Source organism: Mobula hypostoma, chromosome 4 (assembly GCF_963921235.1).
Source record: "Mobula hypostoma chromosome 4, sMobHyp1.1, whole genome shotgun sequence".
NCBI classification, from domain to species: domain Eukaryota; kingdom Metazoa; phylum Chordata; class Chondrichthyes; order Myliobatiformes; family Myliobatidae; genus Mobula; species Mobula hypostoma.
Genome location: NC_086100.1, coordinates 20300525 through 20444703, shown reverse-complemented (window position 1 = coordinate 20444703; position 144179 = coordinate 20300525). Strand labels below are relative to the sequence as shown.

The following is a 144179-nucleotide window of genomic DNA, read 5'->3' as shown; positions in this document are numbered from 1 at the left end:
GAGACACAGTAGGTAGACTTGAAACATCAACTGTGTTTCCGATTTCACAGATGTTACCTGATCCTCCTGACTATTTCCAGCTTTTACTGTTCTCAGGTTTCTTGAGGTAGGTGTTAAAACACAACCCATTTCTCTAGACTACATTTTTGAAGTGACAGATGTACTTTATAATATCTACTACTGCAAAGAAAAAAAAAGCTCTATTGATTCTTTATAATGTACTTTCCGATTTTCAAGATATTAAAGTATAAAGCACAGATGAATCAAAGCTCTGGATTACAATCCAAGCAATCCCCGATTACTTTTGCTTGTACAAAGCCTGTTTTTTTCTCTGATGAAACTTAGCAAAAATAATTTATCAGCTAATATCCTGATGTCATCAGCCTTTAAAATGCTTTAAAAATCAATACACTGAAATGTATCCACGTGAATTTAGAACTCAGAGTGAATGTGGACCAGGATCACTCATCACATTGGATGTAAATACAGTTGAAAAAGTGCAGAGAAAATTTACCAGGACATTGCTGGGACTGGAGGACCTGAGTTAGAATAGGTTAGGACTTCATTCCTTGGAATGTAGAAGACTGAGAGGAGATTTGATAGAGGTATACAAAAGTAGGAAGGGTATAGATAGGGTAAATTGTAGTGGGCTGTTTCCACTAAGGATAGGTGGGACTACATTTAGAGGTCATGGTTTAAGGGTGAAAGTGAAAAGTTTAAGGGGAACATGACAGGAACTTCTTCACTAGAGGTTGTGAGAGTGCTGAACAAGCTGCTAGCGCAAGTGGTGCACGCGAGCTCGATTTCAACGTTTAAGAAAAGTTTGGATAGGTACTTGGATGGAGGGTTATGGTCTTGGTGCAGGTCGATGGGAATAGGCAGTTTGAATGGCTCCATATGGGCTAGATGGGCCAAAAGGCCTTTTTCTGTGCGGTACTTTTTTGTGACATTATGACTTCATTACTAAGAAAATCACTTCCCCACTGTGACCTATTCCTCCAGGAGCCCTTCCAGTATTTATTGTATCTTTCAGTAAGTGATTCAAGGCAATTGAATGCTAATTTAGATGTCTTCTGAGTTGTATGGAGTGGTATTCAGACAGGAGTTTAAATTTGCCACCATTTGGAAATATGCAAATGTGGCCTTAAAGTAATGGAGTGTGCTGTATGCGCAGGACTGTAATCACACTTCATACATTCATGGCTGAAGGATGGCTGTAGTTAGGAGCTGAAAGTCCAAGGTTACACATTGTATCGGGGGGATAGGAAGGTAGGCAGAGGTGGTGTGGCTCTACTGGCAAAGGAGGGAGGAAACATCGACTCAGACCATGAGAGGCCTGCGTCAGGCATTTTCATGCCTTACAAGGTGCAGTTTGTAAGTCTGTGTGGGGCGCCACTCCTCACACAGACACTAGAGCAATGAGTGGATAAGTGCCTTGCTCAAGGACACAAACACACTGCCACAGCTGAGGCTCGAACTAGCGACCTTCAGATCACTAGACGAAGGCCTTAACCACTTGGCCACGTGCCCTACTGGTAAAGAATGGCATCAAATCAGTAGAAAGATGTGACATAGGATCGGAAGATGATGAATCCTTGTGGGTTGAGTTAAGAAACCGCAAGGGTAAAAGGACATCGATGGCAGTTATATACAGGCCTGCCAACAGTGGCTGTGAGGCAGACCACAGGTTACAACAGGAAATAGAAAAGGTGAGTCAAAAGGGCAACGTTATGGTAGTCGTGGGAGATTTTAACATGCAGGTTGATTGGAAAAACCAGGTTGGTAATGGATCTCAAGAGAGTGAGTTTGTTGAATGCCTGTGAGATGGCTTTTTAGAGAAGTTTGACATTGAGCCTACTAGGAAATCAGCTACACTGGATTGGGTGTTATGTAATGAGACTGAGGCAATTAGGAAGCTTTAGGAAAAAGAACCCTTAGGAACCAGTGATCACAATATGATTGTGTTCAACTTGAAATTTGCTAGGGAGAAAGTAAAGTCTGATGCAGCAGTATTTCAGTGGAGTAAAGGAAATTACAGTGGTATGAGAGAGGAGTTGGCCAAAGTAAGCTGGAAGGAGTTGCTGGCAGGAATGTCAGCAGAGCAGCAATGGCGTGCATATCTGGGAAAAATGAGGAAGGTGCAGGACATATGTACAGGTATTCCAAAAATAAGTAAGTAGTCAAATGGTAAAATAGTACAACTATGGCTGACAAGGAAAGTCCAAGCCATTGTAAAAGCAAAAGAAAGGGCATAAAACAAAGCAAAGATTAGTGGGAAGATAAAGGATTGGGAAGTTTTAAAAAACCTACAGAGAGCAACTTAAAAATCAATTGAAGGGAAAAGATTAAATATGAAAGCAAGCTAGCAAATAATATCAAAGTGGAAAGTAAAAGATTTTTCAAAGTATAAAAATAAGAGAAATGAGGGTGAATATAGGACCACTAGAAAATGAGGCAGGAGAAATAATAATGGGGAACAGGGAGATGGCTGATGAACTAAATGAGCATTTTGTGTCAGCCTTCACTGTGGAGGACATCAGCAGCATGCCTGATATTGTAGTGTGTGAAGGAAGAGAAGTGGGTGCAGTTACTGTTACAACAGAGAAGGTGCTCAAAAAGCTGAAAGTCATAAAGGTACATAAGTCACCCGGACCAGAGGAACTGCATCCTAGGGTTCTGAAAGAGGTAGCATTAGAGATTGTCATGGCATTAGAAATGATCTTTCAGAAATCATTGGACTCTGGCATGGTGCCAGAGGACTGGAAAATTGCAAATGTTACTCCACTCTTTAAGAAAGGAGGAAGGCAGCAGAAAGGAAATTATAGACCAGTTAGCCTGACCTCAGTGGTTGGGAAGATGTTCGAGTCAATTGTTAAGGATGAGGTGATGGAGTACTTGGTGACACAGGACAAGATAATACAAAGTCAGCATGGTTTCCTTCAGGAAAAATCCTGCCTGATGAACCTGATGGAATTCATTAAGGAAAAATACAAGTAGGATAGATAAAGGGGATGCAGTGAATGTTGTATATTTGGACTTTCAGAAGGCCTTTGACAAGGTGCCACACATGAGGCTGCTTACCAAGCTAAGAGCCCATGGTATTTACAGGAAAGTAACTAACATGATTAGGGCATTGGCTAAGTGGTAGGAGGCAGCGTGTGGGAAGAAAAGGATCTTCTTTTCATTGTTTACCAGTGACTGGTGGTGATCAGCAGGCGTCGGTGTTGGGGCCACTTCTTTTTATGCTGTAAGTAAATGATTTAGATGATGGAATAGATGGCTTTGTTGCCAAGTTTGCAGATGATACGAAGATTGGTGGGGGGGCAGGCAGTGTTGAGGAAACATGTAGGATGCGGAAGGACTTGGACAGATTAGGAGAATGGGCAAGAAACTGGCAAATGAAATACAATGTTGGAAATTGCATGGTCGTGCACTTCGGTAGTAGAAATAAATGTGCGGACTATATTCTAAATGAGGAGAAAATCCAGGAATCTGAGATGCAGAGGGACTTGGGAGTCCTTGTGCCGAACACCCTGAGTCGAGTCGGTGGTGAGGAAGGCAAATGCCGTGTTAGCATTTATTTCAAGAGGTCTAGGATACAGAGTAAGGATGTATTGCTGAGGCTTTATAAGGCACTGGTGAGGCCTCACCTTGAGTATTGTGAACAGTCTTGGGCCCCTCATCTTAGAAAAGATGTCCTGGCATTGGAAAGGGTCCAGAGGAGGTTCACAAGGATGATTTCAGGAATTAAGGGTTTATCATACGAGGAAAGTTTGATGGCTCTGGGTCTGTGCTCACTGGAATTCAGAAGGATGGCGGGGGGGGAGGGATCTGACTGAGACCTTTTGAATGTTGAAAGGCCTAGACAGAGCAGATGTGGAAAGATGTTTCCCATGGTAGGAGAGTCTAGGACAAGAGGTCACAGCCTCAGGATAAAGGGGAGTCCATTTAAAACAGATATGGAGAAATTTCTTTAGCCAGAGGATGGGGAATTTGTGGAATTTGTTACCACAAGCAGCTGTGGAGGCCAGGTTGTTGGGTGTATTTAAGGCAGAGATTGATAAGTTCTTGTTTGGACATGGCATCAAAGGTTATGGGGAGAAGACCGGGAACTGGGGTTGAGGAAGAGAAAACAAATGGGTCAGCCATGATTGAATGGTGGAGCAGACTCGATGGGCCAGATGGCCTAATTCTGCTCCTATGCCTTATGGTCTTATACTTATTAAGTAATCAATGGAGGAGCGGCAGAGGGGTTTGAGATGGTGACTTTGATGGGACAGCCAAAAGAAGGAGAGTGTGTCACTAATGCACAAGATTGCTTTATTCAAACCTGTTCAGTGTTATTTTTAATTATTCATTTTTCAACCTTCATATAATGGCCCTAATCTACTGATATGCTATGTTTTAATTTATGATGATATACTGTATTTAAGGTAATGGCAATGAATAGGATTCAAACTCTCAACATTGCATTTACTCCACCAATATTTTTAGTCTCCTATTTGGGTGACAAGGTGGAGATAAGTCTCTACCAAAGAAGTTGTAAGGCACTTCTTCTCTCCACTAGCCTGCAGGTCATCCTTGGACAGGATGTAATACCTGGTTAGCTTCCCCCCCACCAAAAAAAAAAATCAAGGCCACGTGAAGCCATGGGAGCAGGTGGTGGATGGTCGTATGAGCAGCTGTTACATATCACAAGTCTGGTTATGCAACCACTGACAAAGGGCAAGACAATCTCTGAAGAGTATTGATCATGGCAGAGATCACCCATCTTGTAAAGACACTGCTCAGAGGAAGGCAATGGCAAATGACTTCTGTCAAAAAGTTTGCCAAGAACAATAATGGTCGTGGAAAGACCATGACCACCAATGATCAGAATGATACTGCACATAACAAATGAATGATATTGTTAGGTGGGAGGATTTCTTGAATGTGCCGTCTGCTTGATAAATCGCAGACTTGTCTGACAGCCTACATGCAATGTCAAAGAATGGAAGGAATCCAGCACCAACGTCTTTCAAGACTTTGCCCAGAGCTAGGAACCCACCCATTCTAACATGGTGCCAAATGCACTCTAGACTGACATGCAGTTCCCAGAATGTACACAAGTAAGCTAGCAATTCCTTTAACATTATATGTAACTTCAGCATACAGAATGAACTGCAAGTACTTGGAACACTCAGTGTCAATGATCTGTGAACACTCACTGTCAGGGATATGAACAAGCTGGTTCTTATTCCAAGATGGAATAAGCCTAAAGCTTAAGAAATCGACTGCAGCATAATGTTCCATCTCTTGTGCTCAGTTCCCTGAGTGAAGGCCAGCATGTCAAACTCCTTCATCACAACCCTACCTACCTGTGAAGCCTCTTTCAGCAAAACCATGATGACAATTAGTAGACAATCACTCAGTAACAGCACTGATGAATTGCAGTTTAACATCAAGGATAGATTGGTTTCATTTTCTTGATTTTACAATCAATATCCAATCTGAAAGTAGATTATTTCTTCAAATAGTGTCTGGAAGAGGTTCTTGCTGCTGAAACTATATTCTGTTGTGGTAGAATAAGTGTAATGACCTCAGCATTTGGCTCTGAGGTTTTTAAGAGCACCTGAATTAGTTAATTGTTGTTTAACGAAAGTCATTAATCGTTTAGAGTTCCTTGGTGTTTTTCTTGATCGACTCGATCTTTGTAATACGTTCTCTTGGTGCTTTCTGTTTAAGATTATTAAATTTATTTTGGTAGGCTTGGGGATTCCTCTTACCAGTATTAATTATGCAGACTCCCAATTACACTAATCATGGGGTCCTAGTTCTGAGAATGTTACTTCTTGCACGTTCGCTCATCTGAGCTACCAATGTTCATTTGGAATTATTATGAACTATTTCTGGTCACCGTCTCTACCTCAGAGTCTGTCTTTTCCTCCATACTTGGGTTCTGATACTGCCAGCATGCATCATGACAATAAGAGTGGGTATTAGCTGAGACGTCAGCCTGCACTTCAGCAGTGCTGTTATAAAGTGAAGTTAATTTAATGACGATAGTGCACAAACATCAGACGATACAAATCAGAATGTTGTGACCTTAATCTGCTCTCAAAGGGTACACAGGCACTGAGAAGCTAATATCAGGTTTAATATAATCAGCATATGTCATGGTGTTAGGGTGTTTTGGGGGCTGGGACATATAGCAAATAACTTCAGCCACCAGACTTCAGATCTGAATATGGATTAAGTTTAAAATGCAGCTTATTCTAGAGCTGTGAAAACAACAATTGATGGAAGGACGAGACAAAGTTGATTAACATTGTTCAGAGTGTGACTGCGGGGGGGGGCGGATTCTGTGTGGTTCAAAGAAAGCATTGTAGATCCATTGTAAATAAAGAATTGTCTTTTGATCTCTATCATATGATGAGAGGGTAATGTGTGGTTCAAAGAAAGCTTTGTAGATACATTGTGAATATAGAATTGTCCTTTGATTTTAGAATATAAAATGTCATGTAGTGTTAGGTCAAGCAGGCCTCTTCCTCCTAAAAGGTGTCAGTATGCTGTTGTGTCTCATTTTGTCGAACAACGTGACTACTTCATACTACCAGCTGCGCCTCCCCAGAAACCTTGTTAATGTCATATCATTCGGTGGCTCATCCAGAATATCTTCTTGCGACCCATCGTGTGGCCAGTGATCTCAGAAGTCTAAGTGGGTGAGTATTTTTAAAGTAGCACCCACACTTAGACCTACTTGCATTGGTGGCTGCGTGATCACGAGCTATCATGAACACAGTGGAAATCTGCACTGGTAGATTTAAAAGTAGTATCACGTGTGTGCGTGTGTGTTTATGACTAAAAACCCTGTGTGTTAATTTGGTGAGATGAGGCTGCCAGGTGTGAAGGGTGGTTGCCGAAGGCTCACAACACCAGTGGGGGGCATGTATACTCATCCCAGGAACCGTATTTTAGCATGCATGTTTGTGAGTGTACAATTGCCTTGGCATAGCAGTTAGATGCAGAGGAATGCAACAGATATCATGAGTTCAGTCGCACATAAGTGGCAGATTACAGAATATATACTCTGCGATTGTAAGTGTAAACTGTTTACTTTGTATCCGTCGTTTATATCTTAGATAGTGTGGGAATTAGCGTAGAAATATTTCAGGGAGAGGTTTGACCCTGGTATAAATGCCAGATGGCACCAGCTGAGGTCTAGCAATGTCAGATCGAGAACCCTGATGACCCAAGAGAGCCCTTGACTTTGATTACGACCACTCATAAGCCCTTCATCCCCAGGGAGAAGCAGGGAGAATCCACAGCAGCGCCCTCTCTTTCCGGTTTGGCTGCTGACCAGATTATAGAGTTGGTGAAGTCAGACAAACAGCTGATGGCAGCCTCTGTTGCCAGTGGTAGCCATCCACAGATGGACACTAAAGGTTTTTTACAGGGCCAGCAAAACGATATGTTAGTCAGAATCAGAATCAGGTTTATTATCACCAGCAGGTGTCATAAAATTTGTTAATTTAGCAGCAGCGGTTCAATGCAATACATAATATAGAAGAAGAAGAAAATAATAATAATAAATAAGTAAATCAATTACAGTATATGTATATTGAATAGATTAAAAATCATGCAAAAAAAAGAAATAATATATACTAAAAAAGTGAGGTAGTGTTCATGGGTTCAATGTCCATTTAGGAATCGGATGGCAGAGGGGAAGAAGCTGTTCATGAATCGCTGAGTGTGTGTCTTCAGGCTTCTGTATCTCCTACCTGATGGTAACAGCGAGAAAAGGGCATGCCCTGGGTGCTGGAGGTCCTTAATAATGGACGCTGCCTTTCTGAGACACCACTCCTTGAAGATGTTCTGGGTACTTTATAGGCTAGTACCCAAGATGGAGCTGACTAAACTTACAACCCTCTGCAGCTTCTTTTGGTCCTGTGCAATAGACACCCCCCGCCCCCCACCATACCAGACAGTGATGCAGCCTGTCAGAATGCTCTCTACGGTACATCTGTAGAAGTTTTTGAGTATATTTGTTGACATACCAAATCCCTTCAAACTCATAGAAATGTAAAAAGCATACAGCACAATACAGGCTCTTCAGCCCGCAAAGCTGTGACGAATATCATTACCTTAAAAATTACCCAGCGTTACCCATAGCCCTCTATTTTTCCAAGCTCCGTGCACCTATCCAGGAGTCTTTTAAAAGACCCTCTCACATCTGCCTCCACCATTGTTGCTGGCAGCCCATTCCACGCACTCACCACCTTCTGCACCTGTTTTCTGGTTTCCACATCCTTCCTGCAGTGAGGCAACCAGAACTGAACACAGTACTCCAAGTGGGGTCTGACCAGGGTCCTATATAGCTGCAACATTACCTCCTAAAGCTCCTAAATTCAATCCCTTGGTGGATGAAGCCCAATGCACCATATACCTTCTTAACCAAGAGTCAAACTGAGCAGCAGCTTTGAGTGTCCTATGGACACGGACCCCAAGATCCCTCTGAACCTCCACACTGACAAGAGTCTTACCATTAATACTATATTCTGCCATCATATTTGACCTACCAAAACGAACCACCTCACACTTATCTGGGCTGAACACCATCTACCACTTCTCAGCCCAGTTTTGCATCCTTGTTGTAATCTCTGACAGCCCTCCACACTATCCAAACTTTGTGTCATCAGCAAATTTACTAATCCATCCCTCCACTTCCTCATCCAGGTCATTTATAAAAATCACAAAGGGAAGGGGTCCCAGAACAGATCCTTGAGGCACACGACAGGTCACTGACCTCCATGCAGAATATGACACATCTACAACCATTCTTTGCCTTTTGTGGGCAAGCCAGTTCTGGATCCGCAAAGCAATGTCTCCTTGGATCCCATGCCTCCTTACTTTCTCAATAAGCCTTGCATGGGGTACCTTATCAAATGCCTTGCTGAAATCCGTATACACTACATCTACTGTTCTACCTTCATCAACGTATTTAGTCACATCCTCAAAAATTCAATCAGGCTCGTATGGCATGAGCTGCCTTTGACAAAGCCATGTGGACTATTCCTAATCATGTTATGCCTCTCCAAATGTTCATAAATCCTGCTTCTCAGGATCTTCTCCATCAACTTACCAACCACTGAAATAAGACTGACTGGTCTATAATTTCTTGTGCTATCTCTACTCCCTTTCTTGAATAAGGGAACAACATCCACAACCCTCCAATCCTTCGGAACCTCTCCCGTTCCCATTGATGATGCAAAGATCATCGCCAGAGGCACAGCAATCTCCTTCCTCGCCTCTCACAGTAGCCTGGGGTACATCTCGCCCAGTCCCAGTGACTTTGCCAATTTGATGCTTTCCAAAAGCTCCAGCACATGCTCTTTTTTAATATCTACATGCTCAAGCTTTTCAGTCCAATGTAAGTAATCCCTACAATCGCTAAGATCCTTTTCCGTAGTGAATACTGAAGTAAAGTATTCATTAAGTACCTCTGCTATCTCCTCTGTTTCCAAAAGCACTTTTCCACTGTCACAGTTGATTGGTCCTATTCTCTCACATCTTATCCTGTTGCTCTTCACATACTTGCAGAATGTCTTGGGATTTTCCTTAATCCTGTCCGCCAAAGCCTTCTCTTGGCCCATTCTGGCTCTCTTAATTTCATTCTTAAGCTCCTTCCTGTTAGCCTTATAATCTTCTAGATTTCTGTCATTACCTAGTTTTTTGAACCTTTCATAAGCTTTTTTTTTCTTGACTAGATTTACTACAGCCTTTGTACACCACGGATCTTGTACTGTACCATCCTTTCCCTGTCTCATTGGAACATACCTATGCAGGACTCGACACAAATATCCTCTGAATATTTGCCGCATTTCTTCTGTACATTTTCCTGAGAACATCTGCTCCCAATTTATGCTTCCAAGTTCCTGCCTGCAGCCTCATATTTCCCCCCAATTAAACGCTTTCCTAACTTGTGTGTTCCTATCCCTCTCCAATGCTATGGTAAAGGAGATAGAATTGTGATCACTATCTCCAAAATGCTCTCCCACTGAGAGATCTAACACCTGACCAGATTCACTTCCCAATACCAGATCAAGTACAGCCTCTCCTCTTGTAGGCTTATCTACATATGTGTCAGGAAGCTTTCCTGAACACACCTAACAAACTCTACCCCATCTAAACCCCTTGCTCTAGGGAGATGCCAATCGATATATGGGAAATTAAAACCTCTCATCACAACAACCCTGTTATTATTACACCTTTGCAGAATCTGTCTCCTTATCTGCTCCACGATGTCCCTGCTACTATTGGGTGGTCTATAATAAACACCCAGTAGAGTTATTGACCCCTTCCTGTTCCTAACTTCCACCCACAGAGACTCCATAGACAATCCCTCCATGTCTTCCTTTTCTGCAGCCGTGACACTATCTCTGGTCAACAGTGCCACACCTCCACCTCTTTTGCCCCAATCCCTGTCTTTTCTGAAACATTTAAAGCAGGCACTCTAAGTAATCAGTTCTGCCCTGAGCCATTCAAGCCTCTGTAATATCCACATCATAGCTCCAAGTACTGATCCACACTCTAAGCTCATTCACTTTGTTCATAATACTCCTTGCATTAAAATATACATATCTCAAACCATCAGTCTGGGCACATCCTTTCTCTATCACCTGCCCATCCTCCCTCTCGCACTGCCTACAAGCATTCTCTATTTGTGAGCCAACCGCCTCTTCCTTCGTCTCTTCAGTTTGGTTCCTACCCCCCAGCAATTCTAGTATAAACTCTCCACAATAGCCTTAGCAAACCTCCCCGCCAGGATACTGGTCCCCCTGGGATTCAAGTGCAACCTGTCCTTCTTGTACAGGTCACAGCTGCCCTAATAGAGATCTCAATGATCCAGAAATCTGAATCCCTGCCCCCTGCTCCAATCTCTCAGCCACGCAATTATCCTCCACCTCACTCTATTCCTATACTCACTGTCACGAGGCACAGGCAGTAATCCCGAGATTACTACCTTTGTGGTCCTGCTTCTCAACCTCCTTCCTAACTCCCTGTAGTCTGTTTTCAGGACCTCCTCCCTTTTCCTACCTATGTCGTTGGTACCAATATGTAGCACAACCTCTGGCTGTTCTCCTTCCCACTTCAGGATATCTTAGATGTGATCAGAAACATCCCAGACCCTGGCACCTGAGAGGCAAACTACCATCCATGTTTCTTTCCTGCATCCACAGAATCGCCTGTCTGACCCGCTAACTATAGACTCCCCTATCACTGCTGCTATCCTCTTCCTTTCCTTACCCTTCTGAGCCACAGGGCCAGATTCTGTGCCAGAGGCATGGCTATTGTTGCTTCCCCCAGGTAGGCCATCCCCCGCAACAGTGCTCAAACAGGAGTACTTATTGTTACTCCTAATGAAGTATAGTTGCTGTCTTGCCTTCTTTATAACTGCATCGATATGTTGGGACCATGTTAGGTCCTCATAGATCTTGACACCCAAGAACTTGAAAGTGCTCACCCTCTCCACTTCTGATCCCTCTATGAGGGTTAATATGTGTTCCTTTGTTTTACATTCCAGAAGTCCACAATCAGCTCCTTCATTTTACTGACGTTGAGTGTAAAGTTGTTTCTGTGGTACCACTCCACTAGTTGGCAAATCTCACTCCTGTACGTCCTCTCGTCTCCATGTGAGTTTCTTCCAATAATGGTTGTATCATCAGCAGATTTATAGATGGTATTTGAGCTATGCCTAGCCACACAGTCATGGGTATAGAAAGAGTAGGGCAGTGGGCTAACCACGTACCTGAGGTGCACCAGTGTTGATCGTCAGCGAGGGGGATATGTTATCACCAATCCACACAGATTGTGGTCTTCCGGTTAGGAAGTGGAGAATCCAAATGCAGAGGGAAGTACAGAGGCCCAGATTCTGCAACTCCTCGATCAGGATTGTGGCAACAATTGCATTATATGCTGAGCTATAGTCGATGAACAGCATCCTGACATAGGTGTTTGTGTTGTCCAGGTGTTCTAAAGCCGCATGGAGAGCCATCGAGTTTGTATCTGCCATTCATCTATTGTAGCGATAGGCAAATTGCAATGGGTCTTTGCTGAGGCAGGAGTTCAGTCTAGTCATGATCAACCTCTCAAAGCATTTCATCACTGTAGAAGTGAGCGCTACTGGGCGATAGTCATTAAGGCAGCTCACATTATTCTTCTTAGGCACTGGTATAGCTGTTGCTTTTTTGACCCAGGACACAGGATCGTTGGTATAGGTAACTAATCTACCATTGCCCATGACTGGAGAGGTAATTTACATTACCAGTGCAGGAGTGCGGACAGAAGTCAGCCCTAGGTACTTGAGATTGAGGGAGTGCAGCTTCCTATAGATTTTTGGGTGTGCCCACACAACGGAGATACTATCCTGGGAAGAGACACACTGAGTAAGGCAGGGACAGTGAACGTGTGACCTGCAAAGCAGCAGACATGGCCCACAGAGAGACAGCAGCCCCAAGTGGGGAGGAGAGACAGGGCGATGTGTGGGCATCATGTCAGCAGGTCCCAAGAGGAGGGGCCAAGCACAGTCAGGAGCTGTTAGAAACAGTGCAGCTCCCTGAGGTGATTACAGTAAAGGCTCACCAGAAAGGGGATAGGTAGGAGCGGAAAGGGAACAAGTGGGCAGACATCATTGTGAGAAGGGCAGTGGAAGAACAAGAACCAACAGAAACTACAAGTGTGCAGAAAGAAACTGCAACAGCCAATTTTAGTAAGATTACATGGAGATATGATGGACCATTGTAACCAGGGTAACACACTGAGGGTCCAAGCAAAACAACAGCAGCAAGTTGCTGATCAGAGAGAGCTGGAGAGGAAGGAGATAGTCCTCCCACAGCCAGGTGACCAAATCATGGTGAGGGTGCTTCCTGAAAAGGCAGGATTTGCTCCCAGATGGATAGGACCATAGATGTTACTTTTAACATGTGGGATTTGAGTCTTTGTGCCGACTCGGCGAGGCAGCCAGTGGAAACATTGGACTCAGGTTCAACCCTTTCCACAGACAGAGTGGAAGATCAACTGCACCCAGTAACAGGGTAATTACAGAGAACCTAAGAGACGAACCAGACCTGACCACAGTTGATGGAAGCAGACCCACAGCAAACACAAAGGCACAGGATACAAGAGAGCACTACAGAAGTCCTGAACAGCATGTTAGTGTAATGGTAATGGTACTCTGTAATGAAGGTTAGTTGCTGAAGGTTTATTGTATAGCATAGAATAGAAAAGATATTGGGGAAAATAGACGGGAAGGGATCTGAGCTGCAGCAGAGACATCAGGTTGCACAGTTTTGATGGCATGGCAGACTGAGAAAGAGAAGAAATTGCACACTGCATCTGAAGGCTGTCACCCCAGCCTGAATGGAGAGTGAGTGCAACTAAGCCGAGCTCTTTCAGCAGTTGGGCCAGCAATCGACCGGACAGCTCGGAAAGGGGGTGCCGCCGGGGAGAGGTCCTTGCAGTCATTCAATTAGAGACCACCCCAACCCCTTCCTGTATATCGATGAGAGGGCCTGTGAGCCTGATACACTTACTTTGCTGGTGCCCCTGGGAACAGAGAGTTTTAGCTATCGCAGAATGAAGAAGTGAAGATAAAGAATCGGCTGCAATCGGCTAGCAGGGAAGGAAGCAACAAGCATATGAATAACAAAGCTACATTTTTAAATACTGTTGTTTAAACTTCTGGAACAATCTCGCTGAAGGAAGAAAGGGCAGATATGGATACACATAAAGTAATTGAGGGATTCCATAGCAGAGCATTTCTGCAGCTCTGTTTGAGTAGATCCTCCTTAAGGTTGGCCTTTCCTGGTACAAATTCATTTTAGTCCAAGAGGAGAAACTGTTTGGGATTTTTTGTGGTTCAGGCATATAGCAAATAACTCCAGCAACTAACTTCAGCCACCAAATCAAATCTGAATATGGAATGAACAATGGGATTCTAGAACTGCGAAAACAGCAGTTGATTGAAGGATTAGACAATGTTGGTTTACATTGTCTACAATGTTGGTGCGAAGAGGATGTATAAGAGTTACGTGCGGTTCGAAGAAAACATTGTAGATACATCGTAAATATAGAATTGAACTTTGAGGGAAAGGGCGAAGTGATGATGGTGCTAAACGGCAACTCCTTTGCTTACATCTTCGGAAACGGCTCTATTTCTGTCTTTGATATCTCTTTTTTTTCTTTTCAAGGTTCTTTTGGAGACCCTAATCTGGAGCTACATGCTGACTTCGGTTCTTTGCGGAAATGGGACCCGCTCTCAAGGCCTCACAACCAGCCGCTTTTCGATATCCCAAGGACATGGCCTGGAAGACTAGCACACCTTCAGGATGCCGGATTTTCGTGGCTCTGGAGACGGACTGATTCAAGGCCGGTGCCCCTGACTGAGGCATCGTGGGAGAACAGAGAACATCGGGAGCAGTGGGTTAGCCGCCGTGGGCTTTGTGTCCAGAGACCTGAGCTCTCTGGGCACAGAGTTCGGAAAAAGAAACACAACAGACTTTTCAGCGAATTGTTTGTTATGTCTCCCCTCTAGCTGTGATACAGGAACACCTCTTTTTCCCTTATTAGGGAGAGAGAGAGCCTCTGGTATGTCGAATTACTGGGTGAGCAAGTAGTCTTTGGGGTACTGCAAGTCTGTGTCTTTATTGATGCTTTGCTGCACACTTGAGTTCTCAGTGGGGGGGTGCTGATGCTTTTTTGCTGGTGGTGGGGGCCGTTGCTTTGCTGCTGCTTGTTCATGGGAGGGGGGAGCTGCGGGGGGCTTTGTGATTCTAACATTTAACTGTCATTCATTCTTTGAGGCATGCCTCTGTTTTCATGGGTGTTTGCAAAGAAAAAGAATTTCAAGATGTTTATTGCATACATTTCTCTAATATTAAATGTACCTATAGAAACCTATTGATCTTTGGCATATAAAATATTATGTAATGTTGGGTCGAGCAGGCCTTTCCTCCGAAAGGTCTCAATACGATGCCCGCTGTGTTTCATTTTGTTAATTAAAGAAACTATTTCATATCTACCAACTACTTCTCTCTGGTGACTTTGTTAAGACGACAACAGTGAAAGATGTTGTATTTGTAGTCGCAGTACAATGCGATACATAACAATAGAAAAATCCTGTGAATGACAGTAAATATATATAAAATAGTTATATTAAATAGGTAGTGTAAAAATAAAAACGTGGTGAGGTAGTGTTCATGGTTTCAATGTCCATTCAGAAATCTGATGGCAGAGGGGAAGAAGCTGTTCCCGAATCATTGTGTGTGCCTTCAGGCTTCTGTACCTTCTCCTGATGGTAGCAATGAGAACAAGGCATGACCTGGGTGATGGGGTCTTTAATGATGGATGCCACCTTTTTGAGGCATCGTTCCTTGAAAATGTCCTGGATGCTACGCAGGCTAGTGCCCATGATGGAGCTAAGTTTACAACACTCTGCAGCATATTTCAATTCTGTGCAGTAGCCCCCCACCATCACCCCATACCAGATGGTGATGCAACCAGTTAAAATACTCTGCACGCACTGATTATTTAGTAGCACTGTTAATTTGTAATTGCCTTTGTCAAATCCAAGTTAACAAAATAAATGAAAACTAAACAAATCCAACCATAGAGAGGCTTTCATTTGAAACTAACACCTAGGGTGTGAAATTGGATTTTATTTCCTAATCATTACAATGAATACAGCTCTCTTTCCATCACACTGCTCTACGAGCTTTGCACTGTGCAATATATCCTGTATTCATAGAACAGCTAATGAAATAATGGAAGCCAGAGGAGGACGCTGTATCGAGTGATAAACCAAATTCAATAGTCAGGCTATGTTTCTTTATTAACACCTAAGATGGGGTTTCAGGTGTTTGTCTAAACATCCAGGCTGAGTTAACCCTAGACACGAGAGATTCTTTGGGTGCTTGAAACCTTGAGCTGGAGAAGCTCAACAAGTAAGGCAGCATCTATGGAGGAAATAAACAGTCAACAGTTCAGGTTTAGACTGTTCATCAGAACTTTTCCAGTCCCAATGAAGTGTCTCATCCATAAGACCATGATAATTAGGACATTCACCCCATCAGGTCTGCTCTGCTCTTTGATCATGGCTGATTTATTTTCTCTCTCATTCTCTTTCTCCTCACCTCTCCCTACAAGTTCCACTTTACCCAATGATGTGGCAATGAATTCCACAGATTCACCACCCTCTAGCAAACGAAGTTCCTCCTCATCTCTGTTCTAAAGAGACATCCCCCTATTCTGAGGCTATGGTCTCTGTCTCTAGACTACCTCACTAATGGAAACATCCTCATCCAGTCCACTCTATCTTGATCATTCAATATTCAATAAGTTTCAATAAGATCCTCCCCCCAAATTCTTCTGAACTCCAGACAGTACAAGCCGAGATAGCACAGTATAATCAACTTTGATGTTCAATCCAAAATGTCAGCCATTTATTTCCCTCCTTAGATGCTGCCTGATTGCTGAGTTCCTCCAGTATTTTGTGTGTTTTGCTCAGAATTAATCTTGTACAGTGTGGGCACGTGGCCAGGTGGTTAAGGCATTGGGCTAGCGACCTGAAGGTCATGAGTTTGAGCCCAGCCGAGGGAACGTGTTGTGTCCTTGAGCAAGGCACTTAATCACACATTGCTCTGCAACGACACTGGTGCCAAGCTGTATGGGTCCTAATGCCCTTCCCTTGGACAACTTCGGTGTCGTGGAGAGGGGAGACTTGCAGCATGGGCAACTGCCGGTCTTCCATACAACCTTGCCCAGGCCTGCACCCTGGAGAGTGAGGACTTTCCAGGTGCAGATCCATGGTCTCGCAAGACTAACGGATGCCTTTACTTTTAATCTTGTACACTAGCAGTGTTCCCTTTGTTGAGATTTTTAACCAAGCCCCCATCTCCCTTCCAAAGTGGGTACAGTTTTTAGAAGGACAAACAGTGAGTTCTCTCTCAATATTTTATTCAGAGATTAATAGACATTGATACTGAAGGAAGCAAGGATATGTAATTGGTACAGAAATGTGATACTGCAAGATCAGATCTGAGCTTGTTGAGTGGCAGAGTAGAATTGATAGTTAGAATGGCCAACTCCTCATTCAGCTCCTTATATGCTAAGATTTCTATTTGTATAGATATTTTAAATTAAATTGTATATGGCATGTTTTAAAAGGGAGAGAAAGGGAAGTGAAGGAAGAGAGAGGGAGAGTCAGCAACATTGATAGAGACAGAGAGAGAGAGAGAGAGAGAGAGAGAGATAGAGATAGAGATACAGATACAGAGAGTTAGAGATAGAGAGAGAGAGGGTGAGATACAACATTGAAAAGCTATGAAACACACGTAAGATCTGTCAGAAATGCCCAATAATTCAGGTATTTCTTTTCTTTAAATAGTTCATTCGTTATGTGCCATATCATATGATGTAGATGATCATGGTTTTTTCCTTGACCACGATCGTTCTTGGCAAATTTTTTGACAGAAATGGTTCACCATTGCCTTCATCAGAGTGAAGGGATGCCTTTACACATCCTTTGGGACAGACGTATCTCCACACTACCACCATGTTTCTTAAACTGCCCTCAGATTTTTATCAACCAGATGACACATTCAAGAAATCTATCCAACTAATAAAAAGGGTGCAGTAAAAGCAATTTTGAAAGCATTCATCACATCTGTTTTTATCATCATAAATTAATGTGTAGTGTATCCATAAAATAGAATAATTGTATGAGGGTTGTAAAATCTATATTAAGAGTAATTTGGTACTGATATGAAAAAAGAAATCTTGTGCATTAGTAGAAGTGAGGCAATAAATAGTGAAGATCTGAACCCCTCTGAAGTCTGCAGAGCATGAGACAATGTTGCTGTTCTCAGCTCTTATTAGTGTCATGCATAGCACAGAAGAAAGCCATCTGGTTCATTGAACTGAAGCCGACTATCCCGTTGCCTCATTTCCTTCCCTACTTCAAATGCACATTCAAGTGTTGAGAGAGGACTATTGAGCCAGAATTCACTGGGAATTGCAAGCAGTTCAGTACTAAATTGTAATCATTCTCAGTATACATATCACTGAGATCCAGATTCCCACAGTAACTTCTGCCTGTTCTTTGCCAGAACTTCATCGCTGCACTTGAGAGTTCCGGCAGGAAATGCAAACTTGTGGCAATTTTCAGAAATACCTCAAGGCTATTAGTTAGTTTATATATTTTAATTAATTTATTTGTTTTAGGTGTTTTAATTTGTTATCAAAAATTAATAATAGTTTAAAATACATTTCATAGATTATTATTAGTTTCTAAATGTTCTTGATAGCTATGGACATTCAGAAACATTATGGTTTTTAGTGAGTTTGACAGCCAGCTAAGCTGGGGATCAAAATTTAGCAGCCTGAAACAGTATTTTTCTCCTGCTTCGTGGCATGAACACATAAGATGTTATTTTGCTGCACTTATCATGTTCTACTTTGTCACTTAGGATCAGGAAGACTTCAGGGAAACTTGTTGGCTTAATCTTTCTCTTATAGGAGATGGCCATTACCTGGAATTTGTGAATGACTGTTACTCCACACTTATCAGACCATATCTGAAAGTTATCCAGGTATAGTTTCATGCAAGCATATCTGCTTCATTCGGTGAAGAATTGTAAATAGAATTGAATTCTTCTTGCTCTAAAATTATCTTTGAAAGTATCTTTGTGCTACTTCCATGGCAAAATGTAATCAAAATGTGAGCAAAATCCAAAAGCTTAGAATTTTAAATCCCATTTTGTACTGGTTAACATGGTTGGAATGCAAGTCCTTTTAGCCACCAAATATGCAGGACTGACCTTTCTGTTTCTGGCTGGATCAGTGCTCTTCATCCATAAGCTCTCCGGCATGCAACAGCAAGGGATCAGGAGCTGGCAGCAAGGAGTGGTTATGCAAAAATGACAGACAAATGCATATGTTAAAGGAACCTTGTCAAGTCCACTAGAGTGTCAACATGGAATGTATGTGAATGGGAAGCATAAACCACAACCACTTGGTTTATGCCTGTGGACCGAGCAATGCAAAAATCACTAAACCGAAGTACTTTGGATACTGAAAATCTGAAATAAGAGCAGAAAGCAAGAAAAACACAGCTGACCAAATAACATCTGTGGCGAAAGAGCAAGTTAGGGTTCAGGTTAATGACCTTTTATTGTGGTTCATAACCCACTTGATAAACTTCAGAGGATGGGAATTTGACTCCGCAGTCTTTAAGGAGTTTCTACATTTTCCCCGTTATCACGTGTGCTCCAATTTCCTCTCACAGTTCCCAGGTTAATTGGTCATTATAAATTGTCCTGTAATGAGGCTAGAGTTACATTGGGTACTGCTGGGCTTGAAGGACTGGAAGGGCCTATTCTGTGCTCTATCTCAATAAATGAATTCAAAAAGTAAATAAATGGAATGATTACACTGGACGTTAATACCTTCTAAATAATTGTTGTAGTGTTATATCTGAAATTTTTACTGCGACTCTTCGGAAGAATTAAACTCCCCAAAGCTCTAAAAGGCCAAATATCTTCAAACATAAAACAAAGAGCAAGAGAAATTTTTCTGAAATTCGATTTTTGTCCTTGGTAGTCATGTTGATCATTTTAATTAGATCAAGCTAAATGCTCATCGGGTGGCTGTTGCCTTGGTTCCTTAATAAAGAGAATTACAATTATTAGACTCAACAGATATTTTAGCGATTTTTATGACATGCTGTTTATTTGACTTGTGAAGATAAAGAGAAGAAAGGCACCAAAGCCCATTACATCTGAAGAAAGATCAACATTTGTTTTAAACCTCTCAGATTAGAAGCATGCCTTGTGAATGTTCATTCTCATTGGGGAACTTTAACACAAATGGAAAACCAGTGAACTGAGTACATATTGTATATACACACACACACACACACACACACACACACACACACACCCAAGCCAGCCATCAAAACAACTCAAGCTTCATGGTGGATAACTTGGGTTGACATGCTAAGCAAACACTGCCCACCTTGCATAAGCCAAAATAATTCACAAGGCTTTGATGAGTTAAATAGAGACGAGTTGTTATAGGTTGATCAAAAATTGTGGCGATGATCTAGCAAAGACTCTTCACTACACATAAGAGCAGTATGATTTAGTCACATGACTGACATAAGACATAAGGATGTCCAGGAGACTCCCAGCCTCTCGGATGGCTACATCTGCGCCAGGTGTGTCGAGCTGCAGCTCATTAGTGACCGAGTTAGGGAGCTGGAGATGCAGCTCGATGAACTTTGTCTGGTCAGGGAAAGTGAGGTGTTGATAGAGAGGATCAAGAGGCAAGTAGTCACACCGGGGCCTCGGGAGACAGATAAGCGGGTAACAATCAGGTAGTGAAGGGCAAAAGTCAGATACTAGAGGGTACCCTTGTGGCTGTCCCTCTTAACAATTACTCCTGTTTGAGTACTGTTAGGGGGAACAACCTACCTGGGGGAAGCAACAGTGGCTGTTCCTCTGGCACAGAGTCTGGCCCTGTGGCTCAGAAGGGTAGGAAAAGGAAGAGGACTCTATAATTAGGAGGTCAGACCAGCGATTCTGTAGACGCAGGAAAAAAAAAACATGGGTGGTGGTTTGCCTCCCAGGTGCCAGGGTCCAGGATGTTTCTGATCGCATTCACAATATCCTGAAGTGGGAAGGTGAACAGCCAGAAGTCATGTTACATATTGGTACCAATGACATAGGTAGGAAAAGGGAGGAGGTCCTGAAAACAGACTACAGGGAGTTAAGAAGGAAGTTGAGAAACAGGACCTCAAGGTAGTCATCTCAGGATTACTGCCTGTGCCTCACGACAGTGAGTATAGGAATCGAGTGAAGTGGAGGATGAATGTATGGCTGAGGGATTGGAGCAGGGGGCAGGGATTCATATTTCTGGATCACTGGGACCTCTTTTGGAGCAGGTGTGACCTGTACAAAAAGGACGGGTTGCACTTGAATCCAAGGGGGACCAATATCCTGGCAGGGATGTTTGCTAAGGCTTTTGGGGAGAGTTTAAACTAGAATTGCTGGGGTGTGGGAACAAAATTGAAGAGATGGAGGAAGGGACAGTTGGCTCACAAATAGAGAAAGCTTGGAGGCAGTGTGAGAGGGAGGATAGGCAGGTGAGAGAGAAGGGATGAACTCAGAGTGATGGTTTGAGATGTGTCTATTTTAATATCATGAGCAAAACGGGTGAGCATAGAGCGTGGATCAATACGTGGAGCTATGATGTTGTGGCCATTAGAGAGACTTGGATGGCTCAGGGACAGGAGTGCCTACTTAAAGTGCCAGGCTTTAGATATTTCAGAAAGGACAGGGAGGGGGGCAAAAGAGGTGGGGGTGTGGCACTGCTGATCAGAGATAGTGTTATGGCTGCAGAAAAGGAGGAAATCAAAAAGGATGGATTGTCTACTGAGTCTCTGTGGGTGGAAGTTTTTTATAGGCCACCCAGTAGTAACAGGGACATCAAGGAGCAGATAGGGAGACAGATTCTGGAACAGTGCAACAATAACAGGGTTGTCATTACGGGAGATTTTAATTTCCCCAATATTGATTGGCATCTCTGTGGAGTGAGGGGTTTAGATGGGGTGGAGTTTGTTAGGTGTGTTCAGGAACGTTTCCTGACACAATATGTAGATAAGCCTACAAGAGGAGAGGCTGTACTTGATCTGGTATTGGGAAATGAACCTGGTCAGGTGTCAACTCTCTCAGTAGGAGAGCATTTTGGAGATAGTGATCACAATTCTATCACCTTTACCATAGCATTGGAGAGGGATAGGAGCAGAAAAATTAGGAAAACGCTTAATTGGAGTTAGGGGAAATATGAAGCTATCAGGCAGAAACTTGGAAGTATAAATTGGCAGCAGATGTTCTCAGGAGAATGTACAGCAGGGATGTGGCAAATGTTCAGGGGATTCAGGGCAAATGCATTGCATTCTATATGGGTACATTACAATGAGACAGGGAAAGGATGATAGGGTACAGGAACCGTGGTATACAATGGTTGTTGTAAATCTAATTAAGAAGAAAAGAAAAGCTTACGAAAGGTTCAAAAAACTAGGTAATGATAGAGATCGAGAAAATTATGTCTAGCGTGAATGAGTTTAAGAATGAAATTAGGAGAGCCAGAAGGGGCCATGAGAAGGCCTTGGTGAGCAGGATCAAGGAAAACCCCAAAGCCTTCTACAAGTATGTGAAGAGCAAGAGGGTAAGACATGAGAGAATAGGGCCAATCAAGTGTGACAGTGGAAAAGTGTTTATGGAACCAGAAGAGGTAGCGGAGGTACTTAATGAATACTTTGCTTCAGTATTCACTATGGAAAAGGATCTTGGCAATTGTAGGGATGACTTACATTGGACTGAAAAGCTTGAGTATGTAGATATTAAAAAAGAACATGTACTGGAGTTTTTGGAAAGCACAAGTTGGCTAAGTCACCGGGACTGGGAGAGATGTACCCCAGGCTACTGTGGGAGGCAAGGGAGGCGATGATCTTTGCATCATCAATGGGGATGGGAGAGGTTCCAGAGGATTGGAGGGTTGTGGATGTTGTTCCTTATTCAAGAAAGGGATTAGAGATAGCCCAGGAAATCATAGACCAGCGAGTCTTATTTCAGTGGTTGGTAAGTTGATGGAGAAGATCTTGAGAAGCAGGATTTATGAACATTTGGAGAGGCATAATATGATTAGGAATAGTCCGCATGGCTTTGTCAAAGGCAGGTCATGCCTTACAAGCCTGATTGAATTTTTGAGGATGTGACTAAACACATTGATGAAGGTAGAGTAGTAGATGTAGTGTATGGATTTCAGCAAGGCATTTGATAAGGTATCCCATGCAAGGCTTATTGAGAAAGTAAGGAAGCATGGGATCCAAGGGGACATTGCTTTGTGGATCCAGAAGTGGCTTGCCCACAGAAGGCAAAGAGTGGTTATAGACGGGTCATATTCTGCATGGAGGTTGGTGACCAGTAGTGTGCCTCAGAAATCTGTTCTGGGACCTTTACTCTTTGTGATTTTTATAAATGACCTGGATGAGGAAGAGGAGGGATGGGTTAGTAAATTTGCTGATGACACAAAGGTTGGAGGTGTTGTGGATAGTGTTGAGGGCTGTCAGAGGTTACAGTGGGACATTGATAGGATGCAAAACTGGGCTGAGAAGTGGCAGATGGAGTTCAACCCAGATAAGTGTGAGGTGGTTCATTTTGGTAGGTCAAATATGATGGCAGAATATAGTATTAATGGTAAAACTCTTGGCAGTGTGGAAGATCAGAGGGATCTTGGGGTCTAAGTCCATAGGACACTCAAAGCTGCTGCGCAGGTTGACTGTGTTGTTAAGAAGGCATAAAGTGTATTGGCCTTCATCAAACATGGAATTGAGTTCAAGAGGCAAGAGGTAATGTTACAGCTATATAGGACCCTGGTCAGACCCCACTTGGAGTACTGTGTTCAGTTCTGGTCACCTCACTACAGGAAGGATGTGGAAACCATAGAAAGTGTGCGGAGAAGATTTACATGGATGTTGCCTGGATTGGAGAGCATGCCTCATGAGAATAGGTTGAATGAACTTGGCCTTTTCTCCTTGGAGCAACGGAGGATGAGAGGTGACCTGATAGGTGCGTATAAGACAATGAGAGGCATTGATCGTGTGGATAGTCAGAGGGTTTTTCCCAGGGCTGAAATGGCTAACATGAGAGGGCACAGTCTTAAGGTGCTTGGAAGTCGGTATAGAGGAGAGGTCAGGGGTAAGTTTTTTATGCAGAGTGTGGTGAGTGCATGGAATGGGCTGCCGGCGATGGTGGTGGAGGCGGAAATGATAGGGTCTTTTAAGAGACTCTTGGATAGGTACATGGAGCTTAGAAAAATAGAGGGCTATGTGTAACTCTAGGTAATTTCTAAAGTAAGTACATGTTCAGCACAGCATTGTGGGCCAAAGGGCCTGTATTGTGCTGTAGGTTTTCTATGTTTCTATGTTTTGGGTAGTGGAGAGAATATTCCACTACTGTCTTGCCACAAATGAACCATCCTTCAATCTGTTTTTGCAGCTACAATCTGTTTTTGCCGCTATTTCTGCGGCTGGGTAAGTTAAGTTGCCAACCACTGATGATCCTTGAGATGCAGAATGGCAAGTTTCCCTCTCGTTAGAAGTCAGCATTGCTTATTATTGGTCTAACATAGAACCTAGAACAGTACAGTACAAGTGCTTCAGCCACAACTTTGTGTTGATCTTTTAATCTACTCTAAAATCTATCTGATCCTTCCCCCACCCCTCCTTTGCACAAAGGCCTTAATTTTTCTATCACCCATGCGCCTGTCACTGATCCCCTACTGTTTATGATCTCCTCTTCTTTCTCATTCTAACTTTGACCTTTTCACAGTTCCTACAAAGGCACTGGATCTAAGTCCTGGAACACCAAAACCAACAGCAACTTCTCCAGAAGAACTGCCATGTTCAAAGTGGGTCGTTCCACACGAACAGGTAGGACTGGAAAATGGACATCAACAATGCCCTTGTTTTCTCAATTAATTGAAAAATAAAATCTTGAAATCACATTTTCTAATGAGCTCTTCAGGCCAGAGAGCACTGGGCTCTGACGTCCTCAGAGTACCAAGAAACCCCAGTGATGCTGCCTGGCCTGCTGAGTTCTTCCAGCATTTTGTTTGCGTGTTGCTTGGTTAATTGTGGTTTAACGAGAATTATTAGTCATTTCAAGCTCCTTGTGTTTTTTTTTCAAGTGACTCATTCTTCATAATGCAGTTTCCTGGTGCTTTCTGTTTAAGATTGTTAAAGTTTATTTTGATAGTCTCAGGGATTCTGCATTACTTGTATTATTTAAGTGGACGCCCGATTGGTGCTAATCTCAAAGTTCTAGTTTTGAGACTGTTACATCTCGTGGTATCACTCGGCTGAGCCACCGATGTTGTTTTGGAATTATTATGAAAAAGCTCGTTGTCTCTGCATGCGTGTCTTTCTTTCCTCTGTACTTGGCTTCTGATATTGCCAGTGCACATCATGACATATTTACCTTTTATCCTTCCCTAACACTGCAAATGTCACCATATTTTCTTGGCTGTAAAAAACTATGGTCCGTTCCTGGATCTTTGGGTTCTTTTTGTCATTGGCTTCAGTTTGGCAGTGCTCCTAACTCTGACTTATCCCCCTGTATTTTGGATGCACCACCACGTGTGTCAGTCTCTGAAAATGTCTTAAATTGTACAACTTTACTTAAACCCACCCTTACCTGAACAAGCTCCCAACTTTCATCCTAATATTATTGCATTCAACTTTCTTCTCTACTAGACTATTTAGAATTCCCTCAATAGTGTTTTCCCATTCAGCCTAATATCTCCTTTAGTGCACAGTGACTTCTAGGTCTCTGAGTAAGCTGACACAAGAACGCATCCAGGACTCTGCACTGGAGATTTCAGGGTGTGCTAAGATGAATGCAAAAAAAAATTATTTGAGGGCTATGTATTATAACAAGCAAAGATGACTTTATGCAAATTGACACTCTCCTGTGACAAAAGTTGTTTTTTTATTACCTCATCTGACCCATTCTGAAATTCCCACGGTGTAATTGAGATTGGACATCCGTTGTGACGAAGCAATAGTAATATGTTTCAAACTCAAGATGAAGTATACATTAGAAGTTCAGAATGCAAATTGGACTAGCTTGGATGGCCATCTTGGTCAGCATGGACTATTTGGGCTAAAGGGTCTCTTTGTGTGCTGTATGATGCAATGACTGTGAGAAGATTCACTCAGGTATGGACAAGTTTTTTTTTAATGAGGTGATATTTGACATGTGAGCACCGTGTCTGCTGGGTTTAAAAGCATGAGAAGGGTTGACACAGACTGAAACTACAGTGGATATTTCTTAATGTGAGAGAGAATCTAAGACAGATATGAAGGGAATATTTCTCTCTCAGATGTTTATAAGTCCTTGGAACTATCTTCCTCAAGGAACAGGAAAGGCAGAATCATAAAATCATGGACTCACAGAACATGGGCACAGGCTGTTCAGCCCGACTTGTTCATGTTGACCATTTTAAAGCCAATGTAGACCGATACTTAATGAGAAGAGGTGGAAGATTCCCAAGGGTGGATGAGAGTGCAAAGTTGATGTCACAACCATTGCAGCTACAATCTTATAAAATCGACACGCAGGCTTGAGGGCTGAGCAGCCTGTGGCCTGGCGATGCCACGTCAGCAGAGAAAAACTGTTGCTTTCACCTTTTACCTTTATCAGTACTCGGGTGAGGAAATACTTATCTAAACATAATGCATCAAGTTCATCACATTAATTTCATTCAGAGAAATGCAGCTCTCCCTAATCTCACCCTTACACTTGCATTGCAGCCAGGGATCAAGGACATCATTCATTGGAAGAATTCTTCTGATAGCTATTGCTCCAAGATAAATGGGGCTACAGGCTGAAATATTTAGATTAGATATAACAGCAAAAAGATAGATGCAAAGTTTCAATGACCTTGGACCCCACAAGATTGCAGAGCTATGAACCAAGAGCCAAAGCAGAGCAGGAAGGAATAAAGTTGTTCAGGCAAAATAAACATGGAATTCAATAAATCATGAGCTGGTATCAATCTCTCTGTCTCTCTCTCTCTCTCTCTCACATACACACACAAACAAACTCTGTCTCTATTTCTCTCAATGTCTCTCTCACTTACTCTCTTTCTATTCCCACTCCCTCTCCACCATCCCTCTCCCTCTCCCCCCTCTTTTTTTCTCTCTCCCTCCCTTCCTACCTCTGTCTCCCTCTCTCTCTTCCTTCCTATCCCTCTCCCTCCCTCTCTCCCTCTCTCCCCTTCCTTCTCCCTCTCTTTCCCTCCCATTCTACCTCTCTCCCTTTTATCCAAAATCTGGCACATTCTACAAGACTTTCAAAATCAAATATTTTTAAGAATCAATGAAATACTGAAAATACTTTAAAAATGAATAAAAACGCAATTAAAGAGTTCAAAACCCGAATTACACTTTGTTGCATGCAATCATTACTGCAGAACATCCCAGACACTTTTTTTTATATAATATTCATTCAAGGAATGCTGTCTTTGCAAGCTGAACCAGCATTTAGCTGCCTGTCTTCAATTGCCCTTGAAGAGGTGGTGCTGAGCTGCCTTCTTGCACTGCTACAGTCCTTAAGGTGTGGGTATGCTTTGGTAGTCTGTGGCCCGGACACGACTATCCTCTGGTCCATAGCGCTGTCCATCTCTCCAGAGTGGCACAGTAATGTAGAGGGCAGCTTCATAGCACCAGAGATCACCAACTGGAGTTCAATTGCTGCCACTGCCTGATTATGTACACCCTGTGACCATGTGGGTTTTGTCCCAGTGCTGTGTTTTTCCTCTCATACTCCAAAGACATATGGTTAGGGTTAGTGAGTTGTAGGCATACTGGCATCAGAAGTGTGGTAACACATACAGGTTGCCCGGCACAATCCTTGCAGATTTGATTTACCGCAAAAAAATGCATTTCACTGTATCTTTTAATGTTTCAATGTACATGTGACAAATAAAGCTAATCTTTGCAATCTGTATCTCCTGACCAAAATGGCCATCTGAAGTTATAAGAAGTGTTGACCGTATTCGAACACCTGACTCACCAGTTAGAAAACCTGCTGTTTGACATTCATAATTGTATTTTTTTTTACTTTAAAATTATTGAAAAACATTCAAATACACAGGCACACTTAAGGTATTGAAACTCATTAAATTTAATCAAATTAAAATGTTTCTCCTAGCACTGCCAAAGTTTTCACCCTCTGATTGGAATTCCATGGATTCCAAGCAGATGCAGCCCACAGGTCCCGCAGCCGATGTTCTGCTGAGTGAAAGTTTCTGCTACAGTCTGGGCTCAGAACTGCCAGATTACTGACAGATCTCAAAGAGAGGTCTATCTAACCTCAATTAGTTAAAAACATGGCAAGCAGCCCCTTATCTTTGTGCTTCATGACTGCGCCCCCTCATTGGAATGAAAAATAGCCTTGTTTATCCTGGCATAGGGTCAGTAAGTAGATTCCCCACAGTACATGTGGAGCTATTGCAACACACTCACTCCCCTCTGTTGAACGAGGAATCCAACGTTGGAGTGCAATCAGGACAAGGCAGTATGGTCCCAGTAACTTAGGTTTTGCTCAGCTCAGCGTAGACCTGTAGCAATTCCCCACAGGTTCCAGCCAAGTATATTTTGATTTATGCAACACACACAAAATACTTGAAGAACCCAGCAGGCCAGGTAGCACCTGTGGAAAAGAGTAAACAGTCAACGTTTCGCGTCAAAACCCCTCATCAGAGCTGAGAAGAAAAGATGAGAAGTTAGAGCAGGAAGATGGGGGGAGGGGAGGAAGAAGTACGAGGTGGTAGGCGATAGGTGAAACTGGAGATGGGGAGGGCTGGAGCAAAGAGCTGGGAAGCTGATAGGTGAAGGAAATAAAGGGCTGAAACAGGGGAATCAGATAGGAGAAGGTAGAAGACCATGGAAGAAAAAGAAAGCGGAGGAGCACCACAGGGAGCTGATGGACAGATAAGAAAATAAGGTGAGAGATGACAATGGGAACAGAAATGGGAATATTGCAGGAAAGCATTCAGGGACTGCCACCACCCAGGCCATGCTCTTTTCTCACTATAGGAGCAGAATTAGGCCATTTGGCTCATCTTATCTTTGCTCCTCATGATTTTGTGGTCTTAAAGATGTTTATAAAATCACGAAGGGTAAGATTACAAGAGGAACTGCGTGACAACTTTTCTACACAGTGTGGTGGGTAAATGGAATCACCTGCCAGAGGAGGTGGTAGAGGAAGATAATCTTCAAGAACATTCAGACAAGTATATGGATAGGAAAGGTTGAGGAGGAAATGGGCCAAACACAGACAAAAGGGATTAAATAGATAGGTGCCTTGGCCAGCATGGATGAGTCGGGCTGAAGGGTCTGGTTCTATGCTGTATAACTATGAATCTATGAATAATTTTACAGTATCATCCTGTGACTTCCTTAATACACAAAAATCTATTATCATTAAAGACCCCTCTCACCCTCTGCATGAACTGTTTGTTCTTCTGCCATCAGGCAAACGTTACAGGAGCATCAAAACTAAAACCACAAGGCTACTAAACAGCTTCCTCCCACAGGCAGTCAGACTGCTAAATAGCTGCTCTACCTGACTCTGCTTTGGACACTTTTAACTTGCACTGGACACTTATAACTTGATTTTAACTGACATGTGGCTGTTGTGTTTTACTATTTATTGTTATGTTTATTATTTAGTGTTGTGTTTGTTATGTTATGATTGCACTGCTCCTGGGAAACGCTGTCTCATTCTGCCCTGCAGAGCTGATGTACGGTTAGAATGACAATAAAGTTTTTTGAATCTTGAATCTTGAATCCTGAATCTTTTAAATGAACTCAATGACAAAATCTCCACCATCCTGGCATGGTTCGGGAGGGTTTAAACTATTTTGTGAGGGGGACGGGACCCAGAGCGATAGAGCAGTGAAAGAAGTGCATGGAATAAAGCCGGATCTAACATATAGAGAGGCTTTGAGGAAAGAGAAGCAGAATAAACGGTGTAAAGACAGTAAGGTAGAAGGGCTGAAATGGATGTACCTCAATGCAAGAAGCATCAGGAACAAAGGTGATGAACTGAGAGCTTGGATACATACATGGAATTATGATGTAGTGGCCATTACAGAGACTTGGCTGGCACCAGGGCAGGAATGGATTCTCAATATTCCTGGATTTCAGTGCTTTAAAAGGGATAGAGAGGGCGGAAAAAGGGGAGGAAGGGTGGCATTACTGGTCAGGGATACTATTACAGCAACAGAAAGGGTGGGTAATGTAGCAGGATCCTCTTTTGAGTCAGTATGGGTGGAAGTCAGGAACAGGAAGGGAGCAGTTGGGGTTGGGGTACCCCTCTATTGGGGGTATTCTATAGGCCCCCTGGTAGCAGCAGAGATACAAAGGAGCAGATTTGGGATGCAGATTTTGGAAAGGTGAAAAAATAACAGAGTTGTTATCATGGGTGACTTTAACTTCCCTAATATTGATTGGCACCTGATTAGTTCTAAGGGTTTAGATGGGGCTGAGTTTGTTAAATGTGTCCAGGACAGATTCCTGTCACAGTATGTGGACAGGCCAACTAGGGGGAATGTCATACTAGATCTGGTACTAGGTAATGAACCGGGTCAGGTCACAGATCTCTCAGTGGGTGAGCATCTGGGGGACAGTGACCACCACTCCCGGGCCTTTAGCATTATCATGGAAAATGATAGAATCAGAGAGAACAGGAAAATTTTTAATTGGGAAAGGGCAAATTATGAGGCTATAAGGCTAGAACTTGCGGGTGTGAATTGGGATGATGTTTTTGCAGGGAAATGTACTATGGACATGTGGTCGATGTTTAGAGATCTCTTGCAGGATGTTAGGGATAAATTTGTCCCAGTGAGGAAGATAAAGAATGGTAGGGTGAAGGAACCATGGGTGACAAGTGAGGTGGAAAATCTAGTCAGGTGGAAGAAGGCAGCATACATGAGGTTTAGGAAGCAGGGATCAGATGGGTCTATTGAGGAATATAGGGAAGCAAGAAAGGAGCTTAAGAAGGGACTGAGGAGAGCAAGAAGGGGGCATGAGAAGACCTTGGCAAGTAGGGTAAAGGAAAACCCCAAGGCATTCTTCAATTATGTGAAGAAAAAAAGGATGACAGGAGTGAAGGTAGGACCGATTAGAGATAAAGGTGGGAAGATGTGCCTGGAGGCTATGGAAGTGAGCGAGGTCCTCAATGAATACTTCTCTTCGGTATTCACCAATGAGAGGGAACTTGATGTTGGTGAGGATAATATGAGTGAGATTGATGTTCTGGAGCATGTTGATATTAAGGGAGAAGAGGTTTTGGAGTTGTTAAAATACATTAGGACAGATAAGTCCCCGGGTCCTGATGGAATATTCCCCAAGATGCTCCACAAGGCGAGGGAAGAGATTGCTGAGCCTCTGGTTAGGATCTTTATGTCCTCATTGTCCACGGGAATGGTACCGGAGGATTGGAGGGAGGCGAATGTTGTCCCCTTGTTCAAAAAAGGTAGTAGGGATAGTCCGGGTAATTATAGACCAGTGAGCCTTACGTCTGTGGTGGGAAAGCTGTTGGAAAAGACTCTTAGAGATAGGATCTCTGGGCATTTAGAGAATCATGGTCTGATCAGGGACAGTCAGCATGGCTTTGTGAAGGGCAGATCATGTCTAACAAACCTGATAGAGTTCTTTGAGGAGGTGAGCAGGCATATAGATGAGGGTAGTGCAGTGGATGTGATCTATACGGAGTTTAGTAAGGCATTTGACAAGGTTCCACATGGTAGGCTTATTCAGAAAGTCCAAAGGCATGGGATCCAGGGAAGTTTGGCCAGGGAGATTCAGAATTGGCTTGCCTGCAGAAGGCAGAGGGTCATGGTGGAGGGAGTACATTCAGATTGGAGGATTGTGACGAGTGGTGTCCCACAAGGGTCTGTTCTGGGACCTCTACTTTTCGTGATTTTTATTAACGACCTGGATGTGGGGATAGAAGGGTGAGTTGGCAAGTTTGCAGACGACACAAAGGTTGATGGTGTTGTAGATAGTGTAGAGGATTGTCGAAAATTGCAGAGAGACATTGATAGGATGCAGAAGTGGGCTGAGAAGTGGCAGATGGAGTTCAACCCGGAGAAGTGTGAGGTGGTACACTTTGGAAGGACAAACTCCAAGGCAGAGTACAAAGTAAATGGCAGGATATTGGCAGTGTGGAGGAGCAGAGGGATCTGGGGGTACATGTCCATAGATCCCTGAAAGTTGCCTCACAGATGGACAGGGTAGTTAAGAAAGCTTATGAGGTGTTAGCTTTCATAGGTCGAGGGATAGAGTTTAAGAGTCGCGATGTAATGATGCAGCTCTATAAAACTCTGGTTAGGCCACACTTGGAGTACTGTGTCCAGTTCTGGTCGCCTTACTATAGGAAGGATGTGGAAGCATTGGAAAGGGTACAAAGGAGATTTACCAGGATGCTGCCTGGTTTAGAGAGTATGCATTATGATCAGAGATTAAGGGAGCTAGAGCTTTACTCTTTGGAGAGAAGGAGGATGAGAGGAGACATGATAGAGGTGTACAAGATAATAAGAGGAATAGATAGAGTGGATAGCCAGTGCCTCTTCCCCAGGGCACCATTGCTCAATACAAGAGGACATGGTTTTAAGCTAAGGGGTGGGAAGTTCAAGGGGGATATTAGAGGAAGGTTTTTTACTCACAGAGTGGTTGGTTCGTGGAATCCACTGCCTGAGTCAGTGGTGGAGGCAGATACACTAGTGAAGTTTAAGAGACTACTAGACAGATATATGGAGGAATTTAAGGTGGGGGGTTATATGGGAGGCAGGGTTTGAGGTTCAGCACAACATTGTGGGCCGAAGGGCCTGAACTGTGATGCACTAAACTATTCTATGTTCTATCCTCTGGAACAGAAAATTTCAAACTTGCTCCATCATCTAAATAGGGAAATTTCTCTTCAAACTTCATAAGTTTAAAGTAAATGTGTTATCAAAGTATATATACAGTATGTCATCATATACAACACTGAATTTTGTTTTCTTGCAGGCATACTCAATAAATCCATAATAGAAAAATCTATAATAGAATCACTGGAAGACCACATCAACTTGAGCTTTCAGTCAGTGTGCAAAAGACAACAAACTGCAAATGCGAAAAGAAGGAAATAATAATAATAAATAAACAAGCAATAAAATTGCAAAGATGGGACGAAGAGACCTTGAAAGTCATTACATAAGTTGTGGGAACAATTCAATGATGGGGCAACTGAAGTTGAGTTAAGTTATCCCCCTTGGTTCAAGAGTCTGATGGTGAGGGGTAATAACTGTTCCTGTACCTCCTCCCTGGTGGCAGCAGTGAGAAGAGAGCATGTCCTGGGTGATGATGGATGCTGCTCTCCTGCAACAATGCTTCATGTAGGTGTTTTCAGTGTTGGGGAGGGATTTACCCATAATAACTGGGCCATATCCATTACTTTTTGTTGGATTTTCCATTCAAGGACATTTCTGTTTCCACACCAGTGTTAGAGTGATTTTTGGGTTTGGCACATTTCCATTCAGCAAACGACTCCAGCCACCAATCTTCAAATCTGAATGTAAATTGTAGATTTAATTCAAATTAACAATAGGTTCCTAAAAGCCATGAAGCACAGACCAGACAATGCTGATTAATTTAGATGTCTGATGTGTGGGTGCGAAACAGGAGGGGTAAGGCTTGTGCATAGTTTCAAAGAGAACATTGTAAATATGGAATTGTCCTTTGAGGTATAACACATAAAATATCGAGCCCCATGCTGGGCCTGTGAAATCTTCCACAAAAGGGAGGGATAACCCAGTGTTTCTGAAATTGATGAAGGAAGGCCCGAGTTCAGCCCACCAGAAAGTTCTAGATTTAGGGATAGCAAACCTACTTTGCGATAGTTTCATGGATCAGTGAGATAGACCACAGAAAGTACAAGAGAAATCGTAAAGTGGCTAGAGTGGATGCAGTTGCTATGACATCACAGAGGGCTTGTTTTGTGTGCCGGAAACCAGGGCCTGAAGCACGGAACTGCTGGCAGAGATGTGGGAGGGTAAAGGGGTTGACATGGATTGGAGACTGTGTCCATAAAAGAGGAAAGGGAAACAGGTGAAAGTCACAGCAGACATGCAATCTCTCACCCCATCAGTGCCCAGTCTGACCAATCTGATTGTCGACCAGATTATAGAGCTGGTGAAGATGACTTCTAAATTAGAAAATGGTGTGTCAGTGACCACCACTACCAGCACTGGTGACCTGAGGATGTACACAACAACATTGTTAGGGGGTCAGCAATGCAATATGTTAGATGACACAGGGGCATCAGTATCAATTACTGACGTACCCTTGCCAACAACCGGACAGGCTATTTATATTATAGGTACAGGAGGAAGAACAGTGGAAGCAGAAAGAAGGGAGTCATAAATACTCAAAATTGGCAGGGGCAGTTTCCAGTGTATTTCTGGGTCTGTCCCAAAAATGAGGTTACTATCCTCGGAACTGACATCCTAAGGGAAGCAAGGGCTGTTAGAGATTCAGGAAAGGGAGGAATTATATGGACAAGCCAGGGACAGTGAACACGTACAACCAACAGAGAACACAACATAGTCAGCATAGCCACACTGACAACTGTGCACAAGTCAGTAATGATGCCTAGGGACATTGGAATGAAGCCCGCAGGCACCATCCCAACAGAGGGGGAGGTACACGAGTGCCAAATGGATATAGAACTGGAAGAAGATATCGGTGTGAAGGTGTTCTCTTCCAGAGGAAGCAGAGGAAATCTTTATAGATGGGTTCTGGAGGTACATAGATGGAAAGCTACAGACTGGGTGGGCCATGGTGAAGGAAACAGGTGAAGAATTAGCTTCAGGTGCATTGTCAGGGGTTGCTCAGTTCAGGTGGCGGAACTGGTGGCCCTGGTAGAAGCACTGCACTGCAGTAAATGCAGACAAGTAGATATATACACAGGCAGCCGATGTGCCTTCAGGGTGGTGCATGATTATCTGATGGCATGGGCACGGCGCCAATTTGTAACCTCAACAGGGGCAGGCATTCAGCATGGGCACCTGATACCAGAACTGCTGGAAGCAGTGAGTCTGCCCGCAGAGGTGGTAGGGGAGAGTAAGGAGCAGAAATGAAATGAGTGGGCAGACATCAGTACGAAGAAGGCAGCAGAGGAACAAGGGGCAATTGAAATTGCAAGTATGCAGGAAGAAACGACTGAAGCCAGTTTAGTTAAATTATATGAAGAGGTGGAGGCAGAGGAGAAGCAGAAATGGAGGAGACAGGGAGCAAAGGAGGGACCAGATGGGTGCTGGACACATGGGAGGAAGGAGTCATGGTGGCCCCACCATGTATTAGGCAGATACTACTGAAGTTATATCACGGGGTGATGCATCAGGGAATGCAGAGCATGATCACAACCCTCTGGCAGCACTAGTGGTGGCCAAGGATGGGTGGGGATGTTGAGAAATTCTGCCACCATTGTATCATTTGTGCCCAGCATAACCCTAGGCAAGGGTATAAAGCTACAGCTGATAAAACAGCCACCGTGGAGGGGACACTGGGAAAACATCCAAATGGACTTCACGGGGCCCCTGCCAAAAAGCAGGGGGAGAAGCTATTATCTCGTAACTATGGATCACTTCACCTGGTGGATAGAGGCTTTCCCAACAAAGAACTACACTGCTAGCAGGCTGCATGGATTCTACTTCAGGAAATCCTACCGAGGTGGGGAATCCCAGACCAGGTGGACCCGGATCAGGGAGCACATTTCACAGGGAAAGCAATGAAGGAAATGCGCCGACTGTTAGGATTTCGACAATGGTTCCATGTACCCTACCACCCTCAGAGTTCAGGCATTTTAGAACCGAACAATCAGGAATGCCTCAGCCAAAGCTATAGCTGAGATGGGAAAGACATGAGTTAATAGAAACACTGGACTCAGGTTAAACCGCACAATTCACCTTCTTGTTGCTCCCACAGACAGATCAGGGGATAAAGTGTACCCAGTAATCATGTAATTATGGAGATTGTAAGAGGTGAAGGCCAGCCGGCCACACCAAACATGACCACAGTTGATGGAAACACACCCACAGCAAACACAAAGGCAGAAAACACCGGGAGTGTGACAGAAACTCATGAATATCATGTTAAAGTGTGATGGTAATGGTACTCTGTAATGAAAGCTGAACATAGGTGATTAGTTGAACAGCATAGAGTAGAAAATATATTGGGGAAAATTGATGGGGAGGGATTAAAGTTAAAGCAGAGACAGCAGGTTCCACAACTTCGATGGAATGGCAAACTGAGAAAGATTGCACACAGCTTCTAGTGGCAGTCACCCCCAGCCTGAATGGGGAGCGAATGAGCTGGGCCTCTTCAGCAGTCAGGCCAGCGATCAACTGGACAGCTTATAAGGGCAGGGGTCCTTAACACTCATTCAAATAGAGCCAAAACAACATCTTCCTGTACATTGATGATACCAGTTAATATACTGTCCACTACACACCTACTGGATAGAGTACACTTCTGTCATAAATGGCTCACCCCTTATTCTGGGACTGTGACTCTCAACAAGAACATTCACTCTAACCTGTTGAAAATTACTATATCTCTGTCAGTTACAATGAGATAACACAGAGTCTTAGAATTGTAGAGTCAAACAGCATGGGAACAAACCGTTCAGTTTAAATTGTCCGTACGGTCCAATTTGCCTATTTAAGTTGCACACACAAAATGCTGGAGGAACTCAGCAGGCCAGGCAGCATCTATGGAAGAGTATAGTCGATGTTTTGGATCAAGACCCTTCATCAGAACGGGAGAAAAAAAGATGAGGAGTCAAACTTAGAAGGAGGGGGGAGGGGAGGAAGAAACACGAGGTGATAGGTAAAACCGGGAGGGGTGAAGTAAGGAGCTGGGGAGTTGATTTGTGAAAGAGTTACACGGCTGGAGAAGGGGGGATCTGACAGGAGAGGACAGAAGGCCATGGAAAAATGAAAAAGGAGAAGAACACCAGAGGGAGGTGATGGGCAGGTAAGGAGATAAGGTGAGAGATGGAAAAGGTGATGGGGAATGGTGAAGTGGCGGGGTGGGGGGGCATTACCAGAAGTTAGAGAAATCATTGGAGGCTACCCAGATGGAATATAGTTTTGCTCCTCCAACCTGAGTGTGGCCACATTGCGACAATAGAGGAAGCCATGGGCTGATTCTTCCTCCCCCCCTCCCACCTTCTAACTCGGACTCCTCATCATTCTTCTCCAGCCCTGATGAAGGGTCTCGGCCCGCAACATCGACTGGACTCTTCCATAGATGCCACCTGACCTGCTGAGTTTCTCGAGCATTTTGAGTCTGTTGTTTAGATTTCCAGCATCTGCAGATCTTCTTTTGCCTGTTTGTTAGTCCCAGTTGCTCACATTTGACCCACATCCCTCCAAACCAGAGGATCCCAACCTTTTTTATACTGTGGATTAATACCACTAAGCAAGTGATCCCTGGTCACTAGGTTGGGAAACCCTCTCTAAACCATTCCAATCCATGTACTGTACCAATCGAAATCGGAGGCGGGAGGAGAAGATGGCGGCACAACGCAGCTCGTAGCTGCCACTCCGGTGGTGATATCTGTTATCTGTCAAGTAGGGTGCCGTGCACCATCATGATTTGATGGAGACAGACATGAGAGCACGGAGGAACATCTGGTGAAACTTCTGAAATGCCTGCTTCGCTGCCGCTGCTACTGTGTGATCCAGAATCTCCAGAGGGGAAGGCCCCGAGTCCTCGGCTTTGCTTGTTGCTCGGCAGCCGGGGCAGGGTCAAAGTGTTTGGCAGAGATGGTGCTCGGTGCTCGGTGTCGGAGGGCTGGTCAGAGGCTCGAAGTTTTCGGACGGACTCAGAGTCCGCTGCGGTCGGGTGATTCCAATGGTGCTGCATCGGCAAGTTTGCGGCGCTTGGAGGTTCATGGCAGGGAGAGTTTCTCCCTTCTACCGTCTGCGTGAGGTGATGAGGCTATCGGAAATTGAGACTTTTTTTACTGTGCCCATGGTCTGCTCTTTATCAAATTACGGTATTGCTTTGCACTGTTGTAACTATATGTTATAATTATGTGGTTTTGTCAGTTTTAGTCTTGGTTTGTCCTGTGTTTCTGTGATATCTTTCTAGAGGAACATTGTATCATTTTTTAATGCATGCATTTCTAAATGACAATAAACGAGGACTGAGCGTCCTCATAATCTAATCTAATCTAAATGTCTTTTTAATGTTAATATTCATCTCAGCTCTGAAGAATACTCACTTTCACCTCATTCTTCTCTTTAACGTCTCTTTTTCTCCTTTTCAACGTGGCTGGGGTTCTATCAAGGACCTGATCTACATTGGCACTCAAACTGTGCCTATTTTTCCAGCAGATGAGTCCCTGCTCCTGGAACTCACCAGCTGTCTTCTGACATGCCCCAGGCACGGCTTGGAAGATGGCTCCTCCAGGATGCAGCCCTGCACATCTCCGTGGACAACTCATTCCAGGCCAGCGTTGCTGACTGAGGTGTTGCAGGAGAAAGAACATCAGGATTTTGCTAGGGCAGATGTACGGACAGAGGTCTCTGCAATCGAGCAATCGCACTCTCTCTCTCGCTGGTAGGGAAGGTTCGCTGCCAATTCTCACGTCATAAAAGCTAGGAATAAAAAGCGGCGCGGCAGACTGTAATATTGTAATCACCCCTTTCACTGTGAAATGGGTGACTTCCCCTGTCCCTTGTTAGTGAGAAATGTTGACCTATCGGGCAAACAATATTTTTTGTTGACTGCAAATCATGGCCTCCCTTTGGGTGCTTTGCTGTTGGTGTTGGTGGGCACTGATGCTTTTTTGCTGAAATGGGTGGGGGGTAGCGGGGATGTTAATGCATTGTTGCTTTGCTCTGGCTTACGTGGGGAGGGGGGAGGGGGCTTTGGGGTTCTAATGTTTTTCTGTCATTCATTCTTTCCAGATTCTTCTGTTCTTTCGGAACGCCTGAGAAGTCTAAGTATTTCGGGTTGTGCATTGTGTACATTCTCTGATAATAAATGGAACCATTTGAACCATTCAGCCAATCAACTATCTCTGGAACCAGTCTGGTGAATCCTTCATGCAGCCACTTTATATCACTCAGTGAGGTACGTTGGCCGGACGTGAGACTCCAGAATCTCTATTCTGAACTTGAAGAAATGCAATATACTCATTCGCACCTACTCATAGAGCAATACAGGCCCCTCAGCCCACTGAAGCTATGTCAAACATCAAGCTCCCATCGACATTACTCCCATATTCCAGCTCAAGGTGGAGGATGAGCATTTGGGATGCCAAAGGGATTGCTCCTAAGCCCTGTCTGATCAGAGGAATGAGCAGATAATATCAGAAGTTCTCTGGAACAGTCACACAAGGGAGCTAGAGGAACTCAGCTGGTCCAGGACTAATGTATGGAGGGAAATGGACTGAATGTGTTTCAAGTCGAGACCCATCACTTAGAGGGAAAGGCATGGTGGGATAGAATACAGAGAAGCCTGTCAGTTCCTGTCCCACTTCTTCCCGCCGCCTTGTCATACTCCCTGCCTCCCCTTTACCCTTCTGTCCAGATGAAGAATCTTGACTTGAAACATTGGCTATCCATTGGCCTCCATAGTGGCTGCCTAGTCCACTGAGCTCTTCCAATATTTTGTGTGGTAATCACCAGTTCCCTACCTCTTTGCCTCATAGGTCACTTTCTGCTGCATCTGTGGAAGAGTCTGCAGTTTCTCATTGGGCTAATAAGGTACTGCAGAATATCAAAGTTGAAATGAATCATTCTCCATCGCAATGAACAACCTCAGAAGACAATATAAATCATGCTGATTTATTATCCCTCTCATCTCCATTCTCCTGCCTTCTCCTCAAAACCTTTGACGCCCTTACTAATCAAGAATGGGATGTCACAGTAGCGTAGTGGTTAGTGCGACACTATTACAGCTGGGGGCGTTGGAGTTCAGAGTTCGATTCCGGTGTCCTCTGTACGCAAGATTGTACGTTCTTTCCCATCTGCGCCTGGATTTCCTCCAGGTGCGCTGGTTTCCTCCTGCTGTTCAGAGACACCAGTTAGTAGGTTAATCAGTCATTGTAAATTGTCCTGTAATTAAGCTAGGGTTAAATCAGTGGTTGCTTGACAGAATGGCTCGTAGGTCCCAAAGGTACTGCTCAGCTGTATCTCCAAATTAACCTCCACTCTAAATATACCAAAAGACTCAGCCTCCACGGACATCTGTGACACTGAATTCTACAGATTCACCATTGAATTGAATTGACTTTATTTCTTACATCCTTCCCACACATGAGGAGTAAAAATCATTACGTTACGTCTCCATCTAAATGTGCAATGTGCAATCATAGTAATTCATAATAATTTATAATGAATAGAACAGTCAATGTAATATAGAGTACACTCAAATCAGCGTGAGTTCATCAGTCTGATGGCCTGGTGGAAGAAGCTGTCCTGGAGCCTATTGGTCCTGGCTTTTATGCTGCGGTACCAATTCCCGGATGGTAGCAGCTGAAATAGATTGTGGTGGAGATGGCTTGAGTCCCCAATGATCCTACAGGCCTTTTTTACATACCTGTCCCTGTAAGTGTCCTGAATCTTGGGAAGTTCACAACTACAGACGCGCTGGGCTGTCCACACCACTCTCTGCAGAGTCCTGCAATTAAGGGAGATACAGTTCCCATACCAGGCAGTGATGCAGCCAGTCAGGATGCTCTCAATTATGCCCCCGTAGAAAGTTCTTAGGATCTGAGGGCCCATACCAACTTCTTCAACCATCTGAGGTGAAAGAGGCTCTGTTGTGCCTTTTTCACCACGCAGCTGGTGTGCACAGACCACGTGAGGTCCTCGGTGATGTGGATGCCGAGGAACTTGAAGCCGTTTACCCTCTCAACCCCAGATCCATTGATGTCAATAGGGATTAGCCTGCCTCCATTCTTCCTGTAATCCACAACCAGCTCCTTTGTTTTTGCGACATTAGTGGAGAGGTTGTTTTCTTGACACCATCGTGTCAGAGGGAGTCTGGCTGGGAATGAATTTTTCTGGGAAAGTCAAGTGGTATTGAGGACATGGAATGGGATTCTCCCAAGCGAAGGAGCTGGAGGTGAGACAGTTTAGCACATCCTGATGAGTTTTCAAACCAACGCTCACCATCTGAAAGTAAAACAGAAACAAAAAGAAAGAGGATTAAATAGTCTTAATGGAAATGCAAGAGACAGATTTAGAATCAAATTTATAAGACATGATATATCTTAATCTTGAGCAGAAAAAAATACTGTTGCAGCAATTCAGTGGTTCAAGCAGCATACGTGGAGGGAAATAGTCAACATTTCGAGTCAAGACCCTTCATCTTGGCAGATGAAGGGACTTGACCCAAAATGTGAACTTTCCATCTCCCTCTATGAATGCTGCCTAGCCCACTGAATTCCTCCAGCAGCTAGATTTTTAAACAGTCATAAACCAGGCATAAACAAAAATAAACAGAGATTTAAGAGTAAAAGATATAAAAAACAGAAATACTCACTCATGTGAAAGTTTAGCAAAAAGTTTGAGGGATAAGTGGATTTTATTTAAATTATTTAATATTGACCCATAGTTTGGCCCTAGACATAATCCTTTCCGGGCTGAAGATATTGATTGGCATAACTTTAACAATTATAGTAACATTTATGGATATTAAGATTGTTATGCATCAGCTCTGACTTTCAAAATTGAGGATAATTCAATCTTAATCTGCAATTTCACCACATCCTCTATAAGAGCAGGGAGGTTAAGGATGAGCTGCTATTTTGCAAGACTAATGACGGTAGTTCATGGCAATTCACATGACAGCTCTTCCTCACTGCCAGTTACTGGGAGATTTATACTTTAATGATGACAAGTACCATTAAATTCAACATTATATTGGCACAAAATTCTGGATCTACAACACTTGGAAACAGCACAATTAAATCGCAACTGGTTGAAAGTTTCATTTGGCTTTGAAATATGTCCCCCTTGAATAAATAAAGCATATCCGTGCATGGGTTGTGATTTGAAATTGTGCTGAATTGGAATCAAAATCAAATTCATTATCACAGACTTATATGACATGTAATTTACTGTTCTGCAGCAGCAAAAAAAACTGCAAATAACATCACAAAAAAGTATAAAAATAAGCCAATAGTGTAAAAAAAAAAGGAATAATGAGGTAGTGTTCATGGATTCATGGACCTTTCGGAGATCTGATGGTGCAGGGGAAGAAGCCATTTTTGAATTGTTGACTGTGGGTCTTCAGGCTCCAAAAACCCCTCCTCAATGGTGGTAACGTGAAGAGGGAATGTCCTGGATGGTGACAGCCTTTAGTTCCTGAGGAGCTGCTTGTTGACAATGTCTTCGATGGTAGAGAGGGTTATGTTCACAATGGAGCTCTCTGAAAATTGTTGAAATCCAGCATTACTCTGCTTCGGCATGGCCTTAATATTACTTAAACCAAGGGCATTGTATTTCAAACTCTGTGCTATATTTCAATAAACAATAAATGATCATAGAACATAGAACTTTACAGATCAGTACGTACTGGGCCAACCTTTAAACCTACTTTAAGATCAATCCAACCATTCCCTCCTACATAGCTGTCCAGGACTCTATCGTCCATGCACATATTTAAGAGTTTTTTCAATACCTCTCATGTAACTGAAACAGGTGCCTCATCCCACCATGCCTTCTCCATCATCAAGCACCGACCCTTACTAATCTTATTTTCCTGTTGTATCCTCTCCATTTGTCCACACTACCATTTCCCTGTCCCCCCATCTGAGGACATTTACAGTGGCCAATTAACCTAAAGCCAGCATGGTTTAGAGAGATGGGAAGAAACTGTAGCACCCTGTGAAACCAAGGTAAGTTTTTTTTAACATAAGGAGTGTTGGTGCATTAAACATCCTGGGTTGGTGGAAGAATTGGCATTTATGACACTCTATGCACATGAATAATAAAAAAGTGGGGGGCTAAGTAGGAGGGAAGGGTTGGATTGATCTTCAAGTAGGTTAAAAGGTCTACATAACATTGTGAGCCACAGGGTCTGTATTGTGCTGTAGTGTTCTATGTTCTAAAGGGAAACCATTCAAACTCCACAGAGACTGTACAGGAGATCTGTACTGAAGAGGGGTGGCCGGGACTGAGGTAACACTGCCTATTGGCACAGACACAGCTGGCAGCTGAAACGTATTGCAAGAATTTTGCAGTGACATTGGCAACTTAAGTTGTTTGCTGAGATATTCGAAAGGGATTGAGCAAATACGTGGACTTGGGAGCAAAGGGGATTCGAGGAGATGAAGAGCGGGGCTGGATGCCATGTGGCTGGTGGTTTGGGTCGATATGGGGTGGACAGAAGGATGAGGTAAAGCAGGTGGATATTCAGAGGGAGGATTGGGGGGGCCTGCAACTAAAAAGCAAAATCAGACATCCTCTGGGGGAGCAAAATCAGTGCTCCTGGAGGTTCTCAGCAACTGTGGAGAGAAATGAATAGCCAATGTTATAGGTCAAGAACCTTCTCATGGACTGAGGAGGGTTGGAAGGGCACAGATTTCCAACACATACCCAAGTGTGATGTTGATTTTGGGAATCATCTCCTCACTACAGAAACTACTCCTTGTCTATGTTTGACTGGCCGTCTTGCTCTGATTGCATTGGTGCAATGCAAATATTTTAAGCAAAGAGTGGGAAAAATAATTCCTTCTCATGTTGGCAGGATATGATTAACTGGGATTGGTGTTTTGTCTCCAGCTATTCACAATTTAATGATTAGGCTGATATCACATTTCCAGGTTTGATGTCAGTCTCACACTGGGTGGGATTTTGAATACGGAGGAGGCTGTGAAGTGATGCTTCAGCGAGATAAAAGGAATGACTAAGTAAAAACATGGCAGATTAAACAGTGTGTGGAAAAAAGATGAGATCATCCATTTCAGTGCACATTAAAGCAGTAAAGCAGAATAATCGGAACATGGTGAGAGTTTGGGTCAGTGCCCAAAGGGACCTGGATGTACTTGCATGATGTCACTGAAAGCCAGCATCTGGATGAAGTAAGCAAGTAGGAGGGAAAATGCTAAACATGATAAATTCTGCAGATGCTGGAAATCCAAAGCTGCACACACAAAATGCTGGAAGAACTCAGCAGGTCAGGCAGCTTCTATGGAAATGAACAAATAGCTGACGTTTTGAGCTGAGACCCTTCTCCAGAACTGGAAAGGAAGGGGGAGAAAATGCCCCAATAAAAAGGTGGGGCAGGGGGAAGAGGGATAGCTAGAAGGTGATAGGTGAAGACCAGGCGGTAGGCAAAGTAAAGGACTGAAGAGGAAGGAATCTGATAAAAGAGGAAAGTGGGCCATGGGAGAAAGGGAAGGAGGAGACCCAGGTGATAGACAGATGAGAAGAGGGAAAATAATATCTTACTGTTTGGTGCAAGAGCATTTGATTAAAGGATGGGGGAAGATTTATTACAATTGTATAGAGATTTGGTGAGACCACACCAGGAACAGTATGTACAGTTTTAGTTGCCTTACCTGAGAAAGGAAGTACTAATCCCAGTGGAAATGCAACAACGGTTCACTGGACTGGTACGGGGATGACAGATTTGCCGCATGAGGAGAGATTGAGGAGTAACACACATCAAGGTTGCTGGTGAACGCAGCAGGCCAGGCAGCATCTCTAGGAAGAGGTACAGTCGACGTTTCAGGCCGAGACCCTTCATCAGGACTAACTGAAAGAAGAGCTAGTAAGAGATTTGAAAGTGGGAGGGGGAGGGGGAGATCCAAAATTATCCCCCACCCCACTTTCCGCAGGGATCGCTCCCTACGCGACTCCCTTGTCCATTCGTCCTCTCCGTCCCTCCCCACCAATCTCCCTCCTGGCACTTATCCTCGTAAGCGGAACAAGTGCTACACATGCCCTTATACTTCCTCCCTCACTACCATTCAGGGCCTCAGACAATCCTTCCAGGTGAGGCGACACTTCACCTGTGAGTCGGCTGGGGTGATATACTGCTTCCAGTGCTCCGGATACGGTCTTCTATATATTGGTGAGACCCAACGCAGACTGGGAGACCGTTTCACTGAACACCTACGCTCTGTCCGCCAGAGAAAGCAGGATCTCCCAGTGGCCACACATTTTAATTCCACGTCCCATTCCCATTCTGATATGTCAATCCACAGCCTCCTCTACTGTAAAGATGAAGCCACACTCAGGTTGGAGGAACAACACCTTATATTCCGTCTGGGTAGCCTCCAACCTGATGGCATGAACATTGATTTCTCAAACTTCCGCTAATGCCCCACCTCCCCCTCATATCCCATCCGGTATTTATTCATTTATATACACACATTCTTTTTCTCTCTTTCCTTTTTCTCCCTCTGTTCCTCTCACTATACCCCTTGCCCATCCCTGGGCTTTCCCCCACTCCCCTTTTTCTTTCTTCCTAGGCTTCCTGTCCCATGATCCCTTTTGCCAATCACCTGTCCAGCTCTTGGCTCCATCCCTCCCCCTCCTGTCTTCTCCTATCTTTTCGGATCTCCCCCTTCTCCTCCCACTTTCAAATCTCTTACTAACTCTTCCTTCAGTTAGTCCTGACGAAAGGTCTTGGCTCCAAACATCAACTGTACCACTTCCTAGAGATGCTGCCTGGCCTGCTGCATTCACCAGCAACTTTTATATGTGTTGCTTGAAATTCCAGCATCTGCAGATTTCCTCATGTTTGAGAGATTGAGGAAACTGGGTTGCTTTCTTTGGAGTTCAGAGGAATGAGAGGACATCTCATTGGGCGCCATGGTGAAGTAGTGGTTAGTGTGACATTATTACAGCACAAGGTTCAGAGTTCAGAGTCCAATTCCATTGTCATCTGTAAGGAGTGTGTATGCCCTCCTGTGACCATGTGAGTTTTCTCCAGGTGCTCTGGTTTCCTCCCACAGTCACGCTGTATCTCAATAAATAAATAATTAAGGTTAACATGCTCGACACAGGGAGAATGTTTCCCTGGATGAGGAGTTCAGGATCGGAGGGCATAGTCTGAGAATATGACTCAGGCTGTTTTCTCAGAAGATGAGCAGAAATTTCTTCAGCCGCCTTAGGAATACTCCACCTTGCAGAATTGCGCAAGCTCAGTCCTTCTGCTCATTCAGTCAGAGACTGGCAAATTTGCGAGCATGAAGGGGATGAAGGAATGTCGGGATAGTGTAGTAAAATCTCTTTGAAGTGGAATGATGGTAACTAATGGGTAGAATACAGTGGGTACAGGCCCAGAGCCATCAGACACTAGGTTGTGTTGGTTGATAACCAACTGATACTTTTCATTGTATATTTTGATGTACATTTGCTAAATAAATGAATCTGAATCTGACTGAGGCATGAATACCTTTCAAGGAGATCTGCATTATCCAGGACAAAGCAACCCATTAAATTGGCATCACATTAACCCCCCCATAGCTCTCATTCCCTCTACCATGGGAGCACAGTGAATGAAATGTGTACCAACAGCAAAATACCATGCATGTTGTTTTGACAACACTATTCAACCCTTTGTCTTATACTACCAAGGTGGACAAGGACAGTATGCACATGGGAACATCATCAATTGCAGGTTCACCTCCATGTCACACTTCCCCCTGACCTGGACATACTTCATTGTCGCTGGGTCTAACTACCCCACCAAAAACACTGTGAGAGCATCTTCACGAGAAGGAATGCAGAAAGTTCAAGAAATTGACTCACCTCCACTGTCTGACAGGTAATTGGGAATGGACTATAAATGTTGATCTTGCCAATGACGCACAGATCCCAAAAGTGAACTGAAGAATAACATCCATAACTTTGAGGACCTTTCTCAAGTCAACTCTTCCTCAGCACCAGTAGTATTACACTGCTGTATATTTAACTATGTCGTATATGCATTTTATGCCAACTTGTACATCTATTGGATTATTTTTTATCTTCTAATATTATTTTATGTACTGTATGTGAAATATGTACTGTGTTTTGTACCTTGGTCCCAGAGTATGTTGTTTCATTTAGCTGTATAAATGCGTATGGTTGAATGACAATAAACTTCAACTTAAATTCAATTTCACCAGGTTAAAAGTCGCAACCTATATGGAAGTGGTCTTATTACAGGAAAGTAAAAATGAATAATATTAAATATAAAATATTCAAGATTTATCAAATTAATAAGATTATTTCAATATGTAATAGCCATTACATTATTACGCAAAATAAGCATAGAAACTGGGTGCAGTTGAAAACAATTGGTGACTAAATGGTTAAGGTAGATTATTTCTAGAGTGCATAAGACCCTGGTTTGTGCTCACTTCCGTGACCAACTAGAACTTAATTAGTGACGCAGAAGATGATTATAAGCAAACAAGGAACAAGAGTCACAGTGCAGATCACTAGAGCCCAAAAGCTTTACAGCAAATAGGGAAAAAAAAACAGACAGCAATAAATCTCCCTCAGGAAATTGGGCTGTAAATCTCTCATAGCTTCCAAGAGGCAGCTTCAAGCTCTGTGGCTCGTGGCTCAGAGAGGAGAAGCTCATCCTGATCCGCATCTGAGAGCATCCATATCTCCCCAGGTGGATGTCAGACTGAGCAAAAAACCTGCCATTCTTCAGGGCACCTGCCCACAGAAATGCCTATATCCTGCTCAGGCAGAAGAGTCGACACCCAGTCAGACTGAGAACCACAGCACTGGCCAAACAGCAGGTAAGCAAGTCATTGTTCTTCATTTAAAGGAGCCTTGGTTTTATTTACCCATTGACTTTACAGGGAAGCAGCCAGAGTGAGTATCAGTAACATTTTTCCTGGTTCCTTTTCATATTTTTCTGCCACATTTGATTTTGGTGGAAATCTGTGCCCTCTCTGCTCAAGTCAAGTCAATCAAACCTCCTGTAATTTTACTATATAATTGTACCTAACGTGTATAGCCATGTAATATATAGAAATAAGACGTTTCTCTGAACCAGGGTGTTGCAATGTTGACCTTATGGAGTTGTGTAAAGTTATGAGCTTGAGCGGCAGAGATTGGGTGGATACACACAGTCTTTTGCCCGAGAAATAGAATCAAAAGCTGTAGGGCATAGATTTAAACTGAGAGGAGAAAGACTTACAAAGGATCTAAGGAGCAAGTTCTTTATGCAAAAGATGCATGAAGAGGTTAAGAGGAATATTTTTTGCCAGAGAGTGGTAAATCCATGGATATATTTAAAGCGAAAGTTGATAGTTTCCTGATTGGTCAGGGCATGGCAAGAAGGCAGGTTCATAGGGTTGAGTGGGATCTAGGATCAGCCATGATGGAATGGTGGAGCAGACGCGATGGGCTGAATGGCCTAATTCTGCTCCTATGTCTTATGGCCTTATGGAAAGGAGCTGCCTGAGTGAAGCAGTCACAATTGCAACATTTAAAGCACTAGTAAAGCTACAGGCTCATGATTAGGTAAAGGAAATAGGACTAGCTGGTTAGCATGGGCAAGATGGACCAAATGGCCTGTTTCCATGCTGAATTGCTTTATGGCTTTAGTTACTTTTGTTCAGGCTTAACCTTCAGTGATCTATTGTATGTACAGATTGGCTTAATATGAAGGAATTACTGTCACACCTGTTTGAGGATCTCCAAGCTTTATTTATTAAAGTTATATTTTTGTACTTATCTTTAATTTTTATTACTGATGTGTGTACAATGAAGAATAGATTAATATTTAAAATGCCAAAGATAAAATCAGTACAATCACTAAAGAAAATCAAAGTACATTTCTAGAATATCTTCCTCACTGTACTAACGCCACAAAGGGTTGCAATGTGGTGCCTTCTATAAACCAGCAAACTGTATCACTCATTTGGGAGAATTTAGACCATAAGACATAGGAGCAGACTTACACCACTCAGCTGATTGTTTCTGCCCCGCCATTTGATCATGGCTGATTTATTTTCCCTCTCAAACTCATTCTCCTGCTTCCCCCTGTAACTTTTGATACCCTGACTAATTAAGAACCTTCACTCTCCGCTATAAATATACCCAAAGACTTGGTCTCCACAGCCATCTGAGGCAATGAATTCCAGATTCACAATCCCCTGACTAAAGAAATTCCTCCTCATCTCAATTCTAAAGGGACATCCCTCTATTCTGAGGCTGTGCCCTCTGATTCTAAACTCTTCCAGAGAGATCCTAGACTCTCATAGAAAGGAAACATCCTCTTCACATCCACTCTATCTGGGCCTTTCAATATTTGATGTTTCAGTGAGATCACCCCTCATTCTTCCAAACATGAGCAAGTGCGGGCTCAGAGCCAGCAAAAAATGCTCTAGGGATAGATAGAGGCAAGATGCTGAGAATAATTCTCTACTCCTCTAAGCCCATCTGTGTCAGCTTCATCTAAGACTTCCTTTAAAAGATAGCATCTCTCTAGTCATGTAGCAGACGGTAATTTTAGTACTGCTCTAGAGTGTCAGCTTAGATTTTACCACAGGAGAAGGAATGGAACAGAAATTAAATTTCCCGTCCCAGAGTCAAGACAGCACCCTGGCTAAACCACAGCTGGTAAGTCTATTGTGAGCATAACTCAGTGGAATACTGTAACTATAGTGACAGGCATGGAAAAGTACGAACGGTGAGTTTTCACTTTTCACACAGTGTCTAGACAGTTGTACAGGCATTCTTGAAATAAGAATCTCAGGATGTGAACTAGACACAGGTAAAAATGGCCTGTCAGAATTTGTAGAAATTGTCAGAAAGGCTAACCTTCCTTCACCAGAGTTGTTTGTAAAACACAGACTGTATAGGGTTCCCAAACTTGGCAAGATCATACAAGGACAAGAACAAACGGCAGTGTGACATCTTTATAAAGGAAGTGTACCCAGGATTTTAAACTAATTTACGTCAATGGCTTGAGAGTCAGTGGGCTTTAATACAAGCACGTCATATTCCTTGGGGTGATTTTCTTCCATGTCCTCTACCAGAACAAGTGCTATATGTCCCTTAAGGTTTAAGGCTTTGTGAGAATACATTTAATGCTTTCTGACTGTTTACAGAAGGATATCATTGACATATGTGAAAGAGAAGTCCTGTAAGAATAGGTCTTGTAAAATTCTAACAAGAATACATCTGTTAAAGAACCTTCAGTAAACTCCACTACTATAGACTCACTCTCAAGGACTTTACAACTCGTTCTTAGTATCACTGGTAGTTACATTTTTATAATATAATTTTGGTACAGTTTGTGCTCTTTTGCACAGTGGATGCTTGTCAGTCAAATCCCTTACTCACTCTTCCTTCAGTTAGTCCTGACGAAGGGTCTCGGCCTGAAACGTCGACTGCACCTCTTCCTACAGATGCTGCTTGGCCTGTTGCGTTCACCAGCAACTTTGATGTGTGTTGCTTGAATTTCCAGCATCTGCAGAATTCCTGTTGTTTGCTTGTCAGTCATTGTTGTGTATAATTTTCATAAATTCTATTGTATTTCTTTATTTTGCCGTAAATGCCTGCAAGAAAATTAATCTCAGGGTATGATATGGTGACATATGTGTACTTCACTTTGAACTTTGAAACAGTGACTATTTAAAACACTATTAGAAAGATATTAGATTAATACAGTCATAACTTGCAAAGAACAAAAATGTCTCTCATTTAAGAAAGAAGCATATTTAGATTGCCAAATTGACAGCCTCCATTGTGCAAGTATTGCCAAAGTAATATCACTTAAGGTGCTAATCTGAAATTCACCATCACAAACAACAAAACATTGCCCAAATAAGTTTTTAGAGTGTCATATTAACATAGTGGGTTAGTGTAATGCTTCATGGTGCTAGCTGTAAGATGGGGGTTCAACTCCCACCGCAGTCTGTAAGGAGTTTGTATATTGTCCCCGTGACTGCCTGGCTTTTCTCCAGGTGCTCTGGTTTCCTCCCACATTTCAAAGAGGTTCAGGTTATTGCTAATAAATTGTGGGCTTGTTATCTTGGTGCTGGAAGCACGCTGGCGTTTGCAGGCCGCCTGCAGCAGCATATCTCGGTTTGTGATGGTCATTGATGCAAAACAGTGCGCTTCACTGTACATCTCGATGTACACGTGACCAATAAAGCCAAGATTAATTTTAATCTTTTTATTGTTATTCTGGTTGATGAATATCAGCAAGGATGCATGAGAAAACTCCTGTGAAATATCCTTGTGGGACCTTTGAAATTTAGTTCAGAAAAAACAGAGCCTCTGTTTAATCTTCCACCTAGAGCAGTGCAGCAATTTCCCTTGCTATTGCAGTAACATGGCAGCCTTGATCTTGTGCTCAGGTCACAAAATCGCTGAATCACATGAAGACTCACATTTTGAAGGAGGCTAACCAGCCATGTTAGTTCAATGAAAGAGACAGTTCCATTCTCCCACCCTCTCCCCGTGGCCCCAAAAGTTCCTTTAAGGTACTTACCTGGCAGCCATTTTAACACCATGACTTAATCTGTCTTCACTTTACACCTGTACATAAAATCACCTCTTCATATCACTTTGAGTTTCTTACCCAGCCAATTTCATTCTTAGATGCCAAGAAGAATATGGTCCACCTGTCTCAGTGACTATTGTCCAGAAGCACTTTGTTCCACTGTGATGAAGTGTTTTGAGAGGTTGTTGATGAAATACGATAAGCAACTTGGATATGCTCCAACAGATCCAAGGCCAATGCCATCTCATTGACTCTTCACTCAACCCTGGAACATTTGGACTGCGAAGATGCATACGTCTGGATGCTCCTTATCGACTACAGCTCAGAATTCAATACCATCATTCCCTCAAAATTAATCAACAAACCTCAACACCTTGGCTTCAATATCTCTTTGTACAACTGGATCCTTGATTTCCTCACTTACAGACCCCAGTCAGTTTGGATTGGCAACAATATCTCTTCCACAATCTCCATCAACAAGGCTTAGCCCCCTGCTCTGCTCACTTTACACTTATGACTGTACAGCTAAGCACAGCTCCAATGCCATATTGAAGTTTGCTGATGATGCTATTGTCGTTGGCCGGATCAATGGCGGTGACAAATCAGCACACAGGAGAGAAATTGAAAATCTGGTGCCATAACAACCACCTCTCTGTCAATGTCACCCCAGACCTCTGGTTTCCTCCTCCTAAAGTCAATAATCAGCCCCTTGGTCTTGAAAGGGTCAGAAATATTAAATTCCTAAGGTGTATTCATTTCAGAGGACCTGCCCTAGACACAGCACATAAGTCAAATTGTGAAGAAAGCACGGCAGCTCCTCTACTTCCTTAGAAGTTTGCAAAGATTTAGTATGACTTCTAAAATGATGGCAAACTTCTAAAGGTGTGTGCTGGAGAGTATATTGGCTGGTTGTATCATAGCCTGGTATGGAAACACCAATTCTCTTGAATGGAGAATCCTACAAGAAGTAATGGATATGGCCCAGCCATCATGGGTAAAGCCTCCCCACCATTGAGCACACCTACGTGGAGAGCTGAGCAGGAAAGCGGCAGCCATCATCAGGGACCCCCACCATCCAGGACATGCTCTCTTCTCACTGATGTCATCAGGAAGAAGGTACAGAGGCCTCAGCACTCACACCACCAGGTTCAGGAAGAGTTATTCTCTTCAACCATCAAGCTCTTGAACCAGTGGGATAAACTTCACTCAACTTCACATACCTCATCACTGAACTGTTCCCACAATTTATGGACTCTCTTTCAAGGATTCTTCATCTCATGTCCTCATTTTATTGTTTATTTATTTATTATTATTATTACTATACTGCCACCCTATACTACATTATTACTATATTATTACCACATACTACATTACTATATTATTACTATAGTAATTTTTAAAATTATTACTATTATTATAATAGCACGTGGCCAAGTGGTTAAGGCATTGGACTAGCAACCTGAAGGTCGTGAGTTCGAGCCCCAGTCGAGGGAAGGTGTTGTGTCTTTGAGCAAGGCACTTAATCACACATTGCTCTGTGATGACACCGGTGCCAAGCTGTATGGGTCCTAATGCCCTTCCCTTGGACAACATTGGTGTCGTGGAGAGGGGAAACTTGCAGCATGGGCAACTGCTGGTCGTCCATACAACTTTGCCCAGGCCTGCGCCTTGGAGAGTGAAGACTTTCCAGGCGCAGATCCATGGTCTCGCAAGACTAACGGATGCCTTTTTTTTATTATATATCTTTTTTTTCTCTTGACTTACACAGTTTGTTGTCTTTTGCACATTGGTTGCTTGTCCATCCTGTTGGGTGCAGCCTTTCATTGACTCTATTATGGTTCTATGATTTACTGGGAAAAGAAAACAAATCTCACGGCTGTATATGATAACATGTATGTACTTTGATAATAAATTTACTTTGTGCTTTATACTTTTTCTGCCTCCACCAATGGGAACAGTCTCTCTCCATCCATTTAGTGCAATTTATATGTTTTTTTGCGTGTGCGGGGTGGGGGGGAGGTTGGGGTTTGAGGTTCTCTTGGTTCACCCGATTTGTTTTTCTGAGTGGGGGGGGGGGGTTGATGCTTTTTCTGTCGTTGCGATTTGTAAGTTTTATTGTGCTCAGGAGAGGTTGATGTTATTCTTTGAACAACCTTCATGGTTTTCTTTGTTTCGTAGCCATCTGGAGTTGTATGCATACCTTGATAATAAATGAACCTTTGGATATGGTTACAGAGTAATGCAGATCTGTAGTGAAGGTAGACAATAAGGTGTAAGCCTTGACATGGTGGACTGTACAAGTGGTTACTTCAACAGTCTAATAATGGCAAGACAGAAGTCATCCTTGAGCCAGATGGTACGTGTTTTCAGGTTTAAGCACTTTACACCCATTGGAATTGGGAGAAAAGAGAATGTCTGGGGTGGGACAGCCTGGATCGCAGAGTACAGATAGGGAGGGAACGTCAACTCAGACCATGAGAGGCCTGCGTCGGGCATTTTCATGCCTTACAAGGTGCAGATTGGAAGTCTGTGTGGGGCGCCACTCCTCGCACAGACTAGAGGAACATGTGATTAAGTGCCTTGCTCAAGGGTACAAATACGCTGCCACAGCTGAGGCTCGAACTAGCGACCTTGAGGTAACTAGACGAACGCCTTAACCACTTGGCCACGTGCCCAACAGATAGCTCTGTTATAATGTTTCCAGGACATAATTAGTTATTATGTGATTGACAGATTAGGGAACACTATTTGCATTCGGCAGGCTGCTTTGGTTGTTAGCTGCAATACACACAAAATGCTGAAGGAAATCTACAGCTCCAGCAGCAGCCATAGATGGTAATAACAGTTGATGATCTGGGCCGACACCCCTCGCCAGGACTAGTCCAAAAGGGATGTAACAAAATCATTCCATGGATGACTGGCAGAGTCCTGATGAAGCAATTTTGTGTGTATCACTCAACATTCCAGCATCTGCAGAATCTTTTGTGTCATCAGTCATTACAGAGCTGTAGTCAGGAAAATCTGTGCCTTCAAAGCAACACCTGCTTTTTCTGCTAGAATATGATTTTCTATAAAACAGGATTTCCCATTACAGCAGAACTACCTATATTATGTATAAGGAGTTGAACAACTTGGATTGATTTTTCAGGAGTGGTGAGGACGACCTAATCAAAGTATATAAAATTATGAAGGGCATAGATATGGTGGACAGTCAGTCTTATTCCCAGGATAGAACTGTCAAAACTATGAATAGAATAGAATAGAATAGTACAGCACAATACAGGCCCGTCGGCCCACAATGTTGTGCCGACCCTCAAACCCTGCCTCCCATATAAGCCCCCACCTTAAATTCCTCCATATACCTGTCTAGTAATCTCTTAAACTTCATTAGTGTATCTGCCTCCACCACTGACTCAGGCAGTGCATTCCATGCACCAACCACTCTCTGAGTAAAAAACCTTCCTCTAATATCCCCCTTGAACTTCCCACCCATACCTTAAAGACATGTCCTCTTGTATTGAGCAGTGGTGCCCTGGGGAAGAGGCGCTGGCTATCCACTCTATCTATTCCTCTTATTATCTTGTACACCTCTATCATGTCTCCTCTCGTCCTCCTCCTCTCCAAAGAGTAAAGCCATAGCTCCCTTAATCTCTGATCAAAGGGATTAAGGAAAGAAGGGGAACATTGAAAGAATAACAACAAAGAAAGAATTATTTTTACAAAGCTTCGAATGCACTGCCAGGGGAACTGGTGGAAAAGATACAATAGCAACATTTAAGAGGCATTTGGACAGACGTACTATATGACCAGGCAGGGAATAGAGGGAAATAGATCACTTGCAGCCAGATGTGCAGTTTAAATGAGCATCATGTACAGCACAGACATAGTGAGCCAAAGGGATTGTTCCTGGGCTGGGTTGTTCTTTGCTCTTGTGACAACAAACCAAGTTATCAGACGATTGATGCTAATGAGAGAGACATAAGGGAGACGATGAAAAAACGTTCAACAGCTTAATGAGAGAGAAGAGAGAGATAACGGACCAGAAACACAATTCAGAATATTGACAGACCAGTTGCTTTGAACCTGAACTGTTTGAAGTTTGATGGACAGGCGATACCCCAGCAGGGGATAAAAAGAACAGGTTCGCTAAGGCACGACAGACACCACGAGATCATGAGATAACGAGACCCTGGAAGAGCGGTGTGCCCCCACAAGTTAGTGGAAGTTTGGAGGTCCAGTTCACGGGAACCGACCATAGATGCACAGGGTGCAAAGGTACGATTGGTGGGAACCTGGTGTGTGTGTCCGCCCTTGCCTGGGTGCTGGGTTCACCGCGGAAGAACAGTCGTATTCGGAACGGAGGGGTCACAGTCGGTGACCACAGCGGGATAGAAGACATAAAAGGGTCCACTCGAAACCACCTGTGAACATCAAAGGTCTGCCTGAATCAAATTTGCATCTCTCTCTCCAACGGCACAACAGCAATTACTGCGAACTGTACTAAGCTGAACTGAACTCTGCGTCACTTGAGACTGATCATTTTACTCCTAGACTGCGATAGAGCTTGGTCGATTCCTATTACCCTAGTTCTGTGTACATGTGTGTTTTATCATTGCTAACCTGTTGCATTTATATCCTTACGATTAGAGTACTGTGTTACTTATTTCTTTAATAAAACTTTATTAGTTTCTAGTAAACCAGACTCCAACCAGTGGTCCATTTCTGCTGGTTTGGCAACCCAGTTACGGGGTTCGTAACACTCTGTACCAAAAACAAGTTAAGAAGATGGTTGCTAGGCTAATTGGCCATTGTAAATTGCCTCTGGTGTGTAAGTGAGTTGGCAGGATCTGGGTAGAGTCAATGAAAAATGTAGAGAGAACCGAAAAAAGGGAAATTATGTACATTAGTGTAAATGATTGATGGCCAGCACAGACACGAAGGGCCAAATAGCCTATTTCTGCCCAGTATCTATGACTCTACGATTGTTTAGAGTCAGGAAGCTCCTTGCCATCTGAAAGCAAGAGACTGTGAATTTGACTCAATAATAAATCCGTTCAAAAGCTGGAACAACCCAGGAGATAACTACACTCGAGGGGATAACTACACCCACTTGCTCATCCTTCGAGATGTTCCCACAACCAATGAGTTTATTTTAAGTACTCTTTATATTGCATTTATTTATATTTGCATTTGCAGTTTTTTGCCTTCTGGTTGATCTTCTATTGATCCAGTTATAGCTACTATTCCAGAGAGTTCCTGAGCATGCCCGCAGAAAAATGAATCGCAAGTTTGCATGTGGTGACATTCGTATACTCTGATAATGAACTTTACTTTGAACTTTGAGAGTGAAAGTACTCAGGGACAGACCAAGTGGACTAATTGATTTCATTCTGTGCTGTAGATAACTCTGAGTGCTTCTTACTAACCATACAATCTGCTGTGCTAACCCTTGCTGTTTCAGCCTCATTTATAACGAAGTATTCAAAGTGCATTTATTATCAAAGAATGTATCAATTATACAACCTTAAGAACTGTTTCCTCACAGGCAAGGAACCCGAAAGAGCCCAATTAAAAAAAAATAAACACCAACCCCCAGCGCGCACAGAGAAAGAGAGAGAAAAACACAAATGCAAACAGTGGAAGCTAGCAACAACAGCATTCTGAGCCAAGCTGAATCCTTAGACCCACATCCCTGGAGCAGCCCATAGAAGGCCCAAGGCCTTAGAGTTCAGTCCCTCATATTAGCAGGGCAAATTTCCACCAAGTCCGCAGGCATGAAGCACAGCAGCCAGGGCCAGTCTCACAACTTCAGCATTGCAGAAGAGAGGAGCCCATACTCTTTCCAGGCCGGTGTTTAAATTGTCCGAATCTTGCACCAGGACCCAGGCCTCACTGCGGCAAATTGCTCTGGGTGATTCCAGTTAGTGTTCACAACATGGCGGGACTGTCCTAGGTGTTGACACTCTGCAGCATGGACAGTGTGTTTCTTAGACAAGAACCTTCACACGCAAAGAGCGATCTCATTGAAACTCTCAAAATTCTTACATGGCATGCGACACTGAATGCGGGGATAATAGCTCTCCTGGATGAGAGTTGTAGAACCAAGTCTCAAAATGAAAAGAAGCCCATGTAGACCTGAGATAGAATTACTTACTTCACTTGGTGGTGAATCTTTGGAACTTTCTGCCTGGGAGCACTGAGTTTATTCAAAACAGTGGCAGAGAGCTATAAACACAAGAGATTGTACAGATGCTGGAAATCCAGAGTAACATACACAAAATGCTGGAGGAATTCTGTAGGTCAGGCAACATCTATGGAGAGTGTAATGCATGGAACTATTTCTTTTCTACTGATCTGTTGTATACGCATTGGCATTGTTCCCTCTCTTTCTCTCTCTCTCTCTCTCTCGCTGCAATGTGAATACACCAGTTAAAGCCATCTCTCGCGTCCGTACTTTTATTTATTATGTAGCTGTGCACAAACACAATAAACTAGCGACGAGTACAAACCTGAATGTCAGAAAATATTGTGAATTGCACCGACAGTTACAGCCCGATTATGGTATGAAACAGCAAGAGTTAGACAATAAAGAGAAGGTTGTCACAGATGCCAACAAAGGCATGAGCACAGCATAGTAACAGTGAAAGACGTGCTGAATTTAAAGTGAAAATAACGTGGCGATGGCTTCAGACAGGGAAGTTGACAAATGTGATCGTACTAATGAAGGCTGAATATATTGAGAGGGTGGAACTGTATTGTAACGTGACAACATGGAGGAGCAAAAGAAAGCCCCTATGCTTCTTAGCTTAATGGACTCAAGAACGTACAGTCTCTTAAGCAACTTAGTAACCCCTGAAAAGCCAGCAAGCAAGACGTTTGATGAAATTAATACAATTTTACAAAACCACTTGAGCCCTAAACTGCTGGCAATACTGAGAAATTTAGATTTTATAAGAAGAACCACTCAAAAGATAAAAGCATTTCTGAATACATTGCAGAACTGCTCAGACTTCCTGTGACTTTAGAGATGGACTTTCTGATGCACTAAGAGACAGACTTGTATGTGGCACGCACCGTCAAAGCACTCAAACAAGGCTACCGGCAGAAAGAGACCTAACTTTAGAATGGGCATTGACCATTGCAATATCGTTAGAGACTGCAGCAAATGATGCAGCAGAACTGCAGAAAAAGACATTAGAATTTGAAATGCACAAAAATCTCCCTGAATGACACAATGGCCAAAAATCGAAGCGGCAAATCCTCCCATCAAGCAAATGACCGTTGGATCAAAGAAAAAGCCAGCAGAAAGTGTTACAGACAAGGTCACATAGAGAGAGTGCACAAGGCAGACAAAAAGCACAACCAAGTGAAAAGTCTCAAACACAAAACTAAGCAAATGCATAAAGTTACCAAATGTAAAACAGAATCAGACAACATAGTTTCTGACAGAGGTGAACTGGCATGCATAAAACTGCACAGTATAACTGAAGCAGATCACACAATCATCTGGATCACCATTGATGTGTCCGGTGTAAAACTGAAAATGGAGCTAGATACAAGATCAGCTTTGTCCATAATTCCAGAGTCTGACTACAACGGACTGTTGTCTAAGATACCGTTAGAGAAGACTTCAGTGATGCTAAAGGCTTTTTTTTTCTACGTCGCATCCGGAGTTTGTCCGGTTAGCGGACGATTTCCCTCCACGCCTCTCTGACGTAGTGGGGATTCGCGTACGAGGCAAGTTACAGCAGTGGTTTGCCACTGCCTTCTGCTGGGTGAGTTTCCAAAGAGATCACCAGCTCGTAACCCAGCACGGATGGAAAGCTTGCAGGGGAGCCGGCTGGCTGGATTCGAACCCGGGACCTCTTTTGTCCCAAAGTCCGACGCTGGTGCGACTACAGCGCCAGTCGACAAGACTTACACAGGCGAAAAAGTGTCTCCCAAAGGAAAACTGCAAGTAAATGTGACTTATGGAGGCCAAACACACAGTCAGAACTTTATATATTGAAAAGTGGAGGGCCAGCACTTTTCAGATGTAAATGGTTGAGAAAATCCCTACTAGACTGCTACTCAATGAAAGTTGTCAGTGTGGTATCAATAGGCAACTACAGCCCAAATAGTAGCACTAACCAGAGGTTGTGACAGTTGCTTAATGCTAACGAGAAGGTGTTTGAAAAGGGAATAGATAAACAGATCAATGACTTGGCAAAAAGCTGTCCAGGAAGCCAAAAAGTTCAAAATGCACCCCTACAGGCACCGCTACGCCTGTGGGAGTGGCCACCTTCACCATGGCAAAGGGGACATATTGACTTTGCTGGGCCATTCATGGACTCCATGTTCCTGATTGCTGTGGATGCTCATTCAAAGTGGCCGGAGGTTATACCAATGAAGTCAACCACCTCAGAAAACACTGTCTCTGCGCTGAGGACTATCTTCACCAGAAATGGCTTACCAGTACAAATCGTGAGTGACAACAGACCACAACACACATCAGAAGAATTCCGACTGTTCACGAAGAAAAATGGCATCAGACATTTCAAATCAGCTCCTCACCACCCAGAAATGAATGGCATAGCTGAAAGGTTTATCCAAACCTTCAACAAATCCATTAGAGTGATTGAGAAGGAGGATATTTCTCTACAGCACAAGGTGGACAACTTCGTTTTTGTGTATCAGAACGCTGTTCACGCAATGGCGTATCAAGCACCTGCAATGCTGTCCAAGTACAGGAATCTGAGATCTCCCATAGACCTCCTGAAGTAAGATCTACATAGGAAAATGCAGAATAAACAGTTCAGCCAGTTGCCAAGTGAAGCAGCAAGGAGCTTCGAGATTGGACAGGAAGTCCTAGCATGTGAATACCAAGAAGACAAGTAGACACCTGGTAGGATAGCAACAAGAACTGGATCACTGATGCTCAACCAAAGAACACAGCTGTGTCGACTGCATCCACCAAGACATGTTACAGTCACCAGACTTACCTCTCAATGATGATGTCACTGACAACAACGTGACACCGGAAACCAAGAACGTTGTCTTCGACAAGACACCTACCAAACCCAATGCCAGTTCACAGGTCCGGAGGCGTGAGGAAAACATTATCATTGACAAGACACCTACGAAACCCAATGCCACTCCACAAGTCCAGAGGCGCTAACCCGAAAGAAATGGTGCACTACCGAAAAGAATGAATCTTTAGAACTGTGAACTTAGCAATAGACTTATTGCGAAAGCATGTTTATTTGGAATATGGGTTAATGAAAGGGAAATTGAATGTTTTGTACATATGCAGTTTTATGTTGCATTAACCTAAAGAGGGAGGATGTGTAATGCATGGATCTATTTCTATTAAAGCAATGACTCCCTCCCCTTAGCACTACGAATTGATCTGTTGTCTGCGTGTGCGCTGTTGTCTACATTTGTGCATTGCTCCCTCTCTCTCCCTCGCTGCAATGTGAATACACCAGTTAAAAGCCATCTCCCATGTGAGTGCTTTTATTTAACATATACGTCGTTGTACACAGACACAAGAGAGAGGAATAAGGAGATTCCATTTTGGGCCGAGACCCTTCATTACATCCTGATTGGGGGGTTTCGGCCTGAAATGTCTACTTGTTATTCCTCCCCATAGATGCTGCCTGGCCTGCTGAGTTTCTCCAGGATTAGATAGATTTCTGGATGTTAAGGAAATGAAGGGATATGGGGATAATGGCGGAAAATTGAGGTAGAAAATTAACTGTGATCATGATGAATGACAGTGTAAGCCTGAAGGGCTTAACAGTCTACTCCTGCACTTAGTATATTTGTTAATGATGCTTTTGTTGCCATGTATGAGCCTGGTTACCCTGGAAATACCAAATGGCCAGGAGAGAGTCGCTGGTATGAAGAACAATTTCAGGTTATGTGAATTCGAATGTATTAGCGTCAAAAGCAACAGCATGTCCAAAAACAATACAACTCATTAATATACAAATATATATGGAATATATATGTAACGCCCTGGGAAAGGTTTCACTGCTAATGTAATAGTTTCTCTGTAGCCGCAGTGTGTTTGGGTTATGACTGGAGTTAGTGGGGGCTTTGGAATGTGTGGTGTCCAATGAGGGGAGGTTCTTCTTTCTTGTGCGCCAGAGCGCGAGGTATTCACAGGCTTTTGTTCGGCGGAAGATGGAAAAAGAAAATGCCAGAACGGGGAAGTCATAGACTGCAGGACTGAGTGGGCGTGGAATGGGGCCGGGAGTCAATGGCAACTGGGGGAAATTAAAAGAGAATGAACGGACGGGAAAATCGTGAGCTCCAACATGCACATTAGAGTGTTTCATTAAACTGGGCCCTTTTCTTTTTATTTTCTATACTAACCCTCTAGTCAAATTAAGAATCATAATGCTAAATCATTTAATTGCATACTATTTGTTATTTCATGGTACTGTTTTGTAGCAGTGGAAAACATCTCACAGTATCCACACAAACAAGATTTCACAAGTTTGGCGGACTGGAGAGCGTCTTCCTCTAGACTAATGCCACTGATCAAACCTAGGGTTATACGGTCTACTCCTGCACTTAACATATTTGTTAATGATGCTTTTGTTGCCATGTATGAGCCTGGTTACCCTGGAAACACCAATTGGCCAGGAGACAGTCGATGGTATGAAGACCAATTGAAGGTTGTGTGAACTTAAATGGATTAGCATCAAAAGCAGCAGCACGTCCAAAAACAATGCAACTCATTAATATAATAACTGTTATGAGCCAAAAAAGTCAAGAACATTGAAATTAAAGCATACCCATGTTTTTAAAATTGCCAATCACTTTGTGTTTGTTTATTCATAACAGAAGAAACAATAATCTGGAAAATGTTGTTTTCATTCAATTAAATTTTGTAAAATGTTGCTGTTCTTCTCCTAATCACCAGGCATCGGGTACCTGTGGCAACTTATCAGAAACATTACAACACTGTGAAATGTGTCGGAGGATCATCGAGCAATTCTGTATCATTCCACACCCAGTCTACACTAATCCCACTTTGTTCTCCCCGCATTCCCATCAATTCACGGCACAGTAGCCTAGCGGTTAGCGATCGGGGTTCAGTTCCAGCTGCTGTCTCTAGGGAGTTTGATTGTTCTTACTGTGACCACATGGGTTTCCTACGGGTACTCCGATTTTCTCCCTCGTGTTAGGATTTGGGTTAGTGAGCTGTGGACATGCCTGCGTTGGTGCCGGAAGCGTGCCAACGTTTGCAGGCTGCCCCCAGTGCATTCTTTGGTCTGTGTTGGTCGTCGGCTCAAACGATGCATTTCACAGTACGTTTCAATGGACATGTGACAAAGAGTAGATTGCCACATGCCATGTAACAAGCTAATCTTTGATCTTTAACTCCCCCACTTATCAATGCTCTGGGGGCAACCTGCAGCGTTCAATTCACCCACAAATATGCAGATCACTGAGGTGTGGAAGGAAAGTGGAGCACCTGAAAGAAACGCACGCAGTCTCAGAGAGAGTTAAAACTCCACGCAGAGAACACTGGAGGTGAGGATTGAACACCAGTTGTTGGAGCCATTTACTTTAGAGGAAAAAAAAAACAAATCCTGAAGAGACAGAAAAACAAAAATTTTTTTTAAACTGCAGGATATACTCAGCTGGTTGGACAGCATCTGCGGTGAGAGACTCAAAGTTAACAATGAGAACCATCCATCAAGCCTTGATAGGCAGAGAGGTCATAGGAAGTCCTGATGAAGTGTCTCAGCCCAAAATTCAACACTTTAATTCCTTTCCCATAGACGCTGCCTGACCTGCTCAGTTCCTCCAGCATTGTGTATGTCTTACTCAGGATTTCCAGCATTTGCAAAACCTCTTGTGTTTACGAAAAAACTAAAGAGTCTGAAAAGGTGAAAGACAGGTGTAAACAACAAAAGCAATGATTTAGTGGAGCAAATGTGACAACCAAAATATAAATGGGTGAATTGGTTTAGTATTGCCAGATGCGCTGAGGTTCAATGAAAAGTTTTGTTTTGCATGCAATGCATATGTAATGAGTTCTTCAGGCCTGTGTGGGGCGCCAGAGAGCGTTGGGCTCGGGCTCTTACAGCACCTGAAATGGTTTATTGTTGTTTAATGAGAGTTGTTAACTGTTTAGATTTCCTTGTGTTCTTCTCGAGCGACTCGCTTCTTGGAATGTGGTCCCCTGATGCTTTCTGTTTAAGCTTGTTAAGCTTATTTTGATAGGCTGAAGGATTCTGTGTTACTTGTATTATTTAAGCGGATGCCCCATTAGCGCTAATCACAGGGTCTTACCTTTGAGAATGTTGCTTCTCGTGGTGTTGTTCAGCCGAGACACGGATGTTCTTTTGGAATCACTGTGAATAAAAGATGGTCGCTGTCTCTACATTAGAGTCTGTCTTTCCTCCGCACTTGGGTTCTGATATTGAGAGCACGCATCGTGACAACATATGGATCATTTAGTCACATGGGTGCATCAAAATAGTACTGTACAAGGGAAAAGCAATAACAGAATGCAGAATATGCAGCAGCGTTCCAAGTATACATAAATTTAAATAGCAGAATCAGAATCTGATCTGGAAGTGTGTATCACTTCCAACTGGAAAATATCATGTTGTTGCTCAAACTTGCTTCGAGCTCCATTACATAAAACTATAAGAAAGTGAAGCTGGAGTTGGTCATTCATTGGGTGTGCTGGTTGTTGGCACACACTTCACTGTGTGCTTCATTGAACATGTGATAGATAAATCTGAAGAGGATGTTTCCTATAGTGGAGGAGTTTAGGACCAGAGGGCACAGCCTCGGAATTGAGGGTACTTAGAACAGAGATGACGAGGTATTTTGTTAGCCAGAGGGTAGTGAATCTGTGGAATTCATTGCCAGACAGCTATGGAGGCCAAGTCATTGGGTGTATGGTATTTAAAGCAGAGGTTGATAGGTTCTTGATTAGTCAGGGTGTCAAAGGTTATGGGGAGAAGGCAGGAGAATGGTATTGAGATGGGTAATAAATCAGTCTTGATAGAATGGAGGAGTAGACACAATGGGCCAAATGGCCTAATTCTGTTCCTTTGTCTTATGGTCTTATGGTCTCAGACCACCTGGCTTCCACAGTCATTCAGTATCTATATATTATCCCTAAAGCAACCCTTGCCTCACCTTGTCAGAGAGATTCCTTTTGCCCTACTCTTCCCCCCCCCCCGCCAGTCACTTGGGAACTTTGAACTAACTTATGTTCTCTCTTTCCCAGACAGGAAAGACAAAAAAGGTCTTTGGCCTGAAATGTCTTCTTCTCCGCAGATGCTGTTAGACTTGCTGTGTGTTTCTAACATTCATTGTTATTGTTTGGAAAGTCAGGTTGTCCCGTTGCTCTTGAACAAGGATTACATCATGAACAAGGAACCTAGGGTGATACAGGCTACATACAGTGGTAGTAATGAATTGGCCCTCAGTTTATTTCACCTGCCTTCACTCTTTACCAATGAAGTCGAATAATTAATGATTTAAGTTCATAGTTCGTCGTTCATGAAGACTGATGAGATGATGAGATCAGTAGAGCTGCTGCCTCACAGTGCCAGATACTCAGGTTCAACCCATAATACCATAAGATATAGGAGCAGAATTAGGCCATTTGGCCCATCGAGTCTGCTCCACCATTTCATCATGGCTGATCTATTTCCCTCTCAGCCCCAATCTCCCACTTTCTCCTAGTAGCCCCTCATGACCTGGCTAAGGCAAAAATCTATCAATCTCTGCCTTAAATACGCTCAATAACTTAGCCTCCACAGCCATGAATTCCACAGTCATGAATTCCACAGTTTCTCCACTCTCTGGCTAAAGAAATTCCTCCTCATTTCTGTTCTAAATGGTTGCCCCTCTATTCTGAGGCTGTCCTCTCTGATAGTGGACTCCTCAAATGTAGGAAACATCTTCTCAAAATCCACTCTATCAGGGCCTTTCAACATTTGATAGGCTTCACTGAGATTCCCCCCCCCAACCCCATTCCTCTGAATTCCAGGGAGTACAGCCCCAGAGCCACCAATTGGACCTCATATGGCAGCCTGTTCATTACCAGAATTATTTTCGTGAACATTCTTTGAACCTTTCCCAATGTCAGTGCATCCTTTCTTAGAGCCCCAAAACTGCTCACAGTGCTCCAAGTGAGGCCTCACCAGTGCCTTATAAACCCTCAACATTACACCCTTGCTTTTACACCCTGCTACCTGTGAGTCAGAGCATTTCCTACAGATGCTCTGGTTGCTTCCCACATGCCATGGAAGAATCTGGGGGAGGTTGATAAGAACATGGGGGGGATAAAATGGGATTAGTACAGATGTGTACTTGTTGGCCAGCATGGTCTCAGTGGTCTGAAAGGCACTGCAGGTATCCATGACCATATGATGCTCGCATGTTGCCGGACCTTTGACTCTGAGCTCTGTAGTGATTGGCTTAAACTCAGTCACTCAGTAACTCAGTAATTCTCTCTATCCCCCTCCCACAACCTCTCAACCCCTTCCCCAACCTCCACCTGTCCCCATCCCTTCCCTGATCCTCTTCATTCCCCGATCCTACCTATTTCCCTTAATATCTCCACTCGCTGATGCTCCCCACTCACAAAACTACTCCTGCTCTTCAGACATACTTCGGAACCCTTTACAACTGTGAAGAAGAAACGTACAGGATTTTTTTTTCTCTCTGCTCTCACCCGGTCCTTGGATGAAAGTCTCGAGGCTGCACCTCAATTTCTGCTGGCCGGTGGTTGTTGTTGGAATGGAAATGCTGGACAATCTCAGCAGGTCAGGCAGCACCTATGGAAAAAGGAACAGTCAATGTTTCAGGTCGAAGACCCTCAATCGGGCCAATTCTGATTTTCCAGCCTTTTCTGCTTTTATTTCGGCTTTCCAGCCAGTGCTTTCAGTTTGATTTGTCAGTCACAGCGCTGGGAACAGCCTGACACCTGGTGACGGATCCAGTGTACTGCAGTCCAGGAGAGTGGCAGCCTATAAACTTCGCAGTCAGCAGCTTCCAAATGAGCTCAGGCAGTGTGTATACGGCAAGGTTCTGGTGGAAAAGGCTCGTCTGTTTTAGTGAGCCATGCACAAAGTTTGTACTTCAGTGGATTTTACAATTGACCTGAATTTGAATTGTGAGGCGGGGTAGTAGTGGTTCACATAACCCAATTACAGTGCCAATGATCAGGCCCACGGTTCAACTCCTGCCCCTGTCTGTTAGGAGATTTTACGTTCTCTCTGTGACTGGGTGGATCTCCTCCAGGTGCTCCGGTTTCCTCCCACATTCCAAAATAATACGGGTTAGTTTGAAAAAACGACATTGGCAGCCCATGACAGTTGCAGATGCCCCCAGCACATATCCAGACTGTGGTGGTTGTTGATGCAAAACAGCACATTTCACTGTATGTTTCAATGTATATGTGACAAATAAAACTGATCTGCAGTATACTTCTTTATGTTTACTGTTAACAATAACCCTGCATTCTACAACATCAAGTATGAAATGTTCTACTAAAGTAAAAGGGTGTTAAATAAAGCACTATTTGAGGGACTGGTTACAACCCAGTATAAGTATTCCTCCATTAGGTTCTAATACTTCGTTTTTACTGATGAAAAAGAAATAATATAAATAGAGATAGCTATCTTGAGCTTTTTTTCTTCCTTTAATTTAAATATGTTATGAAACTAACAGAGTGCAGAAAAGAATTACAAGGGCATTCAAAGTTCAGAGTAAATTTATTTTATTATCAAAGTGCATATATGTCAGTATATGCAACCCTGATGTTTATTTTCTTGTGAGCGTAGTCAATAAATCCAATAACCATAATAGAATCAATGCAAGACTGCACCAACAGGGTGGACAACCAGTGTGCAAAGAACACAAACTGTGCAAATACAAAAAGAAAGAAAATAAATAAATAATAATAATAAAAAATAAATAAGCAATAAATATCGAGAACATGAGATGAAATTGAGACTATAGGTTGCGGGAACATTTCAGTGATGGGGCAAGTGAAGTTGAGTGAAGTTATCCCCTTTGGTTCAGGAGTCTGATGGTTGACGGGTTCCCGAACACGGTAGTGTGAGTTCTGAGGCTCCTGTACCTTCTTCCTGATGGCAGCAGCAAGATGTGGTCATGGTCCTTGATGATGGCTGCTGCTTTCCTGTGACAGCGCTCTGTGTAGACGTGCTCTATGGTGGGGAGCACTTTACCCACAGTGCATTGGGCCGTATCCACTACCTTTTTTATAGGATTTTCCGTTCAAGGGCATTGGTGTTTCCATACCAGGCTGTGCTGTAGCCAGTCAGTATACTCTCCAACACACATCTATAAAAGTTTGTCAAAGTTTTAGATGTCATGCCAAATCTTTGCAAACTCCTGAGGGAGCAGAGGTGCTGTCGTGATTTTTTTTCATAATTGCACTTACAGGTCCTCTGAAATGATAGCACCAAGAAATTCAAAGTTGCCGAACGCGCCCCCCCCCCCCCCACAACCAGCAAGGACCAGCTCATGCAACATCCACTTCCTCCTCCTGAAGTCAATAATAAGCTCCTTGGTCAAACTGACATTGAGTGAGAGGTGGTTGTTGTAGCACCACTCAGCAGATTTTCATTCTCCCTCTTTATGCTGATTCATCACCACCTTTGATTCAGCCTACGACCTAATCCTTTTGCCAGGACGTGGGGCTAAGTTATAGGGAACAGTCGTTCAGGTTATGACTTTGTACTTTGAAGTGTAAGAAACTCAGAGGTGATCTGATAGAGATGTATAAAATCACAAGCGGCATAGATAAATTGAATGCACTCAGTCTTTTCCCAGGACTGGGGAATCAAGAAGTAGGGTGCATTAGTTTAAAGTGAGAGAGGAAAGATTTAATAGGAACAAAATTTTATTTACACAAAGAGTGGTAGGTATGTGGAATGAGCTGCCAGAGGAAGTGGGGGAGGTAGGTACAATGATAACTTTTATAAAACAGTTGGATAGGTACATGGATAGGAAAGGTTTAGACATGTAGAGGGTCAAAGCCTGGCAAATGAGATTAGCTTTGGCGAAGCATTTTGTTCAGCATGGTCCAGTTGGGCTGAAGGGCCTGTTTTCATGCTGTATAACTCTATGACTCTATAAACGCACTCTGCAGGCAAATAATGCTTATAACTTAAGAAAAGTTGCCTTCATATAGCTCCTTTCACAACCCCACAAAAGCTTTGAAGTCAACTCACTGAACCCACTGTGAATGATGTAGTAGCCAACACAGTCACGACACGTACCACAAACAGCAATGAGCAATAGACAATCTGTTTGCTAGTGACAGTAAGTCGGAACAGACCTCATGACCTTCTGTACAATGCCATATAGTGTCTGTTATGCCCTTTGCAAAGTCAGATTGGGCTTCAGTTCGAGAAGTCCTGAGATATAACAACATCTTCATTACCATTCTGGATTTCCATGCTCATATTTTGAGGGGAGAGCCTTAAGGCTGATATCTACTTGTGTGTCAAATGTACGCCATTGGTACGGCGTAGCCATGAACCCTATGCCGTAGCCTAACGCGCACCTCTCCCAAAATGTAACTATGCGTCGCGGCGTCACAGACCACAACAACTGTGATTGGACCACCGCGTTTCCTCCTACACTACAATAGCTTGCCGTTGGGCGACTGAAGGGCAGGGAAGGAACTCTGGCTGCAATGTTTTCCATAAAGCTTTACAGACCTCTGAAATTTTGGAGAATCCTGTGCTTGACGCCAGTTTGTAGCTAGCTGCTACAGCCTGTTGACTTCCTAAAACTCGAATGGTGATTGCCAGTCTCTGAGTACAGGTGTCCCCCGCTTTTCGAACTTTCGCTTTACGAAACCTCACCGTTACGAAAGACCTGCATTAGTACCCCGTTTTCGCTTTCAGAAGGTGTTTTCACCATTACGAAAAAAATTCAGCGCGCGATAAGTAACAGCGCGCGCCCCGAGCAGCCGCTTTGCCCCGGATTCGCAACGGCATTCTCACCGGCATTGCTTTAACATGAGCCTGTGAGCATTCATTTGCAAGATGAGTTCTGAGGTATTGGAAAAGCCTGAAAGAGCTCGTAAGGGTGTTACACTTAGCGTAAAATTAGACATAATTAAGCGTTTCGATTGTGGTGAAAGAAGCAAGGACAAAGTGAGTTTGGCTTATGGAAGCTGATGAAGATGATGTTGAAGAGGTTTTGGCATCCCATGACCAAGAACTGATAGATGAAGAGCTGATGCAATTGGAAGAGGAAAGGATAACAATCGAAACCGAATACAGAAAGTGAAGCAACTGCGTGAGATTTTCACTGCAATGATAAAGTACGACTTTAATTTTGAAAGGGTACGTAGGTTTAGGGGATATTTGCAGGATGGTTTGAGTGCTTACAAAGAACTGTATGATAGAAAAATGCGCGAGGCTCAGTAGTCAAGCAAGCCTTCCACATCAACCACAGCAGACGACGAACCTCGACCTTCGGCATCGAGGCGGGCAGTCATAGGAGAAGATGAGCTGCCTGCCCTGATTGACAATGAGATGACACCCCCGTGTCCCACCACCACAACACCTGGGCCCCGGACAGATACTGTACCGATTCGCAGAGAATGCAGCAGTAGCCGGGAGGCACACAGCACATCTTTAAGAAAAAGGCCGAAATAAACATGCTAATTAATTAGGTGCCACCCCACACGTAATTGTTGGCCCGGATCAGAGGCGATTCAATCATGTCGGGCAGCGCCTAATTAATTAGCATGTTTATTTCGGCTTTTTTCTTAAAAATGTGCTGTGTGCCTCCCGGCTACCGCTGGACCCCTGTGTGCTTTGCGGCAATGTATCGGTCGGTGGTCTGGAGGGTGGGGGCCACTGCACCACCCAAACTTCGACTCAGCCTAAAACACTATCATCAGTGTGTTCGGCTCTGTCCCGATTCCGGTAAGTGATACTACACTGTACATACATTATTTCTACTTTATATCGGCTGTGTATTTTTACGTGTTATTTGGTATGATTTGGCAGCTTCATAGCTTAAAGGTTACTGGAGAGCGCTTGCGCGTGTTCTTGCCAACAGCGCTTGCGTGAGATCTTCTGCCGACGGCACATGCCTGAGATTTTCGCTACGGAGAACAGTTCAGTAATGATTGTGGAAAAGTATTTCTACTTTATATAGGCTGTGTATTTATCATATCATTCCTGCTTTTACTGTATGTTACTGTTATTTTAGGTTTTATGTGTTATTTGGCATGATTTGGTAGGTTATTTTTGGGTCTGCGAACGCTCACGAAATTTTCCCATATAAATAAATGGTAATTGCTTCTTCGCTTTACGACATTTTGGCTTATGAACCGTTTCATAGGAATGCTCTACCTGCAGATGGTGGGGGAAACCTGTATACTGTGCATACACTGATGCGAAATAAATGGTTGGAGACGATGAACCAAATCATCAACTCTCCCTGCCGACTTCCGAAAATATTTGAAATGCATCTCCTCGTCCATGTCTCTCAGTGGCCGGACAAGCACAGAAAATTCACCCTCCTTCAGTTTCAGTCGCCATTGTTTGAAGTTTGAGTTTCTTCGTGTTGAGTTTCAACATGAAGAAACTCAACACAGTGTCATAGAAACCCCACCGCCAACTAGCGTTTTGGCGGTGAATTGCAGAGCGACGCAGACACACCAACGTACAAGTATAAATGCTCACAACAGCGTAGCCCACTTGCGTAGGTTGTGGCGTAAGCTAGTACGCACAAGTATAAATCAGCCTTTACATTTCAGAGACAAGTATTTCAGAGACAAGACTGGTCTTTTCATATATCTCTACCTTGTAGCAAATCCAACAGCCTCAAAACTAACATATACAGTTTGCACTCAATTTTTGTTTGCATGTCCTGCATAAATGCAAATTTTACCTGGACTGGATCATGCCAGTGATCAGTTTCACACATTAATTGACATCCAAAATTTACCTTAACATGGTTGATGTTATTGCAGCATCAGTCACCCAATTAAATTAATTGCAGAAATAAAAGCTGAAGAGGTTGGAAGAAACCAGCAGGTTGTGCCACATCTGCAGACAGAGAAACAGCTAACATTTTATAAGACCATAAGCCATATGACCTAGAGATGCCAATATCTGGCCCATCCTCTAGTCCAGGGGTCCCCAACATTTTTATGCCATGGGCTCCTAGCATTAACCAAGGGGTCCATGGACCCCAGATAGGGAACCCCTGCTAGTCACTGGTTTATCATCATTAAATACATCAAGACAATAAAAAAGGAACTGTCCTTACAAACTCTCAAGAATGAGACACAAGTGCATTTGCTGGAATGTGGTGGAGGAGGCAGCGGGAGGAACTCAGAGGGTCGTGCTGCATCTATGCAGGGTAAAGGAATTGTCCATGTTTCATTCCCAATAAGACCATAAGACATAGGAGCAAAATTAGGCCATTCACCTACATCTTCGTTGAAACATGGCTGATTTATTATACATCTCAATCCTATTTTCCTGCCTTCTCCCTTTAACCTTTGACACCTTTACTAATCAAGACCCTATCAATCTCCACTTTAAATAATTCCACACATTCACCACCCGCTGGCTAAAGAATTTCCTCATTTCTATTCTAAAGGGATGTCCTTGTATTCTGAGGCTGTGCCCTTTGGTCCAGTTCCTCAGGTCTCAAGGGAGAATTGTCAACTCTCAAACTGTGAACACAGAAAGCTTTAAAATAAAGAAAGCTTTCCTTTTCTTCTCCAAGAAGCAGGCGAATAGAGTTGAGAGGGACTGTAAATCAGCCATGATGGAATGGTGGAGCAGACTTGAGATGATTAATTCTGCTCCTATGTCTTATGGTCTTTATGTTCTGATCTGTCCAAGTCCTTCTCAAACTTCCAGTAATGCCTCCAACCCCCCTTCACCAAGTCCCATCTAATTGTCCATCTCTCACCTTGCCCTCCCATTTCCTCCCTCTGGTGCTCCTCCCCGCCCCTTTCTTCTCCCTTCTATGACCTTCTGTCTCTTTCACCAATCTGATAAAGACAAATGTAGGTCCCCTGCAAACAGAAACAGGTGAATTGATTATGGGGAGCAAGGACATGGCAGACCAATTGAATAATTACTTTGGTTCTGTCTTCACTAAGGAGGACATAAATAATCTTCCAGAAATAGTAAGGGACAGAGGGTCCAGTGAGATGGAGGAACTGAGCGAAATACATGTTAGTAGGGAAGTGGTGTTAGGTAAATTGAAGGGATTGAAGGCAGATAAATCCCCAGGGCCAGATGGTCTGCATCCCAGAGTGCTTAAGGAAGTAGCCCAAGAAATAGTGGATGCATTAGTGATAATTTTTCAAAACTCGTTAGATTCTGGACTAGTTCCTGAGGATTGGAGGGTGGCTAATGTAACCCCACTTTTTAAAAAAGGAGGGAGAGAGAAACCGGGGAATTATAGGCCGGTTAGCCTAATGTCGGTGGTGGGGAAACTGCTGGAGTCAGTTATCAAGGATGTGATAACAGCACATTTGGAAAGCGGTGAAATGATCGGACAAAGTCAGCATGGATTTGTGAAAGGAAAATCATGTCTGACGAATCTCATAGAATTTTTTGAGGATGTAACTAGTAGAGTGGATAGGGGAGAACCAGTGGATGTGGTATATTTGGATTTTCAAAAGGCTTTTGACAAGGTCCCACACAGGAGATTAGTGTGCAAACTTAAAGCACACGGTATTGGGGGTAAGGTATTGGTGTGGGTGGAGAATTGGTTAGCAGACAGGAAGCAAAGAGTGGGAATAAACGGGACCTTTTCAGAATGGCAGGCGGTGACTAGTGGGGTACCGCAAGGCTCAGTGCTGGGACCCCAGTTGTTTACAATATATATTAATGACTTGGATGAGGGAATTAAATGCAGCATCTCCAAGTTTGCGGATGACACGAAGCTGGGTGGCAGTGTTAGCAGTGAGGAGGATGCTAAGAGGATGCAGGGTGACTTGGATAGGTTGGGTGAGTGGGCAAACTCATGGCAGATGCAATTTAATGTGGATAAATGTGAAGTTATCCACTTTGGTGGCAAAAATAGGAAAACAGATTATTATCTGAATGGTGGCCGATTAGGAAAAGGGGAGGTGCAACGAGACCTGGGTGTCATTATACACCAGTCATTGAAAGTGGGCATGCAGGTACAGCAGGCGGTGAAAAAGGCGAACGGTATGCTGGCATTTATAGCGAGAGGATTCGAGTACAGGAGCAGGGAGGTACTACTGCAGTTGTACAAGGCCTTGGTGAGACCACACCTGGAGTATTGTGTGCAGTTTTGGTCCCCTAATCTGAGGAAAGACATCTTTGCCATAGAGGGAGTACAAAGAAGGTTCACCAGATTGATTCCTGGGATGGCAGGTCTTTCATATGAAGAAAGACTGGATGAACTGGGCTTGTACTCGTTGGAATTTAGAAGATTGAGGGGGGATCTGATTGAAACGTATAAGATCCTAAAGGGATTGGACAGGCTAGATGCGGGAAGATTGTTCCCGATGTTGGGGAGGTCCAGAACGAGGGGTCACAGTTTGAGGATAGAGGGGAAGCCTTTTAGGACCGAGATTAGGAAAAACTTCTTCACACAGAGAGTGGTGAATCTGTGGAATTCTCTGCCACAGCAAACTGTTGAGGCCAGTTCATTAGCTATGTTTAAAAGGAAGTTAGATATGGCCCTTGTGGCTACAGGGGTCAGGGGGTATGGAGGGAAGGCTGGGTTCTGAGTTGGATGATCAGCCATGATCATAATAAATGGCGGTGCAGGCTCGAAGGGCCGAATGGCCTACTCCTGCACCTATTTTCTATGTTTCTATGTTTCTATGTTTCTATCAACTTCCTCGCTCTTTGCTTCATCCCTCTCTTCCAAGTTTCACCTATTGCCTGGTGTTTCTCTCCCCCCCCCCACCTCTTTCAAATCTACTCCTCAGTTTTTTGTCTCCAGTCCTGTCAAAGGGTTTCAGCCAGAAAAGTCAACTGTTCTTTTTTTCCATAGATGCTGCCTGGCCTGCTGAGTTCCTCCAGCATTTTGTGTGTGTATAAACAGGTGACATTTTGGACCAAGGTACTCCTGATGAAGAGTCTTGGACCGAAATATCAAATGTATAATCTTAGCAGCATAGATTCTTCATCTTCTGATTGAAGACTCTTATAAATGCTGACTATCATCTCACAAAGCGGGGTCAAACACTTAGGACCGAGACAGATAGAAATTTTGTTATGCAGAGCATTGTGAATCTTTGGCATTCCCTGACTCAGAGAGTTGTGGACACTCTATCACAGGGAATATCCAAGGCCAACGATAATAAATTAGGAACTGGATGCTGAAGGCGGGACCTGAGCTTTAAGTTCGACTGTGGTTTTAGTGGGGTAGATTCCTACTTCTGTGAATTAATTTTTGATGCTCTCAATATGACAGCTCTAGAGAATTAATCACTAATTTGTTGCCATAGTTCCTACAATAGGCCCTGTACTTTAAAAGGACCAGCAGCTCCGAAGTAATTTCTCACCAACTCTGTGAATAAAGGCAGTTCCCTGATTGGTCTCTGTAACTAATCTATAGCGTGCACAAAAGGAAGAACCCATACAGCAGGATTTGTTCCATTCTGCAGTACAGCACTCACTAGGCTGAGTGGCATGGGAGACTATCAAGTCAAGATTCATTTGTTGAATGTTCATATTGGCATTACAATTTACACTAAATAAACACTGAAAGATCCAACTCCATGCCTTTTATTTTCTGCTACATGTGACTCAAAAGGCCAGAAATATCCATGCAGGATAGATAGCAGAAATTTGATGGGTAGGTTACCTCCTCCTGTTAAAACTGATACAATCAGTAAAAAACTACCAGTTCAACATACTGCAACACCCAAGGTGGCTTCATCGTAGTGTACAGGATTGTCGGAAGCAAAAGGAACAGGCATATTCAGTACATCATATCAAACTTTTATTTTGCTAAAGGTCAGACTTTTTTCAGAGAATCTATCAGAAGTCATTAGGAAACACACGTGATTAGTTTATCAGGCTGCCTTGCAATATTGGGAGCCATTTATAAGTGAACTATTAAGTTAAAACATTATTTTTTTCCCACACCTCACTTTCATCCTAAATAACTATGAATTGCTTTGAGCATGAGGTTTGCTCAGCTGCTTTCCATCAGAGATTTTCACACTTCAGCTTGAATAATGTACCGGGAGCCCCTGAGAACTCATCACCTTTGAACACTGAACAAGCAGCCTTCCTTTCCTCATCCCCAGTGAAGTGGCACATTTGTGGGAAGCCTTCACGCTGACACATTGAACTTCCCAGATACAGCAAATGGCAGCATGATCTCTGAATGGAATGCCTCAGACAGACGGAAAACACATTAAAGGCTGTAGAGCCTTTCCAAGTGGCACCATCCATCACATTCACAAGAGGTCAAGGGACTGTTGGAAAATGATGCCCCATGTTCATCAGCCACATAAAATCTACCACTGAGAAATGACTCAAAGTTCAATGACAGTGTATAACATTTTCATATGAAATGTATTTTTCGTCAGGCTACTAAGGGTGAGATAGTTTTGTGAAAATTCAAAATCTGTCAGCAAAAATCTTGCTTTATAAAGTTTAAAACTAAAAATCAAAGGAGTACAGATGCTGGAGATCTGAAATTAATAAAGAACATTTCAAAATACTTAGCAGGGCACAGCATTACTTGTTTTTAACTTTTCCAAAACGCACAATTCCTTTTTCCTGTAGGAGTCAATGCCTCCAAACAAACTTTGAGGAAAGTGATGTCTCTGTATTAGAAAAAGAAAACCTCAGAGCCACTGGAAACGGAGAAAGGGAAAGAAGATTCTGATGGTATGCTGGGCAAAAAGGCCTCTTTCAGGGTGTTCGTCCATCATTAGGCATTGTTGAATCTAAAACACACAGTGACAGGGCAGAAACGGAAAGGGTGTGACTACTGTACTGCTCAGTCCCTAAGTATGTAAGGACAGAGTGTGACTGTACCTCCCTATCCTAGAGTGTGACTGTACCTCCCTGTCCCAGAGTGTGTGAGGACAGAGTGTGATTTACTGGTCCACACAGTGCAAGGGTGAGGAGTGTGTGACTGTACATTTTCCCATAGATGCTGCCTGACCTGCCGAGTTCCTCCAGCACGCTATGTGTGTTGCTTGGACCTCCAGCATCTGCAGATTTTCTCTTCTTCGTCCCACAAAGTTGTTTTGAACTAATGAACTTGATGATACCTGGTGAAACTAATCCCTGCTGCCAGCACATAGGCCATTATCACTCCATTCCCCACACATTCATCTTGATCCTCAACCGCATCTGCCTCTACCACCACCCTGGCAGTGCCTTCCAGTCTCCCACTATTCACTGTGTTCAAAAACCCTGTGCCACACCTCTTCTTTCAACTTTTCCCCTCTCACCTTAAATACATGCTCTCTGGTCCTAGGCATTTCAACCCTGAGGGAAGGATACCAGCTGTCTACCCTATTTATTCCTCTCATAATTTTATAAACCTCCAACAGGTCTCCCCTCAGACTCCCCTGTTTATCCAACCTCTCCACATTGCTCATTCCCTCACATTGACACAGCATCCAGGTAAACATCTTCTGCAGCTCCTCCATAACGTCCACATCCTTCCTTTTAGGGGAACAACTAAATGCAGTACTCCTGATGGACCCTAGCCAGAGTTTTACTAAACTGCAGCAGAAATGCCTGACTCTTCAAAGTTCAAATTTCAAAGTAAATTCATTGTCAAAGTATGTATGTGTCATCTTCTCGCGGGCACATACAGTAGAATAAAGAAATACAATAGAATCAATGAAAACAAAGTCCGGCAAACAACCAATGTGCAAAAGAAGACAGACAGTGCAAATAAAATAATAAATAAAGATAGCATTCTGCAAGTCTTCAGCATATCTCTATATAGCTAGGGCGTCTAAGACTTCTGCACAGTACTGTAGTGATTTTATGTATTGCACGGTACTGCGGCCGCAAAGAAAGAAAAAACAAATTTCATGACCTCTGCGAGTGGTAATAAACCTGATTCTGATATGGGTCTCCATCGAGGACTGAGAGTGGGAAGAGGGCAGGGAGAGGGGATTCATGATTGTGAAAAGGGGAAGGGAGAAGGGAGGGAACTGGAAGCACCAGAGAGGCATTCTGTAATGATCAATAAACCAATTGTTTGGAATCAAATCACCTCATCTGGTGTCTCAGGGTGTCTGCACACCCCGCTTCCCCGCCCCCCCCCCCATTCCACATTGACATGTACTGTACTGTGCAATTCTTATTGTCTATATATATACACACACACAGTATATGCCTAAGACTTTTACACAGCACTGTAGATAGATAAATAATTAATAAATAAATACACAAACAGCTAGCTAGCTAAATAAATAAATAATATTGAGAACATGAGTTGCAGAGTCATTGAAAGTTATTCCATAGGTTGTGAAATTATCCATGCTGGTTCAGAAGCCTGATGGTTGAAAAGTTGAAGGGTTGATGCTGGGACTCAGTACCACAACCAAGTTAAAACAAGAATTCTGTACGTCCACCGTACAGCGTGCCACAGAGGACAGTGCATGACTCAAAGTACCATCCAGACTCGGTATGTAAGATCAGTGATTGACCCGCTGTACTGTCTAATGCAAAAATGTGCAAGGACAGGGTGTGACCAATTGTATTACCCAGTCCCAGAGTGGCCACGCTAAAGAGCATCATCGTGCTCCAGTTATATATAACCTTGGAGGTAAAAGGTACTTCTCAGAGTTGAATGAGCAGTGGAATCCTGTCATTTTAGTGACTCATTATTGGGGATTGTAACAGCACCACATCACTCAGACATTTCAACCTTTCGGGCGCATTCAATCCATTCTGACACCACAATTTCTCATGGTAACTAGGAGACAATCAGGCCTTGTTCAGGAAACTTTGGGCTGTTGTTTGCTGATGAATTCAACCTTTCAAATTCATAATCTTGCAATCAGTGCTATTGTATTCACCTAATGCCAGTAGGTATGCCCTCTGCAGAGAGAGATCGAAACAGAAGAATGTAGACATCAGGAAAATGGATTGCATTCTGATGATCAGTTGACAGGCGCCTGTGCAGGGCTGGTTTCTGATGTTCCTTTACATAAGAAAAAATTCCTTAAAACAAAAAAATGAATGGTGAATTTAACTATGTTGCAAATCAGATACCCCTTGTGGATAAAAGAAAATATCACTTATTTTCATTTCAGCTTTATGTTTTGCTTTGACTTATGGAGATACGACATTCCGTGGTTTGTTTTAATGGGTCACTTGTGGGAAGAAATTTATGCTCTCCACATGGCACAAGAGTGATCAATAAATTATGACATCAGTCTTGAACAAAAATTCCCAAGATAGCCCAAGCACCACCCTGCCATTAATTGTATGCCCTTGGCTCAATTAATCAATCCTGAGGCCAGATTGATGGGTGTATTTGTTCCAACAATTCAACCTTGCATTCTGTTGGAGCAAACCTGTAACATAGCATGGTTCAAAGTGAGAAGGTATTGTTTCTCAGCTGGACAGCTGTAGGTCTGAACTCTGAACTGTTTGTCACTCAGTATGTCACATATTAATTTCAGCAAACAACATGTGTCCGAGACTTCCACCATTCACAATCTGCTGCTAGTATCTGCTCGGGGTGAAGATTTATCCCCCAGACATATCAAGAACTGATACCGACTTCACCCAGCATTAGATTTTTCAGGATGAATACAGGTTGCATTCATCTCTTTAATGTGACAAAAAGTCTGAAATACCCCAATGTTAAATCAGAGAATTAATATTCAGAAGATCAAAGTTCAAAGTAAATTCATATCAAAGTATATACATGTCACCATATACTACCCAGAGTTTCTTGCCGGCATTCACACTAAATACAAAGAAGCACAATAGAATCAATGAAGAACCGCACATGACGGAGATGGACAAGTGATCAAAGTGCAAAGGACAACAAACCGTGCAAATACAAATCAAAAGAAAGAAAAAATACTAATAAATAAACAATAAATGTCAAGAACATGAGTTGTAGAGTAATGAAAAGTGAGTCCATAGGTTGTGAAATCAGTCCGGTGTTGAGGTGAGTGAAGTTATCCTCTTTGGTTCAAGAGCCTGATGACTGTCCATTTAGAGCAGAGGTGCAGAGAAATTACTTTAGTCAGAGGGTGGTAAGTCTGTGGAATTTGTTGCCACGAATGGCTGTGGAGGCCAAGTCATTGCGTGCTTTTAAGGCAGAGATAGCTAAGTTCTTGATTAGCATCAAAGGGTATGGGGAGAAAGCAGGGGAGTGGTGATGACTGAAAGAATTGCATCAGCCCATGATTAAATGGCGGAGCAGACTCGATGGGCTGAATGGCTCCTATATCTTATGGTTTTATGACTGAAGGGTAGTAACTGTTCTGAAACCTGCTGGTGTGGGACTTAAGGCTTCTACACCTCCTTCGTGATGGTGGCAGCAAGAAGAGAGCATGGCCTTGGTGGTGGCATTCCCTGATGATGGATGCTGCTTTCCTGCAACGGTTTTGTGTAGATGTGCTCAGTGCTGGGGAGGGCTTTACCTGTGATGGACTGGACCGTAACCACTACTTTTTGTAGGATTTTCTGCTCACGGGCATCAGCGTTCCCATACTAGGTATGATGCAACCAGTCAGTATATTCTCCACCACACATCAAGAGAAGTTTATCAAAGTTTTAGATAACATCGAATCTGCATAAACCCCTAGGAAAGTAGAGGCACTGCCATGACTTCTTTGTAATGCCTCTTACTTGATGGACCCAGATATATCCCTGAAGTGATAATGCCCAGGAATTTAAAGTGGCTGCCTCTGATCTCCTGAGCTGATTCTGAACTTCAGAAAGGGTAAGATGTGGAAACACAAACCAATCCTCATAAAGGGATCAGAAGTGGAGAGAGAGAGCAATTTCAAGTTCCTGGGTGTCAATATCTCTGAGGATCTAGCCTGGTCCCAACATCTTGGGAGGAGGGAGGGAACGTCGACTCAGACCATGAGAGGCCTGCGTCTGGCATTTTCATGCCTTACAAGGCGCAGACTGGAAGTCTGTGTGGGACACCACTCCTCCCACAGACACTAGAGCAATGTGTGGTTAAGTGCCTTGCTCCAGGACAGAAACACGCTGCCACAGCTGAGGCTCAAACTAGCGACCTTCAGATCACTAGACGAACGCCTTAACCTCTTGGCCACGTGCCCAACACAAGCATATTGGTGGAGCTATAAAGAAGGCAAGACAGCAGTTACGTTTCATTGGGACTTTGAGGAGATTTGGTTTGTCACCTAAAACACTCGAAAACTTTTACAGTTGAAATGTGGAGAGCATTCTGACTGGCTGCACGACTATCTGGTATGGGGTGGGAGGGTGGCTACAGCACAGGTTACCATTAGGAAGGAGGTACAGAAGCCTGATATTAAGCCTGATTCTGATTCTGATTCTAAGGACTGGCTCACGGAATTCCTGCTTTTTCCTGCTGTCGGCAATAATCAGCTCTTTGGTCTTGCTGACATTGAGTGAGAGGTTGTTGTTGTGGCACCATTCAAACAGATTTTCAATTCCCCCTCCTAAAAGCTGATTTATAGACCGTAAGACCATAAGACAAAGGAGCAGAAGTAAGCCATTCGGCCCATCGAGTCTGCTGTGCCATTTTATCATCAGCTGATCCATTCTCCCATTTAGTCCCACTCCCCCGTTTATGACCACCTTTGAATCGGCCTCAACAGTGGTGTGGTCAGCAAACTTAAATATGTAATCGGAAACAACAGGAATTCTGCAGATGCTGGAAATTCAAGCAACACACATCAAAGTTGCTGGTGTACGCAGCAGGCCAGGCAACATCTCTAGGAAGAGGTACAGTGGACGTTTCAGGCCGAGACCCTTCGTCAGGACTTACTGAAGGAAGAGTTAGTAAGAGATTTGAAAGTGGGAGGGTACTAACTGTTGTAGCGTGGATGAAATTACCGGAGAGACAGAGGCACTGGTAGATACAAAGCAGCTTCTTTATTCGACACAACAAGGTACAGTAGGCATCATACGGACGGAGACGCTTTCCGCAGAAAGGTCTGCTAGCTAAAATGTGGGCTCGATATTTATATGCTAAACACAAAGGCAATCGCTACTTAAAAAGTTACAGACAATACTTACTTTTGAAGTTACATACAAACATCACACCTTCGGATTTCATCCTTTCCTTCTGACGCCAACATGTCTGTGTTGGTATCCACAGCCTTTAGTTCAATCCACAATACATTTATTTGGCATTTTACATGCTAACATAGAAGACAATTAATATTTATAATGTATAGTTAAGACTGTCTTCAAAACTACAGCATCAGGCACCAGAAGCATCTGGTATTTACACCTTTTAGGAAGCCCATTCTGGTGGACTCAATCCACAGTCCTTTGTCAAACAGTTAAAATTGAAGTCTGGTGGCCAAAGTCATTTAAGTGTTAACAAATCATCTACTCAAAAAGAAATCCACTCTAATACTAACTCTTCCTTCAGTTAGTCCTGACGAAGGGTCTCGGCCTGAAAGATCGACTGTACCTCTTCCTAGAGATGCTGCCTGGCCTGCTGCGTTCACCAGCAACTTTGATGTGTGTTGTATGTAATCGGAGCTGTATTTAGCCTCACCAGGTAGAAGGTGAGCAGGATAGGGAACTAAGCACAGCACACAGCCTTGTGGAGCACCTGCGCTGATGGTGATTGTGGAGGAGATGTTGTTGCCAATCTGAACTGAACTGAAGTGAGCAATTTAGGGCTAGAGTTTCATAGTGTTGAATTACTGGGCTAGCAGCCAGCATCCTGAATCATTGAACTCTAGGCTGAATATTCAAATACCATCTGATGCAGCTGAATACGGCTAATGGAGGACTGAAATTCAAATAATTAAGTAAAATTGCTTTTGCTAAATAGTGACTCAGATATAAGATGTACTTATTATGCCTGGATGGGATGATTGACTCTTAAGTTCAGAGACAGGTAAAGACATTCAGAGACATTCACAGCTTGTGAGTAAAGGAACACTGACCCAGATCGTCTTTTTGAAAGACCAGTCTGGTTCGTTTCATGTCGTCCTTGTATTGCAATGACCAGGACTGCACACAATCCTCTAGCTGTGACTAGGGTAGTGTGTAAACCACTTCTGCATGACTTCTGTTCTGGTTCAAGAAAAGGCAAGCAGCTTATGCCGTAAACATGAGAAATCCTGCAGATGCTGGAAATCCAAACCAACACACAGAATGCTGGAGGAACTCAGTAGGTCAGGCAGCATCCATGGAGAAGAGTGAACAGTCGACGTTTCGGGGTGAGCCCAAGACTGAAGAGAAAGGGGAAGTACGGCAGAATAAAACGGTGGGGGAAGGAAAGCAGGATAACTAGAAGGTGATAGGGGAACTGGAGAGGAAGGAACATGATGGGAGAGGAAAGTGGACCATATGAGAAAGGGAAGGAGAAACCCAAGGGGAGGTGATAGGCAGGTGAGAAGAGGAAAGAGGCCAGAAAGGGGAATAGGAAAGGAGAGGAGGGGGAGGGAATTTTTTTAACTGGAAGGAAAAATCAATATTCATACCATTACAACAGGAATTCTGCAGATGCTGGAAATTCAAGCAACACACATAAATGTTGCTGGTGAACGCAGCAGGCCAGGCAGCATCTCTAGGAAGAGGTGCAGTAGACGTTTCAGGCCGAGACCCTTCGTCAGGACTAACTGAAGGAAGAGTGAGTAAGAGATTTGAAAGTTGGAGGGGGAGGGGGAGATCCAAAATGATAGGAGAAGACAGGAGGGGGAGGGATAGAGCCGAGAGCTGGACAGGTGATAGGCAAAAGGGATATGAGAGGATCATGGGACAGGAGGTCCGGGAAGAAAGACGGGGGGTGGGGGGGGGACCCAGAGGATGGGCAAGGGGTTTATTCAGAGGGACAGAGGAAGAAGAAGGAGAGTGAGAAAAAGAACGTGTGTATAAAAATAAGTAACAGATGGGGTACGAGGGGGAGGTGGGGCATTAGCGGAAGTCAGAGAAGTCGATGTTCATGCCATCAGGTTGGAGGCTACCCAGACGGAATATAAGGTGTTGTTCCTCCAACCTGAGTGTGGCTTCATCTTTACAGCAGAGGGGGCCGTGGATAGACATGTCAGAATGGGAATGGGATGTGGAATTAAAATGTGTCACTCTCCTTTTCTCCCTCTGTCCCTCTGAATATACCCCTTGCCCATCCTCTGGGTCCCCCCCCCCACCCTCTTTCTTCCCAGACCTCCTGTCCCATGATCCTCTCTTATCCCTTTTGCCAATCACCTGTCCAGCTCTTGGCTCCATCCCTCCCCCTCCTGTCTTCTCCTATCATTTTGGATCTCCCCCTCCCCCTCCAACTTTCAAATCCCTTACTCACTCTTCCTTTAGTTAGTCCTGACGAAGGGTCTCGGCCTGAAACGTCGACTGCACCTCTTCCTACAGATGCTGCCTGGCTTGCTGCGTTCACCAGCAACATTCATACCATCAGGCTGGAGGATACAAAGACAGAATATAAGGTTTGTTCCTCCACCCTGAGGGTGGCCTCATCTTGGCACAAGAGGAGGCCATGGACCGACATGCCAGAACTGGAATGGGAATCGGAATCAAAATGTTGGGCCACTGGGAAATTCCACTTTTGGCGGATGGAGCGGAGGTACTCGGTAAAGTAGTCCCCCAATTTACGATTGGTCTCACCATTGTAGAGGAGGCTGCATCAGGATCACCAAACACAATAGACAGCCCACAGCAGATTCACAGGCGAAATGTTGCTTCACCTGGAAGGACTGTTTGGGGCCCTGAATGGAGGTGAGGGAGGACGTGAATGGGCAGGTGTAGCACATTGGCTCCTGTGCTTTCTCAACAAGCTAATTCAGTTGTCAGCATACTCTTCAAGATCAACTCTACCTTTACGTTACCTGATATCCCACTAATTCATTTTATCCTCCAGTTTTGATGGTGAGGTTTCATCTAGTGTTTCCGCAGATTATATCTTTTCCGGATGAATGGCATGACTGCCACACTACCGAAAACATGATCTTTCTAATTGGAGCCGTGTAGAAATAAGGTTTTGTTCTACCCATGAGTGAAATTGCCAGGACCTGTCTGTATAGAGGCTTCACATCCTGGCCAACCCTATTCTCTACTGAGGTGTTTGGACAGACAGAACCTCAGACCTTGAGGTGCAGCTCAGGCAGACCTCAAAGGGTGCAGACAATGGAGTTGTGGACAGTGATGGCGTAACAGTCCATATAAGATGAAGCAGGGATGGATGGAGCAAATGGACAACTTACCCAAGGGAGGCACAGCAGTAGCGAGAGCAGTGACTGGAAGAGGCCCAAGCAATATGAAGAGATGCAAGCTGATGAGCCAGCGCACCGGTGAGAAACCAGAGCCAAGTTAGAGGGGATGTCGTGGGGCAAGAGGGTGGCAGGCAGTGGGGAGAAGGGCAGAGGCAGCAGGATGATCTGGAGCGGCCCTGACAAATTGGGCGCGAGATGGATAAGCATTGGATCTGAAAGGGTGACGGTGGAGTAGAGACCAACCGGACCGGAAAGGCGCCTGGTTGATGGAGCTCAGGCAGACCTGAAAGGATGATGGCAGCATGGAGAGGTCCTGCAAGTGTGGTGTCAGAGTGGAGCTGAGAGGCTGAAGGACAAGTGCACTGTGTAGGGTGAAGCTGGAGCTGGGAGGTGCAGGCTGTAGGGACAACTAATCCAGCAATACACAACGGTAATTGTCCACAGGTGGAAGCACGGTGAGCACCAGTGGACCTGGCAGAGTGAAACAGAAACGACGGGGGTAAGTAGGATTAACATAGAACAGTACATCAGTGTGCAGGCTCTTCAATCAACAATCTTGTGCCGACTTTTTAAACCTACTCCAAGATCAATCTCACCTTTCCCTCCTGCATAGCCCTCCACCTTTCTTTCATTCATGTGTCTATCTAAGAGTTTCTTAAATGTCCCTCACATCTCTGCCTCTCCCACCACTCATGGCAGGGAGTTCCATACACCCACTATTCTCTGTGGAAAGAATCCACCTAAAATGATCTATGCCCTCTCATGTTAGCCATTTGCTCACTGGAAAAAGGTACTGGCTGTCCACTCTGTCAATATTGCCTCTTATCATATAATCTGCAGCGTAGTGTAGATATTCACTATGGGGGCATAAATATGGCAGGCCGAGGGACCTGTTTAAGTGCTGATTAAAAAGGGAAAAAGTGTAGCTGGTGAAGGCTATCTTCCTTCTTATGTCCTTACAAGACAGCTCACAAAATAATCTCTTTCTGCAACTCAGTCTCCCTATATTCCCAACAACTTGGCCTAGATTCTTCCCCTTGCCTGCATACCGTGGGTAATTTACAATGGCCAATTAACCCACCAACTTGCACATCTCGGGATGAAGCCAGAGCATCAGGTCAAAGCCCATGAAATCATAGGTATACAGCGCATGTCTCACGCAGGAGAACTCCAGAGGCTGAGACTGAGCCCAGGTAGCTGGAGATGTGAGACAGTAATTCTAGTAACTACACCACTATGTCACCCCTTGAGTCTGATCTGTATTTAATAAGATCATTCCGTAGTCAGAAGGAATTAATTGGGCTGTGCACTTGATCACTAATTTGCATAGTTCAGTACAACGTGTGGGCCAACAGGCCTCTTCCTATCTGTACTGTTCTATGCTTATCCCTGTCAGGTCTTCTCCCTCACTATCTGTTGCCGTCTTTAGGGAAACAGTCAGTGTAGTTTTCCGATTTCTAAAAGACTTATTGTCATGAAACTTTTTTCTCTCTGCAGATCCTGAGTGGTGCGCAGATGGTGGAAAATACCAGTGTCATTCACAACTTGATCTCTGAGGAGGAAATGGGAGAAAGCACATCCAATGATTCACTGGGGAATATCTCAGTGGAGACCAATTCTACCAGCTGCACCATAGGGGGAAGACATAATTATATCTTCCTTATGATCCCCATCATATACACCATCATCTTTGTTGTGGGAGTATTGGGAAACAGCATGGTGATGATAGTTATTTATTGCTACCTGAAATTGACGACAGTTGCCAACATTTTCCTTCTGAACCTTGCCCTGGCTGACCTGATCTTTGTGATCACCTTACCCTTCTGGGCAGCCTACACAGCCATGAAGTACCACTGGACTTTCGGAAACTTCCTGTGCAAGACCAGCGCCACCGTCGTGCTGCTCAACATGAACGCCAGCATCTTCCTCATCACCTGCCTCAGCATGGACCGCTACCTCGCCATTGTGCACCCCATGAAGGCGAGGACCAGACGCACCCTGGTCCATGCCTGGGTCGCCTGCATTGGGGTCTGGCTCCTCGCTGGACTTGCCAGCCTGCCTGCCACATTCTTCCGCAGTGCGTCCCACTACGACAGCTGGAATCGAACTATTTGCGCTTTCGATTACCCGAAGAACCACCGGAAGCAGTGGATATTTGGCATGGCACTACTGAAGACCCTTCTGGGGTTTCTAGTCCCACTCTTCATCATCCTGATTTGCTATTCCCTGATCATCAAGAGCTTGGTGCAGACATACCAGGTTAGACGAAACAAGCCAGCAAGCAATGAAGCATTTAAGCTCATCATTGCAGTTGTCGTGTCGTTCATTTTGTGCTGGCTTCCGTTCCAAGTTTTCACGTTCTTGGACGTGCTCGCCCGCTTGGGGATCATCAAGAACTGCCGCATCCCTGAAATTGTTGACTCCTCAATCCCCTTCACCATCTGCATGGCCTACTTCAACAGTTGCCTTAACCCCATCCTCTATGGCTTTGTCGGCCACAACTTCAGAGAGAAGCTCTTCCGGTTCCTGAGGTGCATACCTCCTGAGATCAAGACTCACCCGAGCCTGTCAACTAAACTGAGCTCATTGTCGTACCGAACCATAGAATCGCTGACAAAGCAAATGGACATCTCGAGTGCAGTGTAAGCTACGTTTCTAGTTTGCCACATTTCCACGCATGTTTAAATTCCATCACGGATATATGGTGAGTTTGGACTGATTGCAAAGCAACACAATGCTTAATGATACAAAGCTGTGGTTCTGTCCCGAGATTCACTCTTGTATATAAAACTTCGGCAAGTGAAAAAAGCAGCTTCTTCAATTTGAACTTCAGCCTCTTGAGCAAGGAGAAGCAGGAATATACGTAGCCCACAAAGCAAGATGATGTGAAATTTCTGAGTTCTGAGCTGTTGCAGGTTTAAATCCACCAGAATGGATTAGACCATATTTTCAAATGAGGTATTATGGCAGGAAAGGAGATGTTTGTTCCCTTTGAAGCAGCACCTCTCAGATCCTGACCTCTATCATGGCAAAGGAAAAGACATCAGTCACAAGGAATGCTCAACTCCTGCTAGTTTCCCTCCAAGTCACACACGGACTTGGAAACATGCCCCTTTTCCTTCATCATCACTGGTTCTAAATTCTGGGGCTCACTTTGAAAGAGGGCTGTGGCAGAATGTCTGTTAGAAGTTCAAGCAGGAGGTTTGTTACCAGCTTCTCAAGGGCAACTGGGTTCCAAATGCTCTCAGCTCTAAAGTATATAAATTGTCCCATCTATCTAGATGAATAATAATTCTGTCAGACATCCACCAGCTCCACTTTACTGAGACTCAAGTTCATGGAATGAAGCAGGGTTCACCCAACCAATATGATGGCAGGATTCCAATACTGATTCCTCAGTGCGAATCAGTAGAGCTATCACAATCTCCAACCTGGGACAACGCTTCATTCAGTTTATTATTCTCACAGCACCGTTTCAACAGAAAGGACAGCTTCTGCTCCTGAATTCCTGACAACCATTTAGGACGTCCCAACCTGCTCTTGCTTCATCCTAATGATCACTCATAGGACTTGAGATTGCATCACTGAGCAGATGGTGAAATAGGATTGCAAGCGTCCTGTCCTCTGATTTATGAAATATGTTGCTATCACGGACTAAAACTCGGTGAGGAAAGGTATAGAGCTTCATCACCATTTTCCAACTGGAAGAGCACATGGAGGGAAAGCTGGGTATGAGATTATGACTTGGGTTTTGATGCTTCTTTAATTTGCTTTGAAACTCAGCACAACCAGTGACAATTAACGTATACTTACACTACACCTTTAACAATATATTGACATTGCAGTTTGATTCCCAGGAGTGTTGGTAGACAATGTTCAACACTACACTGCATAAGGTGTATTTTTACTTATTTTCTTACCACCTACAAGTAGATGGAAGCCAGTGAGCCCATCAAGTTCATACCAGCCCTCAAAGCACACAATCTATTCTCAGTCAGCTCTCCTTCGTTTTCCAACAACTTACTCACTATGAGGTCAGTTTACAGCGGCCAGTTAGCCCGCCAACTTGCCTGTCCCTGGAAAGTGGGAGAACACAGGAGCAACTGGGGGACAGTGGTCCGTGTAGATGTGCTCAGTGGTTCGGAGGGCTTTACTTGTAAGTGCATTTTGAAAACTGAAGATTGAGCTTGGCTAATATGCATTATAGGAGACCATTCAGCCCACTTCTCTGAGCCTGCATGCTCAAAAGATACATGTTGGTGCAATTCAAACCTAGTATCTCATAGCACTCAAAGAATATCGTTCTTCACAGAAATCAGGGGAAATTAAATTTGATTAAGGCATCAGGTTTTCTCTTCTTTCTCCCCTTTGATTTCTTGGCTGGTCTCGTCCTCCCTCTTTCCTCCCCTTTCCTGCCAAACCCACCCCCCGACCCCCACGCACCCACATGCCTTGCCCTGAAACACAAGGAAAGTTCATTTCCAAGGTCTGGCAGCTTTCACAGTCTTTGGGAGTCATTCCCAGTGAAGAACTAATAGTGTGCTCAGTTCTGGTTACCTCATGATATGAAGGATATAGATGCTTTAGACAGGAAACAGGGAAGATTTACCAGGATGGTGCCTGGATTAGAGAGCATGTTTTATAAGGATAGCTGGGGATTTTCTCTTTGGACTGAAGGAGAATGAGAAGTGACTTAATAGAGGTGTACAAGGTGTTAAGGGGAATAGAAGGAGTGGGCAGCCAGAGGCTTTTTCCCAGGGTGGAAACAGTTAATACAATGGGCATAATTTTAAGATCGTTGATGGAAAGTATAAGGAGGATGAGAGATGAAGGGTTTTTTTTCTACACAGAGAGTGGTGGGTGCATGGAACCTGCTGCTAGGCGTGGCAGTAGAGACAGATACATTAAGAACTCCTAGATAGGCACATCAATGAAAGAAAAATGGAGGGCTATTTGGGAGGGAAGATTTGGATTGGTTTTAGACTAAATGTAAATGCCAGTGCAACATCATGGGCCAAAGGGTCTGTAATAGAACATTGCAGCAGTGTGACAGGACTTCCAGTCCATCATTTCTATGATCACTATGAGACTAAATTAAGCTCATCCCATCTACCTGCACATGATCCATGAACTCCATTCCCTGTTTGTTCACATTACTGTCCTATCTGCTTCCACCACTTCCCCTGGGAAAGCTTGTTCCAGGCATCTTCCACACTTCCTGTAGAAATGTGAGAGATCTCCTTTCCACTTCCCTCTTCTCTCTTTAAAGCTGTGCCCTCTGGTGTTTGATATTTCCACCCTATGAAGAGGACTGACTTTCCAGTTATAACCACTTGCATAACCAGTGACTGTGAATGAGTGATAAAGAAAAAAAGATTTGCATGTGATAGTGTCAATTATAAGGAAAAAAAAAACAGGGGCAAATGTGGTCCGTTTGCCTGCTCAGCCCTGCTTTGCCATTTACTACTGATCATCCAGCTCAATGTTATATTCCCATTCTCTTCCCTTGCACCTGGATGCCTTTCGCGTTGTTAGGAACATGTCCACGTGTTTGCTGCAAAGACTCTGTGTTTGGGAATTCCTCCCACAAAACTTTAAAGAAAGACTTACAGCATGTCATTTTATGATCTCCACCCCATGAAACTTTTTTCACTACAGCACTGCCTGCCATTTTGTAAGCTTTCAGCTGTTGGCCATTGTGCACAACGTGGATACAGTGTTGGAGTATTTGATAATTTCTCATGTCTAGTTCGATTTGATACTGCCTTTTGCAAGCACACGGCTCGTAAATAAAGTATTCCTTCAATTATCACCATTTATATCGAATAAAGCTATTTCAATGTGCTATGACAGTGGGTCGCCTCTGTTTTTGAGTTATCAGTGGAAAGATCTTGCACGTATCCACCAAATTTCATGACTTATTCAATGACCCAGCACACCTGAGACAGTGAAGTCGTCCCTGAAGGGAAAAACTGACATTGCAGTAGCATTCAAATACACAGAGAGCTCCCACAGCCAGAAATGAGATGAATGAACATATCATCTAATATTGTCAGTGTAAATATCAGAGCGGGAAACCCAGAGAGCGCCCTTCTGTGTGTCAGCTATGTAGAAGCCCATGCACTCAATTCCATTCAAGCACATAGAGCTGGGCTGATACTTCTCTACGTGGATAGGCTGGGGATTCCTTTTCCCTGGAGCAAGGGTGGCTGAGGGTAACACAAAAATGGTTTATAAAATCATGAGGGGCAGAGGTAAGGTCAGTGGCCACAATCTTTCTCCTGAGCTAGGGGAATCTAAAAGTAGAGGGCATAGGTTGAATGTGAGAGGAGAAAGACTTAAGAGGGATCTGAGGGGCAACTTTTTCACTCAGAGTGGAGAGGGTACGCAGACGAGCTGCTGGAGGAAACAGTGTGGGCAGGTGCATTTACAACGTTTAGACAGGTACATGGATAGGAATGGGTTAGAGGGATATCAATCGAGGAAATTGTCATGTTTTGTAACTTGAAACATTAAACTAATTCAATGGAAGATATGGGAGTCTGAAATGTGAGTTTACTTTAAGTGAGGCTCACTCATATCATGTGGTAGCATGGTGAATTATGAAATCACATATTTTTACAAATAACCTGTAATAAATTATTTAAATGAACAGGAATGCTTAATCAAACAATATATTTAGAAGATTACTCAAATATTACTGAAATATTAAATACATAACAGAAGTTGCGCAGGCAGGTACAGTTGTAAAGTTTGGACAGATACAGGGATAGGAATGGGTTAGAGGGATACGGGGTTAGTGGGACTAGCTCAGCCAGACAGCTTGATCAGCATGAATGAGTTGGGCCAAAGGGCCAGGGTCCATGCTGTATAACTCTATCCAGTACCAAGGAAACATTGCAATGTTGAAGTTGTCATATTTCAGATGAAATATTCAGAGCCGGACGGGTTTTACTTTGAAAAGAAGTGGCTGACTTAAACCTTGCGTTCCAGTCCATAGTTCTGCCCCTCACACAAGAGACTGCATATGCTGGAATCAAGGGCAACAAACGATTTACTGGAGGAACTCAGTGGGTTGAGTAGCACCCGTGGAGGTAGGAATTGTTGACATAGTCCTGATGCAAGGTTTTGACCAAAAGGCAGCAGTTCCTTCCCTCCCCCCAAGTGCTGCTTGCCCTGCTGAGCTTCTCCAGAAGATAGTTTGTTGATCTGCACATTATCTCATTCCTGTTTGTGGAAATTCGCAGAGCCACATGATCTATAATACATCTCAATGGTGATTGTGTTTTCTAGCTGGGATCAATGTCCTCTAACTGCTCCGAGTCATTGAGACATAACCGGAATCTTCCATGCCAGCCAGGTTGGCTGCCTCACTAATCTCATCTGCCTGTAGTTGGCCTATGCCCAGTCAGAAGCTGATAAAATATTGGTAATGGTGTCAGTTTCGATTCCATTATGAAGATTAGGGATATTAATTCTCATAATGAAGGAAACCTCAAGGTCATGAAAGTCATAAGTTCCACTGCATCAGCAAGTAAAGGGGAAGGACTGAAAGCAGTTGAGTACAACTGTGCAATCCCGGCATATAAAAAGGCATCTTCGAGTGAATTGACACATCAGAAGGATGAAGTTTCTTTGTCTCCTTGGGCTGATTACAGCCGTCCTGGCTGGTCCTGGTATACAAAGGTTCGATGGGTAAGTCACCGCTCTGTTGTACACGGCAACATTACACAGGTCTAAAGGGTCGAAGACCTTAGTTGTGAACATTCCCATTGTTACCCTCCACTGAAAGAAGGTTAGAGTGCAGCAGCAGCACACATTCTGGAGAAACTCAGCAGGTCAGTCAGCGTCTATGGAGAGCAATCAATAGTTATGACCCTTCATCAAAACTGGAAATGAAGGGGAAAGAACCCAGAAAGATCTCAGCCAAAAAACATTGACTGTTTATTCCTCTCCACCGATGCCACCTGACCTGCTGAGTTTCTCCAGCAGTTTGTGTGTGGATTTCTAGCATATGCTGAGTAGAACATCTAATATTACAGCACAGTACAAGCCCCTATTGTGCCCACCTTTTAACTTTCTCTAAGATCAACCTAAACATTCCCTTCTATATAACCCTCCATTTTTCTAACACCTATGTGACCTTTTAAGAGTTTCTTAAATGCTCCAAATATAAGACCATAAACCATACACCTGAGGAGAAAAATTAGGCCATTTGGCCCATCCAATCTGCTCCACCAATTTTCCTCTCCAGCTCATTCTCCTGCCTTCTTCCTGTATCCCTTCACTCCCTGACCAACCAAAAATCTATCAACCTCCACCTTAAATATACATGAATACTTGGCCTTAACAGTTGCCTGTGGCAAAGTACTCCACAGATTCTTCACTCTCTAGCTAAAGAAATTCTTCCTTATCTCCATTCTAAAAGTTTGCCCTTCTATTCTGAGGCTGTGCCCTCTGGTCTTAGACTCCCCCACCACAGGAAACATCCTCTCCACATCCACTCTGTCAAGGTTTTTCGCCATTCAATAGGTTTCAATGAGGTCACCCCTCATTCTTCTGAATTCAAATGAATACAAGGCCCTTACAGCCATTGAATCATGGAAGCATTTTTGTGAACCTCCTTTGAACCCTCTCCAGTTTCAGCACATCCTATCTGAGATAAGGGGCCCAAAACTGCTCACAATACTCCAAGTGAGGCCTTATTTAGAGTTTTATAAAATCTCAACATTACATCCTTGCTTTTATATTTTAGTCCTCTTGAAATAAATGCTAGTACCACATTTGCCTTTCTCACCACAGGCTCAACCTGCAAACTAACCTTTAGGGATTCCTGCACAAGGACTCACTGGTCCCTTTGTAGCTCAGTCTTTTTTTGTATTTTATCTTCATTTAGAAAATAGTCAAACCTTTCATTTCTTCTAGTGAAGTGCATGATCATACACTTCCCCACACTGTACTCCATTTGCCACTTCTGTGCCCATTCTCCTAATCTGTACTTCAGTCGGCTCTCTACTTCCTCAAAACTACCTGCCCCTCCACCTATCTTCATATCGTCTACAAACTTTGCAACAAAGCCGTCAATTCCATTATCCAAGTTATTAACATATAATGTAAAATGTATTGGTCTCAACACAGACGCCTGTGGAACAACACTAGTCACTGGCAGCCAACCAGAAACGCTCCCTTTATTCCCACTCTGCCTCCTGCCAATCAGCCACTGCTTTATCCATGCTAGAATCTTTCCTGTAATACCTGCATTCCTGCTTGTTAAGCAGCCACATGTGTGGCATGTTGTCAAAGGCCTTCTGAAAATCCAAGTAGACGACATCAAGCGATTCTCCTTTGTCTATCCAGCTTGTTATTTCTTCAAAGAATTGCAACAGATTAGTCAAGAAAGATTTTCCCTTGAGGAAACCATGCTGACTATGGCCTATTTTAACATGTGCCTTCAAGTATCCCGAGACCTCATCCTTAATAATCAGCTCCAACATCTTCCCAACCATTGAGGACAGACTAACTGGCCTATAATTTCCTTTCTTCTGCCTCTCTCCCTTCTTGAAGTGTGGAATGACATTTGCAATTTTCCAATCTTCCGGAACCATTCCAGAATCTAGTGATTCTTGAAAGATCATTATTAATGCCTCCACAATCTCTTTAGCCACCTTTTTATGAATTTTGGTGTGTACACTATCTGGTCCACATGAGTTATCTACCTTCAGAGCTTTCTGTTTCCCAAGAAAATTTTTTCCTGGTAATGGTAGTTTCACTCACTTCATGACCCCTGACACCTGGAACTTCCACCATACTACTAGTGTCTTCCACAGTGAAGACTGATGCAAAATACTTATTCAGTTTGTCTGCCATTTCATTGTCCTCCATTACGACCTCTCCTGAACCGTTTTCCAGTGGTCTGATATCTGCTCTTGCCTCTCTTTTACACTTTATTTCTTAATGACACTTTTTAGTTGCTTTCTGTTGGTTTTTAAAAGCTTCTGAACCCTCTAACCTCACATTAACTTTTGCTCTATAATAAGCCCTCACTTGTCCCTAAAGGTTCTGTTACCTTAAGCTTTGTAATCAATTCCAGTTCATTGCACAACACCCAATTCAGAATAGCTATCCCCCTTGTGGGCGCAGCCACAAGCCGCTCTAAAAAGTCATCTCATAGACACTCTAGAATTACCTCCTCCTGGAACCGAACACCAAGCTGATTCTCCCAATCTACCTATATATTGAAATCCCTCATGACAATTGTAGTTTTGCCCTTTCGGTATGCATTTTTTAATCTCCCATTGTAATTTATAGACCACATGTTTACCACCGTTTGGCAGTCTGTACACAACTCCCATCAGGGTCTTTTTACCCTTCCAGTTCATTCGGTTCTGTCCACAATGGTTCAACACCTTTCGACCCTTTCTCACCTCTTTCTAACGATCTAATTTAATTTTTTACCAATAGAGTAACGCCACCCCGTCTTGCTTCCTGCCTATCCTTTCGATACAATGTGTATCCTTGGACAATAAGCTCCTAGCTATAAACTTCTTTCAACTATGATTTAGTGATGCCTACAACATCATACCTGCCAATCTGTAATTGTGCTACAAATACATCTCCCTTGTTCCATATACTGTGCACATTCAAATATAACACCTTCAGAACTATAACCATATAACAATTATGGCACAGAAACAGGCCATTTCAGCTCTTCTAGTCCATGCCGAACTCTTACTCTCACCTAGTCCCACCGAGTATAATCATATAACAATATGACATATAAGCTGTAGTCACCTTTTTTGATTTTGACCGACTTTTACATTTCAGCTCATCCTGTTGACTGCAATTCTGTCCTTTCAACTGCCTCTCCTCACTACACATTGCCTCTGTTTGTAAACCTGCTACTTCATCTTCAGCACTATCATGCTCCTTTCCTGCATTACCTCTTGTATTGAAACACATCTGCCTCTTCCAGCATCTCTTGTATTTATTATTAGACAGTAGGAAATCATGGCTGTAATTACATAAGGCTTTGTCAAGACCACACCAGTGTACAACCAGGGTCACCAAATCCAGAGATAGAGTCAGAGCACTGGATCACTTGGTATGTGGATGTTGCCCTATAGTGAGAGCTTGAGCACGATTGGCTCACAATCTCCGGACAGGAAGAAGTGATCACACTGAGACATTTAAGATTCTGAGTGTTATGAACAGGGTAGACATTGACAGGCCATTTCCTCAGGGTGGAGTTCTCCTTGGGCAAGGAGTCAACAAACCAAGAAAGAAGTTCTGAGAACTTCTTTTATTAAGAGAGGAAGAAGCCGGTAGATGTGAGGAATATTCATGGCCCAAGGCTAGTGAACATGGGGACCAAGTGATTAGAGAGGACATAACTGCTCCTAACTCCATGACACTTGTTCATCGTTCACCCTCTGCCTCTTTCGCAAAGGGAGAAGGTGTTTCGCCTGAAACCACTGAGTGAGGGGGAAGTGGATATTGTGAGAAGCCTGGCTGGCCTTCCAACGGTAGGACAAGTTCTAAACTTCTCCATAAAGCCCCTTCACAGAAAGTGATCCAGAGACCTCAGACTCTCCCTTTCTCACACTCTTTGCAGATTGACTTATGGAAACCAGATTCCTTCGACCAAGTGCACGCTGATACCACTGTGGATTTCCGGGTGAGCGCTGAGGATGTGCCAATGGTTCAAAAGATTCTGAAGAAGAGTGGATTAAAATATGAGTATGTTCTCTTGTCCAGCCAATGTTTCTGTTCACGAGGTATGTCAAAGTCCTTCTGTTGAAGCCAGTCACAATTATAACAATTTAATTTTCTTTCTCTTCCCTGAACCGCTCCATTCACCTTCCCCACCACCCAATTCCAGAGTTTTAATTGAGGACCTTCAAGTAATGATCGAGCAGCAACTTGATAACAAGGAGCGTTCAGCTACTGGACATAGTTACACCAAGTACAATGACTTGGACACGGTGCGTACTAGTTCACTAAGAAAATATTGGGGTACCAGAGAGCTGGATAAATGGTGTAGTATACAGTAAAACAGGAACAGCTGAGAGACCTCAGCTGGTTATAATTAGAATCAGTTTTCATATCATTGACATTTGTCATGAAAATTGCGGTTTTGCACAACAATACAGTGCAGTACATAAATAACAACCATAAATTAAAATAAGAAATGTATATATTAATTTAAATAGACAGCAAAAATAGTGAGGTAATGCTCATGGGTTCATTGTCCATTCAGAAACTTGAAGGCGGTGGGAAAGAAACTGTTCCTAAAACATCGAGTGTGTGTTTCCCTCTCTGAAGAGGGCATGCCATGGGTGATGGGACCCTAATGATCCATGCTGCCTTTCGGAGGCATCGTCTTTTGAAGATGCCCTCGATGTCGGGGGTGCTGGTGCCCATGGTGGAGCTGGCTCAGTTTGCAATCTTCGGCAGCTTTTTCCGATCCTGTGCAGTGGTTCCCCCCACCTCCCACCCCCCACACCAGATAGTGATGCAACAAGTTAGAATGCTGTCCACAGTACATCTGTAAACATTGGTTCGAGTGTTTGGTGACATACAAAATTCTTCTCAAACTGCTGATGAAATATAGCCAATTGCAGCTTATTGCAGCAGCAACAGGAGGAAAGAATTATCAACGTCTTGGGCCAGACTCTAGACCAGTCTGACAATGACAACTGTTCTTTATCCTCCACGAATGCTGCCTGACCTCCTGAATTCCTCCAGCAATTTGTTTTTTTTTACTCCAGATTCCAAGTTTTGTGTCTTGGGTGTAATACATATAGTATATTTGAGAAAAAGTACATGGAACCATAGACCAGTCAGCTTAATATCGGGAAGCCGATTCCCCACCAATGTAGAAAAGTACGAATCCAGAAAACAAACATACAATGATGATCAGCATAGTTTTCAACAGGGAATGTCCTAGCAAAGATGTGCGATTCTGGTAGGCAAAATAAAATGGTCTCATATTTTTGGAAAATCTTATTTAAAACAGAGAAACAAAGGGCTCTTGAATTACAAACAGATAAATCAGCAGCAGCAGTATCCCAGTGGAATAATCCTTAAAAGAAAGTGCAGCAAGCACCAGAGTGTGCAGCTCTGGGGATGGAAGCAAAACGTAAAGGCAAAGCATGCCAATAGAGTGCACAGCTTTATTTGTCACGTGCGCCTCAAAACATGCAGTGAAATGCGTCATTTGCTTCAAAGCAAATCAGCAAACCAGATTTTGCTGCGCATCACGCAAATGTTGCCGTGCTTCTGGCACCAACATACTAACCACGTCCACGACCCACTAACCCGAACTGTGTGTCTTTGGAATGTGGGAGGAAGCGCACATGTGTGTGAGAATGTACAAACTCCTTACAGACAGCGCTGGGAAATGAACCCCAGTCACACAGCTGGCTCTGCAAATGCACTACTGCAACCACAACGCTACCATACTACAGCCATGAGGAGAGTACGCAAGAGAATTACTCCAGCAGAGGGCAGTTGCACCCCAATCCAAAAAAATGGAGAAAGGGAAGATCTGAGTTTAAGTTCCAATGCATCTAAGACCAATCTAATTTTATTGGAAATTACAGCCCAGCAGAATGCCTTAAAGCAAACAATTTCTGTTGACATGGTCATCACTATACTTCTGCGTTATAAATGTGAAGGACATTAAACCTTGGGATTGAACATAGAACATAGAAATCTACAGCATATTACAGGCCCTTCAGCCCATAATATGTGCCAGCCATGTAACCTACTCTAGAAACTGCCTAGAATTTCCCTAGTGCATAGCCCTCTGTTTTTCTAAGCTCCATGTACCTAATTGAATTAGTGATGGACAAAGGTATTGTGTCGGGAAAGTAGAAAAGACACATTCTTATTCTCTCCCATCTATACGATGGGGAGAGTTAACACACATTTGTGTTTAAATCGCTGGCGTCGGACTTGACTCTCCAACCCCCAGAGAGCAGATTGTTACCACTGAGTGACAGTTAACACTTTAGAAACATTCTTGAAGGACACTTGCGATGCTAGGCATTGTGTTTTGTGATTAAGAGCCAAATGTTGATTTTAAATTTTTTTAAAGTTCTAATTTAATCTGAAATAGATCAATCAATGGGTTGTAGGCACCGTTGCCAGAAATTCGAACCTGATGTCTCTTACAGAAATTGGAACCAGCTATGAAGGACGACCGATCTATGTCATAAAGGTAGTTGGAACTATTTCAATGAACTTTTTCTGTGAGAATGATCTATGCAGGGGCTGCAGAAATAAAATCTAATCCCAAAGGTGGGGGAAAATTATTTGCTGTCTCTAATCATTCCTTGTTCTCTTTGGTTGTAACCATATAACCATATAACAATTATAGCATGGAAACAGGCCATCTCGGCCCTTCTAGTCCGTGCCGAACTCTTACTCTCACCTAGTCCCACCGACCTGCACTCAGCCCATATCTCTCCATTCCTTTCCTGTCCATATAGCTGTCCAGTTTAACTTTAAACGACAACATTGAACCTGCCTCAACTACTTCTGCTGGAAGCTCGTTCCACACAGCTACCACTCTCTGAGTAAAGAAGTTCCCCCTCATGTTACCCCTAAACTTTTGCCCTTTAACTCTCCTGATGTCCTCTTGTTTGAATCTCCCTCACCCTTAATGGAAAAAGCCTATCCATGTCAACTCTATCTATCCCCCTCATAATTTTAAATACCTCTATCAAATCCCCCCTCAACCTTCTACACTCCAAAGAATAAAGACCCAACTTGTTCAACCTTTCTCTGTAACTTAGGTGATGAAACTCAGATAACATTCTAGTAAACCTTCTCTGTACTCTCTCTATTTTGTTGACATCTTTCCTATAATTCGGTGACCAAAACTGCACACAATACTCCAAACTTGGCCTCACCAATACCATGTACAATTTCAACATTATATCCCAACTCCTATACTCAATGGTCTGATTTATAAAGGCCAGCATACCAAAAGCTTTCTTCACCACCCTATCCACATGAGATTCCACCTTCAGGGAACTATGCACCATTATTCCGAGATCCCTCTGTTCTACTGCATTCTTCAGTGCCCTACCATTTACTATGTATGTCCTATTTTGATTAGTCCTACCAAAATGTAGCACTTCACATTTATCAGCATTAAACTCCATCTGCCATCTTTCAACCCACTCTTCTAATTGGCCTAAATCTCTCTTCAAGCTTTGAAAACCTACTTCATCATCCACAACTCCACTTATCTTATATCATCTGCAAACTTACTCATCCAATTTACCACCCCATCATCCAGATCATGACTTTTGGAGCTTCCTTTATCCCTATTGGTTAGCCTGCTTTATTTCCTCTGGTTAGCTTTCTGATTCTTCTTTGTCTCCATTGGTTGACTTTTGGCACCTTCTTTATCCCTATTGGTTAGCTATCTTTACCCCAGCTGGTTAGGCTGATGAGACTTGTTTATTCACATTGGCTGAGAAATATATACTTTATAAATGTAGAGAAAAAATATCAGTGAATTCATATGTTTGATCTGGAGAAGTTAACCAGGGTACTTAATCTGATCCAGAAGACCTGAAATATCATCAGAATCAGAATAAAGTTTAATATCACTGGCATAAGACCATAAGACCATAAGACCATAAGTCAAGGAGCAGAAGTCGGCCATTCAGCCCATCGAGTCTGCTTCGTCATTTTATCATGAGCTGATCCATTCTCCCATTTAGTCCCACTCCCCCGCCTTCTCAAAATGTCATGAAATTTATTGTCTTTGCCGCAGTAGTACAAAGCAATATGAAATTTAATAAAACCATAAAGGCAGAAATAGTAGGGTGGGGAAAGGGACATTCTTGCCACCCAGCTTCTTGGGTGATACATTTCTGTAGTGTGAAAAGAAATAACTGTCTATTTCATTCCTTGCAAAAGATCAGTAAGGAAACAAGTCAAACTAAACCAGCCATCTTTATGGATTGTGGAATACACGCTCGAGAGTGGATTTCTCCAGCCTTTTGCCAGTGGTTTGTGAAGGAGGTTAGTATCGAAATTTAAATGTACAAATTCTAATACAGATTGTTAAAAATTACATGATTTAGATTATTAGTCTGTTAGCTTATGAAAATGTAGTATTAATGTATCAGTGCCTCAGAGTAACATTGCTAACCAAACCAATAGAGCTGTCACCAGACAACAGAATTCAGTTCGATATGGTTGTTGAAGGACTTGTCCTTTCAGTGCAATTTATTCCACAGCTCCTTAATCAGATTATGAGCAAAATGTGTCTCAAAAAAAAAAGTAAGGATCTGGCCACATAATATCAGAGCACAGACGTGCAACCTTACACCTTGGGATCGGTGAGTCTCTACTCAAACCCTGCACTGGGGTGGGAAATCACTGAGTCCGTACTCAGACCATACATGGTAGGGTGAGTGAGTTCCGACTCAGGCCCTGCACTGAAGTGTTGGTGAGTCTGATTCCCCCAATGCCTTCAAGCAGAATCTGGATATAGGTCAATTCCGTCTGCAGTTCCCCATCAAATGAAGCAGCCCACGCCCTCATGCAGCCCCACCGAGACAACATGCAGGCAAAGGGCTGATAATTGCCAGTCTCCTTTGTGCCACAAGGTGATCGTCTTCAACAAGAATGAATCTAATCATCTACTCTTGACTTTCAGAGACATTACCGTTGCCAAGACTCAAATCAATTATATCCTGGTGTTCACAAGACACTCAATGCAATAAACTATGGAAATACAGTGTCCACAAGGGCAGGCTAGAGCTGAGAGTCCTACAAACATAATGACCATAAGATACGGGAGCAGAATTTAGTCCATCAAGTCATCTCCTCCATTTTATCATGGCTGGTCTATTTTTCCTCTCAGTCTTGAACTCCTGCCTTCTCCCATTTCCCTTCATGCCCTGACCAATCAAGAATCTATCAACCTCTGCCTTAAGAATACTGTATATAAAGACTTGGCCTCCACAGCTGCCTATGGTAATGAATTCCACAAATTCACAGCTCTGCTGTGAATGACTGATGCCTCAAGGCTTTCCACCATATACAAGTAATAGGGGTGTGTTTGAATACTCTCCACTTATTTGGATGAGTCGAGTCATAAACTACCACAGAGTTGAAACAGGCTCTTTGGCCTGTCTTTTCTATACCAAACTGATCTTCTGCCTAGTCCCATCTACCTGCACCTGGACCATAACCACCCCCAAAGACCCTCCCATCCATGTACCTGTCCAAACCTCTCTAAAACTCCAATATCATGCAGGACAAAGCAGACACACCATCCACCAGCCTAAAATGATTACTCTCTCCGCTGCAAGTGACTGCAGTGTGAACAATCTACAAGATATACTGCAGTTCTTCACCCAGGCCACTCCAACAGCCCTTCTCAAGCACGTGACCTCTATCAGCTTGAAGCTCAAAAGTTCAAAGTTCAAGGTACATTTATTATCTAGGTATAGTTTTCATTATGCATCCTTGATATTCATCTCCTGACAGACAGCCACAAAACAAAGAAACTCCTAGAGAAGCCTATAAAAAAAGATCATCAAACACTCAATCTGCAAAGAGAGAGAAAAAGCAAACAATGCAACTGATAAACACTAGCAAATAGCATCTTGAACTGAAGTCCACAAAGACATCCTGTCCACAGGCCCTTAGTTCAACACAGAGCAGAGCAGCGAGCTGAACCAGCCCATCCCTCGCCTTGGTTCCCGACACCCTGACCTTCTTAGCCACCAGCCAGAAGTCGCTGAGATTCACCAGTGTCATCTTAGCCTCAGGGACATGAACAGCAGGTACATGGGAAAACTTACACATTTCCTCACAGGTCATGCACCACCGTAAATTGGAAATATACTGTTGTTTCTTCTTTGGCAGTGGGTCTAAATCCTGGATACATCATAGGAGTAATTTCATCAGAAAGACTGCAGCAGTTCAAGAAGTTTGCTCACCACCACCTTTTCAAGGGCAATTATGGATGGTTAATAAATACTGGTTGCCAATATGAATATAAACATAAGACCATACGACCATAAGATATAGGAGCAGAATTAGACCATTTGGCCCATCGACTCTGCTCCACCATTACATCATGACTGATCCATTTTTCCTCTCAGCTCCAATCTCCTGCCATCACTCCGCATTCCTTCCTGCCCTGACCAATCAAGTATCTATCAGCCTCTGTCTTAAATATACATAAAGACTTGGCCCCCACAGCTGCCCGTGGCAAAGAATTCCACAGATTCACCACTCCCTGGCTAAAGAAATTCCTTCACACCTCCATACCAAAAGGATGTCCCTCTATTCTCAGACTGTGTCCTTTGGTCCTTGATTCTCCCACCATCGGAAACATTCTCTATCAAGGAAATAAAGTATAAGCTCAGACCTTGCGCAGTGGGCAAGTTAGTGCCCATACATTGCATGGGATAGCACAAAATTTAGAACTGCATTTTATGAATGTATGTATGTATGTCTATTAATTGGAATAATTGTTTTGTATCATCGTAAAATAAACACCTTTTTTAAACGCAAAATTGTTCTCATTTGTAAAAGGCAAAATTTCCGTCTAACTAAAAGCCAATTATTTCTTGCGAAAGATATTAAGCTTCTAGAATGAAAATTTTATTAATCAAGATTGGGCATTTTAATACTAATACTCTGTTCAGTGTGCTTGATGGATGATGGATGTGTCCAACTTCTCTAGACAATCAACACTTACGGATCAGATCCCACCATCACCCACATCCTGGACACCATGGACATCTTCATTGTCCCAGTGATTAATGTTGACGGTTATTCCTACACCTGGTCCAACGTAAGTACAGTAACAATGTTAAAGTTGCAAAATGTCTTATATAGTTGGCTTCACCTACTCTGCTAGTCAGATATGTTGGAGCATGGATGTCATGGTTCTGTGGTCAATGGCAGATTTTTCTCAGCTGTCACTTGGAGTTCTGAGGTGACTGATAAGGACTGCAGGCTGGCCCACGGATGGGGAGTGGGTGGTCAGAGGATAAGATGGTGCACCTCTTCTGATGTTGGTACTGTTTCTGAGTGCTCTGGACTTGAGGATCTCTGTATTATCCCAGCTGTTCCTTCTCCATCTTGAAGAGTCATGGGCCAAGAATTCCCCTGGGTGTAGTCCATGGTATATGGAGCTACTGCACAACTTAGTCACTATTTTCTCTATCTTTTCCCATGGCAAGGCTTGGAAGAGAGTATCTGCTATAGGAGTTTGGGCTTATGCATGTGACTAATATGGCCTCCTGAGTGAGCAGTGTGAGTGGAAGCGAGGCCTCAAAGCTGATAGGTTAACAAACGTACACACATATCTTCACACACACACACACACACTCACTCACACTCAACTCAAGACAGTTTCAGATAAAAGTTTTTTTATGCGAGGCACAGTTAAGATAGATAGAGTCTTTTTCCCAAAGTGGAAATGTTAAATCTTAGAGACCATAGGTTTAACATGAGAAGGGCAACATTAAAAGGGAACTTAAGGTGCATGGAATCAGGGCAGCACAGTAGCGTAGTGGTTAGCGTAACACTTTACAGTGCCAATGACCCAGGTTCAATTCTGCCATTGTCCATAAGGAATTTGTATGTTAACCCCATGTCCATGTGGGTTTTCTCTGGATGCTCTGATTTTCTCTTACATTCCGAAAGTGTACTGGCTAGGATTATTAAGTTGCAGGCATGCCGTATTGGTGCCAGATGCATGGCTACACTTAAAAGAATAAGACCATAAGATATAGGAGCAGAATTAGGATATTTGGTCTGCCACTTCATCATGGCTGATCCAGTTTTCCCGTCAGCCTCAGTCTCCTGCTATCCACCCCATATCCCTTCCATGCCCTGACCAATCAAGAATCTGTCAACCTCTGCCTTAAATATACATACAGACTAGACCTCCACAGTGGCCTGTGGCAACAAATTCCACAGATTCGCCACTTTCTGGCTAAAGAAATTCCCTCTCATTTCCATTCTAAAAGGTCACCCCTCTATTTTGAGATTGTTCCTTGGTCTTAGACTCTCCCACCAAAAGGAAACATCCTCTCCACATTTACTCTATCAAGGCCTTTCACCATTTGATAGGTTTCAATTAGGTCACCCCTCATTCTCCTGAATTCCAATGAATGCAGGCCCAGAGCCATCAAACACTCTTCATATGATAAGCCACTCAATCATGGAATCATTTTCGGGAACCTCCTTTGAATCCTCTCCCATTTCAGCCACTTCCTTTCTAAGGTAAGGGGCCCAAAAATGCTTGCAATACACCAAGTGAGGCCTCACCAGTGTCTTATAATGTCTCAACATTCCATCCTTGCTTTTATATTCTAGTCCTCTTGAAATGAATGCTAACATAGCATTTGGCTTCCTCACCACAGACTCAACCTGCAAATTAACCTTTGGGGAATCGTGAACAAGGATTCCAAAGTCCCTTTGCACCTCAGATTTTTGTATTTTCTCTCCATTTAGAAAATCATCAACCCTTTCATGTCTTCTACCAAAGTGCATGACCATACACTTCTCGACACTGTATTCCATTTGCCATTTCCTTGCCCATTCTCCTAATCTGTCTAAACAGCATCTGTGCTGGTGATATAAAAAGAATAAATAAACTCTTCAAAGAGGCTGGACCGATCCTTGGCTACAACCCGGACTCTTTTGAGATAGTAGTCGAGAGGAGGTCACTAAACTGATACAGATTATGGATAACCTGGCACATCCTCTCCATGAATAAGCAGCAGAGCACTCTTTCGAGAGGCTCATTCAGACCTGCTGTCACAAGGATCGCTTTAGAGAATCTTTCCTACTAAATGCAATAAGTGAATTATTACTGTATTCTGTACTTTATTATTATATGATATTATTGTTACATTTATTATTATTGCTGTGTGATTTTAAATGTTGCTGCTGTAACAAAATAATTTGCCACTCAGGATCAATAAAGTACTTATTATTATTATTAAGTCCTTCTGTGGCCTCTGTACTTACTCAAAACTGTGTGCCCCTCCACCTACCTTCGCATTGTTTGCAAGCTTTGCAAGGAAATGATCAATCCTATCATCCAAATCATTGACATATAATGTAAAGAGAATCGGTCCCAACACAGACCCTGTGGATAGCACTAGAAACCAGCAGCCTATCACATAAAGCTCCCTTTGTTCCCACTCTTTGCTCCCTGCTAGTCAGCCACTGCCTTGTCCATGCTAGGATCTTTCCTGTAATACCATAGGCTTGTAGCTTGTTAAGCAGCCTCATGTGGGGCACCTTGTCAAAGACCTTCTGAAAATCCAAGTACACATCATCAACCAATTCCTTTGTCTATCCTAGTTGTTTCTTCTTCAAACAAATCCAACAGCTATGTCAGGAAAGATTTTCCCTTGAGGAAACCATGTCGACTTTATCGTGTGCCTCCAAGTAACCTGAGACCTCATCCTCACTAATTGACTCCTAACATCTTCCCAACCACTTCCCTTTGTGAAGAGTGAAGTGACATTAGCAATCTTCCTGTCTTCCAGAACCATGCCAAAATCTACTGATTCTTGAAAACCATTACTAATGCCTCCACAATTTCTTCATCCACCTCCTTCAGAACCCTGGGGTGTAGACCATCTGATCCAGGTGACTTACTGAACTTCAGACCTTTCAATTTCCCAAGAACCTTCTCCTTATTAATGGTAACTTCACACACTTCATGACCCCTGACCCTTGGGTTGCTCCCAACACATCCTCGGACTACATTGGCCATTGATGCAAATGACGCATTTCACTGTATTTTTCAATATTTCAGCGTGCACGTAAAAAATAAAGCTAATCTGAAATCTTATATTGTTTTTACACAGAAAGTAGTAAAATCATATCTTAAGAAGTTTTTTTTCCACAGAGGGTAGGAAGTAAATGCCTTTAACAGACCGCTAGAGGAGGTGGTGGAAGCAGATATGATAGCATTCTCTGGGAAGCATTTAGGCAGGAACAGGAGCAGGCAGGAAGGAAATGGATACCGATCGTGTGCAGGCAAGTGGGAGTAGTTTAACCCGGCACTATGGTGGGCACAGATATTGTGGGCCGAAGACCCTGTTCCTCTGCTGTACTGCTCTATGTTCAATGTTCTAAATATATGCACATGCACAGATGCCCAAATTCAGACACCACACACATACAGAAGCGCATGCGCAAAGTCAGAATGGACACACTTACACATTTTTCTAGAGGCCAGTACATGTACACAAGCACAATTGAGTAGGGAAAAATGTACATTCTGTACATAACAGACAAGCATACACACATTCACCGAAATACGTACGTTCACACACACACACACGTACACCACATCCAGAACAGGCCCTTTGTCATTGCTACCATCGGGAAGGAGGTGCAGAAGCCTAAAGGCTCACACTCAACAGCTCAGGAACAGCTTCTTCCCCTCTGCCATCCGATTTCTGAATAGACTGCGAATCCATGAACACTGCCTCACCATCTTTTTATTTCTACCTTCGCACTACTTACTTAATTTAACTATTTAATAAATAAATACTCACTGTAATTCACAGTTTATTCCTATTAATATGCATTGCAACGTATTGCTGCTGCAAAGAATACAGATTTGCCGCCATATGGCAGTGGCATAAAATCAGACTCTGATTCGTGAATGTTATATAAGCACACACATACATTCACACACAATGATCAGCACTTAGCTAGATAGCAATGCAAAAACATCCACCCACAGAAACACAGACACACTTAAATAAATACAGTGTGTTTCACAAGATTTTTCAGGCAGCATATGAGGGAACTATCTCTTTATGTCAGAGCTACCACTGGCGTTTGCAAACCACCTATGTTCTTCCCTGTCTGGTGAAAACTAGTGCACAAGGTTTCACATCATCTGTGAGCTGTGTGCATGTCAATCATCGTGTGATAGAGCACTACAGCACAGTTACAGACCCTTCAGCCCATCCTGTCCCTGCCGATCCATTATTCTGCCCAAACAGGAGAAAATCTACAGATGCCGGAGATCCAGAGCAACACACAGAAAAGGCCGGAGGAACTCAGCAGGTCAGGCGGCATCTATGGAAATGAATCGATAGTCGACGTTTCAGGCCGGGACCTTTCTTCAGGGTTATTCTGCCTAGTCTCACTCGACCTAAACCTGGTCCATAGCACCTTATACCTCTCCCATCCATGTACTTCTCCAAATTTAAATGTTAAAATTGAACCCTCATCCACCTGTCAGCTCATTCCACACTCTCAACACCCTCTGAGTGAAGAAGTTTCCCCTCATTTCCCCAACATATTTCATCCTTCACCCCTAAACAATAACCTGTCATTCTAGTCTCACAGACCACAAAATGCCTGCTTGCATTTTCCCCATCTACAGTATACCCCTCATAATTCTGTATACCTCTATCAAATCTCCCTTCATTCCCCTACTTGATAAGTCCAAACTTATTCAATCTTTCCCAAAAATTCAGGTCCTCAAGTCCCAGCGGCATCCTCGTAAATTTTTTCTGCACTTTTCTAGTCTTATTGATACATTTCCTGCAGGTAGGTGACCAGATTGCACAAAATTTCACTTTTGAAGGCTTCCCAGTTACCAAGCATCTCTTTGCCAAGAAACAACCTGTAAACAATCCATTCTTACCACATCCTTTCTGATGCCATCAAAATTGGCCTTTCTCCGATTTAGAATCACAACCTGAGGACCAGACCTATCCTTCTCCATGGTTAAGATAGATCCTGGGAAAGTCCCATTGGAATCAAGTGGCACAGACAGAGGCCATCCATGCTGGATCAGGGATAGAGGACCACTAACCTGCAAATTCCTCTTCAGCAATTGTCATGAATGATGGTGGAATATCCCATTCCTAACTTCCAGCTATTTGTTATCTAAAGGATCGCTTATGGAGAAAAACCCGATCGAGTATTCCTGGTAGCCGCTGCCGAGGAGTTGACCCCAATAGAAATTGGAACGCTGGATGGTGCTGTAAGTAATTTGCCAGCTGTTATCCTATCACTTGAGGAGAAGGGTTGGATGTGAAGGGATGCAGGGTTGGGGAGTTTTCTCAGACATACAGTATATTCAAATGATAAATTTCCTTGCCCTTTCTTTGCAAGAAATTTAAAATCAGACATATGGGTGTTGAATTTCATCCTGAGTAAACACATGCCTTATTGTCCATAAATATATTCTCCGACAATATGAAGAATTTGTTTAGCACCTTTAAGGCAGTAAAAGATCTCAAGAGTCATCGAACACATGGAGATAGATTTCAGCAACCAATGGGTTTGTGTAAGAGTCTTGAAGAAAGCTTTAAGAAAGGAGAGATGGAAAGATTTTAGTGATTGCTAAGGATTTCCAGACTTCTGGGCACACACACTGAAGATATACAGTAGTTGATAGCTGTGGCGTGATTATAATCAGGGACAATAAAACTGGAGAAGAGCAAGACTGGAGGTATAGAATAGATCACTGAGATAGAGGGCAGTGCTCATTTTGAGAACATATGTTAATGGAATAATTCTGCTTATTTTGATTCTTCAGCAGTGAATGGCAATGAATGACTGAATAACAATAGGTCTGTGAGAAGGTTCACCTGGACCTTCTGCAACAGATTTTGTGGAAACAGTCACCGAGCACTACAGCACAGAAACAGGTCTCTCTCACACACACAAACAAACACATAAACCAATCACACCACACACAGATATGCCCACGGACATTGACACACAAACATGCACATCTACACCCACAGACACGCAGACGAACATACCCACATGTACAGGCACACACACACATGAACAGATGTGAACACACACATACCTATGTTCAGACACACACACACCCAAAACATATACAAACACATACATATACACCTCCAGAGAGAGATGCACACACTCACTCACACACAAACTAATACACACACCCAGAGACATGCACACACAAACACTCACAGACAAACACACCCACTGACACACATACACTTCCAGACACACACACACACACAAAGAGCTTACTATTGTCTGTTGTGTCCGGCAGCCATTGGTGCCTCAAAGAACCCCTGTTCGGAGACATACTGCGGCCCTCATGTAGAATCCGAGAAGTCGGTCAAGGCTGTTGCAGACTTCATCCGCCTCCACAGGCAGAACATCAAGGCTTATCTGACCATCCACTCGTACTCTCAGATGTGTCTCTTCCCATACTCCTACACCTATGACTTAGCTGCAAATCACGATGAACTGGTAAGTGCCCCGGGCACATGCACATGGCTGACAGTGTGTGACGATGTTTGCCACAAATCTAAACTCTCTTTGGGATATTTAGTGAACGGGGAGCGACAAATTCTGAAGGTGGCAGGTGCTCCTTGTCCCCTTCCTCCGCCCAAACCTACCCAGTTACCAAAAAGCAGTCACTTCCTCATCACTTTGAAACCAGGTGTCCAGACATCTCACGCTACCATTCAACAGCACTGAGGCAAAGGTGATCGTCAGACAGTGAGCTGTGTTGTGCAACACTTATGAATCAAAGTTATTTACAGTAAATAAATAAATAAATAAAATTAATAACAAGTAAGGGGAAAATAGCGAGTTGGCATTCATGGGTCATTTAGAAATCTGAAGGCAGAGAGGAAGAAGCTGTCCATAAAGTTGAATGTGGGTCCTCACTCTCCTGCAACTCCTGCTTGATGGTAGTAAGGAGAAGAGAAACTTTCCCAGATAGTGAGGATCCTCGGTGCCAGATACCACCTTCTTGAGGCACCACCTTTAGAAGATGTCCTCAATGCGCAGAGATTTATACCTGTGAAGAAGGTGGCTCAGGCTACAACACTCTGCAGCTTTTTTTGATCCTGTGCATTGGGGCCTACATATCAAACTGTGGTGCATCTGGTCAGGATGCCCTCCAGACTATATAAGTAAAAAATTTCCAGAGTATTTGGTGACATACCAAATCTCCTCATGAGGTACAGCTGCAACCGTGCCTTCTTCATCATTGCATCTAAATGTTGGGCCCAGAATAGATCCTCTGAGGTGTTGCATTTGAACTTGCTCAGCCTTTCCACTGCTGACCACTCAAAGAGGAATGATGAGGAGGTCGGATTATTTGATATGCTCAGCTGCATCCACAACTCCCTTCAGTTACATGTAAAAGTAGCATTTTGTAAATTTGTCTTTAACTTGGCTGACAGCAAGATGCACTGGTCACAGCTTTGCCCTGGCAGGTATTAGTCCCCTTCCCACTTCAGAACACCGATCAACCCTAATTCCTTACTAAAGGGCTAGGATTCTGGAATTGTCATGCAGGTGAAATACAATCTGAAGCGTCCTTCTTATGGGCACAACCACTGTAAGACACTACACAAGCAACGGTTCCTTGTAAGTTGTGGCAATGCCAAGAATATCCTCCAGTATGAGAACACTTCATTATTACTCTCTCTGGTGGACAAACTAAGACCCTTAATGTCTGTATCTTTTTACTTCATAACTGACAAGAAATAATCATCTCTTATTGCTGTTCTGTACTCCAGAATGAGATAGCCAAAGAAGCAACCACCCGCCTGAGGAGCCTCTACAATACAGTGTACACCTATGGCCCTGGGGCAACCACTATCTGTAAGCTATTCCATTTCATCCAACAGTTGATAAAACTTTGGAAGTTTGCAGTTGTTTATAAAATGATGAGAAACTTGGTAGGGCACAAAACTAGATTCTTTTCCCAGGAGAGAAATGTTGAATATTAAGGAAATTACATGGTGGTGAGAGGGAATATGTGCACTGCAAGAGTTATGTTTTACCGCAGGGGGAAAGAGGCTACCAGGAGTGTAGTGGAAACAGATACAACAGTGGCATTCAAGAGGCTTTTTAGGCAGTCACATGAATACTGTAAGACCAAAGGATATTGGAGCAGAATTCGGCCATTTGGCCCATCGAGTCTGCTCCACCACTTCATCATGGCCGATCCAATTTTCCTCTCAGCCCCAGTCTCCTATCTTCTCCCCGAATCCCTTCCTGCCCTGACCAATCAAGAATCTTTCAACCTCTGCCTTAAATGTACATAAAGACTTGGCCACCACAGATGCCTGCGGCAAAGGATTCAACAGATTCACCAGTCTGTGGCTAAAGAAATCCCTCCTCAGCTCCATTCTAAAAGGATGCCCCTCTATGGGTTTTCTATGTTTCTATTCCGAGGCTGTGTTCTCTGGTCTTAAACCCTCCCACCATAGGAAACATCCTCTCTACATCCACTCTACCAAGACCTTTCACTATTCACTAAGTTTGAATGAGGTCAACCTCCTTCTTCAGAATTCTAGTGAATACAGGCCCAGAGCCATCAAACGCTCCTCATATGGTGAGCCATTCAAACCTGGAATCATTTTCGTGAACCTCCTTTGAACCTTCTCCAGTTTCAGCCACATCCTTTCTAAGATAAGGGACCCAAAACTGCTCAGAATACTCCAAGTGAGGACTCCCCAGTGCTTTATAAGGTCTCAACATTGCACCCTTGCTTTTATATTCTACACAGGGAATGGAGAGACATGGATCATGCACAGGCGCAGAAGTTTAATTTGGCATCATGTTCAGCAAAGGGCCTGTTCCAGTATTGTACAGTTTATAGGGCTCAGATGGCATGGTAGTGTATTGGTTAGCACAGCACTTTACAGTACAGGTGACCCAGGTTCAATTCCCGATGCTGCCTGTAAGTTCGTACATTCTCTCTGCTGTTTCCTCCAGGTGCTCTGGTTTCCTCCCACAGCCCAAAGATGTTCTGGTTGGTAGGCTAGTTGGTCATTGTGAATTGTCCCGTGATGAGGCTAGGAATAATTTGGGGGATTACTGGATGGCATGGCACTGTATCTCGATAAATAATTAAATAAGTTCCATGCTCATTAACAATTGTTGCTTACAATGATTGGTTGTGCGTACAAAGTGATGCTAAATGAGGCATCTGTAGTGGTGGGGAGGGGATGGTGGGGTGTGTTAATGGGGGGGGGGTGTTGATCAGCCTGATGGCTTGGGGGAAGTAACTGTTTATGACCGAGAATGTTGCAGCTCGGTTAAACTGTTTAAAGAACAACTGGATTATTGTGTTCAATTTGGCTCACCTCTTTCGAAGAAGAAAGGGTACAGGTGAGGCTGCCTGGATTGCATAGCATGTCTTATGAGGACAGGTTGAATGAAATAGGGCTTTTCTCTTTGGAGCGAAGGAGGTCAAGAGGTGACTTAATGGAGGTGTACAAGATGATAAGGGAAATAGATCAAATGGACAGCAAAAGACTTATTCCCAGGATGGAAATGGCTAATGTGAGGGCACAGAAGGTTAAGGTGATGGAGGAAATTATGGGAGGGATGTCAGAGGTTGTTTTTACATACAGAGTGATGGGTGCGTGGAACATGCTGTCTGGGTTGGTGGTCGAGACAGATACATTAGGGACATTCAAGAGACTCTTAGCGCATAGACGAAAGAAAAAAATGGAGGGCTATGTGAAAGGGAAGGGTTAGATTGACCTAAGGGCAGGGGTTCACAACTTTTTTTATGCCATGGGCCCCTACCATTATCTGAGAAGTCCATGAGTCCCAGGCTGGGAACACCCACCTTAGAATAAGTTAAAGGTCTGGCACAACATTGGGGGCTAAAGAGCACACACTATGCTGTAGTGTTCTATGTTCTAACCCAATAGAACACAGTGATGATATTTTAATATTATCTATGTTTACAGATGCTGCAGCTGGTGGTTCAGATGACTGGGCCTATGATCTGGGCGTAAAGTACTCCTTCACCTTTGAACTCCGTGACACTGGTAGATATGGTTTCCTGTTACCCGAATCTCAAATCAAACCTACCTGTGAAGAAACGATGTTAGCCATTAAGTACATTGCTAACTACGTCAGCAACAACTTGTATTGAAAGGCTAATTAAAATAAACGCATGTTACAACTATCCATCTATTATTCTTACTACAAGCTACAGCAGGTCAATGTTGCGTCAACAATTCTGGTCATCACTTTATCAGAGAAACATGATTACATTAGATAGGGTGCAGAAGAAATTGATTTGGATGTTGCCTGGATTGTAGCTCTGAAGAATGGCATGTGTCATGAAATTTGTTAACTTAGCAGCAGCAGTTCAATGCAATACATTATATAGATGAAATAAGTAAAAATAAATAAATTACAGTATATCTATATTGAATAGATTAATAATCAAGTAAATTAGAGAAATAATATATATTTAAAAACTGACGTGGTGTTCATGGGTTTAATATCCATTTGGGATTCAGATGGCAGAGGGGAAGAAGCTGTTCCTGAATCGCTGAGTGTGTGCCTTCAGGCTTCTGTATCTCCTACCTGATGGTAACAGTGAGAAAAGGGCATGCCCTGAGTGCTGGTGGTCCTTACAAATAGATGCTGCCTTTCTGAGTCACTGCACCTTGAAGATGTCCTGGGTACTTTGTAGGCTAGTACCCAAGATGGAGCTGACTAAATTTGCAACCCTCTGCAGCTTCTTTCGGTCCTGTGCAGTAGCCCCCACCACCCCCCACCCCATACCAGACAGTGATACAGCCTGTCAGAACACTCTCCACGGTACATCTACAGAAGTTTTTGAGTGTTTTTGTTGACATAACAAATCTTTTCAAACTCCTAATGAAGCATAGTCTCTGAATTGCCTTCTTTATAGCTCCATCAATATGCTGGGACCAGGTTAGGTCTTCACAGATCTTGACACCCAGGAACTTGAAACTACTCACTCTCTCCATTTCTGATCCCTTTATGAGGATTGGTATGTGTTTCTTCATCTTACCCTTCCTGAAGTCCACAATCAGCTCTTTCATCTTACCGTCATTGAGTTCAAGGTTGCTGCTGCGACACCACTCTATTAATTGGCATATCTTGCTCCTGCACGCCCTCTCATCTCCATCTGAAGTTCTACCAACAATGGTTGTATCATCAGCAAACTTATAGATGGTATTTGAGCTATGCCTAGCCACACAGTCATGGATATAGAGAGAGAGAGCTAAGCATGCACCCCTGAAGTGTACCAGTGTTGATCGTCAGCGAAGAAGAGATGTTATCACCAATCCTCACGGATTGTGGTCTTCCAGTTAGGAATTTGAGGATCCAATTGCAGAGGGAGGGACAGAGGCCCAGGTTCTGTAACCTATCAATCAGGATTGTGGGAATGATAGTGGGAATGATCAAGACATAATCCAGCCTCATTCTCTCCAGGGAAAACAAACCCAACCTGTCCAATCTCCCTCCAAACTACAGGCCTCCATTCCAGGTACCATCTTACTGAATCAAGGATCAACTTTATTTGCCATGTACTTTTACATGTATTGGGAATTTGCTGAAGTGTAATGAAGCAACATTCAAGAAAAAAACAACATTCCACAGTTACAAAGAATAAAAAATAAAGTTAAAGTTTGAAGTATGTATATGGAGTAAAATGAACAAAAATAGATGAATACTGGCATGTATTTGCAATGCTAGCATCATTCTAAAAAATGGTTTAAAGTTTTTACAATTTAGTGCAGTGACTGAGATAATGGAGGGGTTTGGGGTACTACCTAAAATGGTTGATCAGATTAACTATCTGGAGGAAGAAACTTTTAAGATGGCATGAAGTTTTTGTTTTACAGGTCTATAGAGTTTTCCAAAATGGAGTTTTTGGAAGAGACAGTTTGCAGGGTGGGTAGTGTGTTGGTGCGTGGCCAAGTGGTCAAGGCATTCATCTAGTGATCTGAAGGTCGCTAGTTCGAGCCTTGGCTGAGGCAGCATGTTGTGTCCTTGAGCAAGGCACTTAACCACACATTGCTCTGCGACGACACTGGTGTCAAGCTCTATGGGTCCTAATGCCCTTCCCTTGGACAACATCAGTGTCGTGAAGAGGGGAGACTTTCAGCATAGGCAACTGCCAGTCTTCCATCCAATCTCGCCCAGGCCTGTGCCCTGGAAACCTTCCAAGGTGCAAATCCATGGTCTCACAAGACTAACAGATGCCTATAGAATATATAGAATAGCATCCACAATATTGTTTCCTGCCCGCTTCTTTGACCAGGACACATACAAGTCCTGCACTGATGGTATCCAATTTCCTTTTCTGTTGACCTGACAGTTTACTTTTGTTTTGTATATTGTGAGAGGGCACTGCACTGAACCAGACAGTAATGGCTGATGCAAGGATGCTCTCTATGAAGGCAGTGTAGAATTGCAGTGGCAAGTTCTGGGGAAATGGAATTTTACCAACTGCTGCAATGTCCTCTAAACACCTACCATGCAATCACACCCTTCCTATAGTAGGACATAGCTGTGCACAGTAGTGGCCTGATACTAATTTATAACGGTGCTATATAATATTCCAACTTGACTCTGTGCCCCAGCCTATGAAAGCAAATAAGCAATATGCATTCTTCGGCAGTCTATCTACCTCTGATGCTATTTTTTAAGGAAATATGTACTTGAATCCCAACATTCTGTGAAGAGAATGAATTTCAGGCTATATACTGTATACATACTTGGATATTAAATATACCTTTAGATTAGATTAGATTAGATTATGAGGACACACAGTCCTCTTTTATTGTCATTTAGTAATGCATACATTATACATTAAGAAATGATACAATTTGTTCCTCCAGAATGATATCACAGAAACACAAGACAAACGAAGAATAAAAAATACTGACAAAAACCACACAACTAAAAGATATAGTTCTAACAGTGCAAAGCAATACCGTAATTTGATGGGAATCAAATTAAAGCGGCTAGGTGTGAGGAGGTTAGTTCACAACAGAGGGATGGGAACCAGTGCAGAGAGACAGAGGGGTGTAAAGTGAGCGTAGAAGCAAAAAGTACAAAGGGGAAAAGTAAAAGTGGCAGGCCGACAAATCCAGAGCAAGCATTAAAAAGGGCTAAGAGAGTTGTAAAAGAGTGCCTGAAGGCTTTATGTGTCAATGCAAGGAGCATTCGTAATAAGGTGGATGAATTGAAAGTGCAGATTGTTATTAATGATTATGATATAGTTGGGATCACAGAGACATGGCTCCAGGGTGACCAGGGATGGGAGCTCAACGTTCAGGGATATTCAATATTCAGGAGGGATAGACACGAAGGAAGGGCAGGTGGGGTGGCGTTGCTGGTTAAAAAAGAGATTAACGCAATAGAAAGGAAGGACATAAGCCGGGAAGATGTGGAATCGATATGGGTAGAGCTGCGTAACACTAAGGGGCAGAACACGCTGGTGGGAGTTGTGTACAGGCCACCTAACAGTAGTAGTGAGGTCGGAGATGGTATTAAACAGGAAATTAGAAATGTGTGCAATAAAGGAACAGCAGTTATAATGGGTGACTTCAATCTACATGTAGACTGGGTGAACCAAATTGGTAAAGGTGCTGAGGAAGAGGATTTCTTGGAATGTATGCGGGATGGTTTTTTGAACCAACATGTCGAGGAACCGACTAGAGAGCAGGCTATTCTGGACTGGGTTTTGAGCAATGAGGAAGGGTTAATTAGCGATCTTGTCGTGAGAGGCCCCTTGGGTAAGAGTGACCATAATATGGTGGAATTCTTCATTAACATGGAGAGTGACGTAGTTAATTCAGAAACAAAGGTTCTGAACTTAAAGAGGGGTAACTTTGAAGGTATGAGACATGAATTAGCTAAGATAGACTGGCAAATGACACTTCAAGGATTGACGGTGGATATGCAATGGCAGGCATTTAAAGGTTGCATGGATGAACTACAACAATTGTTCATCCCAGTTTGGCAAAAGAATAAATCAAGGAAGGTAGTGCACCCGTGGCTGACAAGAGAAATTAGGGATAGTATCAATTCCAAAGAAGTAGCATACAAATTAGCCAGAGAAAGTGGCTCACCTGAGGACTGGGAGAAATTCAGAGTTCAGCAGAGGAGGACAAAGGGCTTAATTAGGAAGGGGAAAAAAGATTATGAGAGAAAACTGGCAGAGAACATAAAAACGGACTGTAAAAGCTTTTATAGATATGTAAAAAGGAAAAGACTGATAAAGACAAATGTAGGTCCCCTGCAAACAGAAACAGGTGAATTGATTATGGGGAGCAAGGACATGGCAGACCAATTGAATAATTACTTTGGTTCTGTCTTCACTAAGGAGGACATAAATAATCTTCCAGAAATAGTAGGGGACAGAGGGTCCAGTGAGATGGAGGAACTGAGCGAAATACATGTTAGTAGGGAAGTGGTGTTAGGTAAATTGAAGGGATTGAAGGCAGATAAATCCCCAGGGCCAGATGGTCTGCATCCCAGAGTGCTTAAGGAAGTGGCCCAAGAAATAGTGGATGCATTAGTGATAATTTTTCAAAACTCGTTAGATTCTGGACTAGTTCCTGAGGATTGGAGGGTGGCTAATGTAACCCCACTTTTTAAAAAAGGAGGGAGAGAGAAACCGGGGAATTATAGGCCGGTTAGCCTAACGTCGGTGGTGGGGAAACTGCTGGAGTCAGTTATCAAGGATGTGATAACAGCACATTTGGAAAGCGGTGAAATGATCGGACAAAGTCAGCATGGATTTGTGAAAGGAAAATCATGTCTGACGAATCTCATAGAATTTTTTGAGGATGTAACTAGTAGAGTGGATAGGGGAGAACCAGTGGATGTGGTATATTTGGATTTTCAAAAGGCTTTTGACAAGGTCCCACATAGGAGATTAGTGTGCAAACTTAAAGCACACGGTATTGGGGGTAAGGTATTGGTGTGGGTGGAGAATTGGTTAGCAGACAGGAAGCAAAGAGTGGGAATAAACGGGACCTTTTCAGAATGGCAGGCGGTGACTAGTGGGGTACCGCAAGGCTCAGTGCTGGGACCCCAGTTGTTTACAATATATATTAATGACTTGGATGAGGGAATTAAATGCAGCATCTCCAAGTTTGCGGATGACACGAAGCTGGGTGGCAGTGTTAGCAGTGAGGAGGATGCTAAGAGGATGCAGGGTGACTTGGATAGGTTGGGTGAGTGGGCAAACTCATGGCAGATGCAATTTAATGTGGATAAATGTGAAGTTATCCACTTTGGTGGCAAAAATAGGAAAACAGATTATTATCTGAATGGTGGCCGATTAGGAAAAGGGGAGGTGCAACGAGACCTGGGTGTCATTATACACCAGTCATTGAAAGTGGGCATGCAGGTACAGCAGGCGGTGAAAAAGGCGAACGGTATGCTGGCATTTATAGCGAGAGGATTCGAGTACAGGAGCAGGGAGGTACTACTGCAGTTGTACAAGGCCTTGGTGAGACCACACCTGGAGTATTGTGTGCAGTTTTGGTCCCCTAATCTGAGGAAAGACATCTTTGCCATAGAGGGAGTACAAAGAAGGTTCACCAGATTGATTCCTGGGATGGCAGGTCTTTCATATGAAGAAAGACTGGATGAACTGGGCTTGTACTCGTTGGAATTTAGAAGATTGAGGGGGGATCTGATTGAAACGTATAAGATCCTAAAGGGATTGGACAGGGGGCTAGATGCAGGAAGATTGTTCCCGATGTTGGGGAGGTCTAGAACGAGGGGTCACAGTTTGAGGATAGAGGGGAAGCCTTTTAGGACCGAGGTTAGGAAAAACTTCTTCACACAGAGAGTGGTGAATCTGTGGAATTCTCTGCCACAGCAAACTGTTGAGGCCAGTTCATTAGCTATGTTTAAAAGGAAGTTAGATATGGCCCTTGTGGCTACAGGGGTCAGGGGGTATGGAGGGAAGGCTGGGTTCTGAGTTGGATGATCAGCCATGATCATAATAAATGGCGGTGCAGGCTCGAAGGGCCGAATGGCCTACTCCTGCACCTATTTTCTATGTTTCTATGTTTCTAACAGACCATGGGCACGGTAAAAAAAGTCTCAAAGTCTCTCGAAAGTCCCATCATCTCACGCAGACAGTTGAAGGAAGAAACTCTCCCTGCCATGAGCTTCTAGCACTGCAAACTTGCCGATGCAGCATCCTGGAAGCACCCGACCACAGTCCAACTCTGAGTCCCTCCGAAAACCAAGCCTCTGACCAGCCCTCCGACACCAAGCACCAAGCACCGTCTCTGCTGAGCCCTTCGACCCTGGCCCCAGCAGCAGGCAATAGGCAAAGCCGAGGATTTGGGGCCTTCCCCTCTGGAGATTCTCGATCGCACAGTGGCAGCAGCAGCAAAGCAGGCATTTCAGAAGTTTCTCCAGATGTTCCTCCGTGCTTCTCATGTCTGTCTCCATCAAATCAGGATTGTGCATGGCCCCTATTTAACAAATACGATATCAATTCGGAGTGGCTGCGTGTGCTGCGTCACGCTGCTATTTTCTCCTCCCCTCATCTTTGAACCTTTATCAACATTCCTTAGTTCCCTGTCAATTCTTATCTCTATTTGACTTAAATCTGACTTGATGAAGACAGATGTGAGAAGCAGAGGAACATCTGGAGAAATTTCTGGAATGCCTGGTTCGCTGTGCGATCGCGAATCTCCGAAGGGTAGGCCCCAAGATCCCCGGCTTTGCCTGCTGCTGGCGACCGAGGCTGAGGTCGAAACGTTCGGATAGAGATGGTGCTCGGTACTCGATGTCTGAGGGCTGATCAGAGCTCGAAGTTTTCGGACAACTCAGAGTCGGACTGTGGTCGGGCATGGCAGGGAGAGTTTTCTTCCTTCTCCTGTCTGTGTGAGATGTGGGACTTTCGAGTAACTTTGAACTTTTTTACTGTGCCATGGACTGTTCTTCATCAAGTTATGGTATTGTTGCACTGTTGTAACTATATGCTATAATTATGTGGTTTTGTTAGTTTTTCAGTCTTGGTCTGTCCTGTGTTTCTGTGATATCACACCGGAGGAATATTGTATCATTTCTTAATGCATGCATTACTAAATGACAATAAAAGAGGACCGCGTGTCCTCATAATCTAAAAAAAATCTTCCCTTGAGGGGTGTGAAATACCACTTGAGGGGCTTAGATTTAAAGTAATTTGTGGAAGGTTTATAGGGGTGTTGAGGTAATGCCTTTCTCATGGTAAGGTCTGGAGAACACTGCCTGGAAGAGTGGTGGATACAGAAACATCCCTGGCATTTAAAGTGTGTCTGGAAGCAGAGATGAATGGTCGTGAACCATAGGGCCACAAATCAAGAACTGGAACCCCACTGGACACTGAAAGGACAAGACAGAGGGGATGTAGAGTAGATATTTCCATTAGCAGGAGTATCTGGGATCTGAGGACGCAATCTCAAAATAAAGAGTCGTCCCTTTTAAACTTGGACGAGGAGGAATTATTTCAGCCAGAGGATTCTGTGGAATTCGTTGCCACCAGAGAACTGTGGAGGCCAAGTCATTGGGAATACTTAAAACAGAGATTATTCGTCTCTTGATTGGTAAGGAGATTACAGGGAAGCGGGGAATGGGGTTAAAAATATCAATCATGACTGAATGATGTGTTTAATGACCTAAATCTGCTCCTATATCTTAATAGAATATGGGAGGTTAGCTTCTTTCTGTTTCATAAAGTTTCTCTGTCTATAGCACTTTAGTACCAAGGCATATTGTGGCAGAACAGAGCAACATCATTGTATTTTTTAATTTATTCAATGATTATGGATTTGCTTACTCTAGCTGTCTTGGAGAAGGTGGCAGTGAGCACCGTACTGAAGAGTTTTATAAAGTTTTTGAGACCTTCTGAACTTAGAAAAGAATGTAAGTCTTTCTAATAGAAGTTTCCTGGAGTTTGGATTGAATGTCAGAATAGATCTTCCTGTAGTTTTTTCTCCAAATGATCTTGGGTTGATATTTCGTCCATGGGGATTTCTCCTTTCTCAAAATGTGGGATTATTCTGAATTGCAAGGCTCACAGGAGATTTCTCAGCCCGCTCTGTGGACCAAATGCAAAGGAGCTGAAAAGGTGCATTTGCCAAAATGAGGAGAGATTGACTAGAATAAATCTACATCCCCCAGAGTTTAAAGGAATGAGATGTGATCTCATTGAAATGCACAAGACTCTTTGCATACTAGTCAGGGTGAATGCAGGTCATTCAGGACATGGTAAATATTTCGACTGCTTATTCAAACCTGAGAACAATACATCACAGATCTTAAAGGAGACAAGCAAAATTGGGATAGTGCAGGAAAGTTGCACAGAAAAGGAAGATCCAGATGTTCTGCTCCTGTTCTCATTACATATGTCCCTATGCCCTTTACTGTTGCTTGGTTTATTATTCTCACATTGGAAAAGCTTTTGTTTTGCGTGCCATCCAGAAGGATAATGCTATCCATAACTCTTCTTCTGAGGTTTTATAGTGGTTGGCAAACATCTTTAAAGTGTATTGCTGCCACCTTCTGAACTGGAGTGTGGGTCAGGATATCTAAATCCTATATATTCATATTTGTATCAAAACCTATAAAAAAAACCAGTATTCTAAAGGAACTGCACTACATATTTAAATCAATAATCCCTTGATCCTTTATGCAAAATATTGTTAATGTTAAATTGTATTTTATTCCATGATAACGTGAAACCTCACCTGTACGTGCTCAACCGTTTCTTCTTGATCACAGTACTCACACTTCCCACTGTTGTGCTTCTTCAGTAAAAACAATGCACTATTAACCCAGTGTGCCCAAACCTCAATCTCAGTATAATCACTTCCTTCCTCCTGCACTCCTTAGCCATCCCACTTCTTTCTGGATATTATAAAGATGTCTTCCTGTTCTCTCTTCATCCCATTGTTTTCTCCACATTTTGTTGATTTCACTTTTAGTCATGTTTTTCATTTCTCTTTACTATAATTTATTTGGAAGTCCACTTCCGCTAGTCTAGTTGCCTCCTTTGCTAATTTATCCACTTGTTCATTCCCTTTAATACCATCATGTGCTGGAATCCACATAAAACATGTACAGAGTCCCATCATTCTCAATCTATATAAGGTTTGTATTACCTCACACATAATGGTCTTGCCTCTGAATGTAAATCTTTTAGTCTCCTGTGTGTTAGACTCAGACAGTATTACAGCTTTCATCATACGTAATTACATCAAGGTAAATAAAACAGAATAAAGAATATAGTGAAATGAGAAAGACTGTTGATGCTGGAATTCTAAAGCAACACACACAAAATGCTGGAGGAACTCAGCGGGTCAGACAGCGTCCATGGAAATGAATAGATAATCGATGCTTTGGACCAAGACCCTTCTTCAGGACTTATGGTGTTGCAGTTCCAGAGAAAGTACAATGCAGCTAGATCAATTGGTAATTGATACTTAGTTCGTTGTGGTGAGATGTAGTGAAAAATGTTGTTTTGCGTGACATTGACATATTACGCATTACACATCAGTGCATCAAAGTAGGCAAGGAAAAAATAATTATAGAGTGCAGAATACAGCGTTACAGTTGCAGACTAAGGACAGTGTAGGTAAACAATAAAATGCAAGAGCATCATGAGGTTGATTGTAAGGTCAAGTGTCCACGTTACCTTACAACGGGGCTATTCAACAGTCTGATAACAGCAGGATTTCCCGTGAGTCTGCTGGTATGTACATTCTGCCATTTGTGACTTCTGCCTCAAAGGAGAAGGAAAGTAAAGTCCAAGGACCTTGACACAAATTGGGAAATCCAGAGATGAGGTTTTAGCAATTTTGCAATCCTTGCTTGTCTTAACAGTTATAAGGAACTCCATGTAGTAGATGTAAAGGATTTCATAGATTGCTTCAAAGAACAGCAGGAGTTCTGGACAACAATTTAAAGTTCAAAGAAATTTTATTATCTAAGTATGTATATGTCACCATGCACGACATTGAGATTCATTTTCTTGCGAGCATACTCAATAAATCCTATAATAGAGTAGTAACCATAACAGAGTCAATGAAAGACCGCACCAACTTGGGTGTTCAACCAGCGTGCAAACACAAAAAGAAATAAATAATAAATAAATAAACAAACAAACAAACAATAAATATTGAGAATCTGAGATAAACAGTCTTTGAAAGTGAATTCGTAGGTTGTGGGAATATTTCAGTGATGGGGCAAGTGAAGTTGAGTGAAGATTTCCCTCTGGTTTGGGAGCTTGATGGCTGAGGGGTAATAACTGAGCCTGAAACTGGTGGTATGAGTCCTGAGACTCCTGTACCTTCTTCCTGATGGCAGCAGTGAGAAGAGCCAATGTCCTACGTGGTGCGGGTCCCTGACAATAGATGCTGCCTTCCTGCTATAACATTTCACGTAGATGTGCTGAATGGTAGGGAGGGCTTTACTGACCATACCCAGTACTTTTAATAAGATTTTCCATTCAAGGGCATTGGTGTGTCCAGTCAATATACTCTCCACTACACATCTATAAAAGTTTGTTGAAATTTTAGATGTCATGCTGAATCTTCACAAACTTCTAAGGAAGTAGAAGTGCTGCCGTGCTTTCTTGTAAATTGCACTTACATGCTGGGACGAGGACAGATCCTCTCAAATAATAACAGAGGAATTTAAAGTTGCTGATGCTCTCCACCTCTGATGAGAACTGTCTCATTAACCTCTGGTTTCCTACTCCTGAAGTCAATATTCAGCTCCTTGATCTTGCGGACATTGAGTAAGAGATTATTGTCAAGTCATCACTGTCAGATTTTAATCAATTTTAATCAATAAATTATCAGCAAGTACCAAATCTTCATCTACAATAGACAAATGAAATATGAACATTTGACTTGACCCATAGAACAATTTAAATTTAGCATTTTAACAGAATTTATAACAACAGTGTCAAATTTATCTTCCCATAGCATATGTTTTCACATGGAAGTTTGCCAAAGACCAATCATCATCCTCTATGATGTAAAAGGCCCCTTCCTCCTGACACTTCCAGCTTAACAGCCTGGCTGTGTGCCAGTTCTGATTGCCAAATATACAGTCGTAAAGTTATAGAGACATATAGCACAACGTTCGAAGTATACTCTTGGTGGCAAACTCTCAGGGGTTTGACTTTCTGAATCGGTTCGAGCTTAACTCTTCCAAATTTCTTGACCACACTTCTAATTTTGATCTCCAGTTTTCAGTGAAGATCCTGTACCAAAGGTCAGCCCAAACTATTTTTCATGCCACATGGTGGTACATATTTGATTCTCTCCTTTAAAAAAAGTATGCTCTTAACTGGGTTGTACACGTATGTCTTACTTTGACCAATAGGGTGAAATCCCTTGCTTTTTTTTGACATTGACTTCCAGTGCAGCTGCTCTACAGAAAGCTGTTAGTATACTAATGTTTCTGACCAGACCATCAGAGCAGTCACTTAGGATGGACACATCATCGTCAAAAGCTAGTGTCGTGTATCTAGTTGGTCTTTCTTCTATTTTACTCCTTTTCCACCCTTTAAGGGTAAAAATAAAAGGCAAAAGAGGTTCCAATGAGATGTTAAATCAGATTTAAGAGAGCGTCATCTCCCTTTACACCTTTCTTAATATTTGTCCATTCTGTTTTTCATCATATCCTTGCTAATCACGAAGTACTCATTTATAGTATACTAACCCATTTACTTGTATTTGGCCATAATCTGCTGTGCCTTGGATCTAGATACTTTTCCAATCTTGTGAGAGTACCTTCCTCTACATCGCAGTCATGGAGTTATACAACAAGGAAATAGGCCCTTTGGTCCAATTCATCCATGCTGACTAACGTGCCTGGCTGAGCTAATCCCATTTGACTACATTAGGCCCATATCCCTCTAAGCCTTTCTCATCCAAGAACCTTTTAAACGACTTTTAAATGTTGTAATTACAACTCTACCAAAGAATGTGTAGTACCTGCTTCATCCGCCGATAGGGTCACATGAAGCCATCAGAGCAGATGGTGGATGGTCATATGAGCAGCTGGTGCATACTGGTTATGTGACCACTGATGCCAGGCAGACTATCTCTGAAGAGTATTGGTAATGGCTGTGGTCACCTGTCTTGTAAAGACACTGACCAGGAGAAGGGAATGGCAAACCAATTCTGTAGAAAAATTTGCCAGGAAAGGTCGTGGTCATGGAAGGACCACAACACAAAACGAACAAACGAATTGTGCATGCCTCGACTACTTACTCTGGCAGGTCATTCCCTATACCCGCCAATGTCCGTGTAAAACTTTTGATCCTCAGGTCCTCTTTAATCCATTTTCATCCCACTTGAAGCTATGGCTGTCACAGTGGAAAGCTGTGCAAATGCAAGACACAGACACTGAAGTACAAAGAACAGGACTTGACTAGAGTAGGGACGTGACAGGATTCAGACCAGGAGCAGGGACAAGAACACAGACATGGGCTAGGGAAAGTGGGACCAGGACTAGAAACCATGGACTAAGGAGACAAGGCTTCGACTCCGAGCCCGAGACTGGACGAGGACCGAGAACCTGGGTCTTGCCTCGGGCTCGGACCCCAGAACCAGGCAAGGACATGACATAGCTTCAGAACAGGGCATGGCTGGGGACTAGAGGCCTGAGCTTGGAGACAGGCTGGGGTCTTTGCTCTTGAAGCTTGAGGCTGGAGTCTTGGGTCTTGGGTCTTGAGGCTGGAGCTTGGAGGCCAGCTGGAGTCTTGGGTTCTTGGAGCTTGGCTGCAGAATCTTTGAGGCTTGGGTTCTTGGAGCTTGGCTGTGGGATCTTAGTCTTGAAATGCGGAGGCTGATAACTCGGAGGCTGGAGCTGAGAGACTGACTGGGAACTGAACATCAACATAGAGCCGGGACTTGTCCTTCGAAAAGCCAGGACTCATCGTTAACACGACACCAACATGAGACAGGACAGTACGTAGACATAGAGCCGGGACTTATACTTAGACAAGCTGGGACCCAACCTCTCCACACCAAGGTAGGACAGGTCCACCTGTTGGGTAATGGCAGAACGGCCGGACTTACCCAACAGAGGCAAAGACAAGACAAGACATGTCCCCCCACAGGGCAATGGCAAAACGGCCTGACTTACCCCACGGAGGTGAGGACAAGACAAGACATGTCCCCCCACAGGGCAATGGCATAACGGCCTGACTTGCCCCACGGAGGTGAGGACAAGAAGAGACGAACACCAAAGAATGACAGTTCCATCTCCGCTTCAGGGTTGCTCTGAGTCACAGTTAAAGCCAGCAACCTCCACTGGCTATGAAACAGCTGTTTCCCTACCTAGCTCAGAGAGGCTGACGGCCACTAAGCTGGCCCGGGAAACAGCTGAATCCATACCACAAGGACTACTCCAACAAGTGGCAACAAGGCTCCATGAAGCAGTGGTCCTCCAACCAGGCCTAGAGATCACAAGTGGCTTCACTAGCCTTCCATCAGCAGGTTGCTCCAAGGGGGACTGACAAGACAAAACAGCAGCCCAAACTTCTTTTTCTTCTTCTTCTTCTTCTATTTCCAGATGTATCACGTATAAACTTAATAATACTCTTCAATCAGATGTTGATTCTCTTGATAGCCAAATAAAGATTTAATAGAAAACCAAAATAAGTTTAAGCCAGATAGCCTCTTGAACAACATGCTTCTTTCAATTTTGTATTGATTTCAGCTCAGCAGAACATGCTGGACTGTCTCTGGACTACCACAGGATCTATGGGCATTTAGAGAATCATGGTCTGATCAGGGACAGTCAGCATGGCTTTGTGAAGGGCAAATCGTGTCTAACAAGCCTGATAGAGTTCTTTGAGGAGGTGACCAGGCATACAGATGAGGGTAGTGCAGTGGATGTGATCTATATGGATTTTAGCAAGGCATTTGACAAGGTTCCACACGGTAGGCTTATTCAGAAAGTCAGAAGGCATGGGATCCAGGATCACAGTTTGAGGATAAAGGGGAAGCCTTTTAGGGCCGAGATTAGGAAAAACTTCTTCACACAGAGAGTGGTGAATCTGTGGAATTCTCTGCCACAGGAAACAGTTGAGGCCAGTTCATTGGCTATATTTAAGAGGGAGTTAGATATGGCCCTTGTGGCTAAAGGGATCAGGGGGTATGGAGGGAAGGCTGGTACAGGGTTCTGAGTTGGATGATCAGCCATGATCATACTGAATGGCGGTGCAGGCTCGAAGGGCCGAATGGCCTACTCCTGCACCTATTTTCTATGTTTCTATGTTTCTATGTTTGGCCAGGTGGATTCAGAATTAGCTTGCCTGCAGAAGGCAGAAGGTCATGGTGGAGGGAGTACATTCAGATTGGAGGATTGTGCCTAGTGGTGTCCCACAAGGATCTGTTCTGGGACCTCTACTTTTCGTGATTTTTATTAATGACCTGGATGTGGGGGTAGAAGGGTGGGTTGGCAAGTTTGCAGAAGACACAGAGGTTGGTGGTGTTGTAGATAGTGTAGAGGATTGTCGAAGATTGCAGAGAGACATTGATAGGATGCAGAAGTGGGCTGAGAAGCGACAGATGGAGTTCACTCCGGAGAAGTGTGAGGTGGTACACTTTGGAAGGACAAACTCCAAGGCAGAGTACAAAGGAAATGGCAGGATACTTGATAGTGTGGAGGAGCAGAGGGATCTGGGGGTACATGTCCACAGATCCCTGAAAGTTGTCTCAGAGGTAGATAGGGTAGTTAAGAAAGCTTATGGGTTGTTAGCTTTCATAAATCGAGGGATAGAGTTTAAGAGTCGCGATGTAATGATGCAGCTCTATAAAACTCTGGTTAGGCCACACTTGGAGTACTGTGTCCAGTTCTGGTCGCCTCACTATAGGAAGAATGTGGAAGCATTGGAAAGGGTACAGAGGAGATTTACCAGGGTGCTGCCTAGTTTAGAGAGTATGCATTATGATCAGAGATTAAGGGAGCTAAGGCTTTACTCTTTGGAGAGAAGGAGGATGAGAGGAGACATCATAAAGATGTACAAGATATTAAGAGGAATAGATAGAGTGGATAGCCAGCGCCTCTTCCCCAGGGCACCATTGCTCAATACAAGAGGACATGGCTTTAAGGTAAGGGGTGGGAAGTTCAAGGGGGATATTAGAGGAAGGTTTTTTACTCAGAGAGTGGTTGGTGCGTGGAATGCACTGCCTGAGTCAGTGGTGGAGGCAGATACACTAGTGAAGTTTAAGAGACTACTAGACAGGTATATGGAGGAATTTAAAGTGGGGGCTTATATGGGAGGCAGGGTTTAAGGGTCGGCATAACATTGTGGGCCGAAGGGCCTGTACTGTGCTGTACTATTCTATGTTCTATGTTCTATAATCCAGTAGGATGTTTTCCTATTATCTTTAAATAATAGTTTAGCCCACAATGCTCCAACCTAAGTCTTGTAAATTTCACCATATCTCTATGACTTAAAAGGTAACAGTCTGAGACCTTTTTAACTAGTGGGTGACTAGAAAAATAATGCCTGCCCCTTAATTCATTTTTCCAATCCTCCTACCACTTCTTCTCTATACCTTTTTAAATCCTACTTTTCAATTCTGCTCTGCCTGGGGGAACTCTAATTTCTACTTGCCTGCTCTGTAAGGAAGACTTCGCAATGCCATCCACAATTTCATTTCCCTCCACCCCAGCATGCCCAGATATCCATGAAAATCTAACTGCACAACCCATCTTCCCTACTCTAAACAACACTAAGAGAATCTCAATAACTATGTCAGGACGAGCTTTTGATTTACTCCCTTTTATAGACTCTAAGGCAGCAGCAGAATCTGAACAGATGATAACCCTATGTAGTCGAGAGTCTTCTATCCACCATAAGGCCCAGAGGATTGCTAATAATTCTGTTGCTAAGACAGAAATATCATCTGAAACCCAGTGACCAATCGTAACTCCAAGTTGAGACACATACATCCCAAATCCTGCCCTACTGCTCTCTGGGTCCACTGAGCCATCAGTAAAAATCTTCAGATAAGATCCCCATTTATTATTTAAATATTCATTTGTGATCAACGCTGATGAAGTTGCACTGCTTCCTTGAAGCTGAAAAAGGAGGAATAGGTCTACTTCTGGTTCTGGAAAGAGCGAAAAAGGGACAGGTGGCAAACAAATTTTGTCAACTATGTCTTCCTCAGTCAGTTTCAATTTCACAGCCCAGTTATTAACCAAATCTAAAAATGGGTATCTTTTAATTTTACTTTGGCGCTCTGACTCCCCCTGCAAAGGACACTTGATGGACAGCTGTGATTGAATCCATTTAGTTTTACACAATACTGCAGGCCCAACTGAATCGTCTTAAATGTAGAGGCACTTCTCCCATCTCCACACATAATGTGTGACTAGTTGGGTACCGCAAGGCTCAGTGCTGGGACCCCAGTTGTTTACAATATATATTAATGACTTGGATGAGGGAATTAAATGCAGCATCTCCAAGTTTGCGGATGACATGAAGCTGGGTGGCAGTGTTAGCAGTGAGGAGGATGCTAAGAGGATGCAGGGTGACTTGGGTAGGTTGGGTGAGTGGGCAAACTCATGGCAGATGCAATTTAATGTGGATAAATGTGAAGTTATCCACTTTGGTGGCAAAAATAGGAAAACAGATTATTATCTGAATGGTGGCCGATTAGGAAAAGGGGAGGTGCAACGAGACCTGGGTGTCATTATACACCAGTCATTGAAAGTGGGCATGCAGGTACAGCAGGCGGTGAAAAAGGCAAACGGTATGCTGGCATTTATAGCGAGAGGATTCGAGTACAGGAGCAGGGAGGTACTACTGCAGTTGTACAAGGCCTTGGTGAGACCACACCTGGAGTATTGTGTGCAGTTTTGGTCCCCTAATCTGAGGAAAGACATCTTTGCCATAGAGGGAGTACAAAGAAGGTTCACCAGATTGATTCCTGGGATGGCAGGTCTTTCATATGAAGAAAGACTGGATGAACTGGGCTTGTACTCGTTGGAATTTAGAAGATTGAGGGGGGATCTGATTGAAACGTATAAGATCCTAAAGGGATTGGACAGGCTAGATGCAGGAAGATTGTTCCCGATGTTGGGGAGGTCTAGAACGAGGGGTCACAGTTTGAGGATAGAGGGGAAGCCTTTTAGGACCGAGGTTAGGAAAAACTTCTTCACACAGAGAGTGGTGAATCTGTGGAATTCTCTGCCACAGCAAACTGTTGAGGCCAGTTCATTAGCTATGTTTAAAAGGAAGTTAGATATGGCCCTTGTGGCTACAGGGGTCAGGGGGTATGGAGGGAAGGCTGGGTTCTGAGTTGGATGATCAGCCATGATCATAATAAATGGCGGTGCAGGCTCGAAGGGCCGAATGGCCTACTCCTGCACCTATTTTCTATGTTTCTATGTTTCTATGATCTGATTGAAACGTATAAGATCCTAAAGGGATTGGACAGGCTAGATGCAGAAAGATTGTTCCCGATGTTGGGGAAGTCCAGAATGAGGGGTCACAGTTTGAGGATAGAGGGGAAGCCTTTTAGGACCTGTTACGTACCCCGTAACTGGGTTGCCAAACCAGCAGAAATGGATCACTCAGTTGGAGTCTGGAGTACTAGAACTAAGAAAGTTTTATTAAAGAAACAAGCAACACAGTAATCGAAAGGATAATAAATGCAACAGTTCAGCGATGATAAACACACATGTGCACAGAATTAAGATAACAGCATCAATCAAGCTCTATCGTTGTCTAGGGGTAAATGACCAAATTTCAAAGTGACTCAAATTTCAGTCCAGTTTAGTAGTTCAGTTCGCAGTAAGCGTTGCCATGGCGATGGACAAGGTGGGGGAAGAGAGAGATAGAACAGGAACAACTGATCATTCAGACACGGCTTCACTCACAGACCGGCGAGATGGCTCACAAGCCACTTTTGGGCGGGTCCTTGGTGATGTCACCTGAGGTCACCGACTGTGACCCCTCCTCCAGATGCGGTCGATCCTCTGCAGTGAACCCGGCACCGAGGCAAGGGCGGACACACATCGGGTTCCCGCTGATCGTACCTTTCCACCCTGGCCGTTGTCTGGTACTTCTCACCGACTCATGAGAAGCGTACCGCTTCCAGGGTCTCGTTACCTCGGGTGGCATGTGTCCTGCCTTAGCAAACCGGTCCCTTTTTATCCCCCTGCTGGGGTATCGCCTGTCCATCACTTCAAACAGTTCAGGGTTCAAAGAGGGGAGCCGCTCCTGACAGCTCTCTCTCCCACCGTCCCTTCATTACACATCTCCAGACGCTGCTCCATTGTTCCTTATCTCTCCTTCCCCTGAGGGCAGGTGGCAGACCACTTGCTGATGTCACTGATGCTAACCCAGGCCAGCAAACATCTTAATTTTATGTGTATTCTCGTCACAGACTGAGATTAGGAAAAACTTCTTCACACAGAGAGTGGTGAATCTGTGGAATTCTCTGCCACAGGAAACTGTTGAGGCCAGTTCATTGGCTATGTTTAAGAGGGAGTTAGATATGGCCCTTGTGGCTACAGGGGTCAGGGGGTATGGAGGGAAGGCTGGGGCGGGGTTCTGAGTTGGATGATCAGCCATGATCATAATAAATGGCGGTGCAGGCTCGAAGGGCCGAATGGCCTACTCCTGCACCCATTTTCTTTATGTTTCTATGTTTCTATAATGCCGGGACTGATGTTGTTCTAAAAGCTCCACAATAGAGTCTAAGTGCTTTGGACTGCACAGTGTCTAGTTTTCCAAGCACTGCTGTAGCAGCAGAACCATAAGCAATACAGCCATAATCTATAACTGATCTAATCATAGCTGGATATATTAAGTACATAGTTTCCCGCCCTGCTCCCCAGTCGCATCCAGCAATACTTCTCATAACATTTAAAACTTTCTCACACTTTCCAATTGTTTTATCTATATGAACCCTCCAAGTAAGTCTTTCATCAAACTAGACACCTAAAAACTTGAATACTTTGACTCTTTCTAGTGGAGAATCATATAGACAATTCACAATCAGGAATCTTTCTTCTAAAGCCAAAAATCATGTATTTGGAATTAGAAGCAGAAATCCTGAAACCCCATTTATTAGCCCAATTTTCAACTGATCTTAAGGCCTTTTGAACCTGCCTTAATATATACTTGATGTTTCTTCCTCTTTTCCAGATTGCACCATCGTCTGCAAACAATGATTTGCCAAATCCTGTCCCTACCTGATCAAAGATATCATTTGACATGACATTAAAAAGAACTGGACTAATGACACTTTCCTGAGGGGTACCCATTACCTCTTTTAACTGACTTGGAGCTTGTTCTGCCTATTCTTACTTAAATTGTCCTTTCCTTAAGGAAATCTTTGATCCAATTAAACATTCTACTTCTAATTCCCGCATCATAGAGTTTAATTAATAAGCCATCCTTCCATAGTGAGTCATATGCTCTTTCAATATCTAGAAATACACTTACCATTTCTTCTCTATTTTGAAATGCTTTTTTAATATCATGATCTAAAAGGGCAACAGATTCCATTGTTGATCTTTCAGTTCTAAAACTGTTTCGATAGGCAGCAAAATGTCCCTTATTCTCCAAAAAATAAACAAGTCTGTTAGTGACAATTCGTTCCATAGTCTTACAAAGCACTGACGTTAAACCTATAGGCCGATGCAAACTAGGACTAGACGCGTCCTTACCTGGCTTTAAAACTGGAACTACCACCGCATGCTTCCATTCTACTGGTAATTATCTTTCTTTCCACACTGAATTAAACAATGCTAGAATTTCTATTAATACAGAATCATCTAAATGCTTAAACAATTCATAACACAGTCCATCCCTACCAGGAGAAGTGTTTGAACCTGACTGGACAGCTTCCTGCAACTCCTGAAAGGAGAAAAACAAATTTATGGAGCTATTATCATTCAAACTCCTGTCCAATTTCCAACTTTCCTTTATCATAATTTCCTTTCTCAAATCACCCAATTCTCCAGAACTGTGTAACGCTTGGAACAACTCTACAAACATATCAGCCTTTTCTTTATTGGTTACAGCTTCAATATCTCCTTTCAGCAAAGCTGGGATAGATGGTTTCCTATATATCCCTGACATTCTGTGAATGATCGTCCATAGCTGCTTTATAGGTGTCTCAGGGCCCAGGGTTCCACAAAATCGTCTCCAACTATCCCTCTTTGCATTTTTAATTTCTCTCCTTGCTACTGCTCTTTCCTTTTTATACTCCATAACATTATCGAACATTGGGTACTTTCTTAATTTCCTGTAAGCTCTATTTTTGTTTCTTACTGCAATATCACAATTTTTATTCCACCACGGAACTAATGCTCGAGCCTTAAGTACATTCCGTAGTGGAATAGTCAACTGAGCAACTTTAAGAATTATAGAACAGAGGGATTCATTCCAATCATCTATGGAGCCCTCGCTATTAATTCCTTCTATTACATCCACAGCTTTCTCCTGGTACTCATCTCAATGGGCCAAAGAAAAATTATATCTAGCAGACCTCTCCTCAACTTCTACTATCAAATTTCTACCAAATCTACATAATACAGGATAGTGATCACTACCTAGTATGTATCTGTCCATAACATCCCATTCCCCAACCCTAGCTAAGTTTGAAGAAGTGATAGATAAGTCTAAGTGATTACAAGTATTCTTTACAATATTAAATCTTGTAGGCCTTCTGTCATTTAGCAGTACCGTGTTGTATTTATCTAGAAACTCCTCTACTACTGCTCCATTACTATTTTTACTTTCACTACCCCATATAAGATTATGGGCATTAAAATCTTCAACCCAGATTACTGGGGATCTTACCTTATTCATAATTTCATCCAAATCTGATAACATCATATTACCTGGATTATAGAAGTTAATCAAAGTTATTTGACCACGAGAGCTCCAAACCTCCACAGCCACAATTTCAAGGTTAGGTTTAAAATCAAGTCTTCTAAACTGGAGTCCTGCTTTTATGAAAGTTGCACACCCTCCACCAGATTTATCTGTTCTGTCAGCTCTCAAACTATCATATCCAGGGATCACAAAATCTAAATGAGGCTTTAACCTTGTCTCCTGTATACAGATCAAATCAGGCTTGCCTTTAAAAGTTCCAACAAATCTTTTTAATTCTTGAGCATTTGCAGATAAACTTCTTGCATTCCATTGTAATATTAAAAACATCCGAATACTAATTATTGGCCCCTTCATCCACATAAAGCTCCTCCGTACTCTCTGAACCCGACAACTGGGAGGTATGCAGTGATTGTTTGTCTGTTATATACTCATGCAATTTTTCCAGTGAAATCTGTTTTATATCAAGGAATCTCTCTGCAGCTCCAACAACTACTTTTATCATATCCAACCTCTTGGCTGTAGTTTTAGCCCCGACCAGTACATCAACAACAAACACCAAAAAAGACTCTTTAGTCATCAACAACATGCCTGAAGGAACCATAATTGGAGAACTCAGAATGAACTGACTCCCCATCGTTCCAATTTTTTCTTTACTTATCCTTTGCTTGCTATCAACTTTCTTTACTGCTTCAGCACATGATATTTTTTGTTGGATACTAACATCCTGAATCTGCTTTGCCTTACTAAAATACTTATCCTCTGAACGCCACTATATGGTCCCCTCCACAGTTACTGCATTTAGACACTGCTGCCTTACATGCTTTAATATCATACCACATTTCATACATCTTCTTTTACCTCGACATGAACCAGCAACATGTCCAATCCTCTGGCAATTATAACAGCGTAAGGGAGGTCTAATGTATTCTCAAACTTGATAAGACATGCACGCAAGATAGACTCCAGTTGGAAGAACATCACCTGCAAAAACCAGAAGAACAGGGGAATCCCAATTACCACCTTCTCTCGATTTTAATCGTTTGGTTTCAGTCACTCGACCACCTTTGATATTGTCCAAAATTTCCTTTTCAGTCATGCCAGAATAAATACCATACACTACCCCCTTAACTCACTTCCTTTCTTTCAGAGTAATACACTCCACTTTCACAACCAATTTTCCCACCATTTTAGCACTGTTATATTGGTCAATATCTTTGCAAAAAATTTTCAGCAATCCATTAGACAAAATCTTGGCCTGGAATCCTTTACCAATTTGGTTCTCTAATGCTACTGTGACTTTCAAAGGATTAAGGGCTCTAAAACCTCCTTCTCCTTCCTTCTGACCAATTTTATACAGAACTATAAATTCCTCCACTTCACCCATCTTCCTCAATTTGTTGTCCCCCATTACTTCACGTCTTTCACTTGATGCACCCGTTTTTTGGCTACCCTTACTTCTGGAGTATTCCACAGTCTCCCGCCCTCCCCATTCAATCTCTACCCCCCTCCCTTTTACAGCCATAGGCTACAAATTAACGCTTTCCAAACTACTAGGCTCCTCCACACCAAAGTCTCCACCCACTCAATCAACAGCCCCAACTGCCAGTCTCAGCTCAGCAACTCAGCTGCCTTGTGCTCCAACTATCATCTGCCCCTGGCCTGCAGCCCACACTTCTTCTTCGAGTTTTTACGGCAGTTGGCATCCACACTGTTGCATTAACTCCATCTTCAGGATTTATTGTCCTTCTTTGTCCATTCACTTTAAAGCCGTCTTTCCAGTCCCATCGCCCTTAAAAAACTAAACAACCATTTCCTCCCCTGATCACTCTCCCCACACTCCAATAAACCTTTAACACTATTCTCTACCAGTCCTATTTTGCGTAATTGTTGTAACATTTGTTGCCTTTCCTGTGCAAATTTCCGGCATGAAATAAGGATACGCTCTACTGTTTCAGTCTCCTGACGTAGATCGCAAAAACCTGTTGGATGCTTATTTATAATGGCCAGAGTGCCATTAAGGTTGCTGTGCCCAATTCTCGGTCTACTTATGATTACTTGCTCCTTCCGCTTTACTCCCCTACTTCATCCCATATCTACTCTGTTCTGAATTGAATGTAAATGTCTTCCTTTTATTGCTCTATCCCAGTGCTGCTGCCACTGTTGATTTATCCTCCTCCACACTATGCTCTTCCCCTCTGATTTTGATAGCTTAATATTGACCTATATAGATCCTTTTTTGACTGCCGCTTTTGCCAGCTTATCTGCTGTCTTATTTCCCATAATACCCGAATGTGCTGGAACCCACATGAATGCGATATTTTTGCCTTGTTTAGCCAGTCTTGAATTTGCAAACAGGATTTCATAAAGCAGATCCTGGTGACCTCTAGCTGTACCCGCCTTAATGCTTGTAAGGGCCGACAGAGAATCGTTACATATCACAATATTATTACAATCAACCTGCTCACTCCATTCTAGTGCTAACAATATGGCAAACATTTCAACTGTATATACACTCAAGCAATCAGGTGTTCTCTTGCTAATTTCCTCTCGATTACTTGGTACAACAATTGCAGACCCTGTTGCATCTGTTTCTGGATCCTTTGATCTATCCATAAAAATCTGTTTGCCTTTATACTTACATTCCCTATAACTATGACATTCACTGAGTATATCAGCCATCTTATGACTGTGCTTAATCTTAAGTAATTCCAAATCTACAGAGGGATTTTCTAATACCCAGAAAGGTCTGACAAGCCACATCACACTTGGACAAAACCTCTTTATCGTATACACCCATATCTTTTGCTGTTTGCTCTCCTGTCCAGCCAAAACTTTCATTTTCTGTCCTCTCCTTCTCCCAGCATGTCTGCAACACCCTTTTTGTAGCCAAAAACACGAGGAAATCTGCAGGTGCTGGAAATACAAGCAACACACATCAAAATTGTTGGTGAACGCAGCAGGCCAGGCAGCATCCCTAGGAAGAGTTACAGTCGAAGTTTCGGGCCGAGACTCTTCGTCAGGACTAACTGAAGGAAGAGCTAGTAAGAGATTTGAAAGTGGGAGGGGGAGGGGGAGATCCAAAATGATAGGAGAAGATAGAAGGGGGAAGGATGGAGCTAAGAGCTGGACAGGTGATTGGCAAAAGGGATATGAGAGGATCATGGGACAAGGGGCCTACAGAGAAAGAAAAGGGGGAGAGGGGGAAAAAGACCCAGAGGATGGGCAAGGGGTATAGTGAGAGGAACAGAGGGAGAAAAAGGAGAGAGAGAAAAAGAATGTGTGTATATAAATAAGTAACGGATGGGGTACGAGGGGGAGGTGGGGCATTAGCAGAAGTTTGAGAAGTCAACGTTCATGCCATCAGGTTGGAGGCTACCCAGATGGAATATAAGGTGTTGTTCCTCCAACCTGAGTGTGGCTTCATCTTTACAGTAGATGAGGCCGTGGACAGACATATCAGAAATCCTGCTTTCTCTGGCGGACAGAGCGTAGGTGTTCAGCGAAACGATCTCCCAGTCTGCGTCGGGTCTCGCCAATATATAGAAGGCCACATCAGGAGCACTGGACGCAGTAAATCACCCCAGCCGACTCACAGGTGAAGTGTCGCCTCATCTGGAAGGACTGTCTGGGGCCCTGAATGGTCGTAAACGAGGAAGTGTAAGGGCATGTGTAGCACTTGTTCAGCGTGCAAGGATAAGTGCCAGGAGGGAGATCGGTGGGGAGGGATGGGGAGAACGAATGGACAAGAGAGTCATGTAGGGAGCGATCCCTGTGGAATGCAGAGGGGGGGAGGGAAAGATATCACCATGCCCCCTTAAATTAATCCAGTAATTGGCCTCCAGCTGTTTATGCCACAGCCCCAATGGCATTTCATTTGCTTCAACCTGGAGTGCACACACTGGGGAAGTTCTAACCGCTCCCAAGCACTCCCTTAGAGCCCGAGCTTGCACGATATCCAGTTCTGCCAGCACAGATTTTGCTGCTGACCCGTATACAATACTTCCATAGTCTAATCTTGATCTTATTAATGCTACATAAATATACTTCAGTGATGCAAAATCAGCGCCCCATTCCAATCCAGCAAGATACCTCATGACATTTATCACATTTTTACATTTAGTAACTACATATCTAACATGTTTTCTCCATGTTAATCTCAAGTCAAAGTGCACTCCCAAAAACTGAAAACTTTCAACTCTCTCCAGGTTACTTCCATACAGATTCAAATTAAGTCCCCTGAACCTTTTCCTTGTAAAGAACATGGCTTTTGTCTTCTCCACTGAAAATTTAACACCCCACTTTGTCCCCCACTCTTCAACTTGATTAATTCCATCTTGCATTTTCATAACTATATGTTCAATATTTCTCCCTCTTTTCCACAAAGCCCCGTCATCTGCAAACAATGACCTCCCCACTTCCGTTGGCATATTTACAAATATATCATTTATCAAAATGGAGAATAAAGTTGGACTCACTACACTCCCCTGACATACTGGCATACTGGCTTGATAGCTCTGATCCTATCTTCACCTGAATAGTTCTCCCGTTTAAAAAGTCCTTAGCCCAACTAAACATCGCCCCCCCACCCCAATTCCCATTAAATGTAGCTTGATTAGGAGCCCCTCTTTCCATAACATATCATAAGCTTTCTCAACATCAAAAAAAACTGCAACCACTGTCTCCTTATTTACTTGAGCTTTTCTTATTTCATCCTCTAGACACAACACTGGATCCATAGTATTCCTTCCTTTCCTGAACCCACTTTGATACATAGCCACCATACCTCTACTTTCCAAGAAGTACACTAACCTCTCATTTATCATCCATTCCATAAGTTTACATACATGTGACGTCAAGGCAATTGGCCTGTAGTTTTCTGGCTGGCTGGCATCTTTCCCAGATTTCCTTATTGGAATATTTATTGCCCCTTTCCAGCTCCCTGGTATCCTCCCTTCATCCCAGACTTTGTTATACAGAAGCAGTGGTTTCTCCAGACTTCCTTCACTCAAGTGTTTTATCATACTAGAACATATTTCATCTTTACCTAGCGCAGTCTTTCCTGTTTTACCTAGTGCCTTTCTTAATTCTCCCATGCTGAAAGGGACATCTTGCATAAAGCCTTCATATTTTCAGCTTTTATTCTCTCTCTACCTCTTCTTCCCTTCTCAGACAAATTATCGAAACTATGTACCATAACAAAAGTGTTTGCCAACAACTCTGCCTTTTCCTTATTTGTTACTGCAGTCACATTTTCATCAACCAGAACTGGATACCTCCACTCTCTCCTGTCCCCTCCCATCCTTTTTATCATCCCCCACACCTCTCCTACTTGAGTTGTGTTTCCGATTGAATCACAATACTTTCTCCAGTGTGTTCTGTTAGCATGTCTTATTGTCCTCCTTACTACTGCCTGAGCTTGTTTGTACTGAATCATATGTTGGAAGTTATGAGTTCTTTTAACCAGTTTAAATGCCTTATTTCTATTTCTCACTGCTTCCTTACAATTACCATCCCACCATAGTATTATTCTCTTTTTTATTCTTCCTTTACTTTTAGGAATGGATTCTAATGCAGCTGATATTATACCTTGTTTTAATATGCTGACAAGTGTTTCTATGTCCATTCCATCACTGACCTGACTTAGATATCTATCACTTTTTTCCAGAAATTTCTCCCAGTTGGCTTTCTCAAGGATCCATTTCCCACCTGTATTCTCCGTGACCAATGAGGCAGAAATATTTATCTTGCACCAGATTGGGTAATGATCACTCCTTACAGTTCCTTCTTGGTACACTAACCAATCACACACTGATGCAATGGAGTTTGATACTAATGTAAGATCAAGCACAGATTCTTTACCTGTATTAACATCAATTCTAGTGCTACTGCCATAATTCAGGCACACTAAATACTTCTCATCTAGCAACTCCTCTATTACCCGACCATTGATGTCAGTTCTGTCACTCCCCCATAATACATTATGTCCATTAAAATCACCACACCAAACAACATTACTACTATTCTGCCCTTCTATCTCCTCAAGCTTGTTTAACTCTAGTCTTTTGCATGGATTATAATAATTCACAATCACCAACTCTTTCCTTTCAGCCCATAATTTTACTACCACATACTCTTGTTCACTTCCTACACCTAGTATTCTATAAGGAATACCTTGCTTTACATAAGTTGCACATCTTCCTCCTCACCCCTCTCTCCTGTCTCGCCTTACTGCCTCATAACCATATAAAACAAAATCCAAATTAGGTTTTAACCAGGTCTCCTGGATACACACAACATCTGGCTTTTCTCTCCTACTTGCTATAAACTGCTTGAAATCTTGTCCATTAGCAATCAGGCTTCTTGCATTCCATTGAAGAAGTAGCATTATTGGTAATATCAACCCACACATACTGCCTCTTGACCTTAACTTGACTCTACCCTGAGTTCATCGTTTACTTCTTCCCATTTTAATCCTATCAAACCCAAATGGTGCTCTGCAGCTTTCACAATAATCTGAATCCTTTCAGTTTTAGATTTGATCTCATACATTGCGTTTACCACTCCTGCTATAAAGGTCACCAATTTCTTCTTTTCTATCCATGTATTCTTCTTATCTTGCCTTTCTTTAGCTGCCACTTTCTCTTTGCTACATCCTCCCTCATTCATTTTCTTCTGTCCTACCAACTTGATTGCCTCAGCATATGAGACTTTATCCTTCACCCTTATCTGCTGCACCTCCACCTCTTATTTCAACACTTCACATCGCCAGTACGCTACACTATGGTTACCTCCACAATCACAGCACTTTGGTCTCACTCCCTCTCCACATTTTCCATATTCATGTTCCCCACCTCACCTTGCACATCTTCTCTTTCCTTTGCACACTTTGGCCACATGCCCAAACTCCTGGCAATTGAAACACCTCATAGGTTTTGGTATATATTCTCCTACATTGTATCTTAGAAATCCAAAATATAACTCCTTTGGAGGCACCTTATCCTCAGATTCAACCAGAACAGTTTCAGTCTCCCTTTTCTCTGCTCCCCTTGTCATTCTTCTCACACTCTTCACTGAACTATTCCTCACCCTCAAGTTCTCCACTAGCTCCTTCATATTAACACTGAGGGAACCCCGAATATCACCCCCTTGCAACCATTGACCCTTTGTGCTCCAACTCTTACAACCCTGGACACTTTGACTTTCCCAACATTAGTCACCTTCATTGCCTTCTCCATCTGCTCTTCAGTTTTACATCCTATCAGCAGGATTCCATCTCCTAAAATTCTCGCATGGCTCACTTCCCCTACTTGTCCTCTAATGATTTTTGTTAGCTTAAGCAGATCGATTTTCTTTACTTCCCCCTTCCCCCTCAAATCTTACCACTACATTTAGCAATTTTGCCCTCAGGCCCTTCTGCTCAACTCCTCTTCCTTCACTTTCCAATCCACCTACACTAGACCCACCTCCTTTCTTTCTCTTCTGACCCATCATCTTCCTGTTCTTAGTCCCTCTCCCTACCTCTTCCCACTCACACTCCATGCTATTGCTGTCACCATCAGTCTCCCTCCCTGCCATCCTATCAGAGTTTGCAAGGGACCATGTACGAATATCGTTCCAGACCTACACAGGCCATCAGTCAACATTCCTACAGAATGTCCCCCACAACCAACTCGTAACTCCGGCCCGAGTGACCCCAGCCATTATCAATACTCTTCAGAGATTGTCTGCTTGGCATGAGTGGTCACATAACCAGGACTTGTGATATGCACCAGCTGCTCATATCACCGTCCACCGCCTGCTCCCATGGCTTCACGTATCCCTGACTGGTGGCTAAGCAGGCGCTACACCTTCCCAAGGGCGACCTGAAGGCTAGTGGAGAGAAGAAGTTCCTGATATTTCCTTTGATAAAGACGTAACTCCACTCCACTTAATGGTAGTAATGTGAAGAGAGCAGGGCCTTAATGATGGATGTGCTTTCTTGTGGCGGTATTTTTAGTAAATGTGTTCAAAGTTAGGAAAAGTTTTACCTGTGATGAACTGGGTTATATTCACTACTTTCTATAGACTTCCAATTCCTGGGCACTGGCATCTCCATACCAGACCATGATGCTCTCCAGACAGTCAGGGTTCTCTCCACTGTGTATCTATGGATGTTTGTCAAAGATTTAATAACATGCTGAATCTAGCAAACTTATATATAAAAAGGTAGAGGCATTTCAATATCTTCTATGTGATGGCTCTTATGTGCTGACCCCAGGACAGATCCTCTGATATCGCAATGCCAAGGAACTTAGAGCTATTGACACTTTCCACCTCTGATGAGGACATGCTCATGGATCTTAAGCTTCTTCTTCCTGTAGCCAACAGTCAACTCTGTGGTTTTGCTAATGATGAGTGAGAGGTTGTTGTTATGGCACCTTTTAACCTGAATTTCATTCCCCCTCCTATATACCGATTCATCACTACCTTTGATTTGGACAACAACAGTGGTGTCATCTGCAAATTTAAATCTGGAATGGGAGCTGTACTTTGACACACAATCATAAGTACAAAGCAGGTAGAGCAGGTGTCTGAGCGTGCAACCTTGTGGTGCAGCTGTATAATGGTGATTGTAGAAGAGATGTTGTTGCCAATCTGTACTGACTGGCATCTGCAAAGTGAGGAACTCAAGGATCCATTTGCACAGGGAGGTATTGACGACTAGGTCTATGAGCTTAGTGTTTAGTTTTGATGGGATGATAGTGTTGAATGCTGAGCTGTAGTCAATGAAAAGCAATCTAATGTATGGATCTTCATTGTCCAGATGTTTCAGAGCTGAGTGAAGAGCCATTGCAATGGCATCTACCATTGACTTCTTGTGACAGTAGGCAAATTGGAGTGGATCCAGGTCACTCTAAGATATGCTTCATCACCAAGCTCTCAAAGAAGTTCATCACAGTGGATGTAAGTGCTCCTGGATTATGTCATTGAGACAGATTACCACGTTCTTCTTGGACACCGGTATAATTGAAGCCTGCTTGAAGAAGGAGAGTACCTCAGATTGACAAAGTGCAACATTAAAGATGTCAGTAAATAGAACACCTGGAGAAAAAGACGCATAAGTAAGGCTCCTTTTCATTGACTACAGCTCTGCCTTTAATAACATCATTTCAAATAAACTGAATCCTAAGCTCCAGAACCTGGGCCTTAGCACTCAGATCTGCAGCTGGATCTTCAACTTCCTCACCAACAGGACCCAGGCTGTAAAAATAGGGGACAAGCTCTCCCCTACAATCACTCTGAGCACCGGTGCCCCACAAGGCTGTGTACTCAGCCCCCTGCTGTACTCACTGTACACCCATGATTGTGTAGCCAAGTTTCCATCGAACTCAATATATAAGTTTGCTGATGACACAACAATTGTAGGCCATACCTCCGGTAATGATGAGTTTGAGTACAGAGAGGAAATTAAGAACCTGGTGGCATGGTGCAAAGACAGTAACCTATCCCTCAATGTCAGCAAGACAAAGAAATTGGGTGTTGACTTCAGAAGGAGTAGCGGACTGCACAACCCAATTTACATCGGTGGTACGCAAGTGGAACAGGTCATAAGCTTTAAGTTCCTCAGGGTCAATATCACAAATGACCTGACTTGGTCCAACCAAGCAGAGTCCACTGCCAAGAAGGCCCACCAACACCTTTACTTCCTGAGAAAACTAAAGAAATTTGACCTGTCCCTTAAAACCCTCACGAATTTTTATAGATGCACCATAGAAAGCATTCTTCTAGGGTGCATCACAACCTGGTATGGAAGTTGTCCTGTCCAAGACTGGAAGAAGCTACAGAAGATCGTGAACACGACAAAGCACATCACACAAACCAATCTTCTGTCCTTGGACTCACTTTACACCACAGGCTGTCGGAGCAGTGCTGCCAGGATAATCAAAGACACGACCCACCCAGCCAACACACTGTTCATCCCTCTTCCCTCTGGGAGAAGGTTCAGGAGC

At 43.3% G+C, this 144179-nt stretch overlaps 2 protein-coding genes across 3 annotated transcripts; both read left to right on the top strand.

Annotated features, from left to right (window-relative positions):
- The first annotated feature begins 47296 nt into the window (after positions 1-47296).
- agtr1a (angiotensin II receptor, type 1a) lies at positions 47297-88948 on the top strand. 2 transcript variants are annotated; one of them, XM_063044821.1, is made up of 2 exons: positions 47297-47420; positions 86016-88948. In XM_063044821.1, the coding sequence occupies exon 2, from the start codon at positions 86034-86036 to the stop codon at positions 87162-87164; it is 1131 nt and encodes a 376-aa protein (XP_062900891.1). In that variant the 5' UTR covers positions 47297-47420; positions 86016-86033; the 3' UTR covers positions 87165-88948. The 2 variants fall into 2 exon arrangements, with proteins under 2 accessions (XP_062900891.1, XP_062900892.1); XM_063044822.1 differs by lacking the exon at positions 47297-47420 and adding an exon at positions 49201-49251.
- Positions 88949-92142: 3194 nt separating this feature from the next.
- LOC134345075 (carboxypeptidase B-like) lies at positions 92143-113454 on the top strand. Its single transcript, XM_063045208.1, has 11 exons — positions 92143-92213; positions 95965-96040; positions 96130-96254; positions 96397-96499; positions 98638-98739; positions 100455-100559; positions 103243-103353; positions 108447-108537; positions 109591-109793; positions 111077-111161; positions 113267-113454. The coding sequence occupies exons 1-11, from the start codon at positions 92143-92145 to the stop codon at positions 113452-113454; spliced, it is 1260 nt and encodes a 419-aa protein (XP_062901278.1).
- Positions 113455-144179: the final 30725 nt, after the last annotated feature.

Excerpts from the sequence above, each read along its gene's own strand:
- agtr1a (XM_063044821.1), top strand. The coding sequence starts at position 86,034 with ATGGTGGAAAATACCAGTGTCATTCACAACTTGATCTCTGAGGAGGAA.
- LOC134345075 (XM_063045208.1), top strand. The coding sequence starts at position 92,143 with ATGAAGTTTCTTTGTCTCCTTGGGCTGATTACAGCCGTCCTGGCTGGT. Across the intron at positions 92,214-95,964 it reads GGTATACAAAGGTTCGATGG|GGAGAAGGTGTTTCGCCTGA; the intron begins GTAAGTCACCGC and ends TCTTTCGCAAAG. Across the intron at positions 98,740-100,454 it reads GACCGATCTATGTCATAAAG|ATCAGTAAGGAAACAAGTCA; the intron begins GTAGTTGGAACT and ends TCCTTGCAAAAG.